Consider the following 144179-nt stretch of genomic DNA (forward strand, 5'->3'; position numbering starts at 1 on the left):
ACAAAGCATTATGTAGGCCAAACAAATCATGTCTGAGGACCACATCGGGCCCCCAGACCACCAGTGTACAAACTCTGGTCTAAATGATGCTGACTATTCAGACCCCTAAAAACACCTAGACAACTAAGTTTTTATTTTGGTTTGAAAAGCCATGGGGACTCACTTGGCCTTAATAACCCACAGTTGCACATATCCATCTGCATCACTCCCTGGCTCATTCTGTGAGTTAGCTAAAGGTCTAAAAATGACTAAAAAACTAAGGGTGTGTGAAATTCCATGCACATCAAAGTAGACCAACCTATAAAACTCCCAGTTCCAAACAGTGGAGGCCTGTCTTCCCAACCACATACTTGGAGACACAGTTGACCTAGTTCGATTGCTCTGCATGGTTACATGGGAGGTTGTGGAATCCGTGCTACAGAGTGAGCCATGATATTATCTGGAGAAGAGGGCCTGGGGTCCGCCCTGACCTCACCAGGAGAGCTCCCTTCTGCTCTCTCCCACGAGGTGGAGTAGTGAAAGGAAAGAGATTCCATGACATACACTTTAAACAAATGCAAGTAAACCCAGCAGATGGAACAGAAAATTCTGGATCCCTGACACCTCCAGACTGCTAGCTTTGGTTAGGTCATCATCATGAACAGAACAGCTGCTTCCTCAATCACGACTACTGCACAGAACAGAGAATTCCGTTTTGATGACTTCTATGCAAGATACAGAAATGTGAGGGGAGTTTCCTGCCTTTTATTTCAAAATAGCCCAGGACTAATGAAGACTTCTTGCACTATAACAACACATTCAAAAGGAAAGCTCAATGGGGTTGGTTTTCTTAAATGTCATCCCACAGAGCAATCTACTTCTCTGCCTTTGCCATGATAAAAATCTGATCAGGGAATCCATCCAGAGGAGCAAGAGATTTCTCTAACAGCAGCATGGTGCATGACTGGGGATAAAACTTGGTGTTAGGGAAAGATGGGCTTTGGAGCAGAGGAGCTGAGTTCCAAGCCAGGTGCTAGCCCATCATAACTCACACTCTCAGGGACATGGCTCAACCTCAGTTACCTCCCTGTAAAGCAGGGCAAGTTACCCAACAGCTGATTGCAAGATAATCGGATGAGAGAATGTAAGCACGGTGTTTGGTGCATAGTAGGTGCTCAACAAATGCCAGCTCTTTAAGTAAAAAACTGACCATTTCCATTGTAAACTTATTTGTACCAGAATTCTTTGTGGGTACATGCAATTAGTCCCCCTTTCTGAGTGTTGGGACAATGAGAAATTTGGGGCACAGCCCATTCCGCCATGCTATCCCCCCTCCACTGGCTAAAGAAGGAAGATACAGGAAAGCATTCAAGGAGTTGATGGTTAGAGGCAAGCAGTGTCAAAAGTGGTAGGAGGATGGGAGAGGGGCATACAGTCAAGTCTGGCCTTCCAGGGCTATTCTTTTCCCTTTTAAAGCATGAGGGGAAAAAAATTTTTCCATGTATGTCCTCTTAACCCCAACTTCCTGCTTACCAGGCACTTTTTCCATACAACTATTCGGGTGAAATTCATTGGGCTCATCTGGTTTTCTCCTTTCTTCACTCTTGCCCAAGGCCCTAAAGAGTCCTTCTGGTACCTTATTCCTGCATTTTATAAATGTTTTCATCCTGACTATAAAGGGAGTAGGCATTGTCTAAGCTGTGGAAATTTGTGCAGACTGTACCCATGTAAACCCAACATGGACAGATCCAGCAGTTCCCAAGAGGAGGAGTGGATGGACTCCTGACAACACACCGTATCTCAGAGACTCCAGTCTCAAAGGAACCAGCCCCATGGTAAGCAGCCATGCCGCTTTACTCCACACTCAGAATCCAACAATATGCACGAATGTGGGGGAGATATTTCCAGCAAAGATGCATCTATGCCTGGGTCCAATGAAATGGAAATCCATGGTCTCCATATTTACCTTCACACCTTGAAATGACTCTGCCCCCTAATTAGCTTCCCAAGAGATTTCCCATTCAGAGAATATCCAGACCTAACCAGACAAGAGCTACAGTTCAGCCCAGCTCCAAGGTATTCAACAAACTGCATCAGTGTTTGCACTCGACAGCATTTTAAGGAGAAAGCCACATCTTAATTAGCTGAGGAACCTGGAACTCATTTTTCTCATGCCACACAGTCGTCACCATTTTGAATGAATATAGTAGTTACTAATCTATTTGCCCATGGAAAATATGACCATTTCATCAGAATAAAAATTTTCCCAACCTAACAGCAGGAACAATGGTATACTTGTCAGGTCCAGATGGTACAGAACGAAGCATGATCTAAACACAGGAAAGTGGATTTCTGTGGATTTCTACAAGACCCAGCATGCATGCAAACATATACAGGGGTGGGGGTTGGGGTGAGGGTGGGAGCAAACCCAATAGAGCTAATGAAGCCATCAACCCCAGAAAGCCAGGAGCCAGGAGAGAGAAGCTGGGGTCACAGGCTAAGGTGAGGCAGGGCTGCAGCCTGCCCATGGTCATACAGAAGATCCAGGAGCAGCCTTTTCACTCCAGGCCCAGGTTCTCCCTGCCGTGGCAGACATTTCTCCATCACCTCAGAGTCAATAAACTAAATTTCAACTCTGTGTTTTGGGCCAGGAAGGTCCAGTGTCCTTTCTTTTACTGGAATGTCTCCTCTGCACTTTTGGTTCTATCAGATTTGGATACTCCGCACACTGGGAGACAGTCTAGCACACTCTTGCCCAATAGAATGTTCTACATCTGCACTGTCCAACAGGACAGTCAATAGGCACACATGGCTACTAAGCAATTGACCTGTGGCTAGTGCAACTGAAGAACTGAATTTTTAATTTCATTTAGTTTTAATTAATTTACATTTAAATAGCTACATGTGGCTAGTAGCTACCATATTGAAAGCACAGTTCTGGAGTACAAAGTATCCACATAAAGAAGGGGTCAGTACATTTTTTCTGTAAAGGGCCAGGCAGTAGCTATTTTAGACTTTGTAAACCACATGGTCTATAAACTGTTGTTGTAGCATGAGGGCAGTCATAGACAGTATGTACACAAATGAGTGTGGCTATGTTCCAATAAAACTTTATTTACAAAAGCAAGCAGTGGGCCAGACTTGGTCATCGGGCTATAGTTTGCCAACCCATGACATACTTGTAGAGTATAGAGTTGGGAGTTCAAATCCCAGGACTACTGTGCACCAGCTGAATGAACTTGGGTATCTTTATCTTACTGAACCTTATATTCTTCATCTATAAAAAGGGAACAATAACAGTACTCACTTCTCAGGGTGACTATAAGAATTAAATGAGAAGCCTATAACACACAATGGACACTCAAATGTATTTGTGGGGCAAATGAAAACTGGAAGGTACTGGGTGCTCTGACTCACGGTAATCTATTTATTCCTCCTACTCTGTGAAGCAGGCACTATTACTCCAAGTCTACAGATGAGAAAACCACAGCTCTGAGAAGTGGCTGGTTCAAAGTCCAACGCAATCAAGTGGCAGGACTAGAAGCCAGGGCTCCTATTTCCTGGTTCCATGCCCTACTCTGTCTTCTCTCAGGCTTTTCCAACTGACATTGGCCCTACCCAAGATTCTGCCCAACTGTCTGGGTTCATCTGTACTGCCTTGTACTGTAAAGAAACTCCTTTTGTAAAGGAAACCATTAAGAAACCCAAAGCCAACAATTTCTTAAGCGCTCTAAGATGCTGTGCTCTTCCAGTTCCTGTTCTGGACAATGTTCTGGACTGTAGACTCTAGTACCCACAAGGACAGACCTTACAAAGTGACTCCTCTCTACTGTGCAGGGTCACAGTGGAGTCTGGTGTGCTGGAGAGCCATGTGACATTCTGGGGGTCATCCTTCACGGCACCACCTCCCCACAATGCTTCCAAAATTGTAAAACACTACCTCCACCTTGGTGATGGGAGCCACAAAGAGTCATTCTATGCAGCTCCTTCCAAAGTTGCACAGATCTTCATATGAGCAGGCCAAGCTCAAAATGGAACTGAATGGTGGCCTGTCTCTTCTTCCATTCAGGAAGAGCTGCCCAGGCCTCCTTCTCCCCACCTCCTCAGTCCAATCTGCCAGGATCATACCCGAGCAGAGAAGCAGGCACTCAGAATGGCTGTCTTCTCCTCCAGAACCCGAAGACAACCACCGGCTGTGACCACCACACTGGTGTCAGCAGCAACCAGGGGTTAGTCTAAACACTGAGCCAAATCAGAGATGGACAACCAGCCACCCAGCAAGCAAGTTCCTGGCTCCAGCTTTCTCCTTCACCACAGCTCAGGGCTGAAAATTCGGCCCTCTTTAGCCAAGAGTACCCAAAGCCTGGTTCTGCCACTCACTGCCTCTCATGACAGCCAACACCTGGTCTCTGCCAGGCTCTACTGACCCACCCAGAAACTGGGCAGGAGCAGCCATGCTCAGTCATTCTTCACAAGTGCAGGGGCAGGGCTTGGCCAGGCATTTTCACATTGGTTTGAAGCTAAGCGGGAGGCTGGCAGGGCCGGGGAGCTCCTCAGGTGAACAGAGCAGACACCATGTTGGCCATGCTCCTACATGGCAGTGTGGGGCTTCTGTGCCACAGTACCATGTCTCAGAACAGTGACTTCCTGGAGTCTTTTCCATAACACACGAGGACATGCCTGAACCTCACGCAGGGTTAAAAAAAATAATAATAGTTTTCCAAGGCAAGTTAGAACTCATTCATCTACAGACTATCACACATACTCTCAGCAGCCTCGGCATCTGATCCACACTGGGTCTCAGCAGCTCCTGTTTCTGGCCATATCGCTCTCTCATTCCAGCTTGCAGCTCTTCTTCTGGCCTCTTTAGACTCAGCCAGGCCTGATCTCTCTTTTACTTTTCTTTCTAATACGTGAAGGCATTTGCTAACCTTCCTGGGAATTAAATGAACAGGGAAATTTACTGACAAAATTAAAACCATTTACAGCTAACTTACTTCTCTCCTCAGGAGTAAATGTAGATGAGCAAAACCCTACCAGGCTTGGAAAAGACACCCCAAAAGCCAAGATGGGCTCCTAAACTGCAGTTCCGCCTCTTCATAGATTCATTATTTTCCTTACTTCTCCTCCTCTGGGCCGGAGTCACATGCCACACAGTCAGCGGGGCCTGGAATCTGGGCTGGCATCTGAGGGCAGTGGAAGCCTCAGGAGCACCGGCCGCCAGGAGTCAGGTGATTCAGGCAGGCTGTTCTCGAGTGTCTATGTCAGCAACTTCCCCTACCCCATGAGAGCACACTATGACAGAGCCCAGGGGGCACAGAAGTTCCTTTTTCAATCACACCAACATGGTTAGATGCTTGTTTTTCCCTTTAAGGAGAAAAAAAGGTAGTTTTACATTGAATCAGACTTTTCAACTCATGCAATGCCAAAACATTTTGTTTATTTTGACTTCTTTAGTTCCAGTGCAGGCACAGGCAAGAGATTTTGAAAGTTCTTGGGAATCCCTAGTACCCCTACTGAATGCAAGAGTTTTGACTAAAAATAAACAAAGACCCCATCACTCTAGCCAAGTAGACTGCACATGATGAAAATTTTATCTGTTAGGGCTAGTCTCATGCCGGTCCAAGATCAAAAGCGCAGGGCCCAAGGGCAGTGTACCCCACGGAGGTGGCCCCTAGTGAGCCCACTGGAGAAGAATGATCCCTTCTGGCTTCTACTCCCTTACTAGCATTCAGCTAGTAACTGACCAACTGCTACTCACCCTTGTCCACTGCCTCTTTCCTAGGTCACACAGTGGCCTCCACATTACCTGCTCCAAACCCGCTCTGTACTGCCAGTCCCCAGATGCCAAGCCTTCAAAATTGCAAGCATCGGCACATCATTCCCCAGCTCCAAGCCCTTAAGGGTTAAAGTCCAGACTCCTTCGCCTTGCAGTCCACAGCCATCCTGACCTTGACCAGTTTAGTTCTCTGCTATCTGCACTCTTCTTACCCAGGCGCCCAGGTCCCCGATAGACAGTCTCATGCTGCTGTGCCTTTTTGCACACACTGCTATCCTGGTCCAGGATATGTCTAAACTCCTGCTTATTTCTTAAGACTCAAGTCAGCTGTCACCTCCTCTAGGAAGCCCTCCCTGCCCTCCTCCCTTAAACTTGGTTTAAGTGACCTTCCTATGACTTCTGCAGGACTATGTGACTCACCAGTACCCTGTGTGCATATAACTTCATTATATTTATTATACTGTGTCTGGCACATAGTGGCAACTCAAGAAACAACTTCGGCCTGACTGTCCATAACACAAGCCTTATGAGCTCCTTAAAAACAAGGATTTGGTTCACTCATCTCTGAATTCTTCAGAGCCTGATAAAATACCTTACACACACTGTAGGTGTTTACTGGATACTGACTGAATTGAATTGAGCCTGGGGGACCACAACCATGGCAGACGTGTTCTGTGCTCATCACAGAAACAATGACACATCTGAAAAGGGCACAGTGAGGAAGAGACACTGCACTTGGCAGTGAGTTCCGTCACATCCACTGAGACCCTGCAGCCCAGACACCTCAGTTACCTTCCCCTTATACAGCCCCTCAGTCACAAAGCTTTGTGATTTAATTGTCCAAGAAGAGGGTCTGTGTCAAGCCTGGCCACTTTAGTAGGTCCTCTGGAGAAGGCTCTGTAGGCCAGCCGCTGAGGAGAAGGGGCGGCCACAGCCTGGAGGCAGGGCTCCCTCCTAAACCCAGTAAATAACACTGAGTCTTCACACCCCTGTACCAAAGGGTCTCCTCCAGAGCTACCTAAAGTAGAGCAGGAAATCTCACAAGTCAAGACTGTCTACCCTGTTCACCCCACAGGATGCTGGACTGGGGCTGACGCAAGATGCAGGAAGAGGAAGCATCAGGAATCGGAGGCCTGTGAAAAGCCAAAAGCCAGACTCCACCAGGGAGGGTACAGGCCCTTCCCATCATCCCGGTCAAGTGCTTGTCTCAAAAGCTTCGATAAGCTTAGATGAGCTCTTCTCCCAGAGAGACTGCAGTCGTGTTCAGGTGGCAGAGACATCTGCAAGCAGCTGGATCACACCCCAAGTCAAGCTGGGGGCAAGCGCTCCAGCTGCAACCACATAGAGTGCACCAAGTGGATGCCACAGTCAGCAACGTAAAGGAGAAGGCCGAAAACAAAACAAAAAACAAACAACAATAAAACACAAAGACATCAGCTGCAAAGAATCTAAAGAAAATCTAAAAGGTGGTAAATGGAGCCCTTACTCTCAGTCCAGGTAAGCTTTCCAAACAATCCATTCACAGAAGTTGTTCAGAGTAGAGCCAAGATTTTGAGGCCACATCACGACACATACATGCACTTAATTTTCTATGTTTAAGACCAAACTAAATCACTTTTGGTAAAAAGAGATTCTGTTTCCTGAAGAGAAAGCTCAGAAGATTTTACCACTTGTAATTCTCATTAAGAGACACTGCAAACTAAATTATAACACATACTTTCAACTCTTCCTTCTGAAAAAGTCATAAGCCATCTAAGAACGGAGAACGCTAGGTGAGCAAAGGCTCTATGTGCCCCCGTCTGTTGCATCCAGCCAAGCCCAGCTCAAGTTTAAGTCTCCTCTGTTCTGTCCTGTGTCCTGCCACCCAAGAAACCCACGAGGTACCTGAGTCAGTCCTTGCAGCCCCCCGCCTGTCCTCTCAATGGCATGTGCTTACCACAGGTCGCACAAGATGCTCACTAATGTTCCCCTCATGTTCCAGATAAAGGAGCAGAAGAGACAGTCGTCTGCTGAAAGGCACCCAGTCAGCAAAGAGCAGACCTGGAATTTGAACCCAGGCATTCTGATTCCAGAGCTGAATGCTGCCTCTGCCCTACATGATACAGAACTGGGTTTCACCTAAACTGTGTCCAAAGTTCCTCTGGAAGGCTGAACAGTCCTCATTCTTCCTACGCCCTCAAGAAGCCCCTTGTTCACACAGAGCCTGCCTGGACCTCAAGGCAGAACTTCTGCCTGTCTGGTCAGACTCATCTCCTAACTAACATCCCTTTGCGTGGCTCTGCACCCCCTGCAAGGGGCTTCTCAAACAGACTCTCAAACAATCCTCCTAAAAACTCTGAGAGGACTGGCCAGCAAGGTGAGAAACCCGAGGCCCAGAGAGAGTCACAGGACAAATTAGGTCCAACAAGTAAGTAGTATTGTGTCCACTACCTTTATCCAGGAAATGCAATCATTTGCCTGCCAAAAGGATTTCATGGGATGGTGGTTCCCAAGGCCCATTCCCCAGGACCATGCCACAGAGGGGCTCCCTGCATTCTACGCCTCTTCTGTAGACTCAGAACCACAGATACCCCCATTACCCCAGCCCCCAGACATGGCTCCCTCTCCTCACCCAGAGCAAGGAGGCAGCTGGCTGTAGAGGACACTGTCTTTCCACCTCCTCCAAATATGCAGAGAGGCTGCTCCCAGCCAGCAGATGGAACCTCCCTCTGCTCCCAGGCCCCTAGCCAATGCGAATGCCAAAGCAAGGGGAATTCCAGGCTCAGCCCAAGGCCTCTCCCAGCTGGGATTTGTCAGTCAGGGCGCTTCACACTTCAGCCAGAGGGCAGCTTGGTAGGGCTGGTGGCCTCCATGGGGGGAAGACAACAGGGCAGGCAGAAGCAACTTGAACTCATGCAAGCCACCTCCTCTATGTAGAGCATTGCTCAAACTGTCATGACACAAAGAGGCCCCAGGCAGGGCCAGCTCTCCAGGGGCTCGAAGGCCCTCCCAGCAGACCCCACCACATGGCCACCCAAGCCCCCTCCTAGAAGCAGCAGCACAGCATGCAGTCATAAGTCACCAGAGAGTGCCCGCTAGACAACACACACTTCTTACCATGGGAACTCTGTCTCCTTTGCACTGTGGTGAGCACTGGAGGAAGTGGAAGCACAACATGGTGGAAAGAATATAGGACTAAGGTCAGCCAGGCCGAGTTCAAATCCCAACTGGCCCACAGACCCAAGGCGAGTGAGTAATTTCTCTGAGCAGCAGTGTCTTCAGCAATAAAATGGGGCTAGTCCCTCAGCCACAGATTGTGCTGAGGATTAAATGAACTAATGAAGTGAAATGCCCAGCTCCATGCCAGATGTTCAGCAAGTGCCCAATCAATGTCTGCTTAATGAATGTGGGAATAACAGGCCTGGAGAATGGAAAATTCTCCTCTTACTAATGCAAAACCCAACTCCTAGATAGAGCAAAAGGGCCCTTATATACTCACCACCATCACGGCACAGAAGAGCAGACTGACAAACTTTTGGCAGAAGCCAAAACCCTTTTCATCAAGATCACCTTCACAAGGTTTCAACACTGTGCACAGGAACCTGTCTTCCAGTGGGGAAAACACAGTCCTGGCCTGGCTTAGTGAGCCGTACACATTCAGCAACCTAAGGGATCCATGCTGAGCATGCATCAACACAGCAGGTCAAAATGGGAGGGACTGTCAAAAGTTGCCCAACAGCAACTGATACCATGTTTCACGTGGTTAAAGAACTCTCTGAAATTCGATTAAGTTCAGCTGCTAGTCTATGCTGAAGCACACTATCCTGCAAGCAGGAGTAAGGTCCTACATTGAAAGAACATAGCAGTAAGGCAGGGATAAGGAGATGCAGGGATAAGGAGATGCAGGGATAAGGAGATGCAGGTCTGATGCTCTGAGCACTGACTATATGACCTTGGGAGATTCAACTCACCTCTTGGGGGTCAGATCTCTCTTCCGGAAGCTTACATCAGCAGGCCAAAGAAGCTCTTGCTCTCTAAGGCCCCTGGCCATTCTAAACACAATTCTATGAAATGTAATCCCAAGTATGTTCATAGGAGGGCAGTTTCCTAGCTGTTAGGTACAACCGGTGGCTGACTGTGTGACAGTCACTGCAAACCCAGGTAAAAAGGACCAACTGCTCACTGTGAACAGCCAAGATGTACCCTGTACACAAACTGCATCTTCCCTCCCCCGAACTCCAGAAGGACAGCAAGTGTCAAACTTCCAGAAGGAATAAGACTTTCCCTCCTGGGGAAGCAGGGACTGCATGAAACTGACCTGAAACCACAGCCTGAATAACATCTGCCCTCTTCAAGCTGGAAAGAAGGTGGCTCAGAGGAGATGTACTTAATCCTGTGCAGAAAGGTGCACCCACGTCCTGGCCCAGCAGAAATAGGAATCACCTGGATGACATCCAAACACTTCGCTCAGGTGTGGATACCTTTCAGATCCTCCTTCATCCAGACATGGCAGCAGTGGAAAATTTCAACAGGTTTGCTCTTCTCCTGAACAGAAAAGTCCCCAATCCCTTGCTAAGGAAAGTGAGGTATGTGTGGGGTCTATTCCAGCCCTCATTCCTCAGTTGTGATGCAAAACAGAATCAACTCAAAAACTTTAAAAATATCAATGCTTGGGTTCTAACCCTTCTCTCTCAACCTGTGATGTAATTGGTCCTTGATACAGTGTGGGAAATGGGACTTAAAAAAAAAAAAAAACCTTCCTAGGTGACTCTAATATGCAGCCAAGATTGAGAACCACTGCCCTAGCTTCTAGAAACTCAGAGCACAGGAAACATAGCCCTCTCCCACAAACTCTTTAAGGGCAGAAAGGACAGCAGACCCAGCCAAGCAGGCCTTGCTGGAAATGGGTATCCTCACTGCTCCCCAACACACACACACAAACCAGGACCAACCTGAAAAGAGCCATCTGTCTATGACAGAATGCAGGGCCTCTGCCCAGCCCTGCCTGGGATGTACCAAGTTCCCACATGCTGGAGGATATACAATTGTGTTTAGGTATTTGATTAATTTAGGCATGTAAATTTGTTGGGGTGGCACATACCACAATATAATGTACTTTGAGAAATCTGAATTACAAATTCAAAACAAAAAAATGTTGGAAACTCTTTGAGTGGAAAATGGAATCTGAATAAATGGTGATGCTTCTAGTGGGCTGCCAGATTTATTTCCTGTTTCCCCCAGAAGGTCATTGGAAATAATTATATTTTCTTGTAAATCTGTCTTTTGTAAGGTAGAAGCAAAACATTTCAGTCTCCTCATTTGAGGAACTGCCTTTGGTCCTATGGTGGATAGATAACAGAATTCAATCACTCTTTAAATAAATAAATAAATAAATTCATAGGAAAGGGTGGGGCAGGGGGAAAGCAGTTAAAATTTCAAAGTTTCCCTGCAGTGTTAACAAGACTAAACAAAATGTATGCTTTGAGAACCCAGTGCCTCTAACTTATGAACACACCAATTGATAACATGGTGTAGAGAAAGCAAGCAGGCTCTGAAGCCAGACCCAGAAAGAGCTACTGGCTTCTCTGCCTTCCAGCTGTGTGGCCTTAGGCCAGTTACTTGGTCTCTCTGAGCCTATCAGTTTCTTCAGCCTTAACTGCAGGCTTGCTTTGAGAATTAGAGAGAGTGTATGCAAAGCTCCTGGTCTGGGATGGACGCTTCTATTATTCTTTGAACAATCCGCACCCATTTCAGCTAAGCCCTTGGGAACTACATTATACCAGTGCAGGGGGAAAATCTGTTTCTTTGTTTAATTGGAAAATGAAAAGAGCCAGCGGAGAAGTCAGGAACTAGCCTGCCACTGAATTTCTGGGGTCAAATGGGCTGTTTACCAACATGACTTGCATTCACCCTCCTGAGAGTGGCACTGTGGAAAAGGTCCCCCCAGAGACTTACAGATGCCTAAGAGCTGCTGTTGTTTCCATGATATTCCTGCATGGTCTGGCCAAACTACCCCCCATCCCCCCATCCAAAAGGCAGCTTCCCTGTGCAGCCCACACAGCAGGAGAGAGGGAGAACCATTAAAGAAGCAGGGGGGTGCCTGTCACACTTCTCTGTAACCTCTGACGTGATGTGAAATTCTACAAGGTAGACCCTTTGAAATGCAAAATCTTCCAGAGTCCTTCCAATGTGTTTTTATTTTCTCGGGTTCCTAAGGCTGCTTTCAGACCCACCCATCAGAATTTCCCCTCTCAATCAATCCACATTTAACAACAACAACAACAAAAAAGACATCTCTATTTTTCAGAAAAGCTAAAGTATCTCCTATCACTGTGAGGGGGAAAAAAACTTGTCCTCAGCTCCAGCCTCCCTGCATCCCTCCAAGACACCCTGAAGCCAAGTTTCCTCTGGAAGATTTTCTCCCTTCCTAACTGGCCCAGCACTAACTCTGCTGCTCAGGATCTCAGAGAAGTTTCTTAGACAAGAATCTAGGTTTTCTCTGACCTGAGTCTGGAAAGGTTAAGACAGGCACCACCAAAACTCAACCTGCAATTTACAAAGCCCAAACCTTGACCCAAAACCATGTGCACAGAAGGTTTGGATTAAGCATCAAAGAAATTACCTTAAAACAAAGTTGTTTGGCAAAGTAAAATACTTCACCATAAGCAGAACCCTAGGGAATGGTAAATTGCTTTTGAATATAGACTTTTCAGTGGCACGGTCATTAATCAAGTTAATGTAAACTTCACTAAAACAAAAATTTTCTAAGCAAGTCTCAGAGCACATCAGAATATCTAAGCCTCTGCGTTTGTTTCCAAAGTTCACATCCCCAGCACGCAATGAAACTGCTGTTAATGGGGTCAACTATTACAGAGCAGTCCCCAACCTTGGGCCATAATAAAGGTGACTCAGCCCCTGTAGAAAGAACCCTCATAAAGTTAGGCAGGAAACAAACAGAGAAATTAATCAGAGGAGAGTCAATGATTTTGGAAAGTGTATTCATTGGACAAGTTTAAACAGAAACTCTCCCTGGATAATCGACATTTCAAATAGAAGTTGAGGAACACCAGTCAACATTCCTCCCAGCACCCAAGTCCCTCGGCCAGGCCCCGTTTCGTAGGGTGGAGGACAGGGCAGCAGCTGGACGAGGAGAGGATGAGGAGTGGAGTCCAGTAGAGCTAAGTTTCGCTGAGCCCTGCCAGACCTCACCATGTGCTTCATGTTGGCAACAAACCGGCTCTTTCAAGAGAGGAAGAGTCTGACAAAAAGGACAGCAAAGCAAAGCAGAAACTGAGAGGCAAAAACCTCGAAAAAGCCCCGCATTTAGGATTCTCCCCTCAACTTAAAAACTAAAAAACGAACCACCTTTGGCGTTTGCAAGGACTAGTTAATCTCTCAAAGTCTCCCCTTTGCTGGATCAATTAAAGAGAGTCCCTCCACATCTGTTTTCCATCTGAAACTGAAACTTGTATTATCAGCATATTACATAACAAATTATGCCTGCAGGTTTCTTTTATTACACATCAGAGAGGTGTGTGTGGTGGTAGTAATGATGGGGGGTTGTACTGATCTATTGGCTTATTTCAGTCTTTTATTTTTTTTAAGAGCAAGAACAAAGTTTTCCACACAGTCTGCAATTTAACTCCAGAAAGTCACACTGCCCAGATAAAACATCAACTGAACAATCCAAAGGTGGTCCCAGCACTCAGTCTTCGGTGCTCATCGCATCTAGTGGTGGACGAGAAGGCTGTGCTTTTTAAGAGCTCTGCAGACACCACATTGCTCCTCAGCGCCCCCTGCTGCCAGCTCCCGGTACTTAGACAAGGCTTCCTTCTCTTCAACCTCTGGCTGGCCTTTCCTGAGCTTGGATCACGGGTCAGGCGCCTGCTCACTGGACCCATTTAAAGGACACCCTGCCCACGACACAAAACTGGAGGAATGGGGAGGCCAGGGAGATAGTGAAGGAAATAACTGGGGGTGGGGGAGTGGAAGAGAAACTGCCACGGAAATAACACCACGGCTCCCTATAAAATGTCATTTAAGTGTAGCCACTATGACAAGAATGAGGTATAGGTAAAGCTCTTTCCAAAAGAACTTTATGAACTTCCAAAATGCTATTATGTGCACCATACCCTAAGTTGAAAAGAGAAGAAACATTAAACACAGTATCAATCAAAAAAGTAGAACGCTCTACTTTGTCCTCACAGGATCGGAACATTCAAGTCTACTTCTGCAGCGACGATACTGCTAGCTTTTATTTAAAACTTCTCTTTGACGTTCAAATGATTGCACATCAATCTCACCTTCTCAGGGGAAAATAAGTCCTTGGACAAAATTATTTGAATTGATCATGAAATCACCTTGTTCTCTGAAGCAGCAGTCAGGAGAAAAACACAGGCCTTCCCCAAGTCTCTGTTTTCTAGCCTGGAACAGGGCCCTGGAAGCACACCTGTAGGTCCATGGGATGGATGACAGCATCCAGACCCTCGCCAAGTGCAGACACAGAGTCCAGGACTGCCAATCCTGAACTTAAGACCCAAATCTTCTCCCAATAGCAAATGGCACAAGTAACTGTCTTGTTTGTCTAACCCACAGCTAAGAAGGGGGAAAAAATCCTACAGATCTGCAATTCAGTATCAAACTGTAACTGAGATAAGTTACTGCTAAGTGGATAAATTAAATTGAAACCAAAACCTGGCCAAGTCAGGAGCAGTGAGTTTCACCAGGAGTAGGCTGACTCCATTCCTTCTCAAACCCTCAAACCAGGTGGCATCTTTCAATCCAGAGTCCAGGATGTGGAACAAGGAGGGATCCCCCTTCCTGCCGGTGGGGACTGCTGGGAGCACATATGTTAACATGTCATTTGGAAGTCTGCTAATATGTTCTAAGCAGCACAAGACGCTTGCTGGCTTCCCCGGCCAATAAACAATGCCATTCCAACTCCTGCAGCAGTCAATAGAAAACAGTCCCTTTTCTCCACCATCCAACAATTCAACAAACATTTGTTCCTGTTGAACAACTAACAGGCTGGCTCCATCTGCACCCGCTCAGGCAAGGCGAGCACGGCGGCGGCACAAATGCCTTGCCAAGGATCCCGGACCCGGAATGCAACCCACCGCGGGGGCCAATTCCCCAACACCACCGAGTCCGGAGATTGTACCGTATGGAAGACTCGGAGTGTGGCCTATAGGAGGCAGAATCCCATTCATCAAATGCTGCAAAGAGCTTTTCTTTGTTCACCATCGTACTAAGTACAGTACGTGTTAATGAACCCAGGCGGTCAGATGGAGGGAGCTCGGCTTCCAGGGGCGTCCGATGGCGAGGGACCCCAGCAAGTCTGCTCGCGCGACTAGCTGCTGTTCCGGAGCACTGTCCTGCACACGAGCATTGTTCCCCAAGTCCACGGGCAGGGGTGGGGAGCCGGGGGTGGGGGTGCCCGAGAAGACACTTGGGGCAACGCTAACCGCGGACCCTCCCCGGATTCTGGTGTCCTCGCCTCCTTCCTCTCCACCCCACCAAGAGAAAACCCGACTCCCACGGGCTTGTAAATCAAGGACTGGCAAAAATGTGACTCGACCAGTGTGCCTGGTGCTGGACGGCCCTTCTCGCCATGTGCAAAAGCCACACCGACGCAAGCGCCCCCACTCCGCAAGCCCCGACCGTGGCCACCCCGCGGGCTTCCCCCTCCCAAAACAGAAAGCCCCCTCACCCTCATCGCGACCGCCCGGGACAGTCCAGCAGGCGCAAAGCCCGCCGCTGCGCGCCCGCATCTCAAGGGTGAGGGGTGCAAACTTCCGCGAACAAAAGAGTTGTCTGCAAATGATGCGGGAACTTCGGGGCCAGCGGGGCCGCCCGGCTCCCGGGATCGGCGCCTTCGCCACTGCCGCGAGTCTGGACTCAAGTTGAGACGCAGAGAGGAGGACATCCCCGAGCGAAGCCGTCCCCGCAACCGCCCGCCCGGCCAGGGAGCGCAGACTTTTCCGCAGCGGCCAGGCTTGTTCGTCCCCCCTGCCTGCGCTCTGACAAGTCTCACGCCAGCACCACGGGCTAGAATCAGCGCCCAGAGAAACCATCCGACTCAACACAAACACGAAACAAGGCGGAAAAAAAAGGAAACTAGCAACATTGGGGGAAGGCGGGGGGAGCCCAGGGCGCACGCGAACCGAGCTCCCTCAATCCGGGGGCCGGGGCGCACAAGGCAGAGACCTCCATTCGTGGCTAGCCCCCAGCCGCCTACGCCGCCGCCGCCACCCGGCCTGGGGTCGCTTACTGTGCGCGACGGGGCGCTCCGAGCACGGGCCCCGCGCCGTCACCGCCGGCGCTCGCCCAGTAGTCCGGGCTGCCCGCCGCACGTCCGCCGCGCGCACGCTCTCCTGCCGGCGCCGAGCGCTTTGTACCGAGCGGCTCCCGGGGAGGAGGAAATCGACTTGTCACTTCCTGAACTGTTTGCAACTCGTCCCTTTAACCAGCCCCGGCCGGGCCGCCCGCGCCCGCCGCCGCCGCGGGGCCGCCCGAACGCGGCTGCGTGAACTCGGCCCGGTGCTCTGCGAGCGGCGTCGCGGACCCCGGCGCTCGGAGCGACGGCGACGGCGACGGCGGCGGCGTGCAGGAGCCGGGCAGCGTGCGGCTGCAGCGGCGGCGGCGGCGGCGGCGGGCGAGTGTGCAGTGCGCGTAGCCGCCGGTGGGCGGGGAGTGGGGGGAGTCGCAGCGCGCCGCCGGCGGGACTAGAGGGCGTCCTACAAGCTGAGCCGCGCGTCGGTCGCCGAGCTCGCGCTTGCGAGGTCCCGGGACGTGGGAAGTGGCCCCGGGCCTGAGCAGCGCTGCTGCCGCCGCCACCGCGGCTGCCCAGGCCCCGGGCCAAGGGCCCTGCGGCCTTCTCTCCCCGCCCCGCGCACGAACCGGGACGAAACCCTGGGCCGCGTGGGCTTCAAACGTCTAGCTTCCGGGTTGTTAGGTGTTGAGGATTAAAAAACCTATCGTTTCAGTGGCGTGCAGCATGGCAGGGGGAGAACCTTTAAGTGTTGTCACACTTTGAGAAAATAAAGCGCTAGTTTCTTAACTCGGGGCGCTGATCGAAATAAAGGAATGTGTATTTCAGAAGCCACATCCAAAACACAAGCAACTGGCGAAGGAAGGATTTGTGGTTGCTAAGCAGAGGCAGAGCATGTTTAGTTCTGTAACTTAGGATGTTGACTTAAGTTCAGGAATGTAACCCTGATAGAATAAGCAGGGTGTTTTCATTGTGCTGCTCACCTGGGGGAAGGGGATTGTTTTCCTTGTGAAGACCTAGATTTCCCATTACTCCTTCCTACTAGTGTATGTTATTTTATTGACCTTGTATCCAAAAAGAGATTTTTTTAAAGAGAAGGTTTTTAAAAAATAATTCCCTATGCCTGTTTTGTGTTCTCCTTTGCCAAAAAACAAAACACCTCATTACTTCACATGGATTGTGTCTGCACCATTTGAATGGTCCTATTCATAAATCAGGAAACTTTTTCTGTTGCTCCTAGGAATGTTTAATTGGTTTTAATCGAATGTTTCAATCCCAGTATCAAACATAAATGAGCAATTAACTTCTTGAGCTTGTGTACCTTGGGAAACTATTATATTTCATGGCTACTGCTGAAATATTTCAGATTGTCATCACACTGGACCCTTTCTATTCAGAAAACCATGGGCTAACATCTCCTTTCACACTACAGATCACTTCAATGATTTCTGCTGCAAGATTATGATGGACAACAATCAGTAGAAAGGATGTGAGTCTATTCATTTCAAGTACATGATGTGGGATATAATCAATTCATCCTGAGAAAGCCAAATGAGTTAATATACAGAATACTGATATCCTTACTCACATACATTGCCTTTAAAAAAATGTATTAAGGGAGCTGGGCGGTGCTCTCACTTGGGAGAGAGTGGTGATGGTAACACTAAGGTCACACAGGTTTGGATATCCATACTGGCCAGCCACCAAAAAAAAAAAAAAAAACCAACAACAAAGTATCAAGGACCAATTTTGAAAGGAACCAGAACCAAGACTTAGGCTGAACAAAGGCAAAAGGGATAATAGGAGAATGCTGCTACACCTAATGAAAAGCATCAGTGTCTCCCTATAGCCATCTCATCACAGTATCACATCAGCCTTTGACAGTTTTAAAGATATTAAACTATAGTTTAATTTACTGAGTTTTTATTAGGAAGCTTAGAGTGACTCCTGCTGGCAAACATTCGGTTTATTTCTGCAATTACTAGTTCATCAGGTCAACTTAAAAAACAAGATGCCGGGGTTCTGAGCCTGGAAACAATTATTGCAACCATTATTCTCATTGCTTTCAGGATGACTTTAATATCACAAAATTCCAAGGTTGGTGGTATGGCCAGCTCCTTTGCTGTAACACCTCCTTTCCAACCTAAAGCCGCATGTTTTTCTGGTTCTGAGACTTTCTTGAGAGTGTATAGAACTAAAATAACTGCTTAAGGAGTTGGGCTAACCAAGGAATAGCTATCTCCAAAGGCTAAAAATATATATATTAAGGCCTGTGTTACTTAACCTTCTGTACTATATATACACTTCCCACATAATAGACTATGTCCTATAGATACATTATAAAACACCCTCACTTCTTAGTGCTTCTCTCCATAGTTCATACTATAAAAAATCCTGTTCAAAAGGTTATATTAGAGTTTTGCTCAATTCAGAAGAATAGACATAAACTCAGTTGAACTCTGAATTTAAAACTATGTTAACTGCAGTTGGCGGGGGAGGGGAATTAAACTGTCTACCTTTGTTCAATCCTAAATGGTCAAAACTAAATCAGAACCAGATTTAGAGCACAACCAGACACGTTAAACAAAAATTCATAGGCAAATTTAGGAATAAATCCACATATAATCGAAGAATGGTCACTTATTCTTTATCATCAACCAACACTAATCTGATTAAGCCACAGAACACCCTGGAAAATATAAAATACAGGGATTAATCAGAGTATCTTACTCCAAGACCAATATATGAAACCAAGGGATAAAACAGAAATACTGGCTCTCCTGGCTCTCCCCAAAAGAGGACTACCAAATAGAGGAATGCTTGTGTGTACAGTACACATCACATACCCACTCAAAACTGCATGGGAGATTTAAAATGAGTATCATTCTATATTAGAGAGTTCCCCAATTCCAAGTTTAAAGCTCTTAAGCAACAGGAGACAATAAGGGTGTATTTTATTAAGAAAGGGTGTAACCAACTATAACTTGTATCAACAAGCTAATAAAAGTATTCACCTAAGCACATTGGGGCAGAGGAGGGTAAAGGCTGGGTTTTGATATGCAGTAAGGAGTGTCTTAGGTAGTTAGTGGGAGTTTTATTTTTATGCCTTTAGAACCAGATAAATGTGACATTCAAACAACAAAGAGCTAGGCTCTGAAGTTTGAGCAAGGAAGTACCAGTAAATGTTCAGTTTTTCCCATCAAATCTACTTGTACCTGTGATAATAAAAAGAGCTCACCACTAAAAAATTATAAATGGGTTTGAGAGAATAACATACTATTCTTTTTAGACTAACGAACTAAACAAATGTCAAACATGTTACATACGTTGGACCCAACAGCAGTATGCAGATGCATGTGTATTTAAACCTCTTCATTCAGCTTCCAAAAGCCACTGCCTCTTTGTCACAACTGTTGTATTAAAAGCCAGTCATTCACATTTCACACTGTTCTTTCTACATCTGAAAAGATCTTTTTTAAAAAGCAGAACCTTTTAAAATTGCTTTTAATAAATTATGGTAAGTCAGACATCACCAAATCCACCTGAAGTATTTTCAAAGAGATTGGCTACTGAAAACAAGTTAGCAAAATACACTTCTTTGGAAAATATGGAAAGTTTCTGGTTATAGATGGAGGCCAAAAATCTGAACCTATCCTGGTGGCAATTTTCATATGTGGATCTTATTCAGAAAAATAAGTTCTATAATTTTCCCACGTGGATGTCCACCTACAACTAACAGCCCTACCTACACATAAGCATGTTATGACACACTAATCTTTCTGTTCTTTTTATCTACCACTGAAAATGAGTGACAGCTCTGGCCGGAATCTCATATATATACTTTAAAAAACAAAAACAAAAAAACCCCTTTTTTAAAAAGGTACTTTGGTTCTTCAAGACAAAATTACTTTTTGATCCAAGAACTAAGTAAAACAAGTTTATTTGCATTAAAAAATAACCATCATAGTAACTTTAATGATACCAATCTCACTCTTTTGATACAAAATAGGAGTCGAAAGCAGCTTGAGGAGGAATGACTATTGAAATCAGCACATGTGAAGCCGTACAGCTTTGTAACCGAATGTCTAGCACCATTGAGGTACGAAAGCATGCCAGCTGGGACGGCATTGTGCACCACAAAGTGTGGGTTGTAAGCCTAAGTCCTGAGCAGAAACCCTGGTTTCCAAGTTGGCAGGTGCTGAAAACACAGCAAATGTCACGCTTGCAACTCACTGGACAGAAGAGCTCTGGGTAAATAAGCTAAAAAGAACAGAGCAACAGTTAACACTTATTTCAATTTGATATAACCTTTTTTTCTTTTTCTGAAAAGTTAATAGTAGTTATTGGTGTTGTGCTACAAGAAAAAACAAGCATGAAAAGCAGATTTGGAAAAGTTTATGCATGGTAAATAAAAAGATAAAAATTATAAAGGCATTTCACTATCTATATTCAAAGTTACTGGCATATGTAAAATTTACCAAACCTATTTTACTAGTCTAGTACTAAGGCTCAAAAGCATAATCTCTGATCTATTTATGATCTTGGTAAAGTAGACTCTAAGTAGTATCACTATAACATGGTCAGTCACCTATAACTTAGCTTGCCTCAGTTACTCCACCAAAAACATAGCTAAAAACAAGTTACGATATTTTCATATTGCTATATTTGTTGAATTTAATCTAGAAAATATTTCAACGTACACCCAGGATAAATATTTATCATCTTCTGATGAAAACCATTTCAACTTTTTTTCTTAAACATTCTTTAGTGGAATTCACATTTAGTATTTGAGATATAAGTCCAAAATTTAATTTAATTTTTCTCTTCTGTCAATTATCTGCTGTATCAGTCACTGCCTCAAGAAAAATCTATTTTTAATTCATCAAAGCTACTGCTATCCTGCTTGCCTATGCCCCTAAAAATGAAACTGAGTTAATTTCATTTTCATTAGGTAGAGAACTGTGAAACTAGGTGCAGTCTGTGATTTCACAGAGCTTAAATATCCAATCTAAAGACTGAATCCTTTGAATTTAAAATATCAAAAAAAAGAAATTAGTCTCTGGTTCCAATGGGTAGAACATTTCTGGGAACAGTAAGAAAAGAACATTTGCCCTACATATTAGCCTATGAATTTCTTAACTCTCCTCAGCAGTATGTCAATCTGTTATATTAACCATCAGTAAACAATTTTTAATTCATACCCTTTACGGAAACTAACTTTGCCTCTTTTGTACGTGCATACCCTGCAGCTGTAGTTTAACCATATCTGAAATATAAGAGAATTTACATAAATGAGAGAAGTTGGCTTGCTATTTTAAATACTGGTTTACAACTCCTCTTAACTTTCACAAGAGACTCCCCCTGCAAAAAAAAAAACCTTGATCAAAACCAGGTTAGTCAACCATTGTAGTGTTAAACTACTCAATTTAAAGAAGCGAAGCCTTCATTATGTTCTGTCCTAAAGATATATATAATATCTTATTGACCTCCTCTCTATAGAACTTTTTAAATGGTTTGAAAACTAAAGTTCTTTGGGATTAACTACAGAAAACAACACTGCTCTGGCCAACATTTCTATAGTCATACTAAGCACTCTATACAATGAGATATTCACTTACCCACCAATAAAAAGTTTAAAGAAAACAAATCTAAAAACCAAATGTTTTCTAGACTAGCACAAATAACTGATTCACTGTACTTTTACATACTATACTGTCAGTTCCTGTATAAACTAAGGATGAATCAGATAAACTATTTAAAATATTACTCAACATCAAACTTTAAAATGGCACTGTGAATGGCACTGTTAACTTACAGCATGGACAATAAACATGATTCACTGATCAAAGAAATCAAATCTGGATGATCCAAGGTAGAAGTCAATTATAAAATCTTAGCCCACTGCTTCCTAAATGATCAGTAAAAGCCTGAATCCAACTCAACAACTTTCATTAAACCAAATGCTAACAACTTTCTAATGCATGATTATTTGGGGACCTGCTCTTGGTTCCCTTGTTTGATGTCACTTGGAATAATACCTTGGCATTCAGACCTAATGAAGGAAGGTGCACCATATCTTTCCCCATTTGTTTCAACTCAGATACATCTACATTAACATTTTCCCTATCATACCCACATTTATCACTGAATAATTACCACTTAAACAGATAATGATCTAAATCTGAGGTATATTCTTAGCCTCTGCTGAAACGCATCATAAAGGACATTTCGTGAAAATCTGACATCATATCTAGTCCTCATTTCTTAACTAAATAAGATGCTTCAGCACCAGCCCTAGCTATAGACTAAGGAAGAAGGAGCTACACGGTATGATTTTTTTAGGAAGTTCTGTTCCAGACTTTCTTTCTCACTTATCTACCACTCCTCCTCCTCTTCTCTTCACTCATTTAATCATTCCTAGAATACAAATGCCTTACAATGGAACTGAATACATTATCTCGATGGCACCAAGGGGTAAAATCCTGAACAATTCAACATATTAGCTCCAGTGGGAAGACAGGTCCTTGGAGGAAAGAATATTTATTTGGCATTTAGTGTGTGCTAGGAATCACGCTAAGCTGCCTTATATTTATTTTCTCACTTAATATTCACAACCCTATTAGGTAGGGTCTACACCACTGCTGCTCTCTCCACTCTACCAAGCTGCTTTCAAGAAATATATAGAAGGGAAACCAACCTTAAATAAGTACCTTTGCTACCACCTTTAACATATTTCAATTTCATTAGAGGTATAAGTAGTTATAAGGACAAATTGACAGTAGCCTGGAAAAGTACAGGGTATAAGAAGAACAGACCCATGTACGACACTCAAGCATGATCTCTTTGTGGCATGAGAAGATAGACACCGCAAAGCTTGTGACTTTAGAGTGGTAAATTAGGTCATCTGTGAGCAAGTGTGTAGTTTGTGTGTTTGGGGCAGGGAAGAACAAACTTAGGGAGATCATTCAGTTTATCACAATTTTCCTTAGGCCCAGTCTTGATCTCAATCTTTCTATATATAAAATGAAAGTGGACTAAACAATAAGATGTAAATTTCTACATTTCTTGGATAAATCATCTCTGTGGTCAAATGAATACAAACTAAATTACTAAACATATCAGAGACAATCAGTACTCAAATCTAAAATTTAACAAAGCATGCACAAAGATTTTTTTTTAAGATTGAAAAATACTCATCTGCTTCAAATATATTATATATACATATATTTTTTCATATATGTAAGTACAGATACCTTGTTTTAAAAGAACCATCAAGTTACCTAACAACTGATATTTAGCAAATGGAGTATTTAATCTCTCTATATATGCTAGAAACCTATTGTGTAGGCCTCTGGGGTTTTTTTGTTTTTTGTTCTTTAACCGGTAAGGGGATCACAACCCTCAGCTCAGTGTCGTCCGCACCACGCTCAGCCAGTGAGCGCATCGGCCATCCTTATATAGGATCCGAACTCACAGCCTTGGGGCTACCAGTGCCGCACTCTCCCGAGTGAGCAACGGGGCCAGCCCAGTGTAGGCCTTTCTCTAAGCTTCAGATCAATTTCAGGATTTTTTATGGGCTGAATGTTCGTTCACCCCCAAAATACATGTCAAATCCCCCAACGTGATGATATTTGGAGACGAGGCCTTTTGTGATTAGAAGTCATGAGGCTAAGGCCCTCAGGATGGGATTAGTGCCCTTATAAGAAGAGATAGCAGAGAGTTGTGCTCTTTCTCCCCTAGAGCACACATTGAAGAGGTCATGTGAGCACACAGGGAGATGGCAGCCACTTACAAGCCAAGAGAAGTGGCCTCAGAATGAAACATACCTTATCAGCTCCTTGATCTTGGAATTCCAGCCTCCAGAAACATGAGAAATAAATTTCTGATGTTTAAGCCTCCCAGTCTCTGGTATTTTATTACAGCAACCTTAGCTGATAGGGGTAGAGAAGAATTTCAAATAACACCTATTGAATACCCTTGTTTTACAGAAAGAAAAGCTGAAGCCCAGAGAAGGAAAGTGACTTGCCTAGGTCCAGTCGTTTTTTGCTCCAAACATTAGTGTTTTTTTAATCTTTCCTCTTTGATATTTATTCTGTTACTTAACAGATTTTTAAACACAAATTATCTGTTATTATAAAATGAAAGGAACCAAAATAAATTCAACTAAATTCAAGTTCAGAAAATAATCCATTTCAATTGTCACAAATTAAATCATTAGTCAAATGTACTTAATAATGAAATGATCTCTCTGACTTCTGGCTACATAATACCTTTATCATACAGAGATTCCAACTGGAATCCTTGGCTCACTAACTGAACAAACTTTGGGAAAGACAGCCTATTTCATAATGAGGGCCAGTATTCAGAACTGCCCTTTTAGATTAATCCAGTTAATTACTTTTTATTAAATAACAACCACAACAACGGTACACTTCTAACTACAAAGCCATTTGGAATTCTGTCCTATCTCTTGAATAAAGTATATTATCAATTATTTGACCCAACTGGCTCTCTTCACAGAATCAGAACTTTCCTTCCAGGCCTGGAATGGTTTATAGAGGGGATAAAAAACTCAGATGTGTGTGCCTTGCTTATGACTGCTTCTCAGAAATCAACAAATATTACCCTCATTCAGAACAAAATATAAAAACAGTTTCAATGAAACATAAATGGACCTCAAAGGTTCTATTTATAAATAAAACAACATGTAGTTTTCACTCACAATTTCAGGCCTTTCTTCCAAAGCTTGCATATAGCTCTTTAATTCAGCCTGGTTATGTTTTATTAAATACCATATTATGATTTTCCCTATTCAGACACCAACTATGCTTCTTATTGAGGACATGGAAGGAAAACCTAATTACCACTGCTTCAGTGCATCTAAATTTATTTCATTACCAAAATCAACAGAGTAGGGGCTCAACACTGTCACAGAAAGGCAGACGGATATGGAGTATAAACTGCTCTTTCCTCTACTCTTTCTCCTCCTGCCCTGCCCCTCAAAATTCCATGGTTGGAAATCATCCTAACATTTTTCATCCTAACAATTTTTTAGCCAGGATGTACTAAAATTAGATGGGAACAAAGGCCTGACATTTTCATAATTAGCAGAAGGGTTAGGAAGCAAACGTGAACTAGCAGCACCCACACTCTTCTACATTTAGCCTATTCCTCTGACAAGTACCTCCTCACTGAAGCAGTAAAAAAGGCAACAGCAGGGGAACCACAGCCATCCCAAAACCATTTCTATTCTGCTCTTCTCAATGATAAAAAACTGCTTTATCTGTAAGTATATTGAGAATTTACAGTCCTCTTACTCAGAGTATTTTCTTATTTCTTTCTAAGCTCCTCAGATAATATCCAAGACATGCTAATTGCTGAATCATATGTAAATTTTTACATACTTGGGAAAACAGATGTATCATAGTCACTTTTCTTAAGAACCTTCTGAACAGCATATACAATAAAAGGTCCATCACTAAAATACTTAGCATTTGCTGATACAGTAATAATGCATATGTAAAAACATATGGAAGAATTTATCATTTCTTCAGAAAACAATGAAATAATTTCTTCTGAAAAATGAAAAGTGTAGATTTTGGATTTTTATATCTTCCTGTAATAAGCTACGCGAGTAATTTGCAAATACTTTAAGGCACCATTGATCTCTTGGTTGTAAATCTTTCTTACAATAGTATCAGCATGACAAAAGTACATTCTGCCAGCCTATACATCCCAGTTTTTGAAGTTCTACTCCATAAAAGCAGGATATTGATACATTCACGCCTTGGGAATTATTCCAATCTTTTTAATTTGATTTCCCTGAGCCTAAACTGCAGGTCCACACAGTGACAGCTCAAAATTCAGCTAGAGAAACCCTTTTAATGATTAGTCTAATGCACTGTGTTGTAAAGATTTTTAAAACTCGGTAAGTACTGACTCAAGCTCTCTTTTTTTTCTGGTTACTGGAGCCCATCTTGACATCTAAGCTGGAAATGAATGATCTTTCAACAACACTCCAGGGATTTTACTAAGGTCATATTCAATCATTCATTAGCCTTCTTACCCGTAGCTTTTCAGAGTTCCATTGTAGAGCCTGTTTTATTCAGCATTTATGTAGCCTGTGGGCTTCGGTATTTGTCTGCTTAATGTTGAATTTCATTTCTATGCCCCTAACATAGGAATCCATCAACTGACCAAAGAATTTCAAACTATTCTTTTACTTTTCTAACAAATTGCACGGTGTGTATGAAGAATAAATTAGCATTAATTTTCTTCCATTAACTGTTGTTAAAACCTGCTCGTGTGCTCCCCCTTCTTCTAAAGATATCTCTGTTTCCTGCCAAACCAAGAGAAATGATAAGGATTTCCTTCATTTTTCCCGCTATGCAATTGTCTTTCAACCTAATATGTTCCTCACCTACCACAAGCAAACTCTAGGTAATGGGCAACCTTCTTCCAGCAAGTGTGCTAGACAAGACTCCTATTGGAGCCTATCAACACCTCGTCCCCGCCCCAATAATTAGCTAAAGAGGTTACTACTGTGGAAAACAAGACAGCTGGTCTCTTGCTCTCAAAGCAGAGGGCTGTCTCTGGAGCACATACACTCTAGCTCACAGAGCCAAAAACAGGAAATCAAAACCCAGGGCTATACCCTGGACACAAACTGAGTGTTTGCATCTGTACAGATTTTCATTGTAGGCCATCACACAGAGAGACAGACAAGCACACACACACAAATATATAAAATAAAATTATTTAAGAGAACATAAGTTAAAGTCTATTAACACAGATAGGGATACTCTATTTCTTTGCATACATACCAAGTTAAGAAAAATTATTTCAAGGCCATGTGAAACTTAGTTACTAATGTTAAGTTCCTTAAAAATTAAGGTTTCTATTATAGTCGGGATGAACATGAATTGAGCTCAACATACTGAACTGCATTTACGGTATCACAGAAGTTAAAAAATAAGTAAATTGAAGAACATTATTTATAAAAAGATTAGAAGTCTTTTGTATATATTTGGTTCCTTTCTTCCTTCAAAATAAACAGAAGACTGCATGCATATCACAGAAGAAAGGCAAATTCGTTGCTACTACAGTGAGGGAAAAATCATTCAAGGACAGTATACACTTATTTTAAAATGGCTTTAGTCAAGCTGCCAAGAGTAGTGTCAGGTTTGATTCTCACATACATAAATGCCAGTCCCAAAAAGCAACTACGACTTCTGCACCTGGCTTAAAACAAAATGTTCTGAAAACTTTCTATTTGTTAATTGGTATAACCCGCCCATTCAGGCCTCAATTCCCTTTGGACTTGCATATGCACTTCCTACACACAGAAGTAGCCCGTTATGCAGCAATAACATCATAATGAAAAGCCACAATTCTGTGCAGGCTCCACAGAGAAATCTCATTTGCATTTCAAACAAGTTTCCGCAAAATAAGTGTCTTCTGACTAAATAAAATTACAATTCAAACTTCTTACCCACAAAAAAATAGCTTTTACTACATAACTTCCTTTTCTTTTTTGTAAGTGCATAATTTCTTTTATAGTTGCCCACATATTCATACAATTTAACACTATTAAGTCTAATAATAATGTATTCATGGTTTGTTTCTGTAACTTAGGAACATTTACTGGCCTGGTTTTTAACAGCTTGGTATTATTTGAAAATATTAATTTTCTTGTTAGCATTTTTGGATCTTCCATTTGTTCTGATTTCAATCCCTAAGAGGCTGGCTTCCAGCAGGATAAAAATGATAAGAAAAGATGATAATTCCCTTTTTCCAACCTTACCAACAGCTCCATGATTCAAAAAAAAAGCCTTCACCTTTGCAAATGGAACAAATATGTCCCATACAGCCACTCGAGGAGCTTTTCCACAAAGATCCACTCTAAGCTTCCTAAAAATCAAACTCAGTGTCTCAGTCTGGTCACAAAGAAAGCCTATTTTGTTGGATTGAAAAAAACTCAAAATTCTAAAAAGTACTTATCTATTATTACTATACTTGAAATCAAAGAATATTAGTGTGAAAAAAACAACAAAGACCAGATCTCCTCAATAAATTAAAAAATTATGGCCAGTTAGCTCACTTGGTTAGAGAACAGCCTGATAATGCCAAGGTCAAGTGTTCAGGTCCCCTTACCAGCTGGCCAGCCACCAAAAAATTTTTAATTAAACATTTGATATTTCTATGGCTTAAGTGTCTCTGTCTTATAAAATCAACACAATTTTTAAAAATTTTTAAGTTAAATGTATTTTGAAGTAATTTCTCACTTTGCTCTGGTTGATAATAAAAGCTTTTCCAAAAATGTTACTTCTGTTGAAAGTCCATTGTAAATGTCTTCAGCCATCTTGTGCAAAGCAGATAGTAATCTCAATGGTTAATTAATGTTGATCTAAATGAAAGACTTGCCCTCCCAGCCTCCCCAAAAAGAAAAAAGATGTAAAAATGCTAAACTTAATGCTGAAGTAACATTTGCCAAAAAAACAAAAATTGTTAGTTTTGTAACTCAATAGGCCCAAAAAGCTGAAAATCATCAAAAATTATATCTTTTTAAAAATTCACATTACGACTCCAATATTAAAATATAACCCCAAATACAAAGTGGTATTAAGTAAAGGCTGGCCAGTTAGCTCAGTTGGTTAAAGCACTGCCTTGTAACAAAGTGGTATTAGGTATTTATATCTTACCTTTCCAAACACATTAATAAACTTTTTCTTCCTAAAGTAGCCCCTAACTAGAATATCTTTGTCCCTGTATCCCTGACGGCTTATATAACTTACACCACCCTTTCACAGAAGAATGACAAAAAAGACAAAGAAATGGTGAAAAGTAATTAAGGATAAGACACTGAATTTGCGGATTCACTATTCTGATAGTCCACAGATCAACACTAACAAGTTATTAGTGATCAACACTAAGAAGGAGCTTCATAGCTCCTAAAAATAATTGTGCATCTTCTCTAACTGAATTTTATATGTACCAATCCTAGTTCCCCAACTGAATTGTAAACACTATAAAGGCAGAGACTTAGCACCTGGGAGGCAGAATACACTAGGATAAGAGAATGGATTTTAGAATCACACAGACCCAGATAAGAATCCTGGCTCCATCCTGTGCAAGCTGTTTGACCTTGTGCAAGTGACTTCATTTCTCTCAGCTTCAGTTTTATTATATGTAGAGAAACAAGAATAAGTAATACATACCTCAAGAAGATTGGGAGGATTCAAATGACTTAATAAAATAATATAACAACATAGTGCTAGCATATACCAATATCCCTTATTTCTCTTCCCTACTACTATTTATCCTTCACAGTGTGTAGAAGACCATCGACTGCAAAATACAGGATCAATAAATATTTCCTGATTAACTGATACATTTCTCTGACTTTGTTTAATTATTTACATGAAGGCAAAGGGGCTTTTCACAGATATTAAATAATTTTTAAAATAATCACCATTCAACCTAAAATAGTATTTCTTATTGTGTTTCATAAATAGTCTAATAAAACACTCAGAAAGTTGTTTTGCTTATTATTGGACAAATCTTCATAAATAGTTATATTCAATTCAACTTAACAAGGCACAAAAATCAAGAATACATGTTTTCTGTAAATTCATTTACTAATTTAAAGTTTTTAACTATTTAGTAGTAACAGGAAATTTTTTTAATTTAAAAAAAAGTTTACATTTCAAATACAAACAAAAATTAAAAACCATTCTTGGTTGATCTCTAGAACCCAACCACTTACTGTTCATCATTTTTTTTTTTTTACCAACCCATTATGTCTATTGAACATATGCATTCTGTGTACTTACTAAGCATTTATTTGCACTTGCATCTTCTGTGTCAGGTTGTCAGGTTAACTTTGCTGTGTAACTTTTTTAAAAAGCTACCTGAATTTGTCCAAAGAAAAGTCTCATGTTTTTTGGAAAACCAATGCTGCTACACTGTTTCCGGATCTGCCTCCAAAGCTGAACTTGGGTGTTGGCAGCTCTTCGAAAAATTCAAATCCTGTCAGACAAAATTAAAATACTTTTACTAGGGATTCAATCTCACAGTTAAGTGAGATTTGTTTTAACATTGTACTTTCAAACCCTGTATAAAACTATGTGATTCCAAACTCTAAATTGTGAACTGAATTTCATTTTATGATTTTCAATTCTTCTGTGTATGCAGGGCATACGGGGACACATCCAAAAACACTTTGAATTGAACGAGGAACAAACAAGATTTAAAACAAATTGGAAAAAAGAAGCATTCCATCCATCCCCCATTTCCTGTTTCCTACCCCTTCAATGCTGCCATCTCCATCAGCCTACATTACCACTTAGTTTGTAGGAAGCAGCTATGTGTTGAGTTCCTACCATGTGCCAGGAACTGTTTTGAGTGCTTTATAGGTAGGTGGTAACTCAAGTAATCCACACCCCACATATAAAAGTACTTACTACGGAAAGGTTAAATGACTTGCAAATAAAAATGAATTTGTAGAAGATGAAAAATTTCTGGAGATGGATGGTGATGATGGCTGTTGCACAACAGTGTGTGATGTACTTAATGCCACAGAACTTAAAAATACTTCAAATAGTAAATTTTATCTTATATATGTATTTTACCACAGTTTTTGAAAAAACAGAATTTGTAACAAAGATCAAGACCCAAAATAAACTAATGAGGGGTCTGGGAATACAAAGAACTAGTAACTTTCAAAGCAGCACAGTATATAGCTCAAAAAAAATTACCTTGGAATCAAAATTCCTGGGTCCAAGTCCCAACTTTACCACTTACTAAGAGAAAGATATGCAGGTAAAGTTACCTTCACCAGGATCCTTAATTCTATACAAGGAGGTTACATATACTAATGTCCCTATCAAACTCACAGTGATTTTGTAAAGATCTAAATAAGATAATGCAGTGTTTTCCTGAACTGTAAAATAAAATGGAAGTGTAACATTTTGTTGCAAAATAAAATACAGAGCTGATAACTCCAAGGTCAAGGGTTCAATCCCTGTATTGGCCAGCCACCCCCCAAAATTAAAATAACTAAAATGAACAAAGCTGGAAGGTCACTCACTAAAATGCTAACCAAAGTTATCCCTCAATGATGGAACTACAAGTATTAGTTTTGAGGGATTTTTTTCTGGGGGAAGGAGGGATCCTGCATTTTCTAAGTTTCCATACTTTGAACTCAAATAACCCTCATAAACAGAAAAAAATGTTTAGAAGGATATATATTATTATATTGATTGGTCAATACAATAACATACATTCTGGTTATACTGATGGCTTATACTGTGTTTCATTATACATTCTAATTCATATTCTAAATCAAACTTCACCAAATCATAACAAGTAACTAAATATTAAAATGCTCATTAAAAATTGATAATAAACTTTTCCAAAGAAGGACAGGCCTTCTAATACTGGAAAAAGGAGCCACTATGTTAGGTACAGGGGTATATATACCCATATTTGTTTTTGGAAATTTTACACATGCTTAAAATATTTCAGAATAAAAATTTTCAAGAGAAAATGAAGCTGTGTGAATTTTCCTGAAAGTTTTTTAGTTCTCTGAACTAACCGTACAGTATTGAAGTTATTATATTTCAATATACAATACACCAAAAGATTAACAGTGATTGTACTCCACTGATAATTAAGGAATACTTTTAATTACTTTAATCTATATGCTTATGTGTTGGGTTACTGATATTTTTCAATTTTTTTCATAATTAATCTGGATTACTTTTGTAGTAAAATATGTGCTGGTGGTGGATTTAATTCAGTAGGTGTAATAAAGTCAAGTCCCTTGGACATCAAATAAGAACACCCTAATATCTGGCAACTGATTCAAGTTAACCCTCACCAAAACAAACGACACCACAAAATGTTTATATAAATATCAGGCCACCAAGGAAAAAATGCAAGATCCATTTCAACAGTTTTATGAATATTTATGTTTCAAATAAGCAAAGAAACAAAGAACCTTAAAAGATTGGTGAAACAAGCTTTATTCTATGAAAACGGAATGTGGTAGCCAATATGAGCAGCTAGTAACAAGACCTTAAGCAGTGATGTGTGGCAGTGTTCTGTTACTGTCCCTTATCTAATTCCAAACACCATTTTCTAAGAGACTCATGCCTAAAAAATGTCTTCAGCTGTATATAAGTATTTCTTTAACATTTCCTGTTATAACATTTAGCTTATTTAAATTCTGTATTTAGTTCTAAACTGAACATAACGAGTTTACTCAAAAGTTTTCAGACACAGACACATTTTTAAGCACTCTATACCAGGCTAAAGTCTGTTCCTCATTATCAAAGACAGACAAGTATGTTTTTGTGTGCTGGCTTCAGGGGTAAAAGAGAACACCTGTATTTAGAAACTAGGAAAGGAACTTGCCCTACACAGTGTAACTGAGCATTTATTAAAACTGTCAAGCTTCAGGAAGAGGGAAAAACTATTGATACTGGGCCTCAACAGTTCTAAAGGAAACAAATTTAACATGTAAGATAATAAAATTAATTGCATGAAATAAAAGGTAATAAATCAAATATAATTCTTGTTACCCAGAGGCAATGGTAATGAAGACATAAGCTCACATTTCAAGCCTCAAACACTTCAGGTTTTACATTATATAACCTGTCAAAGCCATTGAAGGCACACAAAAGGACATGTGTTAGGTGTTCTCCCTGCCTATTCCCTTAATACCAAAAAGAAAACAAACTTTAAGATGAAGTGTATGAAGTATGGTTATAAATAATAGTACACGGTAAACTGATTTCTTGAGGTAATTCATTTCCCATTAGCTGGTGACAATTGAGGTTCAATTTTTAACCAAATATTTCAGTACCATATCATTTACTTAAGACTCCATCCTGAAAATTCCTCTCATTCTTACTAATTTGAAAAGGATTCTAAAGAAACTACAAGCAAATACCTATAGATTCTGAAGATACTTTCCCAGAAATCCCTGTGCACTATATGAATAAACCAGCAGATAAAATATTCCTTAAAACATACAAGAAACAATCTGCCAGAGACCTCAAAATGTTTTGTGTGTAGATTACAGATTCTCAGTTCTCGCAAGATCCCCACCTAGTAGACACAGCACTATTTACAGCTAATAGGGCGAAAAAGGATCCTGCCTTGGCACCAAAATCTTGAAAAATGCACAGATTTCCTCAAGAATTAGTAGGTGGTACTTCTACCAATTCCCTACATTTTGTTTCTGTGCAATGTTAAGAATAATTGTTCTATATACCCTAAAAACAAGAAGACAAATCCTAAATACCTAAATGACCATTAGATACATATAAAGTGTCTATAAAATCAAAACTCACATCATGTAAGACTTTTAAAAATACTACTTCCATTTGCATTATTACAGATTTGCCAGTAAATCAGTACACTGAATTCAGAAGCACAACATATGTGCTTTTTTTTCTGGTTTGATTCTCTAAATAATATATTGTATACCTTAAACAAAAGATTGTACAGTTTAAATAAAAAACTTAATTTTTATAGGCTCATAAATTTTAGTACTTAACCGCCAGGATTTCTTACAAATTTTTAAAAAGGTCTCTGGATCTCAACCAATGTTATTTCTCTGTGCTTTGTATATACACTTAAAAGTTATTACCAAGGTCATTAACAGAGAAGAAAAGCAGGCAATTCCCACAAATAGAAAAGTAAAACAGTATAACACCAAGGGGGAAAAAAAACTATTTAAGTAAATGAAACCTAAGGTAAGTGCATGTTTAAACACCGTATACCTATTTACCTTCACTGAATTCATTCATCAACTCTTCCTTGGTCCAATTACATGAGGTTATTAGAAAAAACCCTTTTACTTTCAACACCCTGGAGAGAGATTTCACGTATTGCTTCCTCTTCTCAATTGCACTGTCAGGATTAAGGCTTATTGCATCAAAAGTCCCTTTGTCAACGCAAATATGAAATCCAGACAGCTTTGTGGAAAGATTCAAAAAGTCTTCTACCTATATTAAAAATAAATGTCTATGTGAGAACAATTAACACACGATCTTTACAGAATTCAAGTGACAACCTGTAAAAGGTTATGGATAAAAGGACCCATTAATTACGATGGCATTTTACATATAATAAATATATATTCAACTTTATGGCTAACTTTTATGAGCTTCATTCCAAGATCATTAAAGCCAAGATTAGTAAAAGAGACAGATAGTGTTTCCTGGACATTGCAAATCTCTACAAATTTGGAAACAAATCAAAGCCAGGCATACTGCCTAATAATACCAGCACATTATGGAGCTCAAAAGTCTGATTCAAGAAAAAGTTGTTTCTGTCAAAAAATAGAATATTTGACATATTTTTCAAAATGACAAAATTTATTTGGAACTCAAGTCACTAGACATAAGATTTCTTGCTTATATGCTATGTTGTGTGACCTAAAGTAAGCAAAGTAAATCAAAAGTTTTTTTGCCTTGACTCAGCAGCTTACAAAGCTTCTAATGGATAATGAATGGCATAAAGCTTAAGAAATTAAATGACTGTTTAAACTAATTCCTAATTTGGTAAACATCATGCACTTTATGTTTTTAAATTCGTACATCTTCATCTCGTTCATTTTCAATAACCTCATACATTATAAGCATTCGCAACAGTGATCTGCCTCAATTTTATAAAACATTCACAATAATTTGCCAAGCCAATGAACTTAATTCTGAAAAGCTATTTTGAAAAAACAATTAGGCAACTAGCTCATAATTACTCATACAAACTAAATAAAGTAATTGTTAATAGTGTTGCATCTAAAATTCTTATTGACTTAAAAATGTGAATGTTTATTTATATTTAAAAATGGGTTTTTCCATATCCCTCATGTGCAAAGAATTCATTAAACCTGAAAAAAAACAATGATTACCACTATGAAGAGCTAACTTTGGAGAAGATTTCTCATCCTAAATGCCTGTATAAAAGTACTCATTTATTCAACAAATATTTTGTGGACAACTATTGTACAGGTACTTTTCAGACACCAGATACAACAGTAAACAAAACAGAAAAGATCCCTGCATGAGACTAATCTTATAAAGGGAAAGATAAATATTAAATAAGTTTAACAATTTCAGATAAAGTGCTATAAAGAAAATGAAAGTAGAGTAGGAAGACATAGAGAATAAAATTTTAAAAACTAAAAAAAAGAGAGACTGGGAAGAGAAATTTTTGGAAAAAGTAATGCAGGGGCTGGACAGTTAGCTCAGCTGGTTGGAGTTAGCCGTATAACACCAATGTCACAGGTTAGGATCCACATACAGGCCAGCCGCCAAAAAATAAAAGAATTTAAAATTTTTTTTAAGAATCTTAAAAATTAATGTGGAAGAGCTCTCTAAGAAGGTGATATTTCAGCAGAGATCTGAATGATGAGAACAAGCCAAACATGCTAAGATCTGGGGCAAGAATATTCTAAGCAGAGGGTAACAGGTTACAAAGACTGAAGAAGAACAAGATTGACATGTTTCAAAAACAGAAAGAAAGTCAGTGTGACTGGAGTACTGGTGACAAAGTGGGAAAGAGGCAAAGAAATGAGAGACTTCGTAAAGCTGGGTGCGGGGTTTGGATTCCATTCTGAACGCAATGGGGAAGCCATTGGAGGACTGTGAGCAAGGAAGTAATACGAACTGATTCACATTTTAATAGATCACTCTGGCTGCCCTGTAGTAAACAGACATGACAGCAAGAATGGAAGTGGGGAAACCATGGAATGGAAATTGGGACAACTGTAGCAGTCTAGGCAAGAAATGATGGTGGCTTGGACTTGGTAGGTACCAATAGAAATATCAAGGAATGATCACATTCCTGATATACACTTAAGATAAAACTAACAGAATTGAATATAGGATTTAAAAGTAAGAAGAATAAAGGATGATTCCTTGGGTTTGAGGTTAGTGCAACAGCATAAATGTGATATCATCAGAATAAAAGGGCACGACTGGGGAAAGCAGGTCTGAGGAGGAAACCAAGAGTTTCATTTTGGACTAATTAAGCTGAGAGACTATTAAATATCAAAGTGGACATTAAAAAAAATTTTTTTTGGCAGCTGGCCAGTACGGTGTTATCAGTACCACGCTCAAGTGGACTTTTATTTTTGGGGGCAGCTGGCCGGTATGGGGATCCAAACCCATGCATGACCTTGATTATAAGGCTTGGTTATATATAAGGCTACGCTCTAACCAACTGAGCTAACCGGCCAGCCTTTCAAGAGGACTTTAAAATAGGCAATTTTTACATGGAATTACATAGAGCTCAGCTCAGAGGAAAGGCCAGGACTAGAAATACAAATTTATGAGTCATCATCTCACAGATCACAGGAGACAAAAATAAATGATCTTTGGTGATATTATACACTCTATACATTTACAATTTTTTGATCTAATTAACCAATAGTTAAGTATTATTTGTATATACAGGTTAAGCATCCCTAATCCAGAAATACAAAATCCAAAATGCTCCAAAATCTGAAACTTTCTGAGCACCAACTTGGCTCTCAAAGGAAATACTTATCAGGCATTTCAGATTTTTGGATTAGGGATGCTCAACCAGTATGTATTCCGCTATATTCCAAAATCTGAAAGAATCCATAATGCAAAACACTTCTGGTCCCAAGCATTTCAGATAAGGAACACTCAACCTGTATTTGTAAACATAGGTAGGGAGGTATGAACACACTTTCATGCAAGGAGAGAAAATAAACTGACTAAATTTTTAATATAGTTACTTAAAAATGTCTCAATTTGGATTATTTGATTGATCCTTAATTTATGAGTTCAAAAGATACCAGCAAATTAATATACTTTAGAAACACTTAAACTTTATAACTTCCATCATAAATAAAAATATTATAATAGTAATAGTTACCTTCAATTTAATGTTCGATAAACCTTCTTTCTCTATAATACTTCCAGAAAGCTGAATTGCAGAAGGAGAATAATCAATCCCAGTAATATTAGAGAAACCAAATTTTGCCTAGAGACAGAGAAATAATTTTATACTTTAGTTTTTAAAAGTTTCAATATATTTTGCTTATGTATTATAATATTCCTTTAGGACTGTGATTCTTTTGTTATAGATCAAATGACAATAATCCACAATGTTTAAATTTTATCGTAGAATCTAAGTAGAAACCAAAAGTTTAAATTTACATAACATGACAATTCATTTGCTTTTATAATATTTGATTTCTTTTTCAAAAGGAAATTCATTTTCTCAAAGATAATGAAAATATATGTATAAGCCCTCAGGCAGAAAAATGTACTATAACTTCTGATGCTGACATGCTCCAATTCACACATAAATTTTACTTAACCTAATTAAGTTAATATGAATAAATTAAATGCATATGTAATAAGTTATTGATTTTTAAATTTTTCCTTTAGTGTAATTATAAATTTTGCAATTCTCCACCAGCTATGTTATTATTAACGACCTTACTACATTTGTACTTTTTCATTTTTGAAATATTTCATACATTGCATTAAATCTTTACAAAAAATCTGTGAGGTAAGCTGGGCAGGTATTTATATCTCCAAGGAGTTAAGGAAGCTCATTGTACTTAAGAGTTTGCTGTTTACTAACCATAAACCCATCTAGGTGTATGCAGCCTGTAGTAAAAGCTGGTCTTCACACCACCCCCTAACTATGCTGAACATTTTTAGACCAATGCAGCTAAAAATAATTTCAAAGGAAATGCAAAAAACAAAAGTCGCAATGTACAGTGTAGCCTCAAATTCCCTTGGTGCTGTTCACAATTTACTAAATGGTTACTCCTTGCAAAACTTAACTTACTTCCATACCACCCATTAAGACTTAACTAGACTTTTCAACCCTAAGTGTCTGATTTCTTCTAATCTAAACTCAGGCTAACACATATACCAAGTATTTTCCACAAAGCATTTTGCTCCCTTTCATTATTTTTATTTTTAATAATATGGTCTAATGTTCTTTTTTTTTTTTTTTTTTTCAGTGACAGGCCAGTCCAGGGATCCAAACCCTTTAACCAAGCTAACCAAGTCCTGTTTTCTTTTCTTTTCTTTCTTTTTGCTGCTGGCTGGTACAGGCAACTAAACCCTTGACCCTGGTCTTACAATGCTGCATGCTAACCAACTGAGCTAACTAGCCAGCCATTAATGTTCTCTTTTTCAATGCCAACCGCCTACACTTTTAGCTGTCTCCCACCCTACTCATCGGGATCTTCATTTTTTCCCCAATTCCCTTAATTCCTTCTCTATCAGACCTAGAACCCAGGATGATTTTATTAAGTGATTCTTGCCAGTACTTTCTTTTCCCATGCCTGTGTATTCTCCCAGGACAGCTTATAAAAATCACATATAGATATTTTAGGTTTCTAGAACAATCACTTGGAGCTTCAAGCTATCTTCAATGTTTTTCACTTTCAATTTCTGGCATGCAGTGAAAAATAAGCAGACATTCAGGGAAACAATAAATGACAAAAACCAAGGGGGAAAACTGACATTAGAAACAATCCACAGGAGACCCAAATAAAAGGATTATCAGAAACAGATTTTAAAACTACTGAAATGACAATGATAATTCGGAGAATTCTGGTAGAGAACTGAAAATTATAATAAAGAAACAAATAACAGAACGGAAAAATGTAATAATTAAAATTAAATTAGGAAATTCAAAAGGTGGGCTTCATAGCAGTTTAGGTACAGCAAAAACAAAAGAATTGGTGAAAAAAAATCAGAAAATATCCCTGCTGTTAAACACAGAATGACAAAAGGATAGAAAACCAAAAAATGGAAAGAACATAAAAGACATAATATGGCACAGAATACAAGATCTAACATATACATATACATGGAATGTTAAGAAAGGAAGTAAGAATGGGGCAGAAGAGAAGATGGCAGATGGCTTAGAATTTTCCAGTACTGACAAAGGATCCCAGCAACAGATTCAAGGAACATCATAAACCCAAGGCAGGATAAAAACAAACAAAAAAAACCAAAAAAAAAAAACAACCACACCTAGGCCTAGGCACATCATAGCATATCTGATGAAAACCAAAAACAGAAAAATCTCCAAAGCATCAAGGGAGTGAGGCTGGAGGGTCCAAGGGGACAGATTATCGTCAAAATGCCAAACAATAAGACTTACAGCTGACAATAAGTCATAAAGAAAACCAGAAGACAGTGAAAGAAAAATACCAATCTAAAATTATATAACAAAAATATCCATTTAAAATGTAGGCGATCAATGAAAAAGTACTAAATGTAAGCAATGTTCATCATGGCTGCTAAAAGACAACCAAACATACATGCCACATATACAAATACACATCACCACTTATTAAGTTTACTTGCCAAAAAAAATGAATTTAATAAAATCTCTAGATCAGGGATAAAGAAAGATTTTTCTATAAAGAAACAGAGATTCAATATTTTAGGCTTTGCCAGCAATACAGTCTCTGTTATAACTACTCAACTCTACTACTGCAACACTTAAGCAGTCACAGACAACATGTAAATGAACACATGTGGCTGCATTTCAACAAATATTTATAAAAACAAAGGAAGCCCACATTTGACCCACAGACTGCAGTTTGCTGACCCTTATTTTAGATCTAACTTCCAACTTAACAGACAATACAGGGGACAGAAAACATGTTATACAGAGATGCAAACAGAAAACCCGCACTGTGGAAAACCATTTGGGACAAACAACCGTCTACAACAAATAAACTGCAAAGTTAAATAAAGAAAAGGGTGCAGGAACAACTTAAAGAGCCGTAAGAGACATATCAACCAAGTGCAAGAGCAGAATGGAGATGACAAAGGAAAAAGTCAGTGAACTTGAAGACAGATCAATAGAAATTACCAAATCTGATCAACAGAGAAAAAAATGATTGTTAAAAAATGAACCAAGACTCGGGGACCTGTGGGACAATGCAAGGTATGACATTCATGTTTACAGACTCTCAAAAGAAAAAAAAAGACTGTGATACAGGAAAAAAATTTTGAAGAACTAGAGGCTAGAAATATCCCAAATTTGGTAAAAGATACAAGCTTACAGATTCAAAGGGTCCAATGACCACTGAATAGGATAAGCACAAAGAAATTCAAGCAGCAGCACATCATAAGCAAACTGCCAAAAACAAAAGACAAAAAAGAAAAAATTCTTGAAGGACTCCCAAAAAGTGATGTATTATTTACAGAAAAACAACTCAAATAACTGCAGATTTCTCATCAGAAACGATGGAGGTCAGGAAGAAATGATGGAGTATATTTAAGGTACTGAAAGAAAAGAATAGTTAGCTCAAAATTCTATGTTCAGCAAAAACATCCCTCAGGAATGAAGGTGAAACAGACATTCCCAGATAAGGAAAAACTTAAGAAAATCTGTTGCCAGAAAACTCTCTCTAAAATAATTCCTAAGAAACTTATTTAGGCAGAAGAGAAAAACAAAAAACAAAAACAAAAACTTGGAAGATCAGGAATAAAAGAAGAGAAGCAGAAGTAAATATCCAGGTGAATATAATTAACTATTCTTCTCCTGCTAAGTTCTCTAAAATATGTTTGAATGAAAAAATTATAACACTATTTGATGGGATTTTCAACAAACATAAAGGTGATATTTAAGACAGCTACAATACAAAGGGGGAAGATAAAGAAACCATATATGGTAAGGTTTTGACATTCCACTTGTGGTAAAATACTGATTCTAAGTAGACTGTGAAAAGTATATATATTGTAATCCATATACAACTACCACTAAAAAAGCCATACAAAGAGATATAATCAAATTCTTATAGCAACCACTAAAAAAGGTATAAAAAGAGATAAGTACAAGGAGATACACACATAAATTAAAATGGAATACTAAAAAATGTTCAAGTAAATCAAAAGAAAGAAAGAAAAGGAGAAAGAAAACAAAAAACAGAGGTAACAAAGAGAAAACAAATAATATAATGTAGAGGTAAATCCAAATGTATCAACAACTACATTAAACATAAATGTTCTAACTATACCAGTTAAAGGACAGAAATTGTTAGAATGGATAAAAATACATTACCCAACTATATGCTGACCACAAGAAACTCACTTCAAATATGACATAGGTAGGTGAAAAAGCAAAAGTATGGAGTGGTTACCAGACTGGGGAGGAGGGGAATAAGGGAGTATGGGGAGAGAAGTATTAACGGGTACAAAGTCACAATTAGAAAGGAAGAATAAGTTCTGGTGTCCTATTGCACAGTAGGGTAACTATAACAACAAGGTATTGTATATCTCAAAATAGCTAGAAGAGAAGATTTTGTAAGCTGCCACCACAAACAAATGAGAAAATGTTTGAGGTGACAGGTATGCTAATTACCCTGATTTGATCATATATATGTATTGAAACATCACGTTGCACCCCATAAATATGTATGATTATAGGTGTCAGTTAAAGAAAATTTTTAAAGGGTAAAAGGATGGAAAAAGATAATACCATGCAAAAACTAACCAAAAAAGAGCTAACATCACACCCACTAGGAGGGCTATAGTAAAAAGGACAGGCAAAAAGTGTTGGGGAGGATACAGAGAAATTTGAACTCTCATATATGGCTGACAGAAACATAAAATAATGTAGCTGCTATGAAAAGTAGTCCAGTCTCAAAAAGTTAAACACAGAGTATGTTTAACCAGCACATGACCCAAAAATTCCACTCCTAGGTACATATTTTCTTTTTCCAAAAGAAGTGAAAACATACGTCCACATAAAAACTTACACACGAATTTTCATAGCAGCATTGTCATAACTGCCAAAAAGTGGAAAGAACCTAAATATATAGTAATCAATGAATGGATAAACAAAATGTGGTATATCTATACAATGGGATATTATTCAGTCATACAAGGGTGCTTCAAAAAGTTCACAGAAAAAATGAATTAGAAGATAATACAAATCTTTCCATGAACTTTTTGGAGTACCCTAATATACAAGGAATGAAGTCTAGAATGCTAAACATGGATGACCTTGAAAACGTTATGCTAAGCAAAAGAAGCCAGACACAAAAGGGCACATAATGTATAATACCATTTATATGAAATGTCCACAACTGACAGATCCACAGAAAAAAAATTAGTGGTTGCCAGGGGCTAAAGGGAAGGGAGCATGGGGAGTGAATGCTAATGGCTTTCTTTTGGGGGTGACAAAAATCTTCTGAAATTAAGATACTGGTGATGGTTGCACAACTTTGTGACTATACTAATAACCCCTGAATTGTACACTTTAAAAGGGTGAATTTTATGGTATATGAATTATATCTCAATTTTTAAAAAAGCTAAAGCAGCTTTATTATCAACATCAATAAAGTAAAATTCAAAGTGAGGAAGACTACCAAGGTTAAAGAGGAACATTATACAGTAATAAAACAGTAGTTCATCAATTCTCTCTCTCACACACACACACACAAATCCTAAATGGGTATGCTCCTAACAGAACTTTGAAATACATGTAGCAAAAACTAACAAAAATGAACAGAAAAACAGACCCACATTTATAGTCGGATGCTTCAACACTCCTAGCTCCATAATTAATAGAACTAATAAAAATCATCAAAGATACAGAACTGAATACCATCAAACAACTGGATCTATTTAACATTTATAGACCAGTCCACCCGATAATAGCAGGATACACATTTTTCAAGTGCACATGAAACATTCACCAAGACAGACTGTATTTTGGGTCATAAAACAAACATTAACAACTTTAAAAGAATTGAAATGATACAAAGCATGTTCTCTGACCATTGTTGAATTAGAGTATAAATCTCTAACAGTAAGATAACAGAAAAATCCCCAACACTTGAAAATTAAGCAGCAGAATTCTAAATAATCCATGGGTAAAAGAAGAAAATTAGAAAATATTTCAGACTAAATGAAAATAAAAATACAACATATCAAAATTTGAGGGCTGGCTGGTTAGCTCAGTTGGTTAGAGCACAATGTTATAACACCAAGGTCAAGGGTTTGTATCCCTAAACCAGGCAGCTGCCAAAAAAAAAATTGTAGGATGCAGCAGTGCATCAAATGTTTATATGAGAAAAGAAGAAAAATCAATAATCTAAGCTTCCACTGTAAGAAGCTAAAGAAAAGGAGCGAAATCAATTAATTAAAATGAAGAATGAAAATAAAAGCAGATCTCAACAAAATTGAAAACATAAAAATAAAGTCAACAAAAAAGCTGGTTATTAGATAAAAACAAAGAAATAATAACAAATCTCTAGCACCACTCAAAGAAAAAAGAGAAGATACAAATTTTTAATATTGGGAATGAAAAACAGGAATATACATCCCACAGACATTAAAGAAGAGTAAGAGAGGGCTGGCCTCAGTTGGTTAGAGCGTGGTGTTATAACACCAAGGTCAAGGGTTTGGATCCGCATACCAACCAGCCACCCCCAAAAAAGAAAGAATAGTAAGAGAATACTGTGCAGAACTCTATGCATATAAACTCAAAATGGACCAGTTCCTCAAAAATCACAAACTACGCAAACTTTCTCAAATGAAATAGATAACCTGAATACTACTATAACTATTAAAGAAATTGAATTCATTTTTTTTAATTGAATCATAACTGACTATACATATTTTGGGGATTCAATGCTGACATACGTTGATCAAATCAATATTATTAGTATGTATATTGTTACAAATTGGACTTATTATTTATGCCCCTTGTCCAATCTCTCCCTATCCCCCATCTCCCTCCTCCCTCCCACCACTGATAACCCTAGATTTCTTCTCTCCCTCTGAAAGAATAATGGTTACTCTGTTGATTTGTTGCCTAAATGATCTGTCCAATGCTGAAAGGTGTGTTTAGGTCCCCCAATATTATCATAGAGCAGATGCTTTGAGTTCATATTTTAAAACTTCAGACTAAAAAATCTCCAGGATAATTGGTTTCATTGAAAATTCTATCAAACAAACACACAAGAAGAAATAACAATTCTACACAATTTCTTTAAAAAATGAAAGGGAGGGAACACTCTCCAAATCATTTTATGAGGCCAACACAGCTTTGAGACCAAAACCAAATAAAGACAGCCCAAGAAACAAAAACTACAGACCAATATCCTTCATGAACACAGATGAAAAATTCTCAACAATATATTAATAAACTGAATCCAGCAATATATAAACAATAATACTCTATGACCAAATGAGGCTTATTATGGGAATGTAATGCTGGTTCAATATTTGAAAATCAATCAATATAATTCACCATATTAACAATCTGAAGAAGAAAAATCTCTTGATCATATATATCCATTGATGCCAAAACATTTTTTTCAAAATAAATTTTCAAAAATTTTTTCAAAAAAAAAAACTTCCAAAAATGTATTTCTTGCAAAATTCAGTATCTATTCTGTAAATAGAAGGGAATTTCTTCAACCTGATAAAGGGCATCTAAAAAAATCTAACAGGTTAACATTACATTTAATGGTGAAAAATCTTTCCCCATAAGATTGGAAACAAGGCAAGAATATCCCCTCACCACTCCTCACCAACTATGTATTAGAAGCTTATCTAGTATAATTAAACAAGAAAAATAAATAAATAAAAGGCATAAAAATTGCAGAGGAAGAAACAAAACTGCCCCTATTCACAAGCGACATGATTGTCTACATAGAAAATTCCAAGTAATCCATCTAAAAAACTCTTATAACTAATAAATGCAAGGTTGCAGGAAATAAGGTCCAACACATATATATCAACAATACAAATATGGTTGAAACAAAAATCAACCATATTTCTGGAAATAAACAACTGGCAACTGAATTTCAAAAAGCAATACCATTTAAAATAGCTCCAAAAAAATGAAATACATAGGTATACGTTAAAAAATATATGTAGGATCTATATGCTGAAAACTACAAAATGCTGATGAAAGAAATCAAGGCAGATGTAAATAAATGAAGAGAGATCATGTTGATAAACTGAAGACTCAAGATAAAAAGATATCAATTCTCCTCAAGTATAGTTTTAGCTCAATCCCAGTTAAACCCTCAGTATGGATTCTTCTGTAGATAAACAAACTGATTCTTAAATTTATTTAGAAAGGTAAAAGAATTACAATAGCCAAAACAATATTGAAAGAGGAATAAATTTGAAAGAAACATACTACTCAACTATAAGATTTACTAAAAGAAAGGGCTGGCCAGTTAGGTCAGCTGGTTAGAGCATAGCCTTGTAACATCAAGGCCATGGGTTTGGATCCCTGTACCAGCCAAGCTACCAAAATAATAATAATAATAACAAGATTTACTTAAAAAAAAAAAAGCTACATTAATTAAGGGTAGTATTAGCAAGGGGATAAGACACATACATCAATGAAACAGAATGGAAAGTCAGAAATAGACCCACACGAATATGGGCAATCAATTTTGACAAAGATGAAAAGGCAATTTCAATGAAGAAACAACAGTCTTTTCAACAAATGGTACTGGAACAATGGGACATCTATTTGCAAAAAAAAAAAAAAATCTCAAACTAAACCTCATACTTTATACAAAAATTGATTCAAAATGGATCATATCATAAATCAAAATGTAACAATCCAAATTTATAGTTACAAAGCTATAAAACTTTTATGGGAAAAAAAGGAGAGAAAGGATTAAACAAAAAGTTATTACACATGAAACCAAAAGACAAACTTAACAAATTGAACTAGGCTGGCCAGTTAGCTCAGTTGGTGAGAGCACAGTCTTGTAACACCAAAGTCAGGGGGTACTGGCCAGCCAGCAAAAAAAAACCAAATTGAACTTCATTAAAATTATGAGCTTTTCTTCTAATAAAGATCCTGAGAAGAGGATAAAAAGAAAAGCTACAAACTGTGAGAAAACATTTTTAGTAACATATCAGGAAAAGGACTTCTATCTGGAATACACAAAGAAGTCCCAAAGTTCAACAGTAAGAAAACAAACAACCAATTTTAAAATGGGCGAAAAACTTGAATAGAAATTTCACCAAAGAGGATATACAGATGGCAAATAAGCACATGAAAACCATGTTCAACATCATTAGCCATTAGTAAAATACAAATTAAAATCATGATTAAATGAGACTACAAACATATTAGAATGACTAAAATACAAAAATACTGACAATTCCAAATGCTAGCAAGGACAAAGACCAACTGGAACTATAACACATTGCATGCATATAAAATACAGGAATGCAAAATGGTACAACCACTTAGGAAAATGGTTTGGCAGTTTCTAATAAAGTTAAATATGTTTACACTAGAGAAATTATAACAGCTTTATTAATAATTGACAAGAACTGGCAATGACTCAAACATCCTTCAACAAGTAGACTGATAAACTGTAATATATCCATACAACTGAATGCTTCCCAACAATAAAAAGTATTGACTATTGATACGTGCAAAAATGTGGATGAACATCAAAAGCATCACACTGAGTGAAAGAAGGCAATTTCAAAAGGTTATATACTGCATGATTTCATTTCATAGGATATTCTCAAAAACAAACTGGTAATGGAGAAAAGATAAATGGCTGCCAAGGGAAAATTAATATGTGACTTACCAAATACAAGATCAATACAAAAATCTTTTGTACTTCTATATACTAGCAATAAGCTAATAAAAAATTAAATTTTAGGCTGGCTGGTTAGCTCAGTTGGTTAGAGCCTGGTGCTGATTAAAACCACAATGAGAAACCACTACAGTTAATATCAAAAAACAGCCTAATATATGATGACATAAGTCAAAACATGGTTACCTTTAGAAGGGAATGAGTGGGAGGGGGCACAAAGGAGCTTCTATGGTGCTGGTAAGGTTTTATTTCTTGATCAGGTTGGTGAGTAACACAAAGGTGTTCATTTTCTACAAGCTTCACACCTATGACACATTCACTTTTCCACATACATGTTTCATTTAATAAGTTCACATTAGAAAAGAAAAAAAATTTTCCATAAGCAACTCCATATCTAGGTGGTCTCACCAGTGAACTCTAACAAACATTTAAGGAAAAAGTAACACCAATCTTAAAACTTTTAAAAAGCAGAATATCATTTAAAGATGCCAGCATGACCTGACACCCAAAACTTGAGAAGGGTATTATAAGAAAAGAAAATTACAGGACAATCTATATCATAGACAAAGATACAAAAATCCTAAACAAATACTAAACTGAATCTAGTGATATATACAAGGGTACTTCAAGAAGTTCATGGAAAGATTTGTATTATCTTTCAATTCTATTTTTCCACAAACTTTTGAAGTACCCTTGTATAAGTTGAGTTTATCCCAGGAATGCACTTAACACTTGGAAACAGAGAAATGTAATTATTCAACATTAACAGACTAAAAGAGAAAAATCATATGATTTTTTCGATGCAGGGAAAACATTTGATAAAATTTGTAAGAAACACACACATACTGTCTTAGCAAGGTAGGAATACAAGGAAATTCCTTAATCTGATACAGAGTTATCTACAAAACAAACACATGCTAACATCACACCTGCTACTCATATTGAAAGCATTCCCTAGGAAAGAGAAAAAGACAAGACGCCTTCTATCATCACTTTTTTTTCAAAATTCAACTGGAGATCCTAGACAGTGTAATAAGGGGGAAAAAGTCATAAAGGATTGGAAAGGGGGCTGGCCCCGTGGCTCACTCGGGAGAGTGTGGCACTGGTAGCACCGAGGCCGAGGCCATGGGTTTGGATCCTATATGGGGATGGCTGGTGTGCTCGCTGGCTGGGCGTGGTGCGGACCACACCGTGCTGAGGGTTGTGATCCCCTTACCGGTCAGAAAAAAAAAAAAAGGATTAGAAAGGAAGAAAAAGAGCCATTATCCACAGTGTATGAAATTACGTGTGTAGAAAATCTAAAAGAATCTACAAACTATTGCCTCAGAGAATAAATCATTAGCCTCTACAAGTAAACTATTAAAACCCAAAAGAAAGGCCAGCCTGTGGCTCACTTGGGAGAGTGTGGTGCTGATAACACCAAGGCCATAGGTTCAGATCCCTATATAGGGATGGCCGGTTAGCTCATTTAGGAGAGCGTGGTGCTGACATCACAAAGTCAAAGGTTAAGATCCCCTTACTGGTCATCTTTTAAAAAAAAAAAAAAGAATCTATAAGTAAACAACAGAATAAATAAAACTGTGGTATAATTGTACAAAGGAACCTTACACAATAATGAAAATTAATGAATTAATGAACTACTGCTACAAGCAACAACATGAATGAATCTCACAGAATGTTGAGTGAAAGACATCAGAAAGAGCATATGCTAAAGAGTTCCATTTATACATTCAAAACCAGGCAAATTAATCTATAATGCTAAAACTCATTTTGGTTAGTGGATAGTGGTTACTTTTAGAGAGGAAAAGGAAGTAATGATTGGTAGGCAGTTCTTGTAGAGTTTCTAGAGTTCAGTAACATTCTACATCTTGACCAGGGTGACTGTTATGTGGATGTGTTCACTTTGTGATAATCTACTGAGCTGTACACTTTTGATTTATACACTTTAATGTACATATGCTATTCCTCGATGTCTCAAAAAAGTTTATTACAACTCTTTCTCTTCATATTCCACTGCTTAAAATACTTTAATGGCTCCCCATAAGCCTAACAGCAAAATCTAAGCTCTTAAGCATGGCAAAAAATGATGTTGCTTTTACTTTTAACTTAATCCTCATCCCTCACATATACTTTATATTCCAATTTCCCAAATTATTTATAGGTCCAGGATATGATATGCTGCTTCGGCCTTCTTTCCTTTAGACATTGTTTCCTCCCTTTTTATACTTCACCCAGACTCACCACACACTGCCCCAGAAATTTCTACCCAACTTGGATATTAACTCCAAGACCCTTCCCTATCCCACTTTCCCAAAGTTAATCACCCTTTTCTATACTCAGTTTATCTATTATCCCACACATCAAGCTATAATGTAACTATCTATATGTCAGTGCATCCTCTATTATATCACGGATAATTCAAGCACAAGGTCTGAATTTTCATGCTGCCAGTGCCTAGCATAAGGCTTGACATGTGGTCATCACTCAATTTCACTTTTATGTATATATTCTTACAAATTAGACTGTAAAGCCATCCAGGATTAAGCGTAAGTCTTACACTTCCTCCACTTCACGTAGCACAACAGTGAGCACACTACAGCGACAGTGACAGTTTAGCTAGCAGTGAAACATGCACCAAAACTTAGTTCCAAGAACAAAATGCTCTTTTCAAACCATATGTTCACCAAAGATAAAGTATGTATGTCCTACTAAAATTGCAAAAGGTCATCATCCTTTTATACATAGAGACTGAGTTTTGTGCTAGAAAATACCAAAAAAGATTACCTAGACAAAACCATTCTCTGGGAAAAATTAAGTGGCTTGCTCAAGGTCAAGGCTATAGACAGAAGGGCCAAAACTAGGACTCAGATTACCTGGCTTCTCATTTAGTGCTTTCTCACAATCCATGCAGCCTCCCTTTTGAACACATGTGACCTCTCAAAGTAAGTGGTATAACTGCTTTACTTTTTATATTTAGATAGTTAAGGGATGGCCCGGTTACCTCAGTTGGCTAGAGCTCGGTGTTGATTAACACCAAAGTCAAGTGGAGGGTTCAGATCCTCATACCCAACAGCCACCAAAAAAAAAAAAAAAAAAAAAAAAATGCATTGTATCCTCAATTGCAAGACTTTTTAAAAATCTCATTTTAAAATCTGACTAATATCATATATGCCAAACCCACTGCCAATATCATCCTGAATGGGCAAAAGCTGAAAGCTTTTCCTTTAAGAACAGGAACTAGACAAGGATGCCCACTCTCACCACTCCTATTCAACATAGTTTTGGAAGTACTAGCCAGAGCAATCAGAGAAGAGAAGGAAATAAAGGGCATCCAGATTGGAAAAGATGAAGTCAAACTGTCCCTGTTTGCAGATGACATGATCCTATATATCGAACAGCCTAAAACCTCTACAAAAAAACTCTTGGAATTGATAAACGATTTCAGCACAGTAGCAGGATACAAAATCAACACACAAAAATCAGTAGCATTTCTTTTCTCCAATAGTGAACATGCAGAACGAGAAATCAAGAAAGCCTGCCCATTTACAATAGCCACCAAAAAAATAAAATACTTAGGAATTGAGTTAACCAAGGAGGTGAAAAATCTCTATAATGAGAACTACAAACCACTGCTGAGAGAAATTAGAGAGCATACAAGAAGATGGAAAGATATCCCATGCTCTTGGATTGGAAGAATCAACATAGTGAAAATGTCCATACTACCCAAAGTGATATACAAATTCAATGCAATCCCCATCAAAATTCCAAAGACATTTTTCTCAGAAATGGAAAAAACTACCCAGACATTTATATGGAACAATAAAAGACCACGCATAGCCAAAGCAATGCTGAGCAAAAAAAATAAAGCTGGAAGCATAACACTACCTGACTTTAAGCTATACTACAAAGCTATAATAACCAAAACAGTATGGTACTGGCATAAAAACAGACACACTGATCAATGGAATAGAATAGAGAATCCAGAAATCAACCCACACACTCACTGCCATCTGATCTTTGACAAAGGCACCAAGCCTATTCACTGGGGAAGGGACTGCCTCTTCAGCAAATGGTGCTGGGATAACTGGATATCCATATGCAGGAGAATGAAACTAGATCCATACCTCTCACCGTATACTAAAATCAATTCAAAATGGATTAAGGATTTAAACATACACCCTGAAACAATAAAACTTCTTAAAGAAAACATAGGAGAAACACTTCAGGAAATAGGACTGGGCACAGACTTCATGAATATGACCCCAAAAGCACGGGCAACCAAAGGAAAAATAAACAAATGGGATTATATCAAACTAAAAAGCTTCTGCACAGCAAAAGAAACAATTAAAAGAGTTAAAAGACAACCAACAGAGTGGGAGAAAATATTTGCAAAATATACATCTGACAAAGGATTAATATCCAGAATATATAAGGAACTCAAACAACTTTACAAGAAGAAAACAAGCAACCCAATTAAAAAATGGGCAAAAGAGCTAAGTAGGCATTTCTCTAAGGAAGATATACAAATGGCCAACAGACATATGAAAAAATGCTCAACATCACTCAGCATCTGGGAAATGCAAATCAAAACCACATTGAGATACCATCTAACCCCAGTTAGGATGGCTAAAATCCAAAAGACCCTGAACGATAAATGCTGGCGAGGTTGCGGAGAAAAAGGAACTCTCATACATTGTTGGTGGGACTGCAAAATGGTGCAGCCTCTATGGAAAATGGTATGGAGGTTCCTCAAACAATTGCAGATAGATCTACCATACGACCCAGCTATCCCACTGTTGGGAATATACCCAGAGGAATGGAAATCATCAAGTCGAAGGTATACCTGTTCCCCAATGTTCATCGCAGCACTCTTTACAATAGCCAAGAGTTGGAACCAGCCCAAATGTCCATCATCAGATGAGTGGATACGGAAAATGTGGTACATCTACACAATGGAGTACTACTCAGCTATAAAAACGAATGAAATACTGCCATTTGCAACAACATGGATGGACCTTGAGAGAATTATATTAAGTGAAACAAGTCAGGCACAGAAAGAGAAATACCACATGTTCTCACTTATTGGTGGGAGCTAAAAATTAATATATAAATTCACACACACACACACACACACACACACACACACAAAACCGGGGGGAGCGGGGAAGAAGATATAACAACCACAATTACTTGAAGTTGATACGACAAGCAAACAGAAAGGACATTGTTGGGGGGGGGGAGGGAGGTTTTGGTGATGGGGAGCAATAATCAGCCACAATGTATATCGACAAAATAAAAAAAAATCTGGCTAATACATGGATACTAAAAGTACCAACAAGTTCAATCAGGAAAACACCATTTCCAGTTCCAATATCGAGCACTGCAGCATCCAGTGGAATCTTGTGTTTCTGCATCCACCTTATTAGTCGATTCATACTCTCTTCTCCAAACCTGTTAGAAACAGAATCAATTAATCAAATGACAGAGGGATATGGAGCAAAAGTTATAGCTATACTCTATTTAATCTGTTCACACCATATGCCCAACTGAGTCTTTTTTTAAAGTGAGAAGTAATATTTGTGACTGCTTAGGCTTCATTTCTATTGTTATTTAGGAGAAAACACCTCCAAGAACAGAACAGAATAGAAAGGTCAGTATATTAATGAATAATTTTCTCTACATAAGCATTAACACTTATACATGTCGGCAGCTCAAAATTTTATAGCTTATTAAAAAAAGGATAACTATAGGAAAAAAATAATCTCCTAATACTCTGATCAAATTTAAATCTGGGTCATCAGAAGAAAGAAGAGATACTTTAAATCTACCTGCTAAAGCCAGTCTCAGTCCAGGGTTCCCAAGATTTTTAAGTTGTCTTTCTTTGGTACAAGTTCTTAAAAAATTTACATATGTATATATGTTCCACACATATGCATACAATCTTCTGGATCATAATTTGATTTTTTTTCCTAACTCACCAGATTTCTCCTGTATCTCCATATTCTCGAAAAGTATGCAGTTCTCTCTCATAGACGGCATCCCAACTATGTAAATAATGAAACACAAATTGAGACTCTTGAATTAAACTGTATTAATTCAATACATTTGAAGTAAACTGTATTAATTCAATACACTTAATTAAACCATTAATCTAATCCATTACAGAGCAATTTATTTCAGAGGTTTAAAATATTATTAGTGTTATCAATAAGCGTACATAGCTCAATCTCTTAACATCCTTGAAAGACGTGGGCAAGCAGAACAAGTTTATACATGTAAAGCACTTAGAACAATACCTAAGGCATAACACACGCTATATAAGTATTAGCTCAAAAAAAAGAGAGAGGGAGAGAGAGACAGACAGACATTTGCTCAAGGATTTCTAAATCCCAGATCGAAGTCCAAAATTTGACTGTTGAAGCAATTACCACACATTTGGTGTCAAGCGTTCAGACACAGGATTTTGTGCCAGTACAGTGGCGGCTCACTATGGAACGCAACAAGGAAAAGATCTTCTTAAAGGTTAAGTTTAAGATTTAAGTCTTAAACCAGTCTGTCTCCTGTGCATTTGTCTCCGCCGCTTCCTGTCTTGTAGCCCTCCACTTAAGTTTTCCCTTAATCCTTTGAAGCATGCTCCCCTCTACCGTCTGCCTTCTCTTCCTACTTCATCCCTCTAGAATCCCTGCTTTCTGTCACCCCTCCAAGTTACCGCTCATCCCAATCGTTCCCCAAAGTCACTCACGCATCCATCTAATCTACTAATTCATTAGATAGTTCCTGAGCGTCTGTTTTAGGTTAGATCACTTTCTCTTACCCCGGATAACCCGCTACGTCCTCGCTCCCTCCGCAGGTCGTTCTCCACTCCCACGTCCCCACCCCTTGTCCCCTCAGCCTCGTCAGCTCCCTGGCCCGGCCGTTCTCCCCCGGCCGCTTACCCTCGCCCACCAGACCTATTCGTCAGCCCCGCCCCCGCAAGCCTGTCTCTCGGGTTCAAGACCCCCAAAAGGCCTCCCCAAGAGCCAAGAGCTTCAGGGCCCGTCCCGCACCCCACGAGCCAGCTCGTAAACCCCGCGTCACCTCCCCCAAGGCGTCCCTTCAGGCTTCCCCCCGTCACGCCCCCAAGGCTTTCCCGGCCCCCAGGCCTCCACCCCGTCGTTCCCTCCCTGGGGCCCAGGCCAGGCAGCGCCGCTCACCCTCCCCTGAGCCACACTCACTGCTCTCGGGTCCCCAGCGCCGACGGGACGAAGCCGTCCTCCGCGGAACTACCCTCTCGGGACCGCGCCGCGGCCGCAGCGCCGCCGCTGCCGTCAGCGGCCGCGTTCATCTCGCCTGGCGCCCTGGACGGCCGTTAGGGCCGCCATAGAGACGTGGCACGGGCAGAGCGGATGTGCGGGCTGGCGCCTCTAGGCGGCGGGAGGTCGCCCTCTCTACTGCTCCTGGACCGACTCTGGGGCAGCAAGGGGGCGCGGGGACGGCGCAGGCGTGGGCCGGACCTCCCACCCTGCGCCCTCTAGCACGCCTCAGACGCACCCCAGGCGTCGAGGTCCAAGGGCGACTGTATTGGGGAACTGCTGTGTGTAAGAGACCATTCAAGGTATTGAATTTTGGAAAACGGCTGACAGTGGGAAGGCCACAGTAAATACCTAAAGCCGATACCACTCTATCCAAACGCACAGATCACCCAGATCTGGGAAGTGGGTGGGACAGTCCATCGCATTTTTGGCTTCCCAGCCAGAAGGCTAATTTCATTTGTGCTTGGGATTCTGACTTGAATATAGTATTCTGACGATGTCACTGGTGGACGTGGGAATTTATACCTAGGGAAATGAACATCCCACGACTCCACACAATACACCAACCATGGGGATCAGTGTGTTGTGAAAGAAAGGGCACCAAAGTGACAAGATGCCTGGATGAGTCTCAGCTGTGCCCCGAATCAGGCACCTGGCCTGATGCAAGTATTAACCTCTGTGGGCCTCCTCTCCTCACTGTACCGTGCTTAAAATAGATGGTGACTTGTTCTACAAGATTTCTCCCAAGCAGTGAACCTGAGATTGTATCTGCCTCTTGGTCTGACTGCCATTGGCTGTTCAACAGCATAATGCAAGAGACCTTATGGGCCAAAGGTCTGGGGTATTTTCTGTAGCAGCAATGAAATACTGGTGATCCATTGTCCTAGGCAAGGACCTCAAAGGCACCTAGCAAAGCTGCCTTCCAACCAAAAGGAATTGTTTCTTTGGCCACGTCTCTGTTGACTCTGCAGACAGAAGCCCAATAACAAGTGCCTAGAAGTAAACAGTATCAACAGTTGCCTTTCCGGCCCACAGAAATCCTGATTTGGACTGAATGTGCATCTCTTCCTGTACATGGTGTTCCAAGATCTTTGGGCAACCACTGGTGATAGAATAAAGTAATAGGCAAATTGGAATCCATGTGCATAGTGATTAAAGAACTCAAGAAAGAGCCTAGGTAACCTTATTACAGAGCAATAAACCCACCAGATGCACGGCCAATTAGTGTTGCCCTGGGTGAGTGGTTGTTTTGATCAATTCTAGATTCTGGATGACAGAGAAAGCAAGCTTGAGTGTGACTGAGAGAGTCTTAAAAAGTTTTAGGTTCTAATTAAGGAGCACCCATGAAAGATAAGCCCATCTTCAACCTGGTGTCTTGCCAGCACTTAAGATGCTTTTGCTGTGTGATGAAAGCTATAAACAGTTATTGGTATGGAGCCCTGGAAAAACCCATGGTTTATAAAGAGTTCCTTCTCTGGCTCCAGGCAGGATTACTCTGGCTGTTTAGTTCTGCAGGCTGTGTGGGGCGCCACCTCTGATTACCCAGGGCAACGGGATTCTTGGTAGGGGGTGGAAAATCTCAACCCGAGCAGAGCTGCCCATCACCAGGGAGAAGCAGAAATGTGCCAAGGAACACAGTCCCTCCCACTGGGTGCCCATTACATGAGACAGGAGGGAGACTCTGCAAGCACTGTCAGTTGCCTGTCTCCTTTTTACTCTTCAGAACCCTGCATCTTGGCACCCTATTCACCTACGACTCCTCTGAAACTGTGCTTCCCAGAGTTCTCCAACACTTCCCAATTGGCAACCCAAGGGTCAAGTTCCAGGTTTTACCCTCCTTGACTCTCTGCAGCCGTTAGCAACACTGAGCACACCCTTCTTGAAAACTTCTTGTTTTCCCATCACCTTGCTCTTAAGAGAGCCTTTAAAAGAGGAATGCTCTAGAGTTGGATTGCCAGGTTTTGAGCTCTGGCCTCCACGTGACCATGGGCAAGTTCTTCACTTCTCATGGCCTCAGTTTGCCCATCATTATAACAAGGATAATAATAGCACCTATCTATTGCATAGGGCAGCTGGAGAAAGTAGGTGAAATCATTCCTGTTAAATCCTACCTGCCTGGCACATGGTAAATGCTCAATAAATGTTAGCTCAGTTTCTGCAACTATAAAATGGTCCTATTTCAGAGAGTTGTTAGGAAGATTAAATAAGTTAATACACCGTATATGTAAAGAACATAGAACAGAGCCTGACATATAGTGTTCAGCAAATGTTAATAATAATATTATTATTACTGGTTATTATTAGTGACTTCCAATTCCAACCTCTTGCCTCAGCTTCAGATTTTTATTGCAGCTGCCTGGATGTCCCCTGTTACATTAAACTTGACGTGTTCAAAACTGAACTCACTTGCACTACCTGCACCCCAGCCCCATGCCTCCAAACCCTTTTTTTCAGTTCTCCATTCAGTTGGTCCCTGACCATCTACACCATCACCCAAAGTGGAGCATTATCCTTGTCCTTTGCTCCCTGCACAGCTCCTCCTGGTCTCCTCTTGGCCGCTGGGCTCAGTGGCATTTCTCCAGCCTGTCACCACTGCTCTGCCTTCCTTCTGGCCACACAGCTCACAGCTCACTGTTCACTGAGGCCATGGCAGCAGCTTCCAGGTAAATGTCCCAGGAGCCATTCAGCACTAGGCCCAAGCTATGCCTTGCTCCCTTCCCTTCCTCCAGAGAGGCCTCCAAGACTCAGCCAGTTTTCCTCTCCTTCAGTGCATGACACCACTCACTCCTTTCCTTTGCATTTTCCTGCCTGACCATGGACTATCTAGTCAAGCAAACTTAAACTTCAATCACAACTTAGTCCATTTAAGGAAAGACATTGGGCAAGTTACTTTGAGACTCGGTTTCCTCAGCTACAAAATGGGCATAATCCAAGTGAAACTGGACTCTCTTGTTCCCACTTGCAGACCCATTGTAGCAGAGTGTAGCATTGGCATGTATATATGCACATGTAGAAATTTGTTGTTTTGTTTTGATATATATAGATAGACTCTTACCATTTGTATGTTTACAACTTACATCTTCATTTAGCAATATTGTAGCAATATACTTGGAAATCTTTTCTTGTCAACACCTATAGATCTCTTATCTTTTAAACTACTTCATTATAATAGAAGTGATGGCTAACAATCACTGGGCTGTCATTGTGTACCCAGACCAGTGTTAAGCACATTCAATATATTACCTCAGTTACTCTTAAAGATAGCCACATAAAGTAGATACTAGTATTATCCTCATTTTACAGATGAGCAAATAAGGGCACATAGAAGTTGGCCAAGGTCACACAGTAAGTACTTGAGCTGAAATTGTAACCAAACAATCTGCTATAAAGTTTTCAAGCATAACCATTGCATGGGTGTGCTCTATGATGATAGGGGTTTGATAAAGGTATTCATGAGGAAGGCAGCCAAAAGGGATTATGTCACACAACGCACAATGCAAGAACCTAAAAATTCTTTATCCTTATTCTGTCCCCAAAGTCTGGAATCTTACTGCAGCTACTCATGTCCTCTTCTCATTCTCTTTCTTCTTCTCCTCCCAGACTCTGCCAGTCCATCTGGTTCTCTCTTTTGGGGGAGGGTAGGGGGATGGCTGGCCAGTGTGGGCAGCCAAACCTGTGATCTTGGTATTACCAACACCAGGCTCTAACCAACTGAGCTAACCAGCCAGCCCACATCTGACTCTATTTCCTCTCTCATCTCCTGCATCTCAAAATGTTTCTTCAGTGGGAAACCCTAAGCACCTCCTTATTAGCAAGCCTACACCTTCTAACAGCTTCTTCTGACTGCGTCTCCCTCCAGCACCCTTCTGATCCAACACAACCATCTTCCCTGGGACCCTTCCACTTTTTCATGCAACATTCACTCAACAATTGTGTATTGGGCAGTGTCTACGTGCCAGGCATTATTCCAGATAATGGTTAGCAAATCAAATATGAATCCCTGTCTTCATGAAGTTCAGAAAATTCTGATGGAGGGAGAATGACAATAGATAGGAAAAACGAATGAAATAGAGATGATGCTAGATGATGAAAAGTAAAGAAGCAAAGCAATACTGAGGATGTGGGGTGATTGTTGCAATGCTGGTTTGGTAACCAGGAAAGGACTCTCTGAGGGGTTGGCACTGAGTAAAAACCTAAAAGAGATTGTCAGAAGTTGTGTTCCCAAGGAAGCAGATTCTGAGTCTGAGATGGAGGTGAACATGAAGTTCTCTCAGGACCTACACCTGTTAGGGAAGGAAAAGAAGTGGGATTAAGCAGAGAAAGTAGTTGGGCTGGGTTACCATTACAACAGAGCTTCAGCAAACCCCCTAACCATCCCCCATCTTGGGCACTGTGAAGTTGGGATGACCCTTTGGAATTGTCCCGAGCTGGAGTGAAGGAGATGGGCCTTTATTCATCTACATTGACCAGGCATTGAATGCAGGTTGAGCAGGAAAGGAGGAGTGACCTTAGGTAATGAGACTCTCTTCCACTGGGGATAATTCCAGAGAGGGCTGACAGCTGTGAGTTGTCAGCTGACAACTTCCCCAGTAGCTGGGATAATAATTCAATCAATCCTCAAAGGCCGGGGGGAGGGGAGTGCCAGGGTGGCACATCAAAGCATCTAGGCTAGAGATAAAGCAGTAAGTCATCCAGCTATTTGAGAGAAGAGCATTCCAGTCAAAGGAAACAGCAAGTGCAAAGGCCCTGAAGTGGAATGAGTTAGGGATATCCAGGAAGCAGAAAAAAGACTAATGTAGCTGAAGCTGAGTAAACAAAGGGGGCAGTAATAAAGTCACGGTATTTTAAGCTTTGGAGTTTGGCCAAGAAACAACATGATTTAAATTTTAAATGCAAATGTTAACCTGCCATTTTGGCTATACTGAACATAGATTTGGCAGGGAAAGGGTTAAAGGCAGAAGCAGGAACATAGGCTTCTCAACCTCATCACCATTGACATTTTGGATGGGATAATTCTGTTGTGGAGTCTGTCCTGTGCACTGCAGGATGTTTAGCAGCATCCCTGGCTTCTACCCAATAGATGCCAGTGGCACCCTTCCCCAAGTTATGAAATCTAAAAATGTCTCTAAACATTGCCAACTATCCCCTGAGGGGCATAACTGCCACCAGTTTGGATCTCCTGAGTTAGAGGTTGTTACAATAATCCAGGGGAGAGATGATGGGAGCTTGGACCAGGGTGGTAGGTGTGCTGGTGGTGAATTGTAGGATTCTGGGTATATTTTGAAGACTCTGCTAGCTGATCAAATGGAGGTGTTGAGGATGATTCCAAGATTTTTGATTTCAGCAACTGTCAGCAAACATTTATATTTGCTGAGCTTGGGAACAGTGTGATAGAAGGAACTTTGTGAGAAACCAGGACCCAGTTTTGAACATGAAAGATTGAACAAATTGAATAATAATGATTAGTAATGTTAGTTCCTTCCCTGTTTTTTCCCCATTTTTGATAGTTATTTTTACTGTTATTTATTATTTATGTTGTTTTCATCTTCTTTCTGTGATTTTTTTTATTTGCATTGTGTTCTTTTGTACCCAGAATCCAATTGCTTCTTACCACCTCCAGTGCTGCTATCATTTCACATCTAATCATCACCAAGCCACCAGCATCCCAAGTCTGGATTACTGTAATAACCTCCCTTCTCTTTCTTCCCTCCCCTGACAAGTGTCAGCCTTGCAGCCTGAGTGGCCATATTAAAATTGAAATCACATCATGTGTGAGGAAAATGGAGTAGTTTGGTCAGGCCCCCTCTCCTCAGGTCTGGTTGGGGGTAATGCAGCACATTCTTTGTAAACAAGTTGTGTAGGGGTGGAGTTAGTGCACATGGGTGCCTGGGTACTTTTAGCTTGTTGCTATTCTTGTGTGTTCTTCAGTGTGTGAAGCAGGGGCTGTGAACTGCTGCTAGGCAGAGCTCGTGTCTAAAAATAGAGCATGTTTACTTTGCTGGCAGTTGCTCAGTTTCTCTTCGGACTGCCTATCTCATAGACGCTCGCGCTGAATAAAAATTATCTCTTCGACCAAGACTCCAAGGACCTTTTTTCCTATTACCTATCTCGTAGACCTGCGTGTGAAGGGTTTGTGACCCAGTCTGGACAACGGGCATGAGGGGTCTGTGAGCTCCAGACCCAGCCCTAGCGCTACATCATGTCACTCTTACGTCAAACTGAAAACAACTGTTCAATTGCCTGAATCATCTCCCTCCTATCATTATTGAGCTCGGTAAACTTTGGCTTTTAATACTGAGTTCCGCTTGTAAAGAGAAGAAACTGGGCAACTGTCAAGGGCTATACAGAGGAGGCGTTGTCTGAGGCACGCTGGGCGCGGGACCCCTGCGAAGGATACAGTGCAGTGGGGAAAAGCTGCACACCTCAACCCTCACCACTGTGCGCTCAGGACCCCGGGCCGCAGCCAGCCGCAGACTCCATTTCCCAGAATGCCAAGGGGCGGGGCCGCCGGAAGACCGTGCGCCCTCCGCGGGGCATGATGGGAGAGTTGGAGGTTTTCATCATGGCGGCTTCCATTTCGGGCTACACCTTCAGCGCTGTGTGTTTCCACAGCGCCAACAGCAACGCGGACCACGTAGGTGCCGGGTCCCCTGCCGCGGCCGCTGAGGGCCCTCACTCTTCGCTTCGGGCGGTGCCCGCGGCCAGACCCTGACTGTTTGCGGCTCGTCCCTCGGGGTCCGGTACTGACCAGGGGAGCTGGTGACCCGGGCTGCTCCCGCCCCTGGCGATCTCCTGCCGCCCGGGGCTTCTTCGCCCCTTGAAAGGGCCCCATCGATCGACGCCCTCCGCCGCCCCGCAGCCCCGAGACAGCTGTCTCCAGTCTAGCAAAGCTGTGCATCCTGGCCCCCTGCACTGTCAGGAGTCGTTTTTGGTGGAAACCGAGCGCCTGCCCCTCCCCGAGAGTCAGGCTTCTAGACTTAAAAGGGGCGCCCAGGGTCGGGAAGGAGTCGAGAGGCCAGGCTCTTAGTCTAGGAGGCGGGGGACGGAGCCCCGTCTGCCGGCCTCACAGGTTGTCTTGGGGTGCAGAGAGTGAAACCGTGGCTGTCACTCTTCATACTTGTTAGACAAGGTTGTGCGTTTTTCTCGCCTCGATGGAAAATGGAGAATGTAAATAGGAGTGTTAGGTGCAGGGCCTAGTTATATTTCCTTGAAGTTGCGTGTTTAGTTTCTTGGTGAATGTTCTATGACCACGGAACTAGTGGCAATGAAATAGGGAAGTGACAGGCCCATGTATGAGTGATCGAAAATGCATAGACTTTAGAGCCCACAGGGGGAGCAGAGCCTCTGTGATGCGATATGTTTATTTTACGAACTGTCATTTAATGTCACTGGCCTCTGGTTGGAAATTCTTTGTGAAATTAGATAATTTTTCTCTTAAAGGAGACATTTAATTTGCCCACCAAATTGGGGGATTGTTTTAAGTGGTGTTAATAGTGAATGATTCAAATTCAGTACATAACTGTGTGGGGTTTTTTGTGGTTGTCATTACAAAGCAAAATGGTAAGCTGCAGAAGGAAGAACTAGATTTGGTTTTGCCAATGCCAATAGTTGCAACTGTGTTTTATATGTCAACAATCGTAGCTTCCATTAATAAAAAGTTATTTCACGGAAAGGTGATTCCATTAGTAAATTGAAGGGAATTAAATTAATGTACTTTTCATCTGTTCGGTGTTGATGGTAGAGCTTAATGATAGGAATATACACAGCATGGATTTTTTTTCCAGTGGCAACTCTGGATACTACAGCCTTTGGTACTGCAGCCAGCTATTTAATAATGTAATGCAGTTCCGTAGGTAGGTGGTTTGTGATACCCCTTGTGCCCATGGACTATTAAATGTGGGTTCAGTGATGCTTCTTTACCCTACCTTATTTCTTTCTATCTTTGGGGGGGAGGGTGGCTGGCCGATAGGGGAATTGGAACCCTTGACTTTGCTGTTATCCTGTCTGTTTCTTAGAGTGCCTAGGAATATGAGGGGTCTTCAAAGAGTTCATGGAAAGATTTGTATTATCTTCTAATTCCGTTTTTCCATGAATTTTTTGAAGTACCCTCTTATCACAGTTTATGTTTAAAGCAAGATTATTGTAAGAATAAGCAGCTACCTGTTAAAAATGGATCGTTTTTCTACAAACTGCAGTGACATGGCCGTATTACTTAGATTGTTATTTATTTATTTGCTTATTTTTGACAGCTGGCAGGTGCTGGGATATGAGTCCTTGATTTTGGTGTTACCAGCACCACGCTCTCCCAAGTGAGCTAACTGGCCAGCCCCTGTTACTAATTTAATTCAAGAGATATCCCCTTAATATCTACTCTGTGCTAGGCATTGTGCTAGACTTCATGGAAATTTTGCCATTGCCAATAGTTGCAGCTGTGTTTTATATGACCATGTCTGTTTACATGAACCTTGCCACTATTATAGTCATGGAATACTTGAAGTTAATTTCAATTATAAAGCTGAAGAACCAAAAGTTTACTTTCGTAGTACATACTTGTTTTGTCCAAGGAAGAAATTAATTTAAAACCACTCATTATTCTATGGAGCTCTGGTTAGCAAACTTTTTCTGTAAAGGGCCAGATAGTAAATTTTGTAGGCTTTGGGAGCCATATAGTCTCTTTAGCAACTAAACTCTACTGTTGTAGGGAGAAAGTAGACATTGACAATGAATGAGAGTGACTGTGTTCCAATAAAACTTTATTTACAGAAATTGAAATTTGAATTTCATGTAATTTTCACATTTTATGAAATATTATTTCTATTTTTATTTTTTTCAACCATTTAAAAAATGTAGAAACCGTTCTTAGTGTGCATGCTGTACATTAACAGGCATTAGACTAGATTTAGGTCTCACACTGTAGTTTGCCTGTTCCTGCTGCAAAGTAACAGTGGCTCAGATAATCCAGGCCAGTAGATAAATAAACATTCATTTTGTACTTGGCTTTTGAATGTCTTGATGTCACTGTTGATTTATATCACTGTTTCTCAAACTGAGGACTGTTATAGAGTTGCCAAGTAACCTACAGGACACCCATTTAAATTTGAATTTTAGATAAATAGCAAATAATTTTTTTTGTAAGTATATCCCAGGTATTACATTAAAACATTTGTTATTTATCTGAAATTCAAATTTAACTTGGTGTCCTATATCTTTTTTTGCTAAATCTGGCAACCCTAGACTGTAAGAATACTCCTAGCTATGTTTTTAAAATCTAAAGTTCTGTGGGAATATTAAATTGTTTTTTCATTTTGAGTTATTATTTTTTTGTTTGTTACAAGACAAAGCTTTTGTAGTGAGAATTCGTAAATGAAAGACTTTCATAGGGTAAAAGCTTATTTAAGTCAGTGTTTTGCAAACTAGTAGTCATGGGCACTTCTTTGGATCTGAGAGAATTTCTTTAAAGGCAATCTGTATATTATTCAAGTTTAAGAAATGACGTGTATGTGATGATTTGGGATTTTAGGACACTCCCTCCCCCAAATCAAATATAAAACTAGTCTATAAAGCACCCATCTCTCTCCCTTCACTTCCACAGGTTCTAACTTCCAACAGGAAATGTTTTTAAATTAGGAAACGTCTTTAATTAATTTGAAGGATCAACCTAGAATAGAAGGGTATATAGTACAAGAGCATTGTTTTAACAAATTTATTCAACTAGCATTTGTTGAGCACCTGTTATGTGTTAGGCACTGTGCTAGGTATTGAGATATAGCAATGAACAAGCACAAAGTCTCTGCTCTCCTGGAATTTACATTTTAGCAGGGGATAGGCATTTATTCATTTATGTTAATATGTCATATGACAGATAGTGAGAAGACTAAGAAAAAGAATGCAGGGTAAAGAGGACAGAGTGGCTGGCAGATGTATTTCTGTTGGTCAGGCAAGGCCTCTCTGATAAAGTGCCGTTTGAGTAAGGACATGAATGAAGGGAAGGAGGAAGCCATATGTGTATCTGGGGAGATTCCAGGACAGCTTATCAGTTCACCCCCTCTGCAGGAAAGTTATTTTGACATTTAGGGGATATCTTCTCCAAATGTGCTTGTGCTGAACATGACTGCAAGTACTCAAATAGTAGGTAATATACCTAATAATCCAGATTTGATTATGGTGATATATGCTCTCCAAAGGCATAAATAAGTTAACCTCTGCATTTATTAAAGGAAAACTTTCATGTGAATAATATGAAATCTATTTTCTGAAATCTTACTCACCTGTGCTAGCCTATACAAGAGCACTTAGTTGTCATTGTATTAACTTCTTTATCCTTTCATCATTAGCAGTGTTTTTAAAACAATGAAATAAATTGTGTGCTATTTCAAGAAAGCAACCTTGGGATATTTCTGCTTCCTGAGCTTTTTGACAGTGATCATGAGACTTAGTGGGATTTAGGTAATGAATTCACTACTTATTTTTACTTCAAAAAACAGAGAAGATTTGAAGGGATTAAAATAATATTTTGTCTTGTTATGGAATCCTTTTCTCAATCCAATTGCTTTAGTCTACTTGTTGGTTTATAGAATAGTAGTAGAATAGAATAGTAGTTTACATGGCAAGCTAATTTGGATGATTGTTATAAGTATTATAAAATCATGTCCTTAATTCCTCTTAATTTCAGTAAAAATCATCTTTATTTTTAGTTTGCAACTATTTTCCTTTGTTACTTTTAGGAAGGATTTTTGCTGGGAGAGGTAAGACAAGAGGAAACTTTTAGCATCAGTGACTCACAAATCAGCAACACAGAATTTCTGCAAGTGATTGGTAAGTTTATCACTGACCTTCGAAATATCCTTTATGTATATATATTGTTTTGTTCTTTGGTTCTTAACCGATTTTAATCTAAAGGATTAAAAGAGTGTATAGAAAGAAACGAAAATTATTTGCACTAACAAGTGATATGAGATGTTTTTATAAGTTAGTGTAAACTTACAGTAAGTAACTGTAAGTTGTAGGCCTTCTCTAAAGCTCTCCCATATACACCAACTGGTCTGACTTTTACTGAATTGATGTGTGACCACTTGATTGATCCTCTCTTCAAAACTACAGTGAGTTTTCAAAACTCAAGTTTTCAAATTAGGCTCTCCCCATTGCCAGTATCATCTCATATTATAACTAGTGGATGTGTTGTGCTGGTCTTTCCTAGAAGGATCTGGCAAAGATTTCACATTTGTTTACATGAGATATTTCCTAAACCTACACAGCCTTCTGAGGGATAAGCCAAACAGTTACTATGGAGGAGGTTGCTGGGGAATATAAAGGAGTGTTTATCTTTGGATCAGTCTCCTTTTGATAAAAGGGATCATAGTCCTTCGGGTGTACCTCAGGCAGATCACCAAACAACACATGCTGATACTCAGAACAAAGCAAGGTTCTTTCATTTCTTTATGCAGCTGACATTTAATGAAGAACTTCCATGTGTGAGGCGTATGCTGGGCAGTGAGAGGGATGCCCAGATACATCCCTACTTTAGAACTGTGGGGAACATAAGGCAGATATACAGAAATACCAGACAGTGCAAGATGAGTGCTTGTGAGAAAGGAACAAAGAAAATCCCATGAGTATCCAAAGTTGAGAGAAAAACTGCTAGTGGGGAAGTCTGTAAAGATGTCACGAAGGAGGTGAACTTAGGGCCAGTGGGCGGTACATTTGGGGGGACACAGAGCAAGGAGTGTATAAAACATATGTGGGTCTGGCCTATTTCTATGTGACTAAAATGCAGAATGTGTGAAGATGAGTGGTTTGTGGTTTGAAATACTGCTGACAGGTTGGGTCATTTTGGGACCAAATCATCAATTTCAAGCCTATTCTGATAGCCCTCTGGTACATGGACTGGGGAGCAAGGGTGAAGATTGAGGTGGGGGAGATTTGGGGGAAGACAAGAGACTGAACTGTTTCCTAAAGGATCAAAGCTATAAGTCCCATTCACCACGATGTCAACTTGCTAAGTAAAGAGTTGATATGTGTACAGGTTATAGCTAGTCTTTCATTGAGGGTGTTTTTGTTTCATAGGACATCTGTGCAGTTGTTTATTAGTTGTACCTGGGTTTTCAAAATTAATCTGGTAGATGAAGGTTAAATTGCCATATGCAGTTAACTGACAGCAAACCATGAAAGAAAGGGCTCTCTTATCTGCCGTGATTGCAAAAATAGCATTTTGATTAATATTCTGGTTATTTATTTATTCACACCAGAGCTGTGAAGAGATTTTCTGGTATAGCTTAACCTTCAAAATTAGATATAAGTAAAGTAAATTGACCACATTTATTATTTGTTGAAAATGCCTGAATCCATGCGCAGACACCTTTACTCTTCAATAAGAACTAATATAGAATTTTCACATTTTGAATATGAAACATCTGTATCTTGTTTTGAACACCTATTAATTTAAAAAGGTAACTCACCTTAAGCAGAGCTGTCTACCCTTAATTCTAGAAATGGTAGGGAGGAGGCAGCAATAGAAAAGTGTCCTGGGTACATGAGGTGGTGCAGTAACAGTTACTGGAAAGAATGGAAGGGGGAGGAAAGGAAGTGTCAGCCTCATGCAGCAGGAAGTGAAGCCAGAACAACAGTACCAAACAGTGGGGATTTTTAAATAAATGTGTGCAGAGAGGCCATGTGTACTGCATGAAGAGCAGTCTAGCATGTGGATGAGCCGTGGAGGCAGGGGAAACTCTGGAAACTCCAGGCGACGTTGCACAGCCTCTGCCTGCTGCCAAAGGTCCACTGTCAGTTAATGTTTCCTTCAACTTCATTCTGATCTGCAGCTTTTTCATGTTTGAGACCATCGCTCTGTTTTTTTCATGGAATGCTTAGTACTGCAAAAAGTCTTAGAAAGTTTTAACATCCTTCAGAAAATACTACATGTTATTTAGAGCATGTCTTTAGTGCACATTTAAGCCAGGTTGTAAATTATGTAAGAATCTGCCAGGGTGGATTGATGACAGGAGTATGCATTCAGAGTTCAGAACTTACTCCAGGGATTTTATTAAACAAGCTAGTCTTTCCTTTAAAGTAGAAGATGACTTTTTCTTTTCCCTGAACTCTGGGTAATATTTTTGTTACAAATGTTCCACATTCTAATTATTAATAGTATCTCTGAAATAACTTATGATTGTATACTATATCATTTTTAGTCGTAAAAGGAGGAAATATTTCTAGATGAGGTTTTCTTATTTGCTATATCTAGGCCAATGAACTTTTCTTTCTTGTGGAAGTATTGCATTTGTGATGTGTTTTGGCAGTATTAGCACAAGTACAGAAGCTAAAAGGCATAGCCCAATGTCCTTCAAGGCTGTGGTTGCATTTTAATTAAGTTAAAATTACAGCTGGAACTCTGAGGCTATGGCTGTTTAAACAGCAGGTGATGAGTCACTCTCTAGGAGAATTTGATTAATAGAATTAAATTTCTTATAAAGAAACCCAGACCCTAAGCCCTCTAAAGGGCTTGAAGAAATTGTTCACTCTGGTTAATCACTGCAATTTTTCAGAAGCCGTTAGGATCAGCTTATAAATGACTGTTTCCTGCGATACTGACCGTCTTTGAAAGGGTTAATAGACTTTCAGATTCCTTCCCCTTCAAAACACCTGGCCCAAGCTGTCATGAGTTGTTAATTGGTTATTGATGGTAGGATGGTTACAGCCCTTCTCTCCCCAAGCTGTCCTCACAGCTTTTATCCAGCTTGATTAAATGCTTCCACTTACTGGTTACTTTTTCCTATTACACTTTGTTTAAATAGTTAAGGTTGAATAAGGCATACAATAACTACATGTTCCTGAATAAAACTTTTTGAATGTGTGCTTATCATACACAGACAAATGGGAATAGGACTTTCATTCTCCTGTCTACTTTGTTCTGAGAATGTGCCCCCAGTGTAAATGTTAAGAAGTCGCACTGCCTTCACTAGTGTACACGCAGCACCTATGTGGGAAAGGAAAACTGTCTTTTTATTGCCTGAAATTTTGGTTAAAAAAAAAAAATTCTGAACTATTTTATAGTTGTCTGTGTCTTACATGATTAACTGAGATGTTATTTCCTGTTTCTAATTACAGAAATCCATAACCATCAGCCTTGTTCAAAACTTTTTAGGTAAGCCGCATCCTTCTTTGTAGTTTTTAGTCCTTATTTAAAAGATTGATTGATTAAAAACTACTGAATTTAGGCCTGTAGCTGATAATGGTTACAAAGTCACAAGCATAATGAGGGCACCCAAATTCATTTACTTATTGAATGCCAACTACGTGCATGGAGCTGTGTTAGGTTAGGAGAGGGGGAGCGGGAAAGAGTAAATTATGGCCTCAGTGATTTAGAATGGAAGCATTCCCCCTTAGTCTCCCTATCAAGGGCTCTTCAACCATGCAGAAGAAAGTTAATCAGGGATCGCATACAGATAAATAATTTAATGAGTGCTTTTAAAAGGAATAAAAAATGTTCAGTATTCAACTTCAAAATGTAAGGAAAGAGAACATAAAACTTCCTTTTTGCATTTAATATACACCAGTTCCATATTATGACCAACTAAAGGACAGAAAGAGAAAGACATGGGAGGAGAAGCATTCAGAAGGGAGAAAACAAACCACAGAGAGATATCTGGAGGGAAAAGGGTGAGAGATGAAACGTCCAGTATCTCTCACTCGCTGGACTTCTCCCAACTCCGTGTTTCGTAAATTCCCTGAGGCCCTACTTCTTCCCCCTTTGCAAAAGCCGGGCCAATACTTTCCTCCTAGTACTGCCCACACAAGTACAATTCAGTGTACTTGATCAGCACTTCTTGCTTAACACCCTCCAGCCGCTGCTACTTGGCTGTTCCTGCTACGTGTTCCCTCCGGCTTTCTCCCTAACCAATCTCCCATTGTCAGCTGCTCACACACCCTGCCACCTTGCACCCCAGAACCCCTGAGGACTTGAATCACATTCACCTCCCATACATACACCCCTATACATTGATTATTTCAGAAGATGGTCATCATGCAAGATGTCTACGTATAAATGAAGCCTCAAAGTAGCTGAGAACTTCACCTCTGTTAAATTTACACCTAACTGAAAGGAGTGGAGAAGCTAGACGATCAACCAGCAGTTCATTTGAAAAGAATCTCAGAGCAAATGAAATGTTTCAGGCCCTGGTCCACAAAGTGCCTCTGTACAGTCTATGAAAATGTCAGATTTGGCCCTGACTGTCCAAAGCTTTGCTGGGCATGCCCTGCTTTGATCTTCTGAGGAATTCCTTAAAACTCTTATCAACAAAGTAGTACCAAAACAAAGATTTAACTGAATTGTTAGAGCTGAAAAAAACCTTAGAAATAATTTTTCTATTCCAAACTTCTTATTTTGCAAAAAAGGAAATGGAGGCCAGATAGTTTAAGTGACTTGCCGCAGATCATACAGTGAGAAGCAGAGCTGGAGCTGGAACTGGAATCTCCCGACTCCCAGTTCTGTTTTTTACTGTACCTTGAACTCTTTCTGGCCTTGAAAAGCCTGTGCTTATGGTGGTGGGAGGAGTGGTAGAGGGATGGCATTCCTAAGACCATGACCAATGGTAGAAAAGGCCGGCATGTCATTACACCCAGATTGCTCACCACGGGATCCTGGTCCCCTTGATCTGTTTTGGAGGTGAGCACATTAGGTTTGAAGCTAGCCAGACCTCGCTTCAAATCCTAGCCTTTCTATCTACCATCTCTATGATTTGGGGCAAGTCACTTAATCTTGGTATCTTTATCTACAAAATTAGAAATGAACCTTGTTAAATTGTTGGGCTGAACTAATACTTCCTAGCATTGAGGCAAGAATGAAATGATGTAACATGAGAAAGCATGCAGCCAAGTGTCAGTAAGCATTCAACAAATGTTCATTTCCCTTTTTCATTTCTCAGAAAATTAGCTGCTACTTTATCTTTTTTCGTAATTGATATTTAGAAGCAAAGAAAAGTTGCCACAGCCATTTGAAGCCCCACATTTTGTAATTACTTGCTATTAGTACCTCCCACATGTGGAAGTAGTATCTTTTCAGTGTAGCAATCTCTTGAGTACTCTTTGATGCAAAAGATAACTGATATCAGGAAAGCATTTAGACTGATTTCTCTGTATGTACCTATTGAAGAAAAATAATTATATCTTTTTTAGAGTTAGATGCCCTACGGACACATGTGGCTAAGCATGTCCATGTTATAATACTATGTGATTTTAATGAAATTTAAAAAATTTTTTTTAAAAAAACAGTTTTTATGACTACGCAAGCAAAGTTAATGAAGAAAGTTTGGACAGAATTCTTAAAGATCGGAGAAAGGTATGTTCTATTCGTTGCCCAGTCTGATTCAGAAATCATTCCGTGCTTATCACTCAAACTTCAAACCAGAAAGGAATGTAAAATGGAGCAATGAGATTTGATGTTAATATGTGACATTTCTATTAAGTAAATTTTTTTTTTTTGGCGGCTGGCTGGTACGGGGATCTGAACTCTTGACCTTGATGTTATAACACCATGCTCTAACCAACTGAGCTAACCGGGAAGTCCTAACTTGAGTAGATTTTAAAGGTAAATTGTAGATTTGAGACAGTGTTTAAAGTATATCAATAGAAAAAAATTTAGGTATTTATAGTATGATTTCATTATCTAAAAATTAGAGGAAAAAAATGAACTATAATCTGAAAAGTTAACATTTGTTCAACTGACTCTAGGTGGTTCTTTCTACTTGTAATTTAAAAAATAAATTTGCAAATATTTAATACACATGCATTTTATAATCAGGAAAAATATTTCTAAAAAATGTCAATTACAATTAAACAATTGAAGATGAACACAGATATTTTTCAAAAAGGTTATGTGTTTATTATTTCTATCCGTATATACAAATAATATTCTGGTTATGTATGGTAAGCAAGTCTAAATAAAGTTGAAAATAAACCAAAGTTTTGCTGCTGCAGTATTGTCTGATAGTCTCATTTATAATTTACTCTACTGTACCATGTATGGATTTTACAGTTTTACCTTGGAATATTAATTCCAGAAAAATAGATTGGTTTTCCAACCATCACTTGAGGCAGCGAAAGCACCAATAAAAGTTTTCAACTAGTCAAACGGAAAACAAAATACCTTTGTTTAAGGATGTCAGGAGTAAGTGTAGGTGGATTAAATCAGCAGACTTTCCACTGATGGGTATATTCCATGTCAAGAAAGAAAGAAAAGCAGGTAAGGATAAAAGGAAGAATAAGAAATGTGCAATGACAGGTCAGAAGAAAGGCAGAGTGGCTTTGTGTGTGATACTGAGCTCAGGAGGTGCTTAGTCCTGGCAGTCTAACCAAACTGCCTGCCCAGCAGGCAAAGGGTGGTAGAGCAGTCACAGGCATCACATGGTACAACTCCCTCATTTTCAGTGATTTGCCCAAGAACATACATTCTGGAATCTCTTACTAGTCCATTCCGCATCTCCCAGACCCACCTTATCTCCTCATTTATTTTCATATTTTAGATTATGAACCTTTATCATACTTTCTAAAACTAGAATTTGTTCCATGAAGATTCTTATTGGAGCAGTTTTCTCTAACATCACCACATATATTAAAAGTACCAGGAAGTATTTTTTTAAGTACATTTCAAAGTTTTTAAGTATGAGAAATGAATAAGGATTAAGAATAGGTAATTCATAAAAGAAAAAAGAAATTTGCAAATAACCAAGAAATAAATGAAAAGACGTTCCACCTCAATCAGGAAACACCAATTGAAACAAGGTACTTTTTTTTTTTGCACAACAGATTAGCAAAAGTGAAAAGATTGGTAATGTCCATTGTTGGCAAAGCTGTGGGAAATGAGGAAGCAGTAGTTGGAATGTAAATTGATACAGACATTTGAGGGGACAGTTTTATGAGAAGAGTCAGAATTTTAAGTATACAGTTCCACCTGTAGGAATCTGGCCCAAGAAAATAATTAATTACACCTGGGCACAAAGATAGGAAAAGCTGGAATTATTGAACATTTTAACTGAACTCAGTCCGTGTTGTAAGCATTTTCCATGAATTGATGCATTTAATCTTTGCAGGAGTTCTATGAGGCAAGCGATTTATTTTGCAGTTGAGACGGCTAAGGTTAAGTAATTTGCTTAAGGTCAGCAGCAGTTAATGGTGGAACCAAGGTCTAAACCATGTAGTCTGGCTTCTTGATCAGTGTGCAAGGGTGTCTGCTGCTTCATTGTTTAGTAGTGAGGACTTTGAAAAAAATCTAAGTGTCCACCAGTGGGGAATGGTTAAGTTAATTATGTTGTTGCCTCCATACTATGGGATACGAAACAGCCATTAAAAAGAGAGGTTTTCATGTGATGACATAGGAATATCTCTAAGTAATGTTAAGTGACAAAAGCAGTATTACAGTTTGAACCCATTTTGTGTAAAAACAAAAGTCTGAATGGGTGTTCTGATGTGCAGAAAAGATCTGGAAGGAAGCCCAACAAACTTGGGAAGAGGGAGGGATGCTACTGATGAAGGTAGACTTTATTTGATAAGTTTTTTCTTTTAATGATCATGTATTTTATAATTGAAAAAAAGAAAAGGACTGTGTAGTCTTTTCAATAGTAGGTAGGGACACACTTCCAAATTAATTTTGGGATTTTAAAATAGGATTAGCTGTTTTCAGACACAATAGATCAATCATAGGTTGTTATTTGGGATTAACTTTGCTTTTCCTGGGGCCAGCGGTCTCAAAAAAGCTAAAAGTTGATCTGTAGTTTTGATTTCATAGAACTTTGTGCTAAAACAAATGTTTATGTTTTTCTTTGCAATTAAAGACAGGAGTTTGTTCCAGCCATCTACCAAAAAAAAAAAAAAAAAAAAAAAAGGAGTTTGTTGCTTCACTGTACTTGGAAATTATGTTTCATTTTCTGTGATATTTGTTGAAGGCAGGAACTACGTTTTACATTTCATAGTATTTCCTGTGCTACCTTGTACATAATATGAACTCTGTAAGGATTTTATTTAATTTATTTTGTTTGTTTGTTTTTTTGTTTTTTGGCATCTGGCCAGCAAGGGGCTCTGAACCCTTGACCTTGGTGTTATCAGTACCACACTCTAACCAAGTGAACTAAGTGGCCAGCCCTTCACTCTGTAAGGATTTTATTCAAAAGTCTAAATTTCCATTATAAAAGCAGAAATGATATGTAATATTTAGATGACAAAACTTTATAATTGAATCTAGTTTGGATTTTTTCCCTCAGAAAAGGCACAAACTTGTGTCTTCACTTCAAAAGGATGGTTACTTGCAAAAGTACATTTAAAATATTAGGCTTAAGATAGAGGCTAATGTTTTTGATATGAAAATTCCCCAGTAGGTCTTGGTGTGGTCACAGGCTGAATTACTATTCTGGCAGAATCCATATTGTGTTTACAAAGTTTCCACAGTCCACGGGGGTTTTAGGCTAAGGCCAAACAAAGCAAGTAAGAAGAAGGATTTCTGCCTTCTGGAAGCATCTGCTCTGACATAGGTAACAATAAACATGATAGCCATTCTAATATCATCATAAGGCCAAAAAGAACACAAGCTAATGATGATAAATGTGCCCAGTATTGAGATAATTGCTTTGGCTCCAGAAAATGTAAGTGAATGTCTAACAGAGAATAAAGAAGAAAGTCTACGTGAAAAAATGGCTATGAAACTTCAGCAGAGAAAAGGTTTTAGGGAAAGATCCATAATTCTTCATCACGGTTCAACATAGCTATTCAAAATGTGCTTTTCAGAATCAATGTCTTTGTTTCTCCATAGCTTTGCAACTAGCTTGTTTGTTAGCTCTGAAAGGTAGAATTGTAGATATCACCAATGCAAATTAATTTGGCATCTCATCCTTCATTGATCAGAATGATAGAGAATCTGTTTAAAATTATTAGCAAATGTCAAATAAATAAGTTGATTATTATCAGTTGATATCCAATATTAACTTAATATTAATTAAGTTCCAGCATCTCAGAAAATATAGATGGAATAAAACACTTGGAATCAACATTATTGAAAAGCACTCTTACTCATCCAGTAGCCACTTTCAGGATTCTGTTCCTCAGTGAGTATTTTGTGAAAACAGCCAGTGTGCTAAGTGCCGTTGAGGTCTTTGCAGAGAGTCAGAGGAAGTGTGAAACATGCCCCAGTCCTACACAGGAGGTCGTTTCAAAGTTAAGTACTGAGTACTGAGTCTTAGAATGAAATGTGCCATGTTCACATACATCAATACTTCTAGCCAACTGATCACTTTCCTACTTATTCTTTTTTTGCTGTTTGTTGTGTTTTTGTTTTCTTCTCTTTTCTTATCCACTTACTCTTGAAGGGAAAACTACTTTTTTTGTGTGTGTGGCTGGCTGGTATGGGGATCTGAACCTGTGACCTTGTTGTTACAAGGATGCACTGTCAACAACTGAGCTAACCAGCCAGCCCCAAAACTACTTTTAACTTTTTTATGACCACCATCATGTGACTAACGTAGAATTTGAAAGTTAGTATTGAGTGGTGGAAAAAGGCAGCCTGGTTCCACGTCTGTTCTTTTTTTTTTAAAGGTGACCATTAAGGGGATCTTAACCCTTGACTTGGTGTTACTAGTACCATGCTCTCCCAAGTGAACTAACTGGCCAGCCCTGGTTCACATCTTGATTGTCACTCATTGCCTGTGTGACATTGTACAAAACATCTCTTTTATAAGATAATACACTGAAAGAAAGGTTTGAGTTTTCATTTGAAGGATATCAGAATTAATTGCTTTAATCTAACTGGAAGTTGTGCTTTATGTTCAGTAGTACTCCTTGAAGTCAGGCACTATGGCTTATTTCTTTGTTCCGTGTAGTTCTTTGCATGTGATACGAACTCATTGGAGAAAACATTACTCCCTTTCCCAGGTAGTTTGTAATAATTAGTGAAAATATTTGTGATGGAGCTAGTCAGGGGTCTGGCACAGGGGCTCAGCAAAAGTTAGTTTACTTCCTTTCTACATGAAAGTGCCAGGACATAATCTCAATTTACTGTTGATTTTAATATGACACTAACAGTTTTAAATTACCTTTACTTCTTAAAACAGGATTTTTACTCAGAGTTTGTTTCAAAGAAGGAAACTATATGAAGATTGATCTTCTAATAAAGAATTAGATTGTCTCTGTGACAGAAGTTTTCAAATTTCAGCATACAAAACAAAAACTCAAGGAACTTATCTTAAATTCACATTCCTGGATTGACCTTTAGAGGTTCTAATTCTGCAGACTTGGGGCCCAAGAATCTGCATTTCAGTAAGCTCCTCTCAGATCTCTCTTATGTCATCTGTCTTCCAGATGCCTAGTAAACCACATTATGAGACATATTCTTCCAGAGAGCATACCAGTTTAATTCACTTAGTCAATTTAGTTATGCTATAGTTACAGCTGACAAAGCTAAATTTTAAAAATAGTGTATTGAGGTATAATTAACATACAATAAACTGTACATATTTAGGCTGTATACTTTGATAAGTTTGATAAATTTATATACCCATGAAACCACCACCATAATAAGATAGTGAACATATCGATCACCTGCATAAGTTTTCTTGTGCCCTTTTTTAATCCCCCCTTCTTATCTCTCCCGACTCCCATCCCTGTCAACCACTGATCTCCTTTATGTCACTATAGGTTCTTATTTTTTAGAATTTTGTATAATAGAACCTATTAGCATATACAGTACTCTTTTTTGGGGGGGATGCAGTGTTTAGCTTCTTTCATTCAGCATAATTATTTGGGAATTCATCTACGATGTATATTAGAAGTTTTTTGGTTTTTTATTACTGAGTAGGATTCCAGTGTATGGATATACCATATTTGTTTATCCATTCACCTGGTGATGGACAATTCGGTTGTTTTTAGTTTGGGGCTGTCACATGTAAGCAGCTATAAACATTTGTTTATAAGTATTTGTATGATATGTTCAGAATTAAATTTGTAAAATTCACGCAACTTTTAAGACTTTTTTCCTCCTGTTTTTGTTGCAGAAAGTCATTGGGTGGTATAGATTCCGGCGCAATACGCAGCAGCAGATGTCATACAGAGAGCAGCTGCTCCATAAGCAGCTTACCCGCATCTTGGGCGTGCCGGACCTCGTCTTCCTTCTCTTCAGCTTCATCTCCACTGCCAATAATTCCACTCATGCTTTAGAATACGTTCTCTTTAGACCAAATCGAAGGTAAAGAAGGCTTTCCCACCAGCCCCACATAAACAAAAGGATGTTGGTACAAGTAACTGGGATTCATGACTTTGAAAATGTGTGTTATGGTGCGTTTTGTGGCATCTTTAAAGAAAAGCGTTTGTAATTCTCTTCAGCTAGTTCTCTTTGTAGTTACAGAACTTATTTTCCTTGTCAGTTTTTGTATAAATTAAAAATGTTTTTATATCAAGAAGCATTAGCAAGACACAGTTATTATGCATAAATTCTTTTAGTAATAAATAGCTAGAAATGATCATTTTCTCCTCTGTAATCCATTAGGTAGAAATAGTTTTATTGCTAAGAAAGTCTGATTATAATCTTAAATCATAGATTTCAAAGACAAAATTGTAAAATTGATCCACCTACTGGTTAATGAGGGTTTTGCATTGTGAACTTGTTAAAGTAAAAGAACATATGATTATGTGATCTTGTTGTCTGTCTATAAATAGCAAAAAGGTTTCCCTCTGGAAATTCACTTGTAGAAAAAATTAAATTGAAATCAGTGAAAATAGCTATTAATTGTTAAATAGCCATTTCCAAGATTTCATTAATTAATCAGTAGATATTTCTTGAATACTTACAAGATGCTCAGCACTGCATCAGTCACTGTGAGGATGCAAAAGATATATAAGATATGACCTCTGCCCTCAAGAAGTTTATAACCGAGATTCTATTTTAAGAGAAGGGAAAAAATTGCTAATTCATGCATCCTTGAGTTGTCTGCAGAAGTAGGTGCTCCATGAGACCTTCTGTTAGTTCACCAATGTCAGAGACTAAGATTCCTTTTGCCATACCCTTTTCTTAGAGTAGAGTGATACTTTAACATGATATCTTTCTCTATTTTCCCCACAGGTATAATCAAAGGATATCACTTACTATTCCCAATCTAGGCAATACCAGCCAGCAAGAGTACAAAGTGTCTTCAGTGCCAAATACTTCTCAGAGTTATGCCAAAGTTATTAAAGAACATGGGTAAGTTGAAAGGTAAAATGAGAGTTTTTTTCCTTTCTTTTGTCAACAATATTTCTTTTGTTAATAATATTTAAAAGGTGTGTGGAGAGATGCAAAACAGAGTTTGAAATCGTTGAAATTAAAGAATGCAGTAAGGTAATTCTCTAAGCCACCACCAGCATATATCAAAATTTTATTCTTATTAAAAAGATAGTTTACTTTTACCAATTATTGTTTATCATTTGCCACAATTTTTTTTTTTATAATTGATACAAAAGTTTGGATAGAGTATGTGTATTTCTGAGGTTCTAAAAGTGAAACGTAGTGACTGAAAAATGTATAGGTGTTAACTGTATTTTAAATTGTCTTGGTAATGTGGATTCTTTTTTATTTCTCTTCTGTAATTCTAGTAGTATGGTCATTATTGCTTAGACATTGTCACCTTAGAGTCACAGCATTTAAGTAATAGATTAAGGTAGAAATGATAGGAAAAATGACTTTCAGGTTCATGGCAGTTATAACAACTTTGTGACATCTTTTTCTGTCCGTTCTAGTACTGACTTTTTTGACAAGGATGGAGTAATGAAAGACATCAGGGCGATTTATCAGGTTTATAATGCACTTCAGGAGAAAGTGCAGGTAACTGATTTATTTACTAGTTTTCATCTTATTTGTATTGCCCAAACGCTTTTAATTCTACTTTAATTTTTAATAATCTTCCGACTGACAAATGAATTGTGGACCAAAAGTCTGAATGTGCTTTCCCAAAATAATGTCAGATCTGTAGAGTACTTGCTCATGCCTGCCTACAAAAGCCTGTCTCACTCATTATGTGCCTGAATTAAGACTCTGAAGTAAATTATTGATACTACCGTTTTAAATGCTTGTGACCCCATTTGTAATAATGTTTTTTCTTGGAAAATGTATTTCGAGTTTAAAGAAGGGTAGCTAAGAACACATCTGTCTCCATCAGTTTTATTCTAAATAGAGATGACACCGAAAGGCACCCATAACTCGGTACAGCTCAGCTTCTTTCATTCTAGTTCTCTCACTTGACCCCCAGCTACTCTAAGTAGAGATGATATCAAAAGACACCCATGACTCAGTACAGCTCCTTTGTTCTAGTTCACTCACTTGGTCCACAGATGCCTCCATCGAGTGGGAGGATTGAACTGGAGCCTGTTCATTCCTAGTCATTCATGCAACAAGTATGTATGGAAACAGAAGCTATGAGCCAGATACTGAGCTAGGTGCTAATGATACTTTCCCATGATGTGTTCTTAGGAGAAGTTTGTTCTAAACCCCTAAGAACAAAAGAGCCTTTGAACTTGCCTTTGAGGACAAGAAGAAAAGTGGTAAAGCTGAAAAAGCTCTCCCAGGCCTGAAGAAAGCCTAGCGTTAAGGAAGAAGTTCCAGTGTCTAGAGAAAGGAATGAAGGCAGCTACTGAAAAAGAGGGAAGCAGACTGAGTTCAGCCTGGGGCAAAAGGAGAAAGCCTACAAGGGCAGTTTCCAGCGTTAGTGTTCCCAATTAGGGTTGCTGTACACTTAGCAGTATAGGAAACTTTGTACAGGCTCCCTGGTGACCAGCCAACTATCTGGAAATTTCTGGTATTTCTACTATGGAAGGAACATGCATTGGAGAACAGCTTTTTGTCCCGAATTCATGACCATGCTCTTTTTAAACTATCTGTCCTGGCCAGAGGACTTCAAAGTGGCTCTTATACATTTCATCATTGATTGAATAAGTCCTGATAAATCAGAAAATACCAGTATCACATACAGTGCTCTGAGTATAAATGGCCAAATTACATAGATGCAGTCTCACAGTTATCTTTTATTAAACCTTGACTTTGAAACTTATTTTCCTTTTCAACATTCCCTCATTAAGTTGAAAGCATCTCATTCCTGTCTTTTCTTTTGTTCGTCCTTTGTAAGTTAGACTGGTACCAAAAATTCCCTTTTCCTCTCAATAAAAATGAATAATTAAGTGAAAAGATTAGATCTTTCCTATCTTACCTTTATTTTTCAAGAATATACAAGCAAAATAGTATAATTATATTAAAATTAGGAAAGCAAGGCTGGCTGGTTAGCCCAGTTGGTGACAGCATGGTGTTAAAACACCAAGGTCAAGGTTCGGATCCCTGTACCAGCTAGCTGCCAAAAAAAAAAACCAAAACAGCAAATTAGTGAACCATAACAATAATGATTTCTTGTGCCTTCATGACTTTGTTCTACCTTACGTGTCTGCTTTTTAACTGAAGAAACCATCTGGGCTTTTCCTAGGGTTGTATCAATGCTGAGTGTATGGAGTGCCTCATGCTTGAATCTGAAGCTAACTTTTCTTGTTGTCACCTTTTCCTCAGGCAGTGTGTGCAGATGTAGAAAAGAGTGAGCGAGTCGTTGAATCTTGTCAGGCAGAAGTGAACAAATTAAGAAGACAAATCACTCAGAGGAAAAATGAAAAGGAACAAGAAAGAAGTAAGCTTCTTATTAATTTTACCATTCAGTATAAGGGAAATGTCTTGTTTTAAACATCAAATTATACCATAAATGACATGCCTCCTTCTACACTTACCAAGCCCCCCACGTTAAGCTAAATAGGGGAGGGCATTCTCTTGTTGCTAAGCTTTTCCAGAGAGGAAGTGTTCCTTTTCATAGTATCTCTCTCAAGTCTCTGAAACTGGATGAAAAAGAAGACCAAAGGTAGAAATGCTGAAGCGGAAGTTAGAATAAATCCCAAGAAGTGATAGGTGCAGATTTGTTTGTATATTGAATAGCGTGATCTATTTACATTGAAGGTGATAGCAGTTACAGGTTGAGCGTCCCAAATCAGAAAATCCAAAATCCAAAAGGCTCCTAAATCTGAAACTTTCTGAGCGCTGACATGACTCTCAAAGGAAATGCTCATTGGAATATTTTAGATCTTGGATTTTTGGATTTGCGATACTCAGCCAGTAAGTATAATGCAAATATTCCAAAATCCAAAAAAATCTGAAATTCAAAACACTTCTGGTCCCAAGCATTTTGGATAAGGGATACTCAACCTGGACTGTGTTAACCCTGGCATGCCTAGCATGTAGGGACTGTGTCCTGTGTTGATTATAGTCACATAAAGGAGCTACCTAAAATTCTTTTAACTTTATATTTGATTCATAGCTAGGGTCATGATAAAGGCTTTAGATGTCAGGCTTTGGTAGCTGTGAATGAATGAATGGATACTATTAAGCTAAGGAACCAGCTGATTGATGAGAATTAGGTCCAAGAATCTAATAATTTCAGCATGGTAACAGACATGTTTGGTATAATACCATCAGATTTAACATTTGTATGTAAAATTTATAAAATATATGAGAAATAATATCAATAGTATAATGTCAACATTTTCTAATCTAATAAAAAACATATATAATCCAACTAAAATGTGATTTTTATTTCCAGGCAAATGATGTCTGATTCATTTTTTTCTAGAAAAAGTAAAAAATACAGACAGGGATTTAGAGTAGTTGAATCAAATGTAGAATAGTTGAATAAACTATGGTGTGTTATAAATATATACAACTATAATTTGTCAATTTACTATTTTAAAAATTAAAATTGAAAACATTATGGTACCTTTATATGATGGAATATTATACAGCCGTTGACGTGAATTTGGGTTAGTGCCCAATATATAATCTTGTTTGTTTGTTTGTTTGTTTGTTTGTTTGTTTTGGTGTCTGGCTGGTACAGGGATCGAACCCTGTACCTCAATATATGTATTCTTAAGTGATAAAACTAGGCAATAAAACAGTATAAACAGTGTAATCTCAGCAGTGTTTAAAATACATAGATACACACACAGACACACACCCACACAAAGGTGGATAATAAAACTGGAATTCAGAAAGGATTAGTGATTTGACTAAGTAACACAGCTAGGAAGTGGGGGACCTGATACTTAAAATTTTCGTCTTTTAACTCCAAATCCTGTTCTCTTTTCAGAGTTATCTGGGTGATAGAATTATGGGCAATTCTTATTTTCTTTATTCCTTTCTAAATTTTCTAAATTTTATATGAGTGTGTATCATTTTTATAATGTAAAAAAGAAAAAGGTTACTTAAAATTTTTAAAGCTATATAGGCTGATAGGCGTAAGCTGTTTCAGAATATTCATAAAAATGTAAAGTTGTGTTCTAGTACCTGGAAAACTGGCCACCTAACATAGGGCTTTTAACCTTTTAAGGAGAACGAGGTGTATAAATGTATTGTAATAGGTAGCTATAAAGAAATACGTTCTTTGATGTGAGGAAAAATCTCACATTCACATGACTTTTAAAGGGTGTTAAGGACTTTCAGTTTCATCCTTTGGTCCCCACAGTCTTTGAGCACAGTGAGCAGCAGATAGGGGAAATAGCACAGGATCTGGTGTGACAAGACCTGTGTTCTGAGTTTCAGGGCCCTACTTCTAGTTGTCCCTTTAGTCAAATCACTTAACCTCTGAACTCTGGTTTCTTTACCTAGATAATGGAAACAATAATAATGATGATGATTACGATAACATTTCAGATGGTAATTATGGGGCATAAATGAATTAATGTTTAGGGAAATATTTTGTAAATTACAAAATACTATACAGTTATAAAATAATTAATAGTAACTATCAATTTCACTGCCTCGCCATTTTCCAGAATATTCAGGTTGACCATGTAATTCATTGAGATGAAAAGCTGTGAAAATATGGAAAGTGTTACAGTATTCTTCCTGTTTTCACCCAGGACTGCAGCAGGCAATGTTAAGCAGACAGATGCTGTCTGAAAATTTGGAACCAGTGTTCAGTCCTCGTATGCCCTATTCTGGGTTTGCAGCTGAAGGTAGAAGTACACTTGAAGATGCAGAGGCCTCTGATCCTCCTCCGCCTTATTCTGATTTTCACCCAAACAATCAAGAAAGTACTCTGAGCCATTCTCGCATGGAAAGGAATGTTTTTATGCCTCGACCTCAAGCCGTTGGCTCTTCTAATTATGCTTCCACCAGTGCGGGACTGAAGTATCCTGAAAGTGGAGCAGAACTTCCTCCTTCCCAAAGAGCAGCTGGAGACAGTGGCGAGGAATCAGACGACAGTGATTATGAAAATGTGATTGACCCTACAGAGCCCTCTAATAGTGAATACTCACACTCGAAGGACTCGAGACCCATGACACGTCCTGATGAGGACCCCAGGAACACTCAGACCTCCCGAATTTAACTAAACAAAAGAAACTCTCCACTTGTCACTGTTTTTCTTAATTGCTTACTGAGAGAGTTTTTTTTGAAGACTTAACCTCGGGGGAGAACTGCTTTCTTAGATACCTTGACTCCCGGGAGGAGAGTCCTTGTGCACAACTGGAGAAGCCTCTATCTGTTGGTTCTCACCTTCAGATGCCGTGTGCAGGTTTCACGACAGAATCATTAAGATAATCAAATTGTCCTAATTCTGATGCGATTCATGGATGTACTGGTAAATTAAGGCAAGTCAAACTTATTAGTGTACTTTCTGTTCTTTAAAATAAATTGGAAATTAGAGACTAAGCACAATTAGTCTATAAATGTTCTATAAATCAAAAACTTACCTCTTGCACTATCATGCCTTGAAATTTACTTTTTCAAAGGGAAGTGAGTTTAGCAGCAGCCTTCAAAGAACTTCTTTCTATGATGAGCCAAATTCATCTTTGCCAGAAAAGAAATTTTGATAATTCCAAGAAGCCTGATTGGAACAAATCGGATATACCTTCTCTTGTCTGCATGACTTTGTGAGATTCAAAGAGAGGGCTTTGTTTCAACTTTTTTCTACTAGCTTGATATGTATTGTCACTTAAAATGGTTGCCTTTAAAAAAAATGTAGAAATACTAATTACTGGTAAGTAATCATCCAAATAAGTATGTCATAAAATAAATTAATTATTTTTCTCTTGGTGGATTACAGTGACTACTGTGTTGCGCTAGCACATTTATGGTCTTTGTTCTAGAGTCTTAAAGGAAGGACACACAGCAGTGGAGAACAGAAAGGAGTTATGTATCAGACTTGAGTTTTATGACGAACAGATTCCAGAAACAGTGGATTTAGCTGAGTTCATATGTGAGGGATATAATTCATTTAGATCTTCTGACAAATCCTAGTGTTAGTTTTATTTGTGGAGGAAAGACATTTATTAAACTGTTTGGGAGTCTTGGTGAATAAAGATTCATTTCAAATCTGAATGACCATACTTATTTTTTTTTTAAGTTGCCTTTTGGGAGATAATTAAGGAATGTGTAGAGACTGTCAGGACGCCCTTATATTTTTATTTAATTGTGCTTGTTTTCTAGTTTTGCCCAGAATGTGTGGAACCACTAGGACATTCATGAGCATGGTGGGTTCCTGGTTTGCAAGGGGCACCACCCACCATGTGAGGAGGTCAGCCCGTGAAGTTAGTACTGTACTTGGAGTTTAACTGCCTTTCCTTAGGACTAGTTAAAACTAGTTGTTAGAGAGGCTTCCAGGTTCCGAAAAAGTAGTTTCATTTCATAGGATAGACATTTACTCACCAAGCTACAGTTCCAATACTAAATCAGATAATATGGACTGAAAAATGCTCAAACTGCCATTCTTTGGACTTCCACTCTTCGGGGGCCTGTATTTTAACTGCTGTCCTGGGTTTGTTGGCCTTGTCCCCCTGCCATTTGATCTGACATGTTGCAGACCACTTTGTCTGCAGATGTGTTCCACTTTTGCCAGCTGCCTACCAGCTGCTTCAGCACCAGAGTGAATTTAATTTTGTTTAAGTGCCATTGCCATCTCCTCCGTTCAGATTTTGACATTCAGGAAAATGTTTTTATTTTTATGCCATACTGAAATCTACAATGTATATCTGACAAAGCAGTTAAATGTGACAATAAAAACTTATTTAATCACGACACCATTGTTTTAATATCTGTCTCAGCACCCCACAAGGTCTCGCGTCAGTGTGCTCATTCTGGCAGTTCACGGTGTACTTAGTAGAGTTTTTTAAAGGGCATTAAAACTCGTCTTCATAAAACCTTTTTGTCAGGCTGGTTTGAGGAAAACTCCAGGAGCATAACTTACTGAAATGTTTCTGTTGACTTCAAGGAGAGTGTGTTGAGCATCAAGTTCCCTAGAGAACTAAGTATTAATTGAGTATAAAACAATCTTGGAAAGACCCCCAAAGGGCTCCTTTCACAGAAGAACTGATCTTGTTTGGAGTGACTCCTCAGCCTAGATCTCCTAACAACTGAGATGTTGTGGAACTTGGTGCTCTTACAGCATTTTAGGAATTATGGCACCTTAGAATGAGGATCTGCTGGCGAACAAGAATGTTTTGGATTCTGTGGGGGCCATTCCAGTTGAATGATTTATCTCTTCCAAAATCCAGGGAGAGAGAATGTTTCAGCAGGATTTTAACATGTGAATTGTAGCCATTTAGGATTCCATTCTACATCTCCAACTATTTGGAGAAAAGAAGACTGGATCCTTTTATCTTAAAAGTCTGGAAATGCTTAATTACACGTTGAAATTCGTTTTTCTGGAGTAGGATCAAAACATAAAAACAGAAATCTCATCCCCAAATATTCAGGGTATATATTTTCAAATTCCAGACACAATGGGACAGTGACTATAAGTGCTTTAATAAAAAGATTTAAGTTGACTGTTTTATAAATCTAAATTTTAAGGAGGTAAAAAAGAAAAAGTGGGAGAATGTACAATAAAAATATGGTAGATAAAAGTAACGGTTATTGTGTCCCGGGTCTGGTTTGCCTTGACTGTAGGTTTCATTTTAGTTACTAAAAGATCTTTGCTCTTTTGTAAAGTTCTGCTTCATCCTTTCCCACAGCAAACCAGAAGCTTCTGCCAGACAAGAAGCTTGAAAGCAAATGGTTCTGCAAATGTGGTGGTAATAAATAATGGAAAATGTTTACTTTTAAACTTTATGACAAACAGATTTCAGTAAAGTTTTGGGATTTAGCTTAACTGTCTTCCTTTTTACTGTGATTTTCGTGATGTCCTAAATAAGGCAAGAATCAGGACACAGAGTACATCCAAACTGGATTACTCTGGGATTAATCCCTAGAGATTGGGGGAGGGGCACCATCTAGCTGCGAGGCCTTGGAACATCTACAGAGAGATGTCCTGTTGAATGCCACATGTACACAGGTCCAGAATGTGGTGCTTAGAAGTAGCCTTCTATCTGTGCAAAGATTTATCAAAAGGAAGTTCATTACAGCATATTTCTAATAGCAAAAAACTGGAAATAACATTAATACTAATGAAAGTGGAATGGTTAAATTTTGGTACACGCTCAGAAAAAATAGTCCCTGCAGTCATGAGAAATATTGAGGTAGAAGTCAAAAAGATTTCTTGACATGGAAAGATGGTTTCTAGATACCAAATGAAGAAACCCAGGTTTCCAGATAGTAAGGTATGATCTGATTTTTGTGGTGAAAAAAATTTATGTAGGTTTGTTCTGGATAGAAAACAGTCTGGAAGGATATTCACTTAAGTGTTAACAGTGTTGTCCCTGGGTCGTAGTGATATGGATGACTTTTTCTCCCATCTTTCATTTATTTGCATTTACTAATTTTTCTGCAATCAGTGTTTGTATAATAAAAGATTTCAGAAATGATGGGTCATTGATGACATGTTATTTCATGCATATCACCCTAGAAGTGATTATAGAAATACTACTGATTCTGTGGATCTCTACGACCACACTTCAATTTTTGAGATTTGTGGCCAATATAAAATCAGCCTGTTTTGGTTTTTTTTGTTTGTTTGGTGCCTGGCTGGCATGGGAATCTGAACCCTTAACCTTGGTGTTTAAAATCAGCCTGTTGATGCTAACTTCAACCTTTATCTCATTTTCAGATAAAAGCACATATGTACGTTTTGTTTTGCATAAGAACTGATTTTTTTCCTAATAAATCTGAAGCCAATTCAGCTTTTCTTAGTTCAGAATCTATTTCTAGATTTCTGAGAAGCACTTAAGAAATGCCTTTAGAGACTGAAGGTGATTCAAAACTGGAGTAATTATTTATGATACTTCTCAAAGGCAAAAGTGCTTGCTACAATGTGCATTTTTTGAATTTTAAAGTGTAAGGATGATTTCCTCCATCTTGTGGATACTCTTTGCAAGATTCATGTGTCCTGTTTGCTGTTATTCTTTAGTAAGGTGTTGAGGGTACTTTAGATTGTACCAAGTATTAGGAGGTGGAGAACCTTATTTCACTTGTTCATATACAAACAAGTCAGGGAGGTGTTTGATTCCAAATCAAATATATACTTGCTTGGGACATTTGCTGTGTCCAACCAATTGCGGCTCTGCTTGATACAGGTGGGGGCCATTAGGTCTCAGCTGATTTGAAACAGATATGGTTTATCTGTACTAAAATATGGATCCTCCAAAAGACCTTTCTGACAGTTTTAGAGTGTGGATATGTAGGAGGAATTGGGGAATAGTAAGTAACCACTCTCTAGAAATAATAAGTACAGTGTAGGTCCCTGGCACACATGAGATGGGAAGTTAAGAGATGGATTTTATGCAATTTGACTCCTTAATGAGTTCTCCATCTTCTCAATCTGTCACAAATCTACTCATTGTATAAGGCCCAGCTCATATGTCACCTTTAGGAAAGCTTTCTGACTCACTGGGAGGACTGTGCAACCCAAGTACCTTGCACATATCTTGATGTAGCACTCAGCACATGATAGAGCGTTAGACTCTGTGTCCGACTCCACTATAGGTCATGAAGCTCTCCAGGACAGGACAACGATTGAGTTATCTCAGAATTTCCAGGGCTGGCATGGAGTGGGTGTCAGTAAATATTTGTTGCTTGAATGTTAAAGGAAAATAGGAACTATAGTAAAAGAGATCCAAATAAACAAAGTTACTCCATAGGTATACTTATTCCTGATCAATTAGGTGATAAGACAAAGACTGTCATCTGGAGAGGTTACTTGTAAAAATTCTTCATTAAACTGCCCTTGCACTGCAAACCTCCTTGAAAAGTTTTCTACCTAGACCTCTTGGAGCCATTATGCAGTGCACAGGGGTAGGCACAAATTCAGTATAGTACAGAGGCAACATAGATGATTTGGAGTCAAAAGAATTCCGTTCAAGATGAACTTTATTCTGTGTTAGCCATGTGGCCTTGAGAAGTCTCTCAGCCTCTCAGAACCTCCATTATCTTATCTGTAAAATGGGCTTGAGCATGATGATGTTCATCCTGCAGGGTGGTTGAGGAAACTGATGAAAAACATGTCAAAATGTCTTTGTAAACTGGAAAGCACCACAAAAGCAAATACCTTGCAGCTGGCCTAACCACATTTTAATGTCTTCCTAGGAAAAAAGCCAAGGTCATCATCTGAAGAGTGTTGTAAGCAGTACTCTGGAAGAACCTGGAAGGGCCTGAAATGCAGTCCCAGGAGTATCATTCCTTTCATTGATTGTTTTCCTCCGAGGCTTTGATGGGGTTCTGGCACCTTTGTGTGTGTGTGTGTGTGTGTGTGTGTGTGTGTGTGTGTGTGTGTGTGTGTGTGTGTGTGTGTGTGTGTGTGTGTGTGTGTAAAACAACACAAATGTATTCTCTTACTGTTCTGGAGGTCAGAGATCTAAAATCAAGATGTTGGCAGGGCCGCATTCCTGCTGGAGGCTCTAGGAGAAAACATTTTTCCTTGCCTTTTCTGACTTCTAGAAGCTGCCTACATTCTTTGGCTTGCAGCCCTTCTCACATCACTCCAACTTCTGGCTTCTGTCATTACATCTCCTGTGGTGAAATCTCTCCCTGCCTCCCTCTTATATGGACCCTTATAATTTCATGTAGGACCCATTCTGATCATCCAGGTTAATCTCCCCATCTCAAGATCCTTAATCTTTAGTCACATCTGCAAAGTCCCTTTTGCTATCTAAGGTAACATTCCGGGTTCCAGAGATTAGGCTGTGGACATCTTGGGGGACCATTATTCAGCCTACCACAGCCCCATATACATTTCTTTTCACTGCCTTGGTGAAGGGTGGTAGGAGAGAGCATCAAGAAGGGTCACAAGGTTTCAAAGTGTTCCTAAATTAAGATCTGCAGGGAAGTGAGTAAATTCAGCTCTGTACCCACTGTCATCACTCTGAGACCATCATAAACTAGCCGCATTTCTATTAGCTCCATATCCCTCCCTCCTAATGTTGCTTCCTTTAAAATGCTCTGTAGCGCTGAAGCTGAATTGCTCATTACTTCCTCATCCTAAAAAACAACTTATTAGAGATAGTAAGATGCATGTTTTCTACAAGTTGAGATGTTTTTCTCATAATCCTTTTGTCTAACAAGCACAGTTATGAGCTGTGGCATGCTTACAGAGTGTTATAGCACCTGATTTTTACTTGACACTCTATATTCTACGAAATACCTTTACATCCTTTAGCTCACTTGGGCATGGGAGAAGGAGGGTGTTATTTCACTTGTACAGATGAATAACCTGTGTCTGCAGGGCAGAATGGATTGGAGGGTAGATGACAACCCAGAAACCCCTGGTAAGTGACAGGCACATGGATGGAATAAATGTGATTTGTTATTGGTAGAATTCACCAGACTGTGACTACTTTAGTGTGGGGAATGTAAGTGAGGAAAGTGTCAACTGAAGTTTCTAGCTTGAGCAAGGAGTGGATGCGACCAATTGAGACAGGATTAGGTTTGGAATGAGGGTAATGAGTTTGCTTTTGGGACATGTTGGAATTTGAGGTGCCTAAGAACTAGATTATGGGATTACAATACAGGAAAAATATTACTCTGGAACAATGGAGGTGGGGCTACCAATATATTTGGAGGTCATTAGCATGTAGGTAGTTGTTAAATGTGAAAAGAACTTCACCCCAGAAAAAATATGTAGAGGGGGACTAGATGGCACCTTACAAATTCAAAGTGTGGTCTACTCCTGCTTGCATCAGAATCACCTAGGGTGCCTGCTAAAAACAGATTTCTCATTGTGATTGTACTTAATGCCACAGAATTGTATACTTTAAAATGGTTAAGAGTTTCAAGATGGCGGCGGCTGCGGCGGCTGGTGCGGAGTAGCTGAGGTGGAAAAGGTGGCCACTGGGCCTCAGGCAGCCGGGAAACTTGTGGACCTTCCTCTGGCCATCTCTTAAGGGAGGACTGCTGCTGCTGGCCGGTTGTGGGGGCTCAACGCCACTTTGCCCCCGGCAGGAGAGGCTGCCTCATTTACAGGCAACAGCTTTGAAGTGTGGAGCAGGAAAAGAACTGATTCTTAGCTGCAAAAGCGAGTCTTGAAACAGGGAACACGGCGCCAGGGCTGCTGTGGATGCAGCCAGGATCCCGGAGGCTGGGGCCGCACTGAAGGCGGCCAGCTGCCCTATCCAGGATTCGAGGTTTCAGGCCGGCATTAAAGAAGATTCCTGGGAGCGCCCGAGCGGCGCCGGGACTGAACAGCCCGAGGCGGCAGCGCCGAGAACACGGAAGGCAACAAACCAGAGACAGAGCGAGCGCCCGACCTGGCACAGCACTGTGAGTGATCCCTGGCACAGCTCTGTTCGGGGGGTGGATGCCCACGCGGCTCCCCGCCTGCACCACCAGGCCACTCACTGCCCCGGTGCTGCCTCCATTTTCCCAGGTGCGGGCAGCTCCGCCCTGCTCGGCCATCACTGAGCCCATTTGCTTGGCCTGGCGCGGGGCTTTCCGGACCCTGCGGGCCGGCCTCCTCTCCCACTCCCTCCACGGTTCTCTGGCAGGGCTGGGGGTGTGGGGCGTCCCGACCAGTTTTGGGAGGGCTAGGAAGTACGGGCGGGCCGACTGTCACTCCACCACACCCTGGACTCCGGCCCCGGTAAACTTCCTGTTACTGGGAGGCAGATACCATCTCTGCGACCACCAGTTTGGAAAAAACCCTAACGAATTTCTGGTTGGGAATAGTGTGGTAGGAGAGTTCCCAGGTCCGCTTGAACCTGCCGGAGAGCAGGCTGCAGGCGGGCACTAGACTCGGTTTATACCGGGGGGATACAAAGGTGAACAAGACCCGAGAAAGATCTACACAGTGCTACAAAGGCACCCAGAGAGACCGGTCGTCTGTGCCTAGCAGAAACCTGGTAGACTTCCTGGGCGAGGCGGTGCTGAGCAGGGTCTTGAAGGCCCAGCTGATAGACGAGGGGTGCAGAAGACACGCCCCAACCCAGCACAGTGTGCACAGAGGGGGGAGACGTGCGGCCAGGGAGGCGGAGACTCGACAGAAACCACACACCCGGTGGGGTCGCCACTGCACGATCTAACAGCCTGGGCCAGAGCACACGGAACGGGGAGAAGTCCTGTACAGAAAGTGAAAGCTCAACAGAGATCACACACCCTGTGGTACGTGATCCACCAGCCCAGCAGAGTACAAGCTGACCAGAAAGGTGGATCCCCGGAGAAGCCCAAGACCCTAGGCAACCACACACACAAGACACTAGAGGCCAACTGAGCAGTCACGGTGGGAGCCATACCAAATTGGCAACCACAGCAACATCCTAGTTAGTCATTAGTCTTAAACCGGTGGACTGTGAAACCCCCTGCCACAATGAATAAACACCAAAAAAAAGACACCAGAAATACAAAAAATCAAGAAAGTACACCACCAAAAGTTAATAAATCTCATACTCTAGATCCTATAGAACAAGAAGCCCTTGAAATAACTGACAAGGAATTTCGAGTGATAATTCTAAGGAAACTGAATGAGATACAAGAAAACTCAGCTAGACATCATGATGAAATGAGGAAAAGTATACAGGATCTGAAAGAGGAAATATACAAGGAAATCAATGTCCTGAAAAAAAATGTAGCAGAACTTGCTGAACTGAAGAAGTTATTCAGCGAAATAAAAAACACAACGGAGAGTTTAACCAGCAGGCTTGTCGAAGTTGAAGAGAGAACCTCTGAACTTGAAGATGGGCTGTTTGAAATAACACAAGCAGACAAAAAGAAAGAAAAAAGAATCAAGGACATGGAAGAAAATCTGAGAGAGATATCAGACAACCTCAAGCGTTCAAATATCCGAGTCATGGGTATTCCAGAAGGGGAGGAAAATGGAGATTCCATTGAAAACATATTCAACAAAATAGTGGCAGAAAACTTCCCAGGTATAGGAAAAATCACAGATCTTCAGATCCAGGAAGCTCAACGATCTCCAAACGTATTCAACCCAAAAAGGCCTTCTCCAAGACATGTCATAGTCAAATTGGCAAAACTCAGAGACAAAGAGAGAATCTTAAAAGCTGCAAGAGAGAAGCGTCAAATCACCTATAAGGGAGCCCCAATCAGGTTAACATCAGACTTTTCATCACAAACCCTAAAAGCTAGAAAGGAATGGGATGATATTTTCAAAATACTAAAAGACAAAGATTGCCAGCCAAGAATACTCTACCCTGCAAGGCTATCCTTCCGAAATGAGGGGCAAATAGTATATTTCTCAGACAAACAAAAATTGCGGGAGTTCACTACCACAAGACCACCCTTACAAGAAATCCTCAAGGGAGTACTGGGTTTGGTTCCTGAAAAATAACTACCACTGCCATAAAAACCTAAGAAAAATCTAAACCCGCTAGTACAATAAAAATGGCATTCATGAATAGAAAACAAGCTAACAAAAACACTATCTACAACCTAAGGAACCAACAAACAAAGAAACCAAACAGTAAATCAGAAAGCAAGGAACAAAAGACACCTAAGACAACCAAACAACCAATAAAATGCTAAGAATAAATCAACACCTTTCAATAACAACTCTTAATGTTAAAGGCTTAAATTCCCCAATTAAAAGACACAGACTGGCTGACTGGATCAAAAAGCAGTACCCAACTATATGCTGCCTACAAGAGACCCACCTCACCCATAAAGATTCACACAGACTAAGAGTGAAAGGATGGAAAAAGATTTACCATGCAAACAGAAAAGAAAAACGAGCTGGAGTGGCTATTCTTATATCTGACAAAATAGACTTTAAACTAAAAACCATAAAAAGAGACAATGAGGGACACTACTTAATGATAAAAGGACTGATCCATCAAGAAGACATAACAATCATAAATATGTACGCACCCAATGTTGGAGCAGCCAGATTTATAAAACAAACTCTATTAGACCTAAAGAAGGAAATAGACACTAATACCATAATAGCAGGGGACCTGAACACTCCACTGTCAATATTAGACAGATCATCTAGGCAAAGAATCAGTAGAGAAACACAAGATCTAAACAAGACTCTAGACCAATTGGAATTGGCAGATATCTACAGAACATTCCACCCAACAACCTCAGAATATTCATTCTTCTCATCAGCACATGGATCATTCTCCAAGATAGATCACATATTAGGTCACAAATCAAGTCTCAATAAATTCAAAAAAATTGGAATTATCCCATGTATCTTCTCAGACCACAATGGATTAAAACTAGAAATTAATAACAAACAAAACTCTGGAAACTATACAAACACATGGAAATTAAACAGCATTCTACTTAATGACATATGGGTCCAAAAAGAAATCAAGCAGGAAATCAAAAAGTTTATTGAAACTAATGAAAACAATGATACATCATACCAAAACCTGTGGGATACTGCAAAAGCAGTATTGAGGGGAAAATTTATTGCATTAAATGCTCACTTCAGAAGAATGGAAAGATGGCAAGTGAACAACCTAACACTTCACCTTAAAGAACTAGAAAAACAAGAACAATCCAATCCTAAAGTTAGCAGACGGAAAGAAATCATTAAGATCAGAGCAGAACTGAATGAAATTGAAAACCAAAAAACAATTCAAAAGATCAACGAATCAAAAAGTTGGTTTTTTGAAAAGATAAATAAAATTGACAAACCATTAGCATGGCTAACAAAAAAAAGAAGAGAGAAGACTCAAATAACAAAAATTAGAAATGAAAAAGGCGATATTACAACTGATTCATCTGAAATACAAGGAATCATTCGAGACTACTATAAACAACTATACGCCAACAAATTTGAAAATCTGGAGGAAATGGATAAATTTCTGGACACACACAAGCTCCCAAAACTGAACCGTGAAGACGTAGAAAATTTGAACAGACCAATAACAATAAAGGAGATTGAAGCTGTTATCAGAAGGCTCCCAACAAAGAAAAGCCCAGGACCAGATGGATTCACAGCAGAATTTTACCAAACATTCAAAGAGGAATTGACACCGATTCTTTACAAACTATTCCAAAAGATTGAAATGGACGCAAATCTCCCAAACTCATTCTATGAAGCAAACATCATCCTGATACCAAAACCAGGTAAAGATATAACCAAAAAAGAAAACTACAGGCCGATATCCTTGATGAATATAGATGCAAAAATCCTCACTAAAATACTAGCAAACAAAATACAGCAACACATACGAAAAATTATTCATCACGATCAAGTGGGATTCATCCCAGGGATGCAAGGTTGGTTCAACATACGCAAATCAATAAATGTGATACACCATATTAATAAACTCAAACACAAGGACCATATGATCATCTCTATAGATGCTGAAAAAGCATTTGATAAAGTTCAGCACTCATTCATGACAAAGACCCTCTATAAGTTAGGTATAGAGGGAAAGTATCTCAACATAATTAAAGCCATATATGACAAACCCACTGCCAATATCATCCTGAATGGGGAAAAGCTGAAAGCTTTTCCTTTAAGAACAGGCACTAGACAAGGATGCCCACTCTCACCACTCCTATTCAACATAGTGTTGGAAGTACTAGCCAGAGCAATCAGAGAAGAGAAGGAAATAAAGGGCATCCAGATTGGAAAAGATGAAGTCAAACTGTCCCTGTTTGCAGATGACATGATCCTATATATCGAACAGCCTAAAACCTCTACAAAAAAACTGTTGGAATTGATAAATGATTTCAGCACAGTAGCAGGATACAAAATCAACACACAAAAATCAGTAGCATTTCTTTTCTCCAATAGTGAACATGCAGAAGGAGAAATCAAGAAAGCCTGCCCATTTACAATAGCCACCAAAAAAATAAAATACTTAGGAATTGAGTTAACCAAGGAGGTGAAAAATCTCTATAATGAGAACTACAAACCACTGCTGAGAGAAATTAGAGAGGATACAAGAAGATGGAAAGATATTCCATGCTCTTGGATTGGAAGAATCAACATAGTGAAAATGTCCATACTACCCAAAGTGATATACAAATTCAATGCAATCCCCATCAAAATTCCAAAGACATTTTTCTCAGAAATGGAAAGAACTATCCAGACATTTATATGGAATAACAAAAGACCACGCATAACCAAAGCAACGCTGAGCAAAAAAAATAAAGCTGGAGGCATAACACTACCTGACTTTAAGCTATACTACAAAGCTATAATAACCAAAACAGTATGGTACTGGCATAAAAACAGACACACTGACCAATGGAATAGAATAGAGAATCCAGAAATCAACCCACACACTTACTGCCATCTGATCTTTGACAAAGGCACCAAGCCTATTCACTGGGGAAGGGACTGCCTCTTCAGCAAGTGGTGCTGGGATAACTGGATATCGATATGCAGGAGAATGAAACTAGATCCATACCTCTCACCGTATACTAAAATCAACTCAAAATGGATTAAGGATTTAAATATACACCCTGAGACAATAAAACTTCTTAAAGAAAACATAGGGGAAACACTTCAGGAAATAGGACTGGGCACAGACTTCATGAATACGACCCCAAAAGCACGGGCAACCAAAGGAAAAATAAACAAATGGGATTATATCAAACTAAAAAGCTTCTGCACAGCAAAAGAAACAATTAAAAGAGTTAAAAGACAACCAACAGAGTGGGAGAAAATATTTGCAAAATATACATCTGACAAAGGATTAATATCCAGAATATATAAGGAACTCAAACAACTTTACAAGAAGAAAACAAGCAACCCAATTAAAAAATGGGCAAAAGAGCTAAGTAGGCATTTCTCTAAGGAAGATATACAAATGGCCAACAGACATATGAAAAAATGCTCAACATCACTCAGCATCCGGGAAATGCAAATCAAAACCACATTGAGATACCATCTAACCCCAGTTAGGATGGCTAAAATCCAAAAGACTATGAACGATAAATGCTGGCGAGGCTGCGGAGAAAAAGGAACTCTCATACATTGTTGGTGGGACTGCAAAATGGTGCAGCCTCTATGGAAAATGGTATGGAGGTTCCTTAAACAATTGCAAATAGATCTACCATACGACCCAGCCATCCCACTGTTGGGAATATACCCAGAGGAATGGAAATCATCAAGTCGAAGGTATACCTGTTCCCCAATGTTCATCGCAGCACTCTTTACAATAGCCAAGAGTTGGAACCAGCCCAAATGCCCATCCTCAGATGAGTGGATACGGAAAATGTGGTACATCTACACAATGGAATACTACTCAGCTATAAAAACGAATGAAATACTGCCATTTGCAACAACATGGATGGACCTCGAGAGAATTATATTAAGTGAAACAAGTCAGGCACAGAAAGAGAAATACCACATGTTCTCACTTATTGGTGGGAGCTAAAAATTAATATATAAATTCACACACACACATACACACATACACACACAAACCGGCGGGGGTGGGGAAGAAGATATAACAACCACAATTATTTGAAGTTGATACAACAAACAAACAGAAAGGACATGGTTGGGGGGGAGGGGGGGAGGGAGAAGGAAGGGAGGTTTTGGTGATGGGGAGCATTAATCAGCTACAATGTATATCGACAAAATAAAATTAAAAAAAAAATAAATAAATAAAATAAAACTACTAATCATCTGAAAAAAAATAAAAATAAAAAAATAAAATGGTTAAAATGGGGCTTCCAGTCAAGATGGTGGAATAGACGGTCCCCAGCGTCACTCTCTCCCACAAATCAACCAATTTACAACTACTAAAAAGCAATGACAATCAAGCTGGGGCCACTGTAGCTCAGTGGAAGAGGAGGAGAGCCCTACGGAGTGCATGAAAGTGAGAGAAGCCACTATGAGAGAAAGAACCACTTCGAGCTTTTTGAGCCCTGGCCACTTTCAGGCTGGAGCTGCTGAGCGCACAGAGCAGGAGTTGGCAAAAGCCGCAGCTGTGCCATTTAGGTGGAGTTGCTTAGAGGTTGCAGGGGAGAAGAGGGCCTTGGTGGCCCCCAGGCCAGCAAGACCACTAATGGTTCCTGTGGACTCCCATAGGAGCGAAGAGCCACAACTGAAAAAAAGGAGCCATTCAGAGGCTGGTTAGTCATTGCAAGGGACCGGAGCATGGCGCTTCCCATGGGAAGTGTTTGGAGCACAGGTGGTGGGGGAGATGGGCCACCAGGGGAACACTGGGGCACAGCAAGGACAGCTGATCTGCCCCCCCAATCAGTGCAGGACCACTCAGAGGAGACTGGTCAGGAATATAGAACTGCAGGGGGTGCAGTTTGCTGAAAAGACTCAGGCCCAGATCAGAGTTTCTACACAACCCAGATGTACTGGATCTCACAAGACCCGGAAGTACCTATAAAGTCAACCATTAAAAATTGAGCTGCACAGAAAGCCTTCCCCAAGGAATCAGCAGCAAAGCAGCAATTTAGCTCAACCACAGAGCTCAAGTACTGGTCCCCACAGGAAGTTCCCCTTTTAGAAGTAAGCAAAGGACAACAAATTAGTTCCAGTGCAGAGTTTTAAGTGGTAAGAACAGCAAATAATCCAACATTGAACTGGAAGAAAAAACAGAATACCCACAGACCAGAGATAAAGTTTGATATTAACTAGTAAAGGTCTCTCATCACCAAAGAACACCTATAAAACCTAGAAGGACTGGAAGTCCCCTGGGCTACCAAGCTAGGGAGGAGGGAGGGCTTGGGGCCTCAGCCACACCCCCTGACACCCACAACCAGTCTTGAGGGTGGGGGACCAAGGGCCTCAGCCACGCCTCACTGACACCAGCAACCAGCCCCGCAACAACCACTGAGCCACCACAGGAAGCACCCTGGGCTCCCGAGCTGGGGGGTTGGGGTGGGGTGAGGGCTTCAGCCACACCCCTCTGACATCTGCCCCCAGCTCAGCAATGACCAAGCCACTGCTAGAAGCCCCCGATCTTCCATGCAGGAATGAGGGGGTGCCTCAACTCCACTCCTCCTCCTTCCTCCTCCTTCCATCCCATTTCCTTCCCCTTTCCCCTCTCCCCCTCCCCCCCAACTGCTCCACAACATCATAGAATGTAAAAAATATGTATACTAATAAATAAACTTTAAATAATAAAATAAAATGGTTAAAGTGGTAAATTTTAAATCATGCATATTTTACCACAATAAAAGAATGTAACAAAACAAAACAGATTCCTAAGCCCCATTCCAGACCTGAATCACTATCTCCGGGTTTATATTTTAAATCTTTTAAACATCTTTTAAATGCCAGTTAATGCATCTTGTCTAGTATCTATAATTGCTGTGCCGAGCCTGGGCATATTGGAGACTTGACCTTCTTTAGAAAGATAAGATGTTTTTCCTACTAACTCCTTCCTTTAGCCAGGCCAATAACTCTTCATTCCAGATTGAATTGTGAGGTTTTGCTTGAAGGAAGGCTTAGTAGGTCCAGAAGAAGCCTGAAGAAACCAGATCAGATTCAAGGAGTCCAGGGAACTGATATATTCTAAGGCCAGCCTGGTCTAATCTTTATAAATAGTTCCCAAAGGCAGCCCCTTCCATATTCCACAACCAGAATCTTTTTTCCAGGCCGTCTCAATCCGAATAGCTTAGCTCACTACTTCATGGATTCATTTTCAATTGCACACCTTGGACATTTTGCCAAAAGGTTTTCCCAGGTTTTGAGGCTGCCTGACTTAAGGAGTTAAGGAGAGTGAACATAATTCTCAGTAAAAACCCTTTCAGTATCTCTTTCCTAGTCTTTCTGCCCTCCATCTCACTGCCTCAATCTTAATCTGTTCTTTTCTTTCCCTTCTTCTATCAGTGATTCAGAGATTGGAGGAGTCTCTATGGTTTGCCCTGAAGAGCAGAAGGCTTCAGTCGCAACTGGTGTTGTCAAAGCAGCATACTAATTCCATGTCATGGTCCTGGGTCAAGATCTGCACAATCTGATTAGACATATCACCTCTGATGGCAAAGGAATGGAAGTGGTCAAAATCATGGAGTCCCACTTTCAGAGATGCCTTGCCTGGTAACACTTATAGGGTGCAGCTCCACAAGGAGGTAGCGGCAGAGGGAGGAAAGATGTGCCGGGGACTCCCACAGGCTATGGTCCCTGTGGTTCAGATGAATCCGCATGGTTATCGACATGCAGAAGCCAATGTCAAAAACTGAACACCCGGATTAGCTTAAGAAAGAGTTCAAGAGACTTCCAAAGCATCCCGGGCTCTCCCGAGCCATGGTGGTGGGGGACCTCGGGCCTCAGCGATGCCCCTCTGACACCAGCAACCAGCCCAGCAATGACCACTGAGCTGCCACAGGAAGTACCCTGGGCTCTCCCGAGCTCGGGTGGTGGGGGGACCTTGGGCCTCGGGCATGCCCCCCAACACGTGCAATCAGCCCAGCAATGACCACCAAGCCTCAGCCAGAAGGGCCCAGAGTTCCCAAGCTGGGTTGGAGGGGGACTGGGGCTTTTGCCACAACCCCCTGACACCTGCACCCAGCCTGGCAATGACCAAACCACCACTGGAAGCCCCCTAGTCTCCCCTATAGGAATGAGGGGGGTGCCACAGGCCTCAATCCCATCCCTCCTCCTTCCTCCTCCTTCCATCCCATTTGCTTCCCCTTTCCCCTCTCTTCCTCCTTCCGAAATGCTCCACAACAGCATCCTAGAATGTAAAAAAATATATATTAATAAAATTACATTAAAAAAAGAGAGAGAGATTTCTGGGTCCTATGATTCATGAAGTCCAGGATGATAAAGGTCAAGGCATCAGCAAAAGGATATTCTTTTTCAGCTCACTCCACCAGGACTGGTTCTGTCACAGCAGAGAAGACTGAGTTCCTTTGAGGTATCTGAGCAGGTCTCCCAATCACATAAGGAAAGGAAGTGTTGGTTAAGAGCTGCGCTCTCCCCAGAGTCGAACCCCATGTCAAGCCCCAGGATGGACATGGTCTGGGGATTCTTAGGAGAGAAGAGGCATTGGAGCAGCTCCAGGGCAAAAGGGTGGAAGCAGGAATAATGAGAGAAATTTCTGAAAGGGGAGGCCCTGGGTTCCAGAAGACCTGGCACCTCTTCCTCTGTGGCCTTCTTCACAACCCCTCTGTCCAGTCTCGTTCCCACTGCCATTGGCCTCCATCCTGCCTCTGGCTTCCAGCAGAACCGGAAGTGCTCCAACCACCTTTGAACCCCAGCCCAGGGCAGCTCACGGAAGTGTCTACTGAGGCAGGATGAGAAATACGCCAGGGGAAACTCAATTTTGAGTGCAGCCTAGCAGACTTTTTCCTTTAATAAAGCTTGATGAGTACCCAGCGTTTCGGCTCACTTTCTTTCATTTTGGTGCCAAAATCCGAGAAGGGTCCTGGGACCTTCAGACTTTCCCCTCTCTTGGGTTGATTGGCCCCCAGCTGCCCTTCCTGGACCTGCTGAACTGGGTACCTCCAGGACTCTCTTCTTTTGCCGTTTCAGACCAACACACCCACCATCAGCCTCAATTCAGGGTGAGTCAGTGGCTCTGTCCTACTTCTATGGGTTCCCCCAACTACTTTCTACTTCCCAAAGACCAGAAAAGTCTGCCAGGCTGCACTCAAAATGGAGGGCAGCACCAGATGTGGGGGTGGGAGGGCTTATACGGGCTGTAGGGAAGGCTGACGTCATCAGGGAGGGGGTTGGTGCTGGTGTGGAAGATAAGGCTGGAGGATATGACCAGGTGGAAGGCTGCACCCATGCGGAAGTAGAGGAGTTTCTTTTTCTCAGAAACCATGAGGGAAAGGTTTCTCATCAGGGAAAGGCTGGTGAGTATTTTGTGCTGAGTGTGTGTAAAATGGCACCAGTCACATAAAAGATGGCACCAGTCACATCCAAGATCCATCATTCCTGCCTTTTAAGTATAGGGAGAAGGGAAAAGGAGCAAAGGTCTCATTCTTCTGAAGCTACTTCCTGTTGGAGATGGGCAAAGATATGAAAAAATAAAAGATTTATGTTGGTGACTAAAACAATTAGGTGGCGGGTTATTGGTTTCGTGTAGGGAGTCTGTATTCTTCCAGGGAAGGGTCGCTGATTCTGAGGGTCTGATATCCTCCTCCCATGAAGAATTCAGTGACCTTTTGGTTGGCGAAAGCCTGCATACATTCCTGTAAGAAACTAGAGAAACACCGAAAGAAGCAGGGACCAAGGAGAAGGATAAGTCCCATCACGGTCAGGGGTCCGACATGTTTCGTCCTGAAGTCCTCCCCCATTGCTATAGCCCAGGTGAGTGGTTTGGGTGAAGCAGAATGTTTTGTCGGGGGTGGGGGGCTGGGCTCCAGCAGAATCCCCTTTGGAAAGAGCTATCCAGTAGTTTTTACCCCTGTAAGAACATGATGTGGCAGTTGTCTGGTCGTAGCATGTTGGGGGAATGTATGTCACAGATGTGAATGTGTCCTGTAGGGTTCCCCTGAGGATTCTGGGTTGGAGATCTGGGATGTTGGAAAGTGTCCTTCCACCCACCAAGACCTTGGTTATACATTGTGAACAGGGTGTGGCGTATGTCTCTATTAGGAAAAGAAGCAAGAGGAAGTGAAAAGGCAAGCATTCAGGGCAAGGTTTAAAGGAGAACTGGGAATTTTCAATGAAGGTAAGGTGGATAAGTTGTAGGCAGGAAGGGGAGAGAATTGACCTGGCCTTATGGCTGAGGTCTTGAAGATGATGGGGGGAACAAATGACTGTTTGTTGTCCAAAAGTTAGTTTAGAGCTTTCTTGTGTTAAAAGGGTGGCTGCTGCCAAGGCTCATAAACAGGGAGCCCATCCCCAGGCTGTGGTATCTAGCTGTTGAGAGAGGTATGCAACGGGAGAAAATATCTCCTGCCTCTTGTCCCAGAACCACAACCTCCAATCCTTGGGTTTTGGTGATGTTTAGGATAAAAGGATGAGATAGGTTTGGGAGGGATAGAGCTGGGACTATGAGTAGAGCGGCTTTTAATCGCTGGAAGGGAGAATGAATGGGCTTTGTGGGATCTAAGGGAATGTCAGGATCCCCTTTGGCTGCCTCACAAAGTGGTTTTGCTAGCACACCAAAGTTAGGAATCCATAGGTGAAGATACACTGCAAGCCCCAAGAAAGAAAGGATTTCATCCTTTCTGGTAGGAGTAGGGAGTTCAGAAATTAGACTCTTGTGATCCACCATTATTTCTCTAGTGTTGGGGGTGAGGTGGACTCCCAAATAGATGACTGAAGGAGGAGAAATTTGGGCCTTGCTGGGGGACACTCTATATCCCCTGGAGGCCAGGAAATTAAGGAGAGCAACAGTGTGGGCCCGTAAATCCTCATAGGAGGGGCTACAAAGAAGGAAGTCATCCACATATTGTATTAAAGTGCTAGAGGTTGGAGGAATTTCAGATAAGTCCTGAGCTAAGGCCTGGTTGAAGAAGTGGGGGCTATCCCAAAACCCCTGAGGTAGTACTGTCCAGGTGAGTTGTTTGGAACGATGTGTATCAGGATCAGTCCAAGTGAAGGCAAACAGGTTTTGACAGGAAGGGTGCAAGGGAATAGAAAAAAAAGGCATCTTTGAGGTCAAGCACACAGAAGAAATGGGTTGTTGTTGGGATTGTGGACAGAAGAGTATAGGGGTTACAAACAATTGGGGTTATGGGTAAAATGGCCACATTAATGACCCTGAGGTCTTGAACTAAACAGTATGAGCCATTAGGCTTTATAACTGGAAGGATGGATGTATTAAAAGGCAAGTGGGTAGGCCATGAGAGATGAGAAGAAAGGAGTTTGTGTATGATGAGTTTTAAGCCTATTAGGTGTTTGGTAGCAACAGGGCACTGTGGGACATTAGGGAACAAAGAGGGGTTCCACAACTTAACAAGAGTAGGGGAATGGTGCGTAGCAATGGAGGGAGAAGAAGTGTCCCATACAACGGGATTAACCTTGTCCAAGTGGAAGGGCAAGGTGGAAGTGTCAGGATCCAGGTCTGGGGCAGCCTGTAACAGGAGTATTGTAGCTGGAGTTAAAGTGTTTAGGGTAAGGGTAGCTTTGAATTTGGAAAGGATGTCCTGCCCCAGTAAGGGGGCCAGGCATTGAGGCATTATTAAAAATTTGTGTGTGAATTGGGTGTGATGTAGGGTGCAGGAAAGGGCTTGAGTGATCCATGGTGGTATTCTGATCCTGTGACCCCCACTATTGTGATAGAGGATGGGGTTGTTGTCCTGCATATTCGGGAAGGGTAGAGTAAGTGGCACCTGTATCGATGACAAGAGAGATTGGTTTACCTGCTACAAGGAGAGTTACCCTGGGCTCATGCATGGTGATCTCCATGGGGGCCTCAAGCCCTGGGCATCATCAGTCCTCCTTTTGAGCAAATCCAAGAACTTCCAGTAGGGATGGCCGTGAAGCCAAAGGGGGCTGGGCCACTCCCTCTTTGGTGAGTGGAACAGTCAACCTCCCAGTGACCTGGCTATTTGCAGTGAGGACAGAGCCCAGGAGGGGGCCTGGGGTTAGGACAGGCCCATCCACAGTGGCCCGGTTGACTGCATTTGAAGCAGATCCCAGGTGGCTTGCTCCTAGGGGCAACTTGCTTAGGGGTATGTGAGCCTCGGATGGCATTAGCCAGGAGTTGGTATTTGGCCTGATTTCTTTGGTATTGATCCCTCTTCTCCTCCTCCTCCCTATTGTTAAAAACCTTGAAAGCTGTGTTGAGGAGGTCACGTTGGGTCGTATTTGGACCATCATCAAGTTTTTTTTAGTTTTTTTTTTAATATCAGGGGCTGATTGAGTAATGAAATGAGAGTGTAAGAGGGCCATGCCTGCAGGGGAGTTTGGGTCTATGCGGGTGTATTTATGTAAAGTCTCAGAGAGGCAGGTTAGGAACTCACTAGGATTTTTGGTGTATCTGTGTGTGATTTCTCTAAGCTTGTCATGTACCTCATCTGCCTATTGTTGGGCCTTTATCCAGACCTGCTCCCTATCCTCAGGGGACAAGGTAGAAGTGAGAATCATGAAAACATCCTGCCAGGTGAGATCATAAGACTGGGTGAGATATCTGAATTCCTTAAGATATGTGTATGAGTCGGACTAGAAAGATCCCAGTCATTTTTTGATTTGGGAGAGATCGGAAAAAGGAAAGGGGATATGGACCTGGACAATTCCCTTCATCCCTGCCACTTCATGGAGGGGGTATAAAGGAGCCAGAGCTGAGGTGGGGTTGTCACCTGATGAAGGAGAAGAAGGAGAGGGCTCAGGTGGCTGAGGATGAAGAGAGGGAAAAGGTGAAGGGGCTGGTGGAAGATCTGGAGCATAAGGAGGTGGTTGGGGAGCAGAGTGGTCTGAAGGATCAAAAGATTGATCTGAGTCCAGAAGTGGAGGTCGGGCATGAACTAGGAGAATTTGAGATGTAGGACAGTTTTGACAGAGAGAAGGACACGATCGGAGATAGAAGAAAGCTTGAACATAAGGAATCTCTCCAGCTTTGCCACTTCAGTGACAAAAGTTGTCTAAATCTCTAAGAGTATCCAAATTGAGAGTGCCATCTTCTGGCCACTGGGATCCATTGTCTAGTTTGTACTTAGGCCAAACTTGATTGCAGTAGCAAATGAGACATTTGGGTTTAATATCTCCCTGGAGGCCAAGAGGTTTGCCAGGAGACAGCCCAGAGGGCATACAGATTATAGTAGAAAATGAGACATTTAGGTTTAATGTCTCCCTGGAGACCAAGAGGTAAATTGGCCCGGAGACAGCCCAGAGGTGTAGAACGTGGAGGTTTGGATTGTGAGGATCCCATTTAGAGGGTGAGAAAGGAGGTGATCAGTCCCAGTAGAAGAAGGGTCACACCAAGGAGTGTCCTCTTTGGTGCATACCTTCCTTTTGAGAGAGGAGCCACTGACCAGCTAAAGGAGCATCCTCCAGTAGCTGGGGGGCATGAGAGGGGTTCCCTCAGCCAGGAGCCTGGTCTTTGGGAAGTAGACAGTAGTCATAGAAAGTATTCAGAGGAACCTGTAGAAGTAGGACAGACCCACTGACTCACCCTGATTTGAGGCCGATGGTCGGTGTGTTGGTCTGAAACAGCAAAAGGAGAAAGTCCCGGAGGTACCCGGTTTGGCAGGTTTGGGAAGGGCAGCTGGGGGGCCAATCAACCCAAGAGAGGGGATCTTTCGAAGGTCCTGGCCAGGACCCTTCCCAGGTTTTGGCACCAAAATGAAAGAAAGTGAGCCAAAATGCCAGGTACCGATCAAGCTTTATTAAAGGAAAAAAGTCTGCTGGGCTGCACTCAAAATGCAGGGCAGCACCAGGTGTGGGGGTGGGAGAGCTTATATAGGCTGTAGGGAAGGCTGACGTAATCAGGGAGGGGTTTGGTGCTAGAGTGGAAGATAAGGCTGGAGTATGCAATCAGGTGGAAGGCTGCACCCATGCGGAAGTAGAGGAGTTTCTATTTCTCAGAAACCACGAGGTTTCTCATAAAGGAAAGGCTGGTGGCCATTTTGTGCTGAGTGTGTGTAAAATGGCACCAGTCATGTCCAAGATGGAGCTGGTCACGACCAAGATGGCACTGGTCACATCCAAGATCCATCACCTTAGAAAGTAAATATTTGCAAATGGTATTTTACCCTTTAAAAAAGTTGTGAAAATATTCCTATCTGTTTTATAATGTTGGCTGCACTGGCATTTTACTTGGCCTGCTATGAGAGCAATAATTTGAACAGGGACCAAGAACACAATCTAAGGGATTTGGGTTTGAACTAGTTACTTACATGTGTTCAGGGTTTAGCTGTGTTTGACTTCACCATCTCTAAATCAACAATCATTTATTGTTGTTTTATTGTTTTTTAATATGAAAAATTTAAAAGATGTACAAAAATAGAGAGGATAGTAAAAGTACCACGATTTTCTTCCCTCAATTTTAAGGATTATCAACTATTTGACACCCTCACTTAATCCACCCCTTTTCCTTTAAGAAATTGTTGCTATCTTCTTTTAAAGCATACTCCCAACATCTCATCATTTCACCCACCTCTGTATACTTCTCTGTGCACATATAAAAGTTAAGAACATTTTCTTACACAATTACAGCACCATTATCACCTCTACTGAAGTTAATAATGCTTGAATATTATCTAGTATTTTGTCCATGTTCCAGTGTCCTTGGTTGTTTCAAAAATGTCTATTTACAATGGAGAGATTCCATTGTCATCCCCTTAACCAGGTGATCAGGGGCAAAGAGTGACATTGTGGGCCTCCTGATGTGATTTAATTATGAAGTGCCCATTACCTATGGAGTATTCCTCCCCCTTTCTTTTTTTAAAAAAAATTTTACAGATGACTGGTAAGGGGACCTTGACTTGGTGTTGTCAGCACCACGCTTTCCCGAGTGAGCCACGGGCCAACCCATTCCTCCCACTTTCTAACTGGAATCTAATCCAGTCTTTAAGCCTAACTTCCAGTTTGCAGAAAATACACAGAAACAAATTAGCCTACACCACGGGGAAACAACCAGTCAAATCCAGAACATTGGACGTTCTACGAGAAAACTGACCTTAGTATCTACAAAAAATCCTTGTCATGGGGCAAAAAAGGTAGAGGAACTATTCTGACTAAAAGAGGTTATAGAAATACAGCAATCTTGACTGGCTTCAACTTTGAAAAAACTATTTAAAATGAGACATTTGGGGAAATTTGAAAAGGAAATTATAAGTTTTCTTAGGCACAATAATGGTTTGGGTACACAGACAATCTCCTGATTTTTAGGAAATACAGGCTGTATGTTTTGGGGTGAAGAGTCATGACGTCTGCAGCTCACATGCAAATGGCTCAAAAAACACACATAGACAGAAAAAGATAATAATGGCAAAGGTTACAATTAATGAATCCAGGTGGTGGATATATGAGTATGTACTATTCTTTCAACTTTTCTCATGTTCGAAAATTTACATAATGAAAAGTAGGAGAGAAATAAAAACAAAACAGGGCTGATAATTCCTATTCCCCTATTTCACAGGCAGGGTGATATTAAAAATATTCAATGACTGGTGGTGGAATATAAATTAATATAGACAGAAAATTAATATATTTTATTTTATTCTTTGAATAACCTAAAATACATAAAGATATTTCAAACAGGCATATGTCTTGAATGAAGGGTTACATATTATAGTATAAATTATTTATCAAATAATTCTAATAATTTCCAAATCATTCTTTTATATTTAGAAATTGGTAGTGTGATCTTTTGTTTTAGCCATCACTAGCTAAATGGCACCCCTGTCTGGGCCTTGATTTGAAAGGGATTACGTCAAACTCTTTCAATGGCTTTCTCATTAAACCAACAGCATTAAGTGACACACAATCTAAGTAGAGGATCATTTCCGTCATCAACAAATATGGCTCATGATGCTGGATTCCCTCTCAGCTTCTGCTAAATCCAAAACATCCACATTTAGAATTTTTGTAGCCTTTATCATACTTAGGGTTATATAGCTGGTATCTCTGTTATCATCTCTTAAAAAACACTTTGCTAGAATGTCATATAAATTGGCTTAATTTTACTAACTTTTGTTTACTTAAATCCACAGAGCTTTGCAAACATAAATTGGCCAAGTTTCAGGACTAAATAAATTAAAGGACCTCAAAATGTATTATATTTGTTAACTTTTATTATAAAAATAACAAATATGTTCTCATGTGATTTATTAGACAATTTAATAGTTTTTTTCTAGATATTGCCACTTCATTATTTCAAAAGGCATATTTCTTTGTGGGTTTTCTTCGTTCTAATACCTTCTGCTCCTTTTTTGTGTTTTCCTTAAGTTTTGTATATCCAATCATTTTTATTATTTTGCCAACCTTAATAATCAAAACATTTATTTCTTGTAGATCTAAAGAAAGTACTGATATTTCTGTTGGAGTATCATTTACTAAAGCTACTTCTCTCTTTTTTTTTTTTTTTTTTTTTGTCTTTTTTCGTGACCGGCACTCAGCCAGTGAGTGCACCGGCCATTCCTATATAGGATCCGAACCTGCGGCGGGAGCGTCGCCGCGCTCCCAGCGCTGCACTCTCCTGAGCACGCCATGGGCTCGGCCCAAAAGCTACTTCTCTTGAAGTGTTTCTATTTGTCAAATGTTTAACCAGTCCTCTTTTATAGATTATATTAAAGATTAATATTAAAAACTCAATTTCCAAGCTACTTTTGTAGCTCTAGCACCTCAGACTGCCTCATATTGAAGTCTAAATATTCTTCTCATTTTCAATTTTTAGGTTCTCAGTGCTTTTGATATATTATTTAATTTTCTCTCTTATTTATTTGATATGATAGTAAATACAATGTTTTTTTAAGATTTAAAGTGATTTAACTTATTTACAGCTTTTACTGCATCATTCACAGGTAAATGAATATACTCATTTAGTATCAAATTAAAACATCCAGAAAATTTTATAAATTCTGGCCAAAATTTTAGACTTTTTCTCTAACATTATGCTGACAGTATCTACACAAAGTCAGTAATGTTTACTTGTAAATTCTTCTCAGTAGAATAATTTTTTTTGAACAACTGACAGTAAAGCTCAATATTTTATTTTAAATATTCTTCTACGAGGACAGCAAAAACCCTTAAATATCTTTAAAATCTTGTTTCACTTTTAGTTAAGATATTCCTTTGTATAAAAGATGAAGTTTCATCAATAATGATTAAAATTTTATTGCCTTGATTTATAAATTTTCCAAAAAGATGTTTTCTTCTTATTATTTTTTTAAAGATGACTGGTAAGGGGATCTTAACCCTTGACTTGGTGTTGTCAGCACCACGCTCTCCCAAGTGAGCTAACCGGCCATCCCTATATGGGATCCGAACCCATGGCCTTGGTGTCATTAGCCCCACACTCTCCCAAGTGAGCCACGGGCCAGCCCGGTTTTCTTATTTTGGTAGATTTGTTTTGTAATGACTTTTTCTACTTGTCTACTTTTTAAAATAACAGCTTTATTGAGATGAAATTCATATACTATAAATTCACCCTTTTAGAGTGTACAATTTAGCATATTCACAGAATTGTGCAACCATCATCACTTTCTGATTTTGGAACATTTTCATCATCCCTAAAAGAAATACATCCCTTCTCAACCCAGCCCTTGGGAACCACTAATCTCCTTTCTGTCCCTATGGACTTGCCCACTTTTGGACATTTTATATAAATGGAATTATGCAATATGTTGTCTTTTGTAATTTGCTCCTTTCACTTATCATAATGTTTTCAAAGGTCATCCATGTTGTAACATGTATCAATACTTATTTCCTTTTTATGGACAAATAACATTACATTGTATCAATAGACCACATTTTTTATCCATTTATCAGTTGGTGGACATTTGGTTTGTTTCCACTTTTTGGCAATTATGAATAATGCTTTGCAATGAGTTTTGCAATAATACATAACTCTTCCAATTAATAGGTGAATATTTCCCTACTCCTTGAATCTGAGCTGGCCTTATAACTTGGTTTGACCAGTAAAAGGTAGTAGAGGCCTGAGTGCTTCTGCTCTCCCTTTGGACTCCTTCCTCCACCATGAGAACTCGTCCAGGATGGTCTGCTGGAGCATGAGAGACCTTGTGGATGAGAGCCCCATTTCCCAACCAAAACCATCCTAGACCAGTTTACAATCAACTGACCCCTAAATACATGAGAGATCCCAGTCAAGATAACAGATCCATCTACCCATCCCACAGCTGACTGCAGATAAACAAGGGAGCTGAGCCAAAACCAGAAGTGTCCTGCCAAGCCCAGCCTACATTGCCATCTGCAGACCTGCAAGCTAAATAAAAGTTTATTGTTTTAAGCTACTCCCTTTTGGGAGTGATTTGTTAGGCAGCAACTGCTACCTGGTGCAAATGGGAACAAGCCTGGATATTAATACTGAATATTTTTTAAAGGTGAGAAAATCACATGATGCATGGTACAATTCACTAAGTCAACACCAAGGAAGAACTGTCACCATCCTGGACCTGTGGACCAAACAAAAAGGTAGGAAGAGTGAAATAAAGTGCCCCCCAAATCAAACAAGCTGATTAACATCCATATCACAAAGGATAGGCCCAAGTCTGGCATGTCCAGTATTTCACCGTGGCCACAGAGGGCCACTGCTGCATAGTAAAAAGAGACCTGAACTGAGATTGGGGAGACCTGTCATGAATATGCTATGATATTGAGCAAAACACACCTCTCTGGCTCTCAGTTTCCTGCTCTACAAAAGCAAGGGATGGTAATAGATGACTTGTTAGATCCCATTACCTCCAAGCTTTGGTGAATCCATCTTCCTGAAAAGTTCCAGGAAAAGTCAATGTTCATAAATCTACTTGTACTCGGGGAACCTAACTCTGAGAGTAATCTCACAGAGTGTAGAACCTGGTAGAATACAGAATCTTCCTCTTCCTCTGGACTGATTTTGTGTCTAAGGCTCGGCTTTCATATCCTGGCCATAGTCTGAATCAGAGGTCTGTGTCTGATCTGCCCCTCTAGGTTCTGTGACTCTGTTCACCCAGCTGTCCAACACCCCATGCCCTTCTCAGCAGGGACAGGTCCTGAGAGTGGCCATTCACAGACCCTGAGAGGATAAAGTCCTGGGTACCCTGTCATGGATCAGAAAGATTGTTGGAGGGCCTTGAAGGGCAGGTTTATGCATTTGCACATTCATTTACTCTACAGATATTTGAGCACCAGCTGTGTCAGGCATCATGGTGGATACACAAGACGTAGTCCTGCCTTAGTGGACATAATGTTTTCCTGCTCCTTTCCCTCCATGTGGCTTTGGAAAGGCTCTGAGAAAACCCTGAGCCTCCAGTCATGGTTGGACACCTGACCAAAACTACGCCAATCAGACTCTAGGAATTTGAATCTTGAGTGGAGATATACAGAGGAAGGTGTCTGGAGCTGAGTCACCTGGTGGCCATTGTCTAGAGGGGTGGCTTGAGGGGTTCCTGCTCCTAAAGAGTCTGATATGTCTTAATTCCTGCCCATACTGATCCTGGCTCTTTAGCTCTTCCTTTGATTACATGTGCTACTAAGAATCCTTCCAGTAAATACTGTTTTCTTGCCAAAGTTAGGAAGGTTCATTTTTGTTACTTGTAAGTATAAAACCCTTGCCGACCCATGACTCTCAAGGAGTTTCCTGTCTAGAATCCCAGAGAGCATCTAACAATCACCACCCCTCACCCATGGTAAATAAATATAGTCACTTGGTTAATTATTGGTAAGAATAAGAAGAATAAATCAGTGAATAATTGAGGATGGGGAGCAGGTGCAGAAGAGGCTTCAGAGGCATTTCCAAGAGTCTAGGGTAGGGTGATATGATTGAGGACATTTCACAGACACATTCTAGGCCCCAAAGGTGAGCACGGACAACACCATAGATTTGAAGTAAATTATTAGAATACAATGTGATATGTGAAATAATAAATGCATTTTCAGAGTATGGGAATAGCACGAAGGAGGGTCAGGGAAAGCTTCATGGAGGGAGTGACATTGTGGCAAGGTTTGAAAGCCCTGGGAGATGGCTGCCAGGCCGACAGGAGGGACAGATGGCCTGTGCAAAGGCTGGGAGACAGGAAGTGGCTTGGTGCGCTCAACGGGTGACCAGTCTTTTTTTGTTGTTTTGTTTTTAATCAATAAATTTTATTGTTTTTAGAGCAGTTTTAGGCTTACAGCAAAATTGAATGGAAAGTGCAGAGATGTCCCATATGCCCCCTGTTCTCCCTCCCACCCCCCAGATAGCCTCCCCTCACTATCAACATCCCCCACCAGAGTGGTACATTTGTCACAATTAATGAAGCTACGGTGATACATCTTATCACTCAAAGTCTGTAGTTTACATTAGGGTTCACTCTTGGTGTTGTACATTCTACAGGTTTTGACAAATGTATAATGACACGTACCCACCATTACAGTATCATGCAGAATAGTTGCACTGCCCTGAAAAACCTCTATTCTCTCTGCCTGTTCACCCTTCCTCCCCCAGACTCCTGGCAACACTGATCCTTTTACTGTCTCCACGGTTTTGCCTTTTCCAGAATGTCATATAGTTGGAATCAAACAGTACGTAGCCTTTTCAGATTGGCTTCCTTTACTTAATAATATGCGTTCAAGTTTGCTTCATGTCTTTTCATTGCTTGATCGCTTATTTCTTTTTAGTGCTGAATAATACTTCCTTGTCTGGAGGTACCATAGTTTATTCATTCACAGTGACCCGTAGTTTCGTGGCTGACTGTGGGAGGGAGGAAATTGGGGTGGGCAGAGATGACTGTCTCTGAGCATGGAGGCTTTCCTGGCAGTGCCAGGGAGCTGGTCCTAGTCCATGGGCACGGGGAGCCCAGAGAGGGAGATGCAGTTTGATGGAGTAATGTCGGGACTGGGTCTGTGTTTGAGGATGCCACACCTGGACCATGATACCGGGTGTGGGTTGCATCATTCAGCTGTGCAACCTTGCGAACCTCAGTTTACTCACCCTTAAAATAGGGTGATGCTAACACCCAACCCTGCCCATCTCACAGGGTTGCTATGAGAATCTCCTGAGAGGACCCAGTTAAAGGGCTTTGTGACTGTCCCATGCAGTGCCCAGAAGGGGCTGTTATCCTAGTAACCTCTCTCCCTCCCCTCCTGCTCTGTTCTCCTCTGGTCATTTAGATGAGTGCTGTGCTAGCTTATGTCTCCTCTGGTCAAAATCCAGAGCAGATTCCCTTCCAGAGGACAGAGGGTTGGAAAGTCTTCTGCTTGCCGGGGAGAAGTCTTCTGCTTACCAGGGAATGTCTTCTGCTTACAGTCCATCTGGAGGCTATTCTCTTGTCCCTTTGTTCACCTGAGGTCTAGCAGGTATTTCCTGAAGCCTCTCAGAACAGGAACACAGACAGACTTCCACTTCCAAGCCAGCTGCTCTTGCATGGTGGCTGCAAACCCACCCTTTTCCTTGTTTCAGCAACTGGGCATTATTAACGAGGGGTTTCAAGCTGCCCAGTGCTTGGGCATTTTCATGTGCATCCATGTCATGGGTGTTTCTGCAGCCCTGCCTGGACACATGCACTGTGGACACATGCACAGCCTCCGCCTCCTCTCGATTGTTTCTAAAAATGCCTTCAGGTGCTGAAGTCCAAGGACCAGCAGTATTTTGAAAGTGAGGGTGTTTTGTGGATGGTAGCCACTAATTAGGGTGATCAACTCCTCCTGGTTTGCCAGGGACTTTCTAGTTTCAGCATTGAAATCCCCACGTTCTAGAAACTCCTCAGGATGGTTGATCACCTGATCTCTTATCTAAACTGAACTCAAGGATCCAAGTGGGTGATTTTGGAGGAAGCCACCCAGCCTACTTTAATGGTCTGTCCTTCCCTAGGAGAAATTGGCAAAGCCTGGTAGCCTCCTGGCCTAATTGGAGCCAGTAAAACTCCACAGTGAATGCATTCACTTGTAGGCTGTGTAGACAAGAAGAAATGAACACACCTGGATAACAGTGACCTTGGTTTAAAAAAGCCACAGGTGAGAAATCCACTGGGGGTGGGCTGGGAGGAGAGTGAGTGAACAGGTGCTGGCCACTTTGGGACACCTGAAGCCAATGGCTCCTCCAATGACGGGACCATCGCACCTGCCTTCCTGTTCTTTTTCAGAGCAGAGGCATTATCTCTGCCGCCGCCCCCACCCCCCACCCCCCACACACCTCCCCAGGGCACCGGCCTTGGCCCAGCTGGAAGATTTCCTGTCCATTCTGCCCTGGCTTCTTTCCTGAGCCCGCCCAACCCAAACATACCACCTGTCGCAGGAAAGCACCAAGGCTTTCTGCACAAACTCAGTCCCTGTCCAGTGGTGATGAAGACCCCTGCTATGGAGTGGTGACCTCAGGGGCTTCCTGGCCACCTCTCCCCAGGCCTAGGAACTAAGGAAATCCCCTAAACAGTGGGATTTGGAGTCAGATTCATCTGGAGTTTGAATTCCAGCCCTGCCATGTCCTTAACTGTGTGTCCTGGGGCAAATTTCTCAACCTCTCGGAGCCTCATCTATAGGTACAGAAGGATGGTAATACCTTTTTCATAGTGTTATTGTGAAGATTAAGTGAGATAGAGTATAAAAGCCTGAAAGGAAGGACTGAAAGAAAATAAACACTGATAGGTTGTGGCTACTGTTGTTGGAAACTAAGTCTTCCTCCGAGATACACAGCTTCATAGATCAAAGATCAGCAGGCACTGGTGCTGTATGCTTGGAAGCCCTGTGGTCAGAGCTTCCCCACAGATGGGGCCCCATGGATGAGCCTGGCGGCCACTGTGGGAGGCCACCTCGTCCTCATTTTATCTGCTGACTAGATTGCACTTTGGGTAAACTTTGGTCAAAATAATAAAAAAGGCCATGTAACTACAGATTGGTCCAGCCCAGCACTGTCCATTAGAACTTTCTGTAATGATGAAAATATTCTATATCTGCACAGTCCAATACTGTAGAAACTAGTCACAGGTGACAACTGAGCACTTGAAATGTGGCTAACAAGACTAAAAAACTTAGTTTTGAATTTTATTCAATTTCAACTATTCAAATCTAGATTTAAATAGCCACAGAGCTAGTGGCTACCATACTGGATGGCATTTGACACTGGCCCCTTATTTCACAAAGAGGGAACAACTGAGGCGAGAGTAGTATCGTGATGTGCCCAAGGTCACAAAACCCAGGACTCCTGCCTCTCCTCACAGCTGCATCTGCTCCGGACCATGACAGGCCCAAAGAAAGTTAGCCCAGGAAAGGACAGGAGGATCAGCTCCAGCAACCTTTGTCCTAGATTGGAGTAAGCAAAGCACAGGCTGGAGCATTTGCTCTGGAGCCCCCGAGGGGTTTGGCATCCTGCTCAGGAAGTGCAGCATGCTCTCCGTGGTGTCCTGGCATCTCAAATGCAGGCAGGCCAGAGCCGGGCAGGGGTAAGGGGATCTCGCCTGGGGCAGCTGCAATCTTGGCGACCTTTTTCCTGACCAGCACACCCCTTCCCTCACCCCAGCTCTGACAAGAAAGGCTGCATCAAAGAGGGCAGCCACATCTCTGCAGCTCATACGTGCATTGCACCTGCTCATGCCCTTGGCCTGCCCACTCAGAGGTACCCAGGTGGAGGATGAAATTAATCCCCTTCTTTATCCGGAGGCTGGCACTCAAAGTTCCACCCACCCAGGGAGAGTGGGCACAGAGTTATCAGTGAGGCTGAGTGACATCCAAGCCCTCAGGAGAAGGGATACTGTGGGAGAGAGCCCTGGCAGCTTTCACTAGCCATCTGCTCTCGACCCAACCTGGGGTGAGTGTTCTTTGCCTCAGCAGAAGCTGGGAGATGGTGCTCCAGGCACCGGGACACTAGGAGGGACAGACTTGCAGCCCAGTTACTTAGCATCTTTTCGTCCTTGCTCCCTCCCTTCTTCTCTCTCTTTTCCTATTCCCCACCCCCCCTCTCTTCCCATCCCTTTCCTTCCCTTCTCTTTTGTTCCAGTAAGTTTTTGTCTAAGTGTAACATATACACAGAAGAGGACACAAATCATAAATGCATAGCTGTTGAATTTCTGTGTAGACAGCACAGATATCAAGAAATGTACATCCTGTGCTTCACAGAAGGCCCTTTCATGTCCCCTCTCAGTCACTAACCCTACTCTCCTGACTTCTTGCCACATGAATTAATTCTGCCCGTTTATAAACTTGTCTACTTTCGCTCAACATTATGCTTGTAGGATTCATCCGTGTTGTTGAGTACAGCAATTGTTCGATTTTGATGGACATTTGAGACTTTTCAGGGAGCTGCAAATGACACAGTTTTGAACATTCTTGTGGTGTGTTTTGGTCAACATGTTCTATGTCCACATTCCTTTGGGGTATATGGCTAAGAGTGAATTGCTGGTCATGGAGAATGCACATGTTCAGCTTTGCAGATACAGCCAAGAGTTTTCCAGTGTTATCACACTCATGCACACTCCCAACAGCAAAGTATGAGTTCCAGGAACCCCGCTCCCCGCTTCACCCACATTTGGTGTTGTCAGGGTAAACATTTTAGCCATTCTGGTTAGGGTGACTACCAACCACTGTGGTTTGCAGTTGCATTTACCTGGAAACTGATGAGGCTGGGCAGTTTTCTACGTGCTTACTGGCCATTTGAATAACTTCCTTCATGAAGCTCTTGTTTGAGCCCTTTACCTGTTTTTCTGTGTTGCCTGCCTTTCTCTCATTGATTTGTAAGAGTTCATATGTATTACAGACATGAGTTTTTAAGATATATGTGAGTGCATACATACACATGTATAAAACCAAACATATTCTTTCCCCCACTCAACGGCTTGTCTTCTTACTGTCTTAAAAATGTATTTTGTTGAACAGCAATTCTTAATTATAATCTAATCCAACTTACGAATTGTTTTCTTTCATGGTTAAGTGTTTTTGCATCTTGTTTAAGAAAGCTTTACTTATTCTGAGGTCATGAAACTTTTCTGTTGGTTTTTTTTCTAGAAGCTTTATTGTTGTAACTTTCCACATTTTAATATTTTTATATGGTGTGAAGTAAGAGTCAAAATTTTTCTACATTATGTGATCTAAAGGTCAAAATTTATTTTTTCCCTATGAATATCCAGTTGATTCAGTACTAGTTATTAAAGATGATCCTTTCCTCATTGCACTGAGTATCACATTTGTCATACATCAAATGCCGGTCTGTTTCTGAACTCTCTTTTGTTCTAGTGGCCTATTTATCTTAATGTAGGTTAGCAATAACTATTGATATCTGGTAGTGTAAATCCTGGAGCTTTGCCCTTCTTAGTCATTTTTGACTCTTTGCATTTCCATGTAAGTTTTACAATCAGCTTGTCAACTTCCACGTTCCCCAAAATAATCTTGCTGGGATTGATGGTGCTTTGGATCTATAGATCAGTTGGGAAGATGGCATTTGTTTTGTGTATGTGTGTGTGCACGTATGTATTATTATAAATAGGATTATTTTTAAAATTTCATCTTCTACTTGTTTGTTACCAGTACATCAAAATGCAAGTGATTTTTGTTGATATTGACATTGTATTCAGCAACCTCGCTAAATTCGCCTATTCTGAGAGTTTTGGGTTTTTTTAAAAGCCAAATTTAGCAAATATTTTCTCCTACTCTGTTGGTTGTCTTTTAACTCTGTTAATTGTTTCTTTGGCTGTGCAGAAGCTCTTTAGTTTGATATAATCCCATTTGTTTATTTTTCCTTTGGTTGCGCATGCTTTTGGGGTCGTATTCATGAAGTCTGTGTCCAGTTCTATTTCCTGAAGTGTTTCTCCTATGTTTTCTTTAAGAAGTTTTATTGTTTCAGGGTGTATATTTAATTCTTTAATCCATTTTGAGTTGACTTTACTGTATGGTGAAAGGTATGGGTCTAGTTTCATTCTCCCGCATATGGATATCCAGTTATCCCAGCACCATTTGCTAAAGAGGCAGTCTCCTCCCCAGTGTATAGGCTTGGTGCCTTTGTCAAAGATCAGAAGGCTGTAGGTGTGTGGGTTGATTTCTGGATTCTCTATTCTATTCCATTGATCAGTGTGTCTGTTTTTTTGCCAGTACCATACTGTTTTGGTTATCATAGCTTTGTAGTATAGTTTAAAGTCAGGTAGTGTTATGCCTCCAGCTTTATTTTTTTTGCTCAGCGTTGATTTGGCTATGCGTGGTCTTTTGTTATTCCATATAAATGTCTGGATAGTTCTTTCCATTTCTGAGAAAAATGTCTTTGGAATTTTGATGGGGATTGCATTGAATTTGTATATCACTTTGGGTAGTATGGACATTTTCACTATGTTGATTCTTCCAATCCAAGAGCATGGGATATCTTTCCATCTTCTTGTATCCTCTCTAATTTCTCTCAGCAGTGGTTTGTAGTTCTCATTATAGAGATTTTTCACCTCCTTGGTTAACTCAATTCCTAAGTATTTTATTTTTTTGGTGGCTATTATAAACGGGCAGGCTTTCTTGATTTCTCTTTCTGCATGTTCACTATTGGAGAATAGAAATGCTACTGATTTTTGTGTGTTGATTTTGTTTCCTGCTACTGTGCTGAAATCATTTATCAACTCCAAGAGTTTTTTTGTAGAGGCTTTAGGCTGTTTGATATATAGGATCATGTCATCTGCAAACAGGGACAGTTTGACTTCATCTTTTCCAATCTGGATGCCCTTTATTTCCTTCTCTTCTCTGATGGCCCTGGCTAGTACTTCCAACACTATGTTGAATAGGAGTGGTGAGAGTGGGCATCCTCATCTAGTTCCTGTACTTAAAGGAAAAGCTTTCAGCTTTTCCCCATTCAGGATGATATTGGCAGTGGGTTTATCATATATGGCTTTAATTATGTTGAGACAAAGGATTAATATCCAGAATATACAAGGAACTCAAACAACTTTACAAGAAAAAACCAAGCAACCCAATTAAAAAATGGGCAAAAGAGCTAAGTAGGCATTTCTCTAAGGAAGATATACAAATGGCTAACAGACATATGAAAAAATGCTCAACATCACTCAGCATCCAGGAAATGCAAATCAAAACCACACTGAGATACCATCTAACCCCAGTTAGGATGGCTAAAATCCAAAAGACTCTGAACGATAAATGCTGGCGAGGTTGCGGAGAAAAAGGAACTCTCATACATTGTTGGTTCGGACTGCAAAATGGTGCAGCCTCTATGGAAAATGGTATGGAGGTTCCTCAAACAATTGCAGATAGATCTACCATATGACCCAGCTATCCCACTGATGGGAATATACCCAGAGGAATGGAAATCATCAAGTCAAAGGTATACCTGTTCCCCAATGTTCATCGCAGCACTCTTTACGATAGCCAAGAGTTGGAACCAGCCCAAATGTCCATCATCGGATGAGTGGATACAGAAAATGTGGTACATCTACACAATGGAATACTACTCAGCTATAAAAACGAATGAAATACTGCCATTTGCAACAACATGGATGGACCTTGAGAGAATTATATTAAGTAAAGCGAGTCAGGCACAGAAAGAGAAATACCACATGTTCTCACTTATTGGTGGGAGCTAAAAATAAATAAATAAATTCACACACACACACACACACACACACAAAAAAAAAAAACCGGGGAGGGAAAGACACAATAATTACAATTCCTTGAAGTTGACATGACAAGCAAACAGAAAGGACATTGTTGGGTGGGAGGCGGGAGAGGGAGGAGGGAGGGAGGTTTCGGTAATGGGCCACAATAATCAACCGCATTGTATATCGACAAAATAAAATTAAAATAAATAAATAAATAAACAAAAAACAAAAAATAAAATAAAATAAAAAATAAAAGCCAAATTTAGCCGTGGAGGGTTGCATACCAACTTTAGTGACACTAATGTTAATAAGTTCAGATAACCCACTACCATCAGACTAGCTTCTACAAGTTTACCTATAGAACTTTTTTTTACTTTCTATGTATACAATCATGTTTTCTGTGAGTGGAGTCTTATTTATTCCTTTCCAGTCTTTATACCTTTTACTTCTCTTTTTACCTTTTCGCACTTGCTTGGACCTCCAGTATAATTTTAATGGCTGGCAGGTTAGCTCTGTTGGTTAGAGCTTGGTGTTGTGACCCCAAGGTCAAGGGTTCGGATCACCATGCTGGGCAGCTGCCAAAAAAAAAAAAAAAAAAAAAAAATAGAAGTGTTGTTCTCATTCCTGATCTTGCAGAGGAAAGATCTTTCAATATTTCACATATTTCACAGTAAGATGCTTACTGTAGGGTTTTTGCAGGTCGAGGAAACTACCTTTTTATAACCCTCCAAGTTTCTGAAAGTTTCTTTTTATTCCTTTTTTAAAATTATTATTTAAAACTAGTTTTATCAAATGCATATGATTTTCCCCTTGTTTGGTTAAATGTGATGAATTATATTGATTTTTGAGTCTTCATACAATCTTTCATTTGTAGAATAAACTAACTTTTTGTTAGAGGTATTAATCTTTTCATATATCACTGGATTTCATTTGCTAATATTTTGCTAAGGGATTTTGTATCATGAAAGACATTCACTTGCAATTTTCCTTTCTTGTGATGTTCTCATAACCTTGTGAAATCAGGGTTATGTTGGCTTTATAAAATGATCTGGGCAGTGTTCCATCTATTGCTATTCTCTGGAAGAATTTGTGTAAGATTGGCATTATTTCTTCTTAGATTGTTCGAAAGAATTCTCTGATGAAGCCATAGGTACCTGGAGAGAGAGAGAGAGAAAGTCTTGTATGTGAAGGTTTTTAATTCAAAATTTAATTTATTTAGTAGGTGTAGGACTGTTCACACCTTGTATTTCTTCTTGGTTTTCAAACAATTTGTTCATTTCATGCAAATTTTAAATTATTGACATAAAGTTGTTTATGATATTATCATATTATTTTTTTATAACTTTTTATTGTATATAATTTCATACTAATTGAAAAGTCACAAGAATAGTACAGAAAACCCCTGCATACTCTTCACCCAGATTCACCAATTGTTTACATTTTGTCCCATTTGCTGGTTTGCATTAGTTTTTTTGGGAAATATTGAGGGCAAGTTGAATATATTATGCTACTTTAAATACTTCAGTGAGTGTTTATTTCCTTAGAACAAGGACTCTTGGTACATTTTTAGTATCTGTTGTATGGTAGTTATGTCCCCTTTATCAATATTGGTAACCATTGGTGCCATTTCTGTTTTTTTTCTTGATCAGTCTTGCTGTCGATCTACACATTTTATTTAAAGAAAAACTTTTGGCTGTGTTGATTTTCTCAATTGCATGTTTGTTTTTTATTTCATTAATTTCTGCTTTTGTCTTTTATTATTTGCTTTCTTCTACTTTATTTGAATTTCACTTATTTTTGACCTTTTTCTTGCTCTTGTGATGGATTTCCTTTTTGCTTTCCAATATATAACTTTAAGACTATAAATGTCTCTGTAAGTGCAGCCTTATCTCAACTCCACAGATTTTATATTTACCCATATATTAACCATTTCTGGCACTTTTTATTCCTTTATATAGATCCAGATTTCCATCTGGTATCATTTTCTTTCTGCCTGAAAAACTGCCTTTAACATTTCTTGTAGATAGTATCTGCCGGCAACGAATTCTCTTGGCTTTTTTTGGACTGAGAAAGATCTTGATGTTGATTTTTTTTATTTTTATTCATTTTTTTATTTTTATTTATTTATTTTTGTGGCCAGTAAGGCGATCTGAACTTGTGATCATGGTGTTAGCAGCACCACACTCTCCCCGGTGAGCTGAGCGGCCAGCCCCTGCCTTCGTTTTTAAAAGATATTTCCACTACACATAGAAATCTAGTTTGATGCTAGATTTTTATTTCAGTACTTTGAAGATATTTTTCCATTTTCTCCTGGTGTGGAGAGTTTCTGATGAAAGTCTACGATCATTTTTATTTTTGCTCCTCTGTTCCTAATGTGTCTTTTAAAAAATCTCTGGCTGTTTTCAAGATCTTTTTTATCACTATTTTCATCAAGTTGATTGTAATGTGCTTTGGTGTAGTTTTCTTTGTGTCTGTCCTGCTTGGGAATTGTTCTGGGCTTGTGGGTTTATAGTTTTTCATCAGATTTTTTACAGTCATTTTTCTCCAAATAGTTTTTCTACTGGTTCCCTTCCCTTTCTGAAACTCCAATTAAACAATTTTTATTTTTATTTTTCTTAAGAAAATGAAATTTTATTAATATTATTTTTTACATTCTAGTATGTTGTTGTGGAGCAGTTGGGAGGGAGGGGAAGAAGGGAAAGGGGGAGGAAACGGGATGGAAGAAGGTGGAAGGAAGAGGGGCAGGATTCAGGCCTGTGGCACCCCCCTCATTCCCAAAGGGGAGACTGGGGGGCTTCCAGCAGTGACTTGGACATCGCTGGGCTGGGTGCAGATGTCAGGGGGGTGTGAAAAAGCCCATGCCCCCCACTGTCCCAGCTTGGGAACCTGCAGCCCTTCTTGCTGCAGCTCAGTGGTTGTCGCTGGGCTGGTTGCACGTGTCAGGGGGGCGTGGCCAAGGCCTGAGGCCCCCACCACGACCCCAGCTGGGAGTGTCCGGGGAGCTTCCTGCAGTGGCTCAGTGGTCACCGCTGGTCTGGCTGCACATGTCAGTGGGGGTGTGGCCGAGGCCCTCATCCCCCACCCTCAGGACTGGTTGTGGGTGTTGGGGGCATTTCTGAGGCTCCTGGCCCTCCCCTCTTTCTGGCTTGGTATCCCAGGGGACTTCTGGTCCTTCTAGGTATTACAGGTGTTCTTTGGTGAAATGAGACCTTTACTAGTTACTATGAAACCTTGTCTCTGGTTATGGGTATTTTGTTTTTTCTTTCAGTTCTGTGTTGGATTATTTGCTGTTCCCACCATTTAAACTCTGTGCTGGAACTAATTTGTTGTCCTTTGCTTACTTCTAAAATGGGGAACTTCCTGTGGGGACCAGCACTTGAGCTCTGTGGTTGAGCTAAATTGTTGCTTTGCTGCTGATTCCCTGGGGAAGGCTTTTTGTGCAGCTCAGGTTTTAATGGTTGACTTTATAGGTACTTCCAGCTCTCGAGAGATCTGAAACTCTGGTCTGGTCCTGGGTCTTTTCATCAAACTGGGCCCCATGCGATTCTATATTCCTGACCAGTCTCCTCTGAGTGGTCCTATGCTGATTGGGGGCAGATCAGCTGTCCTTGCTGTGCCCATGTTCTCCTGGTGGGCCCGTCTCCCCCACTGCCTGTGCTGCAAACACTTCCCATGGGATGGGCCTTGCACTGGTCCCTTGTGATGAGTGGCTCCTTTTCTTCAGTTGTTGCGGCTCTTTGCTCCTGTGTGGGTCCATGGGAACCCTATTAGTGGCCTTGCTGGCCTGGGGGCCACCAAGGCCCTCTTCTCCCCTGCCACCTCCAAGCAACTGCATCCGAAGGGCACAGCTGCAGCTTTTGCTGGCTCCTGCTCTGTGCACTCAGCAGCTCCAGACTTCAAGTGGCTGGGGCTTGAAACAGTCAAGCGGTTCTTTCTTTCTCTCATCCTGGCTTCTCCTGCCTTCATGCACTCCATAGGTCTCTCCTCCTCTTCCCCTGAGCTCTAGTGGCCCCAGCTTGGCTGTCGTTGCTATTTTATAGCTGTAAATTCATTTATTTGTGGGAGAGAGTGACGCTGGGGACCATCTATTCTGCCATCTTGACCGGAAGTCCAATTAAACAAATTTTTAACTACCAAATATTGTCATGTATGTCATGAAGCTCTGTTTCCTTTTTTTCTTTGTGTGTTTCATTTTGGACAGTTTCTGTAATAGCTATGTCTTCAGGTTTACTGATATTTTTCTGTGCAGTATTTTATTTACTATTCATCCTATCCAGTGAAATTTTTATTTCAGATATTGTAGTTTTCAGCTGTAGAGCTTTCATTAGAGTTTTTTCTATATCTTCAATTTCTCTTCTCATTAGGCTCTTTCCTTTAAATCCTCTAGCATATTGAGCATATTTATAACAGCTGCTTAGGGCCAGCCAGTTAGCTCAGTTGGTAGGAGCACTGTGTTATAACACCAAGGTTGAGGGTTTGGATCCCTGTACCATCTAGTGGCCAAAAACTATATATGTGTATCAGTGTTTAAATATCCTTGCCTGCTAATTTGATAATCGGTCCCTTTTGGGTCTGTTTCTAATGACTGATTTTTCTCCTTGTCATGTGTCACATATTCCTACTTCTTTGCATGCAAAGGGTCATGTCTATCAGTTCTTTGCTGACTGCTCCTCGTGGCATCTCAGCTCTTTCTGCTTTGATCACATTCCTTTTCCTAATGTACATCATTTAGAAGTTTTAGAATCTTTGTTGGTGATGAAGTCTCTCAGGTTTGTTCACCTGAATGATTTTATTTTTGCCATTGAAAAATACATTTGCTGGGTTTGCAATTCTGGGTCAACAGTTTTCCCCCCTCAGGAAGGTGTTAGCCTCCTGCCTTCAGTCTTCAGAAGTCTGCTGTTGGTCTAATAGTTCTTGAACGTGATCCATCTATTCTCTCTGTCTTCTATTATGATCTTCTCTTTGACTTGAGTGTGCCCTGGTTGTCTGGATTTGAGGCAGCTTCCAACCTTAAATGTTGATCTTTTTGAGGTCATTCTCTACATGTTGTTTTTTGACCTGCTATTTCACTATCATCCAGAATAGTCGATACCTTTCAAAATTCCTTTTAAAAATAAGCAACACATTCTTAGGTGGAAGAATTTTATGGGCTTCAATCCTAAGAATGTGTCATTCTACTTCAAACCTCTGAAAACATGTAAATTCTTTTCTTTTTTTTTGACCGGTAAGGGGATCACAACCCCCAGCACGGTGTGGTCCGCACCATGCTCAGCCAGTGAGCGCACCAGCCATCCCTGTATAGGATCAGAACCCACGGCCTCAGCACTACCACCAGCACCGCACTCTCCCGAGTGAGCCACGGGACCAGCCCAACATGTAAATTCTTTTAGTCTACTTAAACTTATATAATGATATATTCAGGTTTAAACAGACCATTTTAGTATTGATCCTACCTGTTTAATGTTTTCCTCTCCTTTTTCTTTGCCTTCTTTGGAGTAACCAAGTATTTGCTCTTATTCTAAATCCTAGTTGTCTCAGGAGTTCTCAGATACATTCAAACAGATTGTGTGTGTGTGTGTGTGTGTGTGTGTGTGTATTTTATCCATTTTTTCTAGTCATTTTCAGTGGGAAAATTGGTGCACTCAAATCTGGTGCATTGCAGCTAGAAGCAGGCTCCCTGACGGTCTCTTGAACAGTGCTTTGCTGCACATGGGCAGTTGCTAAAACAACTAGCCAGGAAGAGCTTGAACCCCGGCTGCCCATGCACCAACAGGATGCAAGTCTGGGCACTGGGCTCACCTGCCTGGTGGACTCAGACCCACATGGGAGCTGGGAACAGGGTGGTTTGGCAGAAGGAGCAGGGCAGTTGGGCCCATCAGACTAGGAGTGAATTTTGGCTTAGCAATTTTACTCTTGGTGAGATTCTGAGCTAGTTACCAAGCTTATTTATTTATCTATGAAATAGGGACAATACCACCTACCTCACTGGGATGCTGTGGGAGTTAAAATTTGGCCAATGTATGTAAAGCAGGTAGTTCTGGCCAGACACTGAGCCAGCCCTCAAGAAATGAAGGATAATGATGTCGTTGTTGTTGTTAAAATCACTGGGCCTCCATCCTTAGCATTTTGCAGACCACCAAAGACCTGGAAGGGGTGAGATGCTGCTCCCTGGCTGGCCTGGATGTCAGAAAAAGGTCTGGGTAAAGATTGGAGAAACTGCTGATCCCATCCCAGCACAGGCTGCCCTTCCCAGCCCGGGGTGGGTGTGCATAAGGTAGATTCTTTGAGGTTCTAGCCCAGGGTGGGTGTGCTTGGGAACTGGATCCTTTTAGGTGCAGCCTGTGGGCATGTGCAGCGCTGCCCCACCAGGATCACAGTCCAGGTCAGGCTTGCCCTCCACCACAACAGATTCCCAGGCAGGTCTCCTACCTTCTCTGACCTATTTCCTCCCCAGCCAGGACAGCAGAGCAGGCCTTGCTGGTTGGACTTTGAAGTCCTGCTTTTGTGTAATAGTCTTGAACTTTGCCCCATGGGTGGAATGCGCCCATTGGTGGAAACCTTGTGAGGCTAAACTGTCAGTTCCATGAAAGGGCATTTCTCTTATCAGTGGTTCTTCACCCTGGCTGTATTTTATAATCCCCTGGGGAGCTTTAGCAAATGCCACAGCCAGGGCCCCACCCCCAGAGCTTCTGATCTAATTGGTCCGGAGCAGGGCTGGGGCCACTGGTATGGGTTAAGAGCTCACCAGGTGATTTTAAAGTGCTGTCAGGGTGGAGATGGACACTCTAAGTCTCTCCAGTCATTCAGGCATCTGTTGAGGCTGGAAGAGGCCCCAGAGCACCTCTGTTTAGCCCTCATCTTACACCAGGAGACTGAGGCCCAAGAGCAGCACTTGGGCTGGGAGTGACAGGTCTGTTTCCTGCCCTGCCTGTGGCCTGATGCAGCATTCTCTTTTTAGAGCACAGCATGGCCAGAAGCCAGCATCTCAGCCCCAAAACAGGTCAGGCCAGTGGGAGGAGTCCAGGCCTGGGTGACCCTAGCTGCTGTCACTTCCGGCACACCGACTACCTGCCAGGCTCTTCACCTGCATTACATGGGTGGCCTTGTCCACGCTCCACAGTGATGACAGGGAGGCCCACTTGGCTAAGGCCACATAGGAGGAAGTGACCCAGCCGGGAATCATCCGGAAGCTGCTTGATGCTGAGGCCTGCGTGTGTCCCATTAATCCTCTTTCCTTCCCTCCTACCCAGGGGAGGAGGCCCCTCAGCAGGGAAGTCAGCTGACAGAGCCCCTCCCTGTAGGAGGACAGGCAGGCAGGAGCAAAGCTCAAATGCCATCTGGTCCTTAGTGCAAAACATATTTCTAAGAAATCCTGCTTCACCTCTGGACACCCACATATCCATTAACAAATGTCTGTCATTAAAAGAAAATGATTGTCCAGTGTCACAACACCAAGATCAAGGCTTCGGATCCTGGCCAGCCACAAAAAGAAAAGAAAAAGAAAATGATTGTCATTTGACACGCATCTGTTCCCTTCAAAATCACAGACTGATATTTATCCTCCACCTGAAAAAAGTGAATTTTAAAGGAGACAGCTGAGCACACATCTTCCTGATTTGCAGGGAAACAATCCTCTAAATGAAAAAGGTCTCTCCGCCCAGCCTCCCAGCCAACAAATTCTCTGTCCGCAAGGTCAGGGTAAGGCTCCCACTCGGATTCAGCTAAAATTGGACGTCATGAAGTTTGCTTGTTTGCTTTATTTTTGGTGGCTGGACGATAAAGAGATACGAACCTGTGACCTTGGGGTTGTGAGGCTGCGCTCTCACTGAAGTTTGCTCTCTTTTAAAAGACAGTGTTTAAATATGTTGGCAGGAATCATACTCTTCTATCTTCAGGTTAAACAAAAATGCTTCAAAGGACATGGAGAGCCTGCCTATGGCCTCATGGCTGTAGGGAGCCCCATATGAAGGGAAGATCTCAGGGCTCCGAGTATCAGATGGCAGGGGCCAACTGCAGCACGGCCACCGACTAACTGCAGGACCCTGGACAAGTCACTTCTCCCTGAGCCTGTTGAGGGAGGGAATTGGGTGGCTGGGTCATCCACTGGCCACCCAGAAGATCACCTGAAGGGCTTTCTGGCCTTTTAAGTCGTTTAGTTGCTTCCGAAGCACAGCCAAGTGTGGGGACTCCTGGCCAGCGACTGCCTAGGCCTCTAGCTCTGATGCTCTGCATATCTGGCAGGAAGGAGCTAAGCCCTTGATCCACATAGCACATCTGACCTGACATTTTTTGCTTCCCTCTATCCCTGGCATCTTGTAATTATGACAGATCTGGTTAGTCCCTGGGTGGTATGCTCTGGATAATGACTGTAGCTCACATTCGTCAAGCCCTGATGAAGGGTCAGGCACGTGCTTCCTCACATGGGAATCTTATCTAACCCTCAGAGCAGCCTAGGAGGCAACTACTGCTACTGGTTCTCATCTACAGCTAAGGAAACCAAGGGATTAAGTAACTTGCGCACATTTAGGTGCTCGGACTTCTAAGGGGTGAAGTTAGTATGGAATTCAAGCAGCTTGGCCCCAAAGCCTGTGGTCTTAGCTACTCCACCATTTGGTCAAGGTCAAGGGGCCACCCAGAGGGGTGATGTGAACCCAGCAGGAAAACGACGTGTCCCCTGATAAGGATGTTTTACTGACTTCCTGAAAGGTGTGTGGGGACTGGGTTCAGTCGCTGACATTGTGGCCAACAATCATAAGTACTCTGAACATCCCATTCCTTCTAAAATGGGTCAATCACCTGTGTGTCTTCCTTTTCCCTGTGACTCTGGAAGAGAGTGCTTTGGAAAATGCCTGCTGTGTGGATGGGAAACGGGGAGGCAGGAATTTGGGCACATGGAGTGTGCCAGCAGACCTGGACACGTGGCTGCCCTCCCCTATGTCTGGGCCAAGCAGTTGTCGCGCAGCTATGTTCCTTCCCTTGGTCCTTCTGGTGGGCTTGGCAGGGTTCTTCTCACACAGGAGACTTTGAGTGGTAGCCAAAGCCCCTTCAGATCTTCTATCAGCTTCAGAAAGTCCAAGGAATCTTTGATGTTTGTTTAATCTTTCCAAGCCATGGGCTGGCCCGTGGCTCACTTGGGAGAGCGTGGTGCTGACAACACCAAGTCAAGGGTTAAGATCCCCTTGCTGGTCATCTTTAAAAAAAAAAAATCTTTCCAAGCCACAATCAATCCAGCCTGGGCATAGGAGTGACCCTAAAATACAAATGTGTGCGGATACATGTATTCTCAAGGAAGAAATATATAGCTAAGGCAACAGACCTTAAAGAGGCTGAGCTTAAAAAAAAAACAAAAACAAAAGGCAAAACCACAATATCACATGCCAGTGATCGCTTTTTTGAACAAGAGGAACCAAACATTCCAAAAAAGATTGTTACCGATATGCTAGATGTTTGAACAATTTTAGACATGCCCAGCCCCGACTGGTTCTTTTTCCCCTCGTCTAAATTGTCACGAACTCGCAAAATATGGGAATGTATTGGTACCATTCCCCGAGAAGCTACTTGCTGGATTTATGTTACAAGGGCCTTGACCACACAGGTAATCTCAGCCCCAGGGCTATTTCCAAGGTCATTTTATTTCCTGTGGATTTTAACAGACAAACGTCAGGCAGGACATGGAGAAAGAAAAATCTTTTATGTGCACAAGTGATGAACTTTTTTTTTCTTGCCAACTTATTTCTCAAAAGCAGTGCTAACTTGAAAAGCAGGTCTCAGAGGTCCTGTATGAGATTGCATATCATTGAAATGTACAAGGCTGGGCTTGATGGAGCAGCAGGGCAGGAAGTGGACAGGGAAATGTTCTCATTAGGTCAGGCAAGCACTCGATGGCATATTGCTGGGAAGTTACCCTTCTGCAGTGGTGTGTGCTCCCATGATGTGAGTGAATCTATTTCTGCAAAATGTCCTTCAGTCAGGATGCATTAAATAAACTATTGTATCATCTCATGGAACATCGTCTTGCCTTTCTAAAGAACCAGGCATATGTAATATTTACATATTACTGGTATTTAACAAGATATATTGTGCAGTGCAAAAAAAGCATGGTGCGAAAGGTGTGTTTACTATTTATGTAGAAAAAAAGAAAAATATTATAAGTTCTACTCTTCATACACTTCTCTGGAAGGAAGTGCAAGTCAGTGGGAATATTGGGCAGCAGGGAGCAGGAGGGAAAAGAAGACACACTTTTCACTGCCTGTCTTTTCACACATTTTGAAGTTTGAGTTTGAATCTTGTGAATATATAACCAATTCAAAAAAGTAATTAATTTAAAAATATGATAAAATCAATTTATAAATCAACTGGGTTTGTACAACCCAAGGATACTCACCAAAATGATCATTGAGGTTATTCTCAGTACGGAATTTTGGTTAATTTCCATGTTCTTCTTGGTATGTTTCTATGTTATTTTTTATAATCAACATGTGTTATTTTGATAAGTGAAGCTTTTAAAAATTGCTAAATGAAAGCTAAGAAACTTAGAGACGTTTCCCTAAGAAAACTGGCACATAAAGCAAACGTGCTATGACTAATTGGGTAATAACTCCAGCAACTAAACAGGGGTAGAAAATAAAGATAAAAGGCAGAAAATCCTATATTTCTAGTGTCATACAGACAAGATAGTATTGCTTTAAATTTTTTCATCATAAAAGTAATGCATATACATTAAATTGTGAAAAATTTAAAAAGCAGGGGAAAAAATGACTCACAGATTCCTCCCAAAACATCATCACTGTTAACATGCTCACACATTTCCCTTAAGTCTTTTATTCCAGGCATCAGGGTCCTCGGTGTCAGAGTCATAGCATGTAACCACGTGACCACTGTTAATCTGGTGAGTCAGCAACGGAAACCCAGTCATGTTAACTTCTTCATTAGTTGCGGATCCCCGGTTAGTGTGGTTGGAGTTGGTAGTCAATGTTTCATGTCCACCATGATTCTCAGAACTGGGACATCAGCCCCATCAGGGAAGATGCTGACCATGTGAAGACTTCGCTTCTGCTCTGTGGCCACGGTCACCAAGGCAGAGAGGAAATTCCAGCTGGGAAGGTTGTGGTTATCACGTGCCTCCGTCCTTCCTGAGTAGGTTGGCAGCTGGCATTATGCCGAGCACCTCGGGCAGGCTGCTGACGCCACACAGTCGAGCCTGGCTTCCCACCTGATGGGCGTGTTGGGTGTCGAATACACAGAGCTGGAGGAAATTGGACTTGAGGGTCCCCAGAAGTGGTGATTAACTGCCCCCCCCACTCACCCCAGAGGCTGAGGGACTAAGCTGTGCCTGGGAGAAAGGGGAGGAGGAGGAAAAGTGAGTGTCAGCCAGGGGAAATCTTCAGAAAAGCAAGTCTACAAATGCAGAATGGTGCAGCCACTGTGGAAAACAGTGCGGTGGTTCTTCAAAAACTTGAACGTGGAATTACGGTGTGATCCACCAATTCCACTTCTGGGTAGACACCCGAAGTAACTGAAAGCAGCAACTAGGACAGATATTTGCACACTGTGTTCATAGCAGCAGTATTCACAAAAGCCAAAAGGTGGAAGCAACCAAGTGTCCATCAGCGGGTGAGCAGATAAACAAAATGTGGTACATACATACATTGGGACATTATCGAGTCTTAAAAAGGAATGAGATTCTGACACATGCTACAGCATGGATGAGCCTTGAGGACATTACACTAAGTTAAATAAGCCAGTCACGAAAGGACAAAACTGTATGATTCCACTTATGTGACGTCCCTTGAGAAGTCAAATTCGTAGAGACAAAGTGCAACAGTGGTGGCCAGGGGCTGGGAGGAGGGGGAATGAGGAGTTAGTGTTTAATGCGGGTAGAGTTTCAGTTTTGCAAGATGAAAAAGCTCTGGAGCTGGAAGGTGGTGATAGTAGTGCAACAATGTGAATGCGCTTAATGCCGCTAAACTGTGGGCTTAAAAATTGTTAAAATGGGGGCCGGCTGGCCCCGTGGCTCACTCGGGAGAGTGCGGCGCTGGTAGCACCGAGGCTGCGGGTTCGGATCCTATATAGGGATGGCCAGTGCGCTCACTGGCTGGGCGCGGTGTGGGCGACACCAAGCCAAGGGTTGCGATCCCCTTACTGGTCAAAAAAAAAAAAGAAATTGTTAAAATGGTAAATTTTTATGATATGTAAAAAAAGAAAAGAAAAGTGAGTCTCCTTTTGAGTAGAGAGCCCCTCTTGGCTTTCCCCTTGCTCCTGTGCTCCCTCTCTCTCTACCTGCCAAGGTGCTTTTCGCTATTTAATACTGTGCTTCTTCAAGCCCAGGAATATTCGGGGACAAGTGTGGACCCTCACAGGCACCTGGCAAGCCTTGGCGAGCCTTGGTGCACAGGACAAGCAACCTGGATCCTCCCAAGGTCCTGGCCCAGGCAGGCTGTCGGGGGTGGGGGTGGGGAGGAGGGTGGCAGCAGTAGCTGCGGGGTGGGGGTTGGGGTGCAAGTGGCTTAGAGTTCATCCTGGGGAGGTGGAGAGATGATGGGAAGTGGGACCGTGCATGTGCTGCAGCCCCAGCCCCCATGAATGCTCCAGGGCACATCAGACTTCACTAACAAAACACAAACTCAAAAATTATGAAATTCAAGATGATGGAAACAGAGCATTGAGACCCCATTGTGGGGCCCCCTTCTGAGTGGCGGCCCAGTGTGGCCGCTTGGGTTGCATACCCATGAAGCCAGCTCTGGGTGGGGATTTCTGGTTTCCATTAGACAGGAAAGAAACTTGCTGAGTCTGAGAGTCTCTATGCCCATGAATCCACATTCCCTAGCCCATGGGGTTTTGCATCTTTCCTGAACTATCTGCACAGGGCTGAAAGCCAGCGTGGGCGGTGGGGAGATTGTGGCAGGGTGAGTACCTGCTCGCTGCTCCAGCCAGCTTCCCTCTGTCTGTCTGCAGAGGTTGTCCGAGGAGGGTCCTAGGTGGCAGGACTTGGCGAGGCTGCAAGGCCCCCCCACCTAAGAGCGCCCCCTTCCCATCTGCCTGTGATTCTACCACTACTCACTCCTTTGTTCCAAGGCAGTGGAAGTGTCTGTCCAAACACAGTCCTGTCTACAGGGAGAGAGGTGGCGCTCAGCTCCCCTCCTCCTGCCCTAGACCAGCCCTGCAGGGAGCCCACCTGGACTGCCCACCTCCTGTGGGTTAGAGTTGCAGGCAGGGCTATGGTGAGACACTTCATGCCTGGGGGCCCTGGAGAGCCTTCTTGCTCCCTCTCTTATCTCCGGGCTCTGACTCAGGTGAGAACTAATGTGAGAGCCAGGTGAGACTCAAAATCCTGGCTTCTACTGGGTGAGCTATGTGGTGGCCAGACCCAAGTGTTGACCTAAAAAGAAACTAGGATTTATTGAGCCAATATGACAATTGCAACAGGGAGACACACAGATCATGTAGCCCTAAAAATGTGTTTCGGAAAGGGCCAGCAGACCTTAGCATTTTGTAATCACAAGAAGGGGGAAAAATCAAATGGGAGAGGTAAGAGGACTGTCCTCCTAATCTTTATGGCTTTCTGGCGCCATGACAGCTGCTTCTAAGTAAAAAGGCCTAATAACATTTTTCAGGACAGGTGGACATGACTGCTGACTTATCCCAAATCTCCCAAGGCACTGTAATTTAGCTGAGCTGGTCAAAACAGATTTTTTTGTTATCGCAAGGCAGACTTTTTAACTTTCACCCAGTTGGAGGGTCCAGACGCCACAGGCTTGGCCTACAGGGCCAGAGGGGCTAGAGTCTGGGGTGGGGCTGGGACCTTTGGCTGGTGACCTGCTGCAGCAGGAGCTGGTCACCAGGGGGGACCAATTTTCAGCCCAGGTTCCTTAGCCAGGGGATGTCGCATCTTCTCCCCCACCTTTTAAGATTCCTCATCCCCTTCCTCCCCACCCCCTTCCCTTCCTGTGCCAGACCCTCACCTTGTCACCCCACATAATGACTCCTCCTCCCTCAGGGACAGTGACAGACAGAAGCTTCTTTCCCTGTCCTCCCCAAGAGGGCAGAAGCGTCTGGGTGGTGATGGGACCAGATACTCATTCATTAGCGAATACTTATTGCGCACAGTGTGAGTTTCCTATTGCTGCTGTAACAAATTACTAAGTAGTGGCTTAAAACAACATTGTATTAGTTCGTTTTGTCAGCTGCATCTGGCATGGGCCTCAGGCTGCTTCTATTCATGGTGGAAAGTGGCAGGGAGCTGGTGGGTACAAGCAGATCACATGGCGAGAGAGAGAAAGAGAGAGAGAGCACGCGCCAGGGTACTCACTAATTAATCCTCCTGCCCCCAGGGAGACCATTAATCCATTCATGAGGGATCTGCCCCCATGAACACTGCCACACTGGGGATCAAATTTCCACATGAGTTTTGGAGGGAACAACACATCCAAACTCCATCAAACATAAACCTCACTCTTCTGAAGGACAGAATTCTTTCTTTTTTTTTTTTTGGCGACTGGCTGGTACAAGGATCTGGCCCGTGACCTTGACGTCTTAAGGCTGCCCTCTAACCGATTGAGCTAACCAGCCCGCCCAGAAGAGAATTCTGAAATGAGCTTCACTGGACTAGAATAAAGGTGTTGGCAGGAATGGTTCTTTCAGGGGTTCTGGGGACAGTCTGTTCCCCGGCCTCGTCAGTTTCTAGATGCCGCCTGCATTTCCCAGCTCAGGGCCCCATGTCACTGGGACCTCTGCTTCCCCACTGGCACATGTCTGACTCTGACCCTCCTCTTCCCTCTCTCACTTATAAGGATCCTTGTGATTTCCTTGGGTCCCCCTGGATGACCCAGGATCCTCTTCCCATCTCAAGATCCTCAATCATATCTGCAAAGTGCTTCTGCCTTTTATGGCGACATATTCACAGGTTCCAAGGATTAGGACGTGGACGTCTTTTGTTGGGTAGTGGGGGCACATGGGAACTTATCACAGCACTTGCTGCTTGGGCACCCAGAGGACAAGCCAGACACAGCCCTTGTTCTCAAGGAGCTTCCACTCTAGTGGGGACAACGAAGAGTGACAAATGCTGCCAAGCAGTGACAAATGCCACAAGGAAGAACAAGGCTGGGGTGGGGAGGGGAGGCTGGTAAAACAGGGCAGCCGTAGAAGTCCTTGGGTGGTGACATGTGAGCTGAGTGCAGGGAGCCACATGGAGATGGGGAGGCTTGCTCCAGGCAGAGGGACACCAGAGCATTCTGCATCCCTCTCTATTCGGGGCTGCAACTTCCTGGGCTCCCCTGAGCCATCAGTGCCCTGCTACTGCTTCCCACCTTCCAGAAACCCATGAACAACTGCAGCCCCTGAGGGTCTCCTCTGCCTTTTCGTGTCACGGGTGTCTTCCTGCTTATATATCCTCAAGCCATTTGAGTGAATTTTTGAAAAGGCCAGGAGGCTGAGCTCAGCCCACTGCCTTGACCTGGACACTGGCACTGGGTTTTGTAATTAAAATATTTCTTTGCTGCTTTAATAGGGTAACTGGTACTTTCTCTGTGACCCTCGCGTCTGGTGACCACTTGTGCTTCCGATTTATATTGCTTCTTCATGGGCTCAGTGCAGTGGGGGGTTCTTAGCACCTTCCCTTCCTTCTCTCTTGGGGAATCCCAACCATGGGAGCTAGATAAGCAAGGAACACAACCCAAATGGAAAATGAAGTGCCACTCTATTAGTTGCTGGGCACCTTTCCACTAACCCGGTAAGGTAGGGCCCCAGCAACTGGGTTGGTGTGAGCCTCCCTGAATCCAAGAAAACCAGGCCCACGGAGCAGCCCTACCTTCCCACTTGACCGCAGAGGTGGAGGTAACAGCACTCAGGGAGGCACGGCTCACTGCACAGGTGAGGAGGTGGGGCATGGAGGATGGAGGGTACGGGCGGGATAGAGGGGAGACCTGAGCTCTGACCCTTAATACACAGTGGCCCTGCCCCCTAGCGCAGCAGGGCCACTGAGATCCTGAGCTCAGAGGGAGACGGGTGTAGAAGCTGTCTGCTCTGGTGGAGAAAGGCATGGGGGCTTCCCTCCCCCTGAGCCAGTCCCCTGAGACTCTGAGCTATCTGTGGGTGTCAACCCCTTCAGAGGTCATAACAGTAGCCCCTCTCACTGCCTGTGAACATAGACTATGACTTCTTGTCCGGCAGGACGTGGATCTTGGTCACCATGGGTTCCTAAGTCCCAGCAAAATATTTGGGGCATAGTGGGAACTTAGGGTGAATGATTCAACAAATGGCTGTGAGGTGTTGGGCCACTGCCTCAGACACCATGGTCACCCACAGCAGGCTGGAGGACACAAGGAGCAAACTGCTGTGCTCTCAAAGACACCCCAGCAGCCATGGCATTTTGGACTCCATGAAGCTGGGCCTGGCCCAGAGCATGAGGATTTTGGAGCCTGGCCAATAATCATGGATAGATGGGTCTGGAGGCTCCCCATGAGCCCACAGTGGTGAGCTGACACCAGCTTCTCAGTGGGAGCAGGGTGGGGGTGGCAGACGCCTGGTAGAAACCAGACGGGCCCGAGGCTGGCGTCTGCAGGCCTGAGGCCAGAGCTGTGTGTGATCCTTGCAGGTTGTCAGCCCTCCCTCTCACGGCCCCAGTGTTCTCACCTGTTAAGTGGGGATAATTACCTCCCTTCTTCATGGGGTCATTGTGGGATCAAAAAGCCAATGTGTGGGAAAGCATTTTCTAATCTACAAAGTGCAAAGTGATTTGTCAGTTTTTCCATTCCTCCTTCCCTTTTTTCTATTCTCTCTCTCAGGTCTTGTTTTCTCCTGCTAAAGCCCCCAGACCTCACCCTCCTGCCTGCCATGGCCCTGTGGTCACTTCACTCTCAAGAGCAAGTGCCTCTGACCCTAACTATCCCTGGGAGCCCCTCCTTCTTCATGTCACTCCCCTGATGGCAGCTCAGAGAACCCCTGAGCCAGCCCAGCAGAGTCAACTAATCACCACCCATGCTGTCACCTGCCTGTCACCTGGGACCAGCTCAACTGAGCCTTCAAAGCCACAGGCGGCGAGTGAAGGTAGGGCACTGCACAGCGTGCATGGTCACGGCACGGAGCTGAATGCAGCCACCAGAGCCCACGCACCTGCGGGGATACCTTATGCTCAGGCTGGCAGTGCCACTGGTGGTATTATTTCTGTCCCCATGTCAGCCAAAGCCTGGGCCTGAGACCACTGAGGCACTGCAGGAGCCCCTGTGCCTGATGACCTCAGTCACAGCCCACCACCCTGGCCTCAGTTTCCCCATGTTCCAGAGAGTCCTCTAAGGTCTCTCCCTGCTCTGCAGTTGCTGATCTGAGGGTGAGGAGAACCTGGTGGCTGCCCATGCATCAGGGGTGTCCTGCCCCTTTCTGGCCACAGCATTGCCTGGGTGGGAGGTGAAGGATCTCCTCTCTTGCTAGCCTGCAAAGTGTCTTTGCAGAGCCACTGCCTACCCAACTAGATGAGAATCCCAGCTGAGCCTGCCAGGGAAAGGACTTGTTCACGCTAGGTGCTTCCCACGATGGCCTCCCTGGCTTGTCCTGGCCAGAATGTGGATCATGTAGGACCCTGCAATTCCACCCCTAGGTGGTGTTAGTGTGGGTCTTCCAGAAAGTGATGCCAGGATAGGGTTAGACAAGCTAGAGAATTATTAAAGGAAATGCCAAGGAAGGATAAGGGGGAGGCAGCAGGAGATGGGAGAGCCCTCAGATGACTGCAGGTCTCACCCCTGTGCCAGGCAGGGCAGGAAAGAGGGTTGGGGAGGAAGAGCCTTAGGTCTCCATGCGGCTCTAAAAAGTCTCGGCCAGGCTGATGGAGAGGCCCTGGGTCCAAGTGCCCAGTGGGGAGTCCTGTGTCCTACAGGACTGGGCCAGCATGAGGCCTCAGCTGTCCTCAGTCATGGGCTGGGAGCAGCTGGGGGAGTGGATCTAAAGGGGCAGTGCTGGGGTGTTGGCCACCTGTGCCCCGAGCAGCAGGTTCTCTTGAGGGAGACACAACTGTTGTGCTTCTGTGGCCATCACTTAAGTATTTACCCAAGAGAAGTGGAAATACGTGTCCACAAAAACTATTCAAAATGCTCTTAGCACCTTTATCATAATCAGCACCAACTGGAAACCACCCAGCTCTCCCAACACAGGTGAAGGGGTGAAGAACTGGCGGTCTGTCCACACAGTAGTGGGTATGAGTTAAAAGGGATGAAGTCCTGATACACGCAATGTTACAGGCAAATCTCAAAAATCATTACACTGATAGAAGCCACACACGAAAGAGTACGTACTGTATGCTTCCATTTGTAGGAAGACCAAGAAGGCAAAATTAATCCCTGGTGATATATGGTGAGTGCCTAAGGGGCTGAGGGACAGGACTTAAAGAATTCACTGGTGTTATGGAATGTTCTATATCTTTTTTACTTTTTCTTAAAAGATGACTGGTAAGGGGATCTTAACCCTTGACTTGGTGTTGTCAGCACCACGCTCACCCAAGTGAGCTAACCGGCTGTTGGGAAAACATGGGAAAATGGTCAGGGCCCCTCAGATGTTCAGAATCTTGCCGAGCATTTGCTGTAAATATCCTCAGGTGTTCCTTGTTACTAAATGTAATTGTGTATGGGCATCCAGGTGTCCTGGGTTATGGACTTAGGTATAAAAGACTAACAGCTCTGATCTGCAGCGCCAGAACTCTCAGAGAAGCCACGAGGATAGCTGCTCTTAGATCTGAATAAAACCCATTCATTTTTCTATACCCACAGCTCCCAGGACCCTTTTTTTTTCTATTACCTAGCTTACAGACCTGTGTGTGGAGGGTTTGTAACCCAATCTGTGCAACAGACTCAAGGGGTCTGTAAGCCCTAGCTTTACACCAGCCATCTCTATATAGGGATCTGAACCCATGGCCTTGTTGTTATCAGCACCACACTCTCCCAAGTGAGCCATGGGCTGGCCCCCTAATGTTCTATATCTTGATTTGAGTTTTGGTTATACTCACAACTCAATGAATTGTACTATAAAGTCTATGCATTTCAGTTTGTAAATTTTACCTTAATAAAGAAAAAGCCACCACTCTACAGGTGAGGCTCAGAGAAGTTAAGGGTTTGTCCAAGATGCATAGCAGATAGGCTCGGGTTGGAACCCTGTCTGCCCAACCCCTAGTCCACGCCCATCTGAGACACAGCTGCCCTTGTGATTCCCAGCACTGACTCAACAGGCTCCTCTGCCAGCCATGTACATTCCTGGTCCCTCCCCTGGGGTGTGGCAGCTCTTCCTCTGGAAAACTGGGACCTCAGGATTCCAGAAGGCTCCACAGATCCTGGTCCGGGGCCCAGTCCCTGTCAGCAGAACTGCGACTTGGCCTGAATCAACTTCCACAGCAGGACTGGCAGTGACTGTTGGAGGTGAGGCCCTGGCCCCAACCACGAGCTGGTTTTGTACCATCTGGGCCAGGTGGATGAACTGGAGGGAGCCGCTTTGACTGGCAAGCTGCAGGTGATGGCTGTCTGAGGCTCTGCGGCTCAGTGGGCAGTCAGTGGAGGCTAAATCTCAGCTCCTCCCCTCACCACCACCTATGCATCTGGCCTCACCACTCTGAGCCTGTTTGCTCAGGAGTAAACTGGGGGTAAAAAAAAAAAATCGAAAATAAAAGGAGAAAACAAATGTAAAGCCCCTGCTCTGAGACAGAGCAGGCTCTCAAAAACATAGTTTCCTTCCCCTCTCCCAATCTGCTCACTCTTCTGTTAGTCATTCAACAAACATTTACTGATTCCCCACTCTAGTCAGGACTATGCTATGCACAGAGATGAGTCAGTTCTTGCAGCCAGTGAGCTTACTGTCTAGGAAACAAATACTAAAATTACTTTTAGCTTTATGATACATTCCAATACTTGGTTGGTTTGGTTCCGTCCTTATTACACTTCCTTCTTTGAATTTTCCTGGCTATTCCTGAATGTTTACTTGCAGAAATCTTAGAGGCACTTTGTCTAAAAAAAAAAAGTATATACAATGGTTATGTACATAATAGAGTTGGGCATTTCAAATCAGTGAGAAAAAGGCGAATAATTGAGTGAAAATATTGAAAAAACTAGGCAACCATTTGGGAAAAAAGAATCCCCAAAATAAATCCCAGAAGGAAAGAAGGCTTAAATATAAAAAAATGAAACCATAAAAATATTAGGAGAAAATGTTTCAAGTGGGGAAAGAGCTTTCTAGAAACCATAAAAGAAAAGCTAATCAATTTGTCTAAGTAAAAATGAAACAATTTTTTTTGCCTTTAAAGTTATCAGAAACAAAAAGGCAAATAAAAGTCATGTTCCATAATATGTAAAAGAACTTCCTGAGATCTTATATAAACGGCCAAAAAATTAAAAATGAGTGTACATGAGCAGATAGTTCACAGAAAGGGGAATATGGATACTTTTTAAAAACCCAACTTTTTAATTTTTTTTTTAATTTTTTTAAATTTTATTATTTTTTTCTTTTAAAAGATGACTGGTAAGGGGATCTTAACCCTTGGCTTGGTGTTGTCAGCACCACGCTCAGCCAGTGAGTTAACTGGCCATCCCTATATGGGATCCGAACCCGTGGCCTTGGTGTTAGCAGCACCGCACTCTCCCGAGTGAGCCACGGGCCGGCCCTAAAAACCCAACTTTTAAATTTTGAGATAATTGCAGACTTACAGCAGAGTTGCAAAGGACATGCAGAGAGGTCCCATATGCGCTTCCCTCGCTGCCACTAACTAACGTCTTACTTAACTGCAGTACAATTATCAATGCTGAGACATTAACCTATTAACTATTGCACAGAAGTTATTCATATTTCACCAGTTTTTCCACCAATGTCCTTTTTCTGGTCCAGGGTCCAATTCAGGACTCTCACTGCATTCAGTTGTCATCTTAGTCTCTTCCCATCAGTGACAGTTCCTCAGTCTTCGCTTGTCTTTCATGCCCTTGACACTTTTGAAGAGTACGGATGAATTTTTTTGTAGAATGTGCCTCCATTTGGGTTGGTCTGGTATTTTCTAGTGACTAGATTGAGGCCGTGCATTGCAGGGAAGGCGGGCACCGGGGTGAGCTGCCCCTCAGCTTGTCACCACCAGGTTGTCTTGCTAGTGGTCTTAACTCTGGTTGCTCGGGGCAAGTGGTATCTGCTGGGTTTCTCCACTGTAAAGTTACTATTTTTTCCCTTAGAAATTATTAAATATTTTGGATGAGATACTTTTGAGACTACGCAAAGAGTCTGTCTCTGCTTAAGCTTTTACCCACTAATTTTAGCATCCGTCAGTGAATTTTGCCTGCAACAATTATTACTGTGATGTTTTAACGGTGATCTTGTATTACCACTCTCCTATTAATCTACATTTATTAGTTGGAATTCTTTTATAAGAAAAAGTTGCCATCTCCCCCATTTATTTATTTATTCTGTTATAGCAATATGCCTTCGTGGATATTTATTTCACTCTTTGGGTTATTATCCAATCCTACTTATTTTGTTGCTCATGTTGTTCCCAAATATTGAACACAAAAACACCTTTTTAAAATTTCAAGCTCACTTATAATTTGAGAAATGAAAATTAAGATTCAATGAGATGGGCCGGCCCCGTGGCTCACTCAGGAGAGTGCAGCGCTGGGAGCGCTCCACCGCGGGTTCGGATCCTATATAGAGATGGCCGGTGCGCTCACTGGCTGAGCGTGGTGCGGACCACACCTTGCCGAGGGTTGCGATCCCCTTACCGCTAAAAAAAAAAAAAAAAAAAAAGATACAATGAGATACAGTGTTTTTCACCAATTACACTCACAAAGATAAAAAAGCTAAATGATACAGTGTATTAGTGGGAATAAAGGAAATGGCACTCATCACAGTGGGATTGTAGATTACACCACCTCCGTGGGGGGGAATTTGGCAATACCAACTCAAATTAAAGTGCATATATCCTTAGACTCAGCAATTTAACTTTTGGGATTTTTTCCTAGAGATACACTCTCATATGGGAAATAATGAACGGGCAGGGATGGTTTTAGCAACATTGCTTGTCATATCAAAAGACTGGAAGTTGCATAAATGTCTGCCATTAGGAGACTGGTTAATTATTATGGTATATCCCATAAGGGGACACCATGTGATGGTTATAATGAGGTAGGAGGGCCGGACCCGTGGCTCACTCGGGAGAGTGCCACGCTGGGAGCGCAGCGGCGCTCCGGCCGCGGGTTCGGATCCTATATAGGGATGGCCGGTGGCTCACTGGCTGAGCGCGGTGCGGGCGACGCCCAGCCAAGGGTTGCGATCCCCTTACTGGTCACAAAAAGGACAAAAATAAATAAATAAATAAAATAAAAAATATATATATGATGAGGTAGGACCTTAAGTACTGACACTGAGAACGATCCCCAACGAGTGAGGGTTCAGTGAAAAGTCAAGATTTGCTATGGTCTGTATACAAAGCTAACATTGGTTTAAACAAGAGAGAAAGAAAAGGAACACACACACACATGCACAGATATACACACTCATTCTTGGTGCATGCCCCGGGAAGGATACAGTAGAAACTGGTAAAATGGGAAACTGGGTGAAAAGGAGATGGGGGTGAGACAAAAATTCACTGTTAGAATTATTTTTTTCCCCCTTACCATGAGCATGTAATATCTATTAAAATTATTTTCTTAGAAAATGACTAAAACACACAAGAAATTACACTAAAATATGATGAGTGCAATAACAGAGGACCCAGTAGACTCTGCCTCACAAGGACCTTAACAGAAGAGGCATTAAGTAAAACAGAGAACGGGGGCTTTAGAGTCAGATCAACTCGGCTTCGAATCTTGGCTCCACCTGTTTCACCAGGATGGGCCTCGGGTAGGTCTGTCACCCAGACACATAGACAAGGAGGACATCCACGAATCCAATAGACTACCAATAGGTTCCACCCGGTCCCCTGATTTTAGAACATTCTCTTCCACCTCCAGGGCAAGGAGTCCATGGGATTGCCGGCTCCTGAGCCCTTTCAAGGGTCCACAGCGTACACGAAGTTGGCTGGCAGCTCCCTCAGTGCTGGTGCAAGAATCACCTTTCTTCGGTCTCCTAAACCAGTTAGCCTCAGCTCATTGGCTTTCCAGTTTAAAAGGTTGCTGTTTTCCTCTCCTGTTCACTCTGTATTGGTTTCTGATTTTGTTTATTTTTAATCCCTTTCTTGGTAGTGTTAGTGGGATTTCAGGAGGAAGGGAAGTTAGATACACATGTTCAATCCACCATTTCAACCCAGAAGTCCTTTAAATATCTTTTACTTGCTTAATAAAGAACTAAAAATATTATATCCCGATTCTCCTTCTATTCTTTTGTTTTTTCTCTTTTTATTCTTACATGGCAAGTCTAGTACAATCTTAAAATTTAAAGTGTGCCCCTCCAAGATGTAAAATGTGATCTTCACTATTATCAATTTTCTCATGTTCTTCCTTCAAAATTCATTTTAAGAGTGGGAAAAAAGTCTTGCTTTGTCTTCACAGTAATTGCATAAAATTTCTGGGAGGCAAACTGTGGTACTGACATTTCTCTCGTCTGAATAGCCATGTTAATGAAGGACTCAGTAATGACTGAGCACCTGCTGTGCACCAGGCCTGAACTGTGACTATTTCGGGAGGCTTCGGCTCTGGTGGCATCTCCACCCACCCCTCCGCTGGCAATCCTCCCAGGTTCCTGCCTCCAGGAGTCCTGGCACAAGGCTTCCTGGTCACCTCCCGCTGGACCTGTGGGACAGGTCTCCCACTCAGTCCTGCCCACTTGGCTCCTTCCACTCCCTTGATGCTGAGAAGAGAATTCTGGGACTGGTCACCGAAACCTACATGGAGTCTCTGCTTCCGGTTGGTTCCCTCTGTGTCTAGCTATTAAAAGAACTTCAACAATGACAACATAACAAAGGTCTTTCTGTGATGAGTGCAGCCAAATTGTCCTCAGCAGCTGATGGAAATGTGGTCTCATTTGCTTATGTAATTTTTTCTGTCTAGGAACAGAGGTCGGTGAGTGACAAGAGTCTCCCCACTCTGGAGAAAGGGATAGGGCACGTCACAATGGCAGCACGAGAGAGCGCGAGCCCAGCTGGTTCTGCAAGCTTGTCCTGCCCAGTCAGAGTGAGGACAGGCTGGGGAGGGCTGCTGGACGGGTGGGCTGTGGGTGCTGTGGGTCTCCTCACGCCCTCCCTCTTCAAGCCAAGGGAGGGGGGCATTGACAGGACCACCCGAGGGAGCAGGGTGCTTGCCAGACTGCCAGTTCGCCCCTTAGGTTGACGTCTGCAGAATTGCAGAGGTCCCTAGTGGTGCTAGTAGTGATGAACTTGGAGAAGCTCTTGGGTGAGTCAGAGTGGGCCAAGGAGTGGCCTGGGAGCTGGGGGAGGGCAGCCTGCCAGTGTCCCACCTGCATCAGGGGCCTGTGTGATGTCAGGGTAGTGTTGCAGGTGTGGGTAGGTCCCCAACTCCCCTCCCCCCCACTGCCTAGCCTCCCAAGAGGGAGTAGGCATTTACACATCTGCCAGCATAGAGGGCATTCAACAGCCAAGTGAGAAGAACAAACTAAGTAAAAACACATTTTTGCTCCTTTACTGTCCCTCCCTTCCCCCTGCCCCCAGCCTAGAGGAGCCACAGGCAGCAGTTGGCAAGCTGGGGAAGGGTGACATGGGAAGGGAGTGGAAGGCAGAAGACTGAAAAGAGGGACCTCGACCCCTCTTCGGGCTCACCATGGGAGAAGAGGAGAAGCTTTGAACTGGCAGCGAAATTGTGGTTTTGATTTAAATTAGACCATATTCTTTATTACCTAAAATGACGACTGGTCAACAGCTGGAAGCCACTGGGAAGGTGTGGGATCTGCTGGAAATGTCATCTGGGAGGGGAGGAGTTGGCAGAGGAGGTTTGCAAAGCAGCAGTGGGAGGAATGCACAGCTGGTTCCTGATGGCAGCAAGTTCAGCCTCTTCAAGACATGGGTGGTACTCTTGCTGTGGGATAAAGAAGGTGCCCAAAATCCCTCTAGCTCCTCCTCCTTACCCTTCAAAACTCAGCGCAGGTGTTCCTTCTCTGAAGCACCTTCTCGGACAGTGGCTGCCTGGCCCCTGTGCCCATACCTGTTACAGCACTGTTTACTCTTCAGTACAGGGTTTATCTGATCCCTGACAGCCTCAAGGGCAGGGGCTGGGCCCTCCTGCAGCACTGGGCACACGGGGGACAACTTGATGCTTGTTGAGTAAATGAATGAAAAGAAATGGGCATGGAAGACCTGGGTATAGCACCGTCTAAAGACAAGTTCTACTAAAATGGCAATGACTATTGTCTCTGCATTGAGTCTGGAGAAACCATTAAGCACAGAATTTGCAAAAAGAATTGGTTGTTGGGTTAGACCTCAGATTGCAAGCCTGCTCCTCTCAGTTGGTTAGGGTGTGGTGCCGATAACACCAAGGGCCAGGGTTCAATCCCCGTACCAGCCAGCCACCAAAAAAAAAAAAAAAAAAAAAAGATGTTCACTGCAGTGTTGTTTATAATAGTGTTAAGGACTTGGTTTGTGTGCATGTATGTATTTATATATACGTGTGCACACATATAATTATATAGGGAAATGACAATGTGAGCAGAGTATATACATAGATACATACACATATAACCAAATCCAGTAGTAATATATTCTAATAATTCTGGAAATTCCTTAAAATTTTATCTGTGATTATCTCTCTTGGCTTGGGGTCTATGGGTAATTTTTATTTTCCTCTTTTTTCCTTTCTTTATTTTCCAAGCCTTCTGTTAAGAAATGAGTAATACTTTTGCTTGGTTTCCTCCTCCTAGAGAAGCTGAGGTCTGGGAAGGGCGCCTTGAGTGTGTAGTGAGTGGTCCCTGAGAAGCCGGGG

At 41.4% G+C, this 144179-nt stretch overlaps 2 protein-coding genes and 1 pseudogene across 3 annotated transcripts; 1 reads left to right on the forward strand and 2 right to left on the reverse strand.

The window, feature by feature from the left end:
- Positions 1–29932: 29932 nt before the first annotated feature.
- Positions 29933–53976, reverse strand: EEF1AKMT2 (EEF1A lysine methyltransferase 2). Of its 2 annotated transcripts, none has more exons than XM_063101778.1 (6): positions 53844–53976; positions 52608–52673; positions 51966–52080; positions 36924–37031; positions 33805–34021; positions 29933–30035 (listed from the first exon to the last, which is right to left on the reverse strand). In XM_063101778.1, the coding sequence occupies exons 1-6, from the start codon at positions 53951–53953 to the stop codon at positions 29941–29943; spliced, it is 711 nt and encodes a 236-aa protein (XP_062957848.1). In that variant the 5' UTR covers positions 53954–53976; the 3' UTR covers positions 29933–29940. The 2 variants fall into 2 exon arrangements, with proteins under 2 accessions (XP_062957848.1, XP_062957849.1); XM_063101779.1 differs by lacking the exon at positions 53844–53976 and adding an exon at positions 53058–53110.
- Positions 53977–60456: 6480 nt separating this feature from the next.
- On the forward strand, positions 60457–84024 carry ABRAXAS2 (abraxas 2, BRISC complex subunit). The gene is made up of 9 exons (XM_063102642.1): positions 60457–60555; positions 64646–64736; positions 68025–68061; positions 70188–70254; positions 75950–76140; positions 77014–77133; positions 77667–77751; positions 79477–79591; positions 81867–84024. Exons 1-9 carry the CDS (start codon positions 60457–60459, stop codon positions 82334–82336), a joined length of 1275 nt encoding a protein of 424 aa, XP_062958712.1. The 3' UTR covers positions 82337–84024.
- Positions 84025–98044: 14020 nt separating this feature from the next.
- Positions 98045–99397, reverse strand: LOC134381813 (RNA 5'-monophosphate methyltransferase-like; annotated as a pseudogene).
- Between the last annotated feature and the right edge of the window lie 44782 nt (positions 99398–144179).

This window comes from Cynocephalus volans, chromosome 7 (assembly GCF_027409185.1).
Source record: "Cynocephalus volans isolate mCynVol1 chromosome 7, mCynVol1.pri, whole genome shotgun sequence".
Lineage (NCBI taxonomy): Eukaryota > Metazoa > Chordata > Mammalia > Dermoptera > Cynocephalidae > Cynocephalus > Cynocephalus volans.

Coding starts and splice junctions, on each gene's coding strand:
- EEF1AKMT2 (XM_063101778.1), bottom strand. CDS start 53,953: ATGAACGCGGCCGCTGACGGCAGCGGCGGCGCTGCGGCCGCGGCGCGG. Junction 52,674..53,843: donor GCGCTGGGGACCCGAGAGCA/GTGAGTGTGGCT, acceptor TTATTTACATAG/TTGGGATGCCGTCTATGAGA. Junction 52,081..52,607: donor GGAGATACAGGAGAAATCTG/GTGAGTTAGGAA, acceptor TGTTTCTAACAG/GTTTGGAGAAGAGAGTATGA.
- ABRAXAS2 (XM_063102642.1), top strand. CDS start 60,457: ATGATGGGAGAGTTGGAGGTTTTCATCATGGCGGCTTCCATTTCGGGC. Junction 70,255..75,949: donor TTCTTAAAGATCGGAGAAAG/GTATGTTCTATT, acceptor TTTTTGTTGCAG/AAAGTCATTGGGTGGTATAG. Junction 76,141..77,013: donor CTCTTTAGACCAAATCGAAG/GTAAAGAAGGCT, acceptor TTTTCCCCACAG/GTATAATCAAAGGATATCAC.